We start from the raw sequence: 144,179 nt of genomic DNA on the forward strand, positions 1-144,179 counted from the left end.
AAAAGCATTCTAACACATGGTCAGGTGAAGCATGGAATTTAAGCCACCAAGAACGTAGAATCAGTAGTCTTATTAAAATAGCGGTTCAGTGACAAATGCTCTGGATATATTGCATATCTTCTCCAACACCACTGACAATCAACAACAATGTAACACTCGACAAGTCTAGTTCCAACTCACTCTTAAAACAAAACAGCCTCACCACAGAGCAGACAGGGATCTGACCATACTTGAGCCACCTGCTTTTGCTCCGCATTTGAGCTTTGCGATTTTGCCCACAATTGAGCTTTATTTTCTCACCCTCCTTCGAGCTGTCTCTACCCCCGGCCATGCTCAAGCTCTCTGCTCTTCGCTCCCGACCTCACACAAGCATCCTTGTCTCAGCTACCACTCTGAGACAAGGTAGCTACCATGCTCATTACATTTCCAACACCTGATTACTATAACCAAGACTATATTAAATCAACATATAAAACACTATACTCCTTGAATGTTGTCACCCAAAACTGTACACATTACAAATTCTATAGCAAGTAAATATAGAGGCCATATATAGACAAAGCCAAGGGCTACATTTTTACTAAAGTGATATTTTAACCCTTAAATAGCACCTGGCTATTTAGCATGTGTCACTCACAGGCGCATACAAAAAATTTTTTGTGTTCACTGACCATGGGAAAAATAATAAAAAAATCGTAAGTGGCATATATTGCCCGCTATAGGGCGGGGAAGTCTGGCAAAAAACAGGCGCTGACTCAGCGTGCGTCCCAGGCGGTCTGTTGCTCGCCAACTGTCAGGCCGGAGTTGCCACAAAGAGATAATTACCTAATTATATCAATGTCTCTGATTTTTCGTAGTTTTTTGCTGTAATATTATTCAATAGTGTTTAGTGTGATATATTTATATAATAAAATGAGTGAATCATCGCTGTACTCAAAAACATGGTGTGCATATTGTTGATTCAATTATGTTCATCAAACAGTGAACAAATACTTTGTTGGTTATTACACTATATACACAGGTTATATACAAGTATCTGCATGTTTTGTTCACCATAACGAACCACTAAGTTGCTATTATGAGTCAAAAAGTAACGAGGAGTGACCGCCACACACCAGTCAGCCACTCACTCCCTCCCTCAACACCTCACTCGCCCACATTCTCCTCCCACCATACTGTTTTTGCTTTTATTCTCTATATACAGACGTTATATATAAGTATCTACATTCGTGTTCACCATAACGAACCACTAAGTTGGCATGCTGAGTGGCAGTGCCAGTGGCTGCTACTTCCTCCCTCCCTAAAGTCACCTGACTCACCCACAATACTGTTTTTGCTTTTATTCACTATATACAGACGCTATATATAAGTATCTACATTCGTGTTCACCATATCGAACCACTAAGTTGGTATGGTGAGTGGCAGTGGCAGTGGCAGCCCGCCACTGGCTGCCACTCCCTCCCTCCCCTCACCTGACTTGCCACCATTCTCCTCCTACCATACTGTTTTTGCTTTTATATACAGACTTATATATAAGTATTTACATGTTTTGTTCACCATAACTGTACATCTAAGCTTGTATGGTGAGTAAAGGCACAAAGACGTAGCTACTCACACAGTCAGCTGGTGGCGGCCGCCCTCGAGGCCAAACGCACTAATATTTCTCCTCCAACAATACTGTTTGTGGTGTTATTACGCTATATACACACATTATATATAAGTATCTACCTGTTTTATTCGCCATACTTGTACAAGTAAACTGGTATGGTACCAAAAGACCATAGTGGTCACCAGTAAACAACATGATAATTCGTGCAGACGACGCACCTCCCTCACCAAAATGGCGGCTCCCAACCTATTCCTATTGCTGTTTATACACACTATATACACGTTATATATAAGTATCTACATTTGTGTTCACCATAGCGAACCACTAAGCTGGTATGGTGAGTGCAGTCAATAAAAGGTGGCCATACACAGTCAGAAGATGACGCCACCACCCTCCCTCCCACAGCATTACTCCTCCCTCCATGGCGCACAGCGCCAAATATCACCACAATCCTGTTATTATCAGAACCCTGGTCAGTTTTATCACAGTCAGGGGTCTTCTGTAATAATATCATCTCTTCATAATAGCATGACCAAGTATATTATGGCATTTTTAGGCGATGCTGTGGTCACAAGCTGAACAGCAGTGTTGTGAGCTCATGCTGCATGCGTCAGGCTTGGTAGCTCACTTAATACTGAGGCCCCTAACACCCGGGAATTTAGCCCACGATTTTATAAAAAATGGCGTCTGTTTACAAGAGCCCTGATGAAGGTGTGGTGAACCCCGTGTATCCGTGGGCCGTTTAAATCTTGCGTAGTACTCCAAAGCATCATATGATGTGATGCGCAATTTACTGCAAGTCGGTCAAAGCATCATATGATGCGATGCGCAATTTAAGGGTTAATTTTCTTTTTTTTTTTTAGTACTGTATCATGTGTCGAAATGTTTGCAACAGTAAATGTTGATGTACTCATTGTCATCATATTCATATGAATGCTCTCACTGTCATCAACATATTCATAAGAATGCTCTCACTGTCATCATCATATTCATATGAATGCTCTCACTGTCATCATCATATTCACACTGATGCTCTCATTGTCATCATCATATTAACATCCGAGTTAACAGAAACCAAAATATTCTAAGCAAACACAACTCCAACTTGGGTATTTTATAAATAAATATATAATTTGTAACTCAGCTTTGTTATATTTTATTCCAAAGTGAAAAAAATCTTACTAACTGTAAGTACTAATGTGATGACATAGTACATAATGGCACGCAGCATAAAAGTGGTTTGTAATTAAAACGCAAACAAGAATGATGTGAGAGTGTCATGATCTAGTTAACCAAACATTCTAAACAAAGCATTATATGGAACATCACTTAGCATTAAAAATGATGTGCTTTGGAACAAAAAGATAAAATTTATTACTAGAAAAACCAATTATGATAGCAAACTAAAAGAAAAAGTATGCCAAGTGATATAAAGTGTGAATAATACATCAATGATAATTAAAACACAATATCCATAAATTGTGAAGCACTATGCTGGTAGAGGTTGACGAGTGGCTTGATAGAAGCACCACTTCTCCATGAAGCTGGGTACATAGTGACTAGTTTGTGTGAAAGTAACTCCAGTCTCCAGATTACTCAGCTGTTCTTCAAACATTTTCAGAGCAGTTTCACACTGGATACCAGTAGCCTGGAAAATGGTGTAATAACAGAAGATCAATATTATAGTAGAGTACATTAAGTAATAAGCTACAGCAGCATGTGTAGTTATAACCTGATCTGAAAAAATTCTGTACACAAGGAATGAGCCACATCTCAAGACTTGACCCCCAAAACCCTCAGACTTTTAGGAGGTAAAGCAAGGGGAAAGAACATAAGCTGGGCGTACGACACCCAAATGGGAATGAAGAGGAAGCATAGACAGATCCAAGGTGGAAGTCAAACACTTCCAACTGTGGGTCACCAAACACAAGACAGGCCAACTCCAGAGAATCAAGCCAAGTACAATACTAAAATCACTGAAGGTGGGCCAAACAAACCTGCAAAGCAGTAGCTGCATGAAATGTTAAAACCATAGCAGGAAGGCCAAAGGAAGGAAAGAGCCACATAAGGAGAGCACATCCCAAAGGACCTGTGGTCGCTGGTGTCACATACCCTACACTACATGCAGCATGGCGGAGGAATAAAAATAATCACTGTCCCATGGCACGGATGACGAAGAGAACTCAAACTCGCACAGGGTGAGAATGGGAAAGGGGAGATCAATAGGTCACACCAAGACCCATGGGGTATTCCTAAGGCCTGAAGGACTCTCCATATCCTGGCTGACAAGGACTGACAAGGCATCAATCCAAAACTGTACACCTCGGTTCACCCAGCATTGATTGTACCTGGTTGTTAAAATGATTAGCGAGTCATATTCCATGAAAACTAGTGGGTAAGGCTTAACAAGAGCTATGGGATGGGAAAGCTCTCAGTTTGCTAACAGGAGTCAACACTTGTCTGTTCCTGTTCCTTCCTGTTATATATATATATATATATATATATATATATATATATATATATATATATATATATATATATATATATATATATATATATATATATATATATATGTGTAGTGAAATGCCAACTTCTAGTGAGCCCCAGTGGCTCCCTGAAGCTACTATCTCTGATAGTGTGCCATACATGGAGTTATAATGCTTACTAAAGACCAAGAGCCAGAACCTGGCCCCCTAACAGAGGTACAGGAAGCAGTGGCCTTTGTATATAGTATTTAGTTATTTGTCATGCCACAACCAAGGAAGGCACTCAGAAAGTTGGTGAAACAAAACAAGCCACTGCTGGCGTTTAGTGAGACCGTAGCCCCAAGAAACAGATGTACTGTAGAACTCCCCGAACAATGTAAACAAATGATCAAAATTTCATGAAACCAGTGCCAACTCAATCTTACCACCTCTACCCCTTGCTTGGGGAGAGGAGTGAGGCAGCCAGGGGCCAGCCAACTGCTCTACCTTCAATTTGACAGTGATGCAAACCCCTCCTACGACCAGGAGGGAGGGAGAGTGTCAGGGGGAAGACAGATGCTCACCCAGAAATTTGGCATTTCATTACATGCAATGCTGGTTTTCTAGGGGGAAGCCCCAGAAAACCCACCCAGCTAACTACCCACAGAGAAGGAAAAGAACATGAGCACTCACTAGGGAGGAGGGAGCACTGCAGGAATTAGGATAAAGCAGAGACTCCCAGACGTGAAAGCCAACCCAAGGCCACACGAAGGCACCATGGCCTGGCCACTCTGACAAGATACCAGGCCGCCATAATCCTGTGCGACCTCCAAAACCCCTGTGCCCGAATATCAGCCCATGGTACATTTGCAAACACAGCCCAGAGCACAGCATACTTCCTTATGTCATGGGCGCAAGGGTAGTTATCTTGAGATGATTTCGGGGCTTTAGTGTCCCCGCGGCCCAATCCTTGACCAGGCCTCCAACCCCAGGAAGCAGCCCGTGACAGCTGATTTACACCCAGGTACCTATTTTACTGCTAGGTAACAGGGGCATAGGGTGAAAGAAACTGCCCATTGTTTCTCGCCGGCGCCTGGGATCGAACCCGGGACCACAGGATCACAAGTCCAGTGTGCTGTCCGCTTGGCCGACCAGCTCCCCATCGGCCGTCGGTAGACAGCATGCAGGTGAAAGACGAGCCTTGGAACAGGGGGACCAAAGTGACAAGATCAACCCACAAGGATCAAGATCAAGCTCTCTCGAGTCAAGCCTGGCCCCAGGCTGAGCTTGGAGAGTAAAACAACTCCCAGAATCCCACCAAGGTATGACCAAGATAAGGTATACTTTCTGTGGCTTTGCTCTGTTTGCTGCTTTGCTGCCAGCTGGTATTGGATGAGCCCCAAGTGATTGCCAGTTGGGCGAGCAGTTGTGCAGAAGCCTCAACTTTGACTGCATTATCTTTTCCTAGGGTAGAGTTTGGCTCTGGGTGTTCCAGTTTCTCTGGCTCCATAATTTTTACCATTTCTATGGAGTGGACCATCAATGACATGTCCTTCAGTTGGAACAGTAAAATGTTTGGTCACCCTAAAATGGACTTCTTCACATTAGGCATGGAATCGCAGTCTTCCCTCTTATGTGGTTCCATTTCCTGCTTGAGAGGCTGTAATGGTGGATGTCTTTCAACAGGACTAGCTGAGGTGGAGGTGCATTTACCTTTTTTCCCCTGCTTCAGTTGTTGCTCTGGGTTCTGTTCATTCTGAAGTCATTTTCAGGAAGGGTGATCTTTCTGGTTTCCAGTGCTTCTCATCCAGTGTCTGAACCTGGTCATTTTTTTCTGCTCCGCGTCTATTGCCATTTGTATGGTGGGTGCGTGTGGCTGGTTTATTGGTGTCCCACCTGTATCTTTCCTTGTGGTTGCAGTATGAGATTACCTGGTGGTCATTTTTACATTATTCGTCTCTTCATCTTTATTCCGTTTCAGTCAGGGCTATCTTGTTCTTTTTGTCTTAGTTGTTGCTTTATCAGCATCACATGCCTAATATTGTTACCTTTTATTGCTTTGCATTGGCGGAGCTGCTGTTGCTTGCATTTGGTGTTGTCTCCTCCATACTGTTCCACAAGTTGCCTTGTTAATTTTTTCATCTCCGACTAGCTCATGCTCCTACTTCTTAGCTGGCCTAGTTTCTTGATCGGGTTTCGGTCTTCCTCTCCTCGGATTGTTTTATGGTTTCCCACAATTTCTAGTGGTTTCTGTTAAATCTCGCCTCTGGCTTTAGGCTTTTCTCCAAAGGTGGGGGTTTTGTTCCTGTGACCCTGATGGGCAGGCTTGGCCCTTTCTGGTGACGAATGAGTCAGCTAGCTTTCAGAGGGGTCTGGTGGTGAATGACGCTTGGTTGGTCTGGCCGGGTGCCAGTTCTTCGATGCTACCTGTGGGTCACTGGTTCTGCAACAGTTGACCCCTTGTTGCTTGCCCAATTCCTTGGTTCCCTGTTACAAGGATCGTATTTCCAGGTAGTCCTGGAATACCGTATTAGAGAGTATGTTGGGCTAGGGTTTTAGCTTTTGAACTGGGTTAATGTTCCTGGTCCTAGTCGGTCGAGTGTTGCTCTGGGCCATGTCTAATGGCCGAAATTCTCTTCTTCGTCCTAGTGCATGCCAACTCTCCTTCTCCCTGTTAAGTTCCGCGTTTGTTCTCTGTGGCTAGTTAGCATAAGGGAGCCACCAGGGGTCCCCTCCCCAGAAACCTAGCATTGAATGTAATGAAATGCATCTTTCTGGATAAACCCTTGCTGCTTCCCGACTTCCTCCCACATGCTCCTGTTTCACCAATCAGATTCGCCAATTTGTCAGTGGGCTGTTCAGCAGCTCTAGAACTGATCACGAAAGATGGCTGCAAGCATAAACTGGGTTGCCTGGTGGTGGCATTTAATACTACGAGTTGCACACTAATTTTGAATGTTTCTCATATTTTGTATGAATCATTTTTAGAGTTGTTTTTCAGTTTTGAGACCTCAGGCTTTGTTAACCCTTTAGTTTTCCATAAAGCTTTACTAACTTTGTGGATGCTTTCCCGGTGTGGTGAAGTGTCACGTGTTCTCTGTACCTCTATGATGAGGCCAGTGTTTGGCTCTGGTACCCGGAAAGCTAAACACAACTTGTGTGATGTGACCTATTTGCATAGAGTAATCTCAGCGAGAGCATCACAGAGCTACCAAGATTCATCCAGAAAGAAACATTTAATTACATTCAATGCTGGGTCCCCAAACCCTGAGTTTCCAGCCTTTTTGCTTCCTTGATACCTGCTTGATGGGGTTCTGGGAGTTCTTGTACTCCCCAAGCCCGGCACGAGGCTAGGCTTGACTTATGAGAGTTTGGTCCACTAGGCTGTTGCTTACAGCGGCCTGCAGGCCCACATATCCACCACAGCCTGGTTGGTCCGGCACTCCTTGGAGAAAATGATCTAGTTTTCTCTTGAAGATGTCCACGGTTGTTCCGGCAATATTTCTTATGCTCGCTGGGAGGGTGATGAACAACCGTGGACCTCTGATGTTTATACAGTGTTCTCTGATTCTGCCTATGGCACCCCTGCTCTTCACTGGTTCTATTCTGCATTTTCTTTTATATCATTCACTCCAGTATGTTGTTATTTTACTGTGTAGATTTGGGACCTGTCCCTCCAGTATTTTCCATGTGTATATTATTTGGTATCTCTCTCGTTTTCTTTCTAGTGAGTACATTTAGAGAGCTTTGAGACGATCACAATAATTTAGGTGCTTTATTGCATGTATGTATGCCATATATGTTCTCTGTATTCCCTCTATTTCAGCAATATCTCCTGCTCTGAAGGGGAAAAGTGAGTACTGAGCAGTACTCAAGATGGGACAGTACAAGTGATTTGGCTTGTTTGGTCTACCAAAGTGCTTTTTTGACAAGCTTGGTCCAACAGGCTGTTGCTGAGGGCCTTGGTCAGCCTTCCATCTTTGTATCCATTTTTACTGTTACCTTTACCCCAAAGCTTCTCAGAGGCACCATTGGGTGTTATGTACCATGGAGGTACTGAGGACCAGCTTTAATGAAGTGTTTAATATACAATAAAACTAACTTTTCTAGGTGACCTCAGTAGCTTCCTGTACCCACCCTTTTTGCCCATCTTTTTCTGTGGGGTTCGGAGCCAATTTAGGGCAAGTATATGAGTGAGCTGGGTGGCCAGGTAGGACCCTTGCTGACCCTAGCTGTCATCTGGTGGTGTGCTGGGATATTAGTGCCTAGTTTGTTGACATCGGACATACTACAGCTTCATTGTTTCCATCTACTCTTTATTTCATCAAGGTATATATAGTCTGTTTTGCTATGCTTGTACAATCTGGGGCAGTTTTACTGGGTTATGAGGTCGATCTTAGACCCACATACTCATCTCCCGTCTATGAGCTCACCAGTTTGGTCTTAGCGTTTGGTAGGCCTAAACAAGGCCAGAGGCCTGATAGTCACGTGGCTGTCTCTTTGGTACCATAACGTACTGGGAAGATACTGTGGCCATGCTCATAACTGTGTTTTGCTACTTTCATAACTATTTATTTCTGGGACTTTTCACGGGGTCCGTGTTGCCCTTGCTGGGCTCGAGGGTCGCTTGTCATGGTTTTAGCGCATGGAATGTTGCATCATGGCTGTCTGACCATGTCACAAACATATGTAAATTGTTAAAATTATTTACATACTGTTACACAACGGTTACACACTGAACAAGTAAAATTAGTTTAGACTTTGATACAACATTATGGGTATACAGTGGTACTTCGCATAGTGATCGCCCCAAAAGACGAACATTTTGCGTAACGGACGGCCCGATCGGCGTCCAATCGTCCCGTATGACGAACGCTGGTTTGAGTAACGGCAACACCACATGGTGGGGTCGCGCTGCTTCTTGCACATTCTTAGACGCCTCCGACGATACACATAAATTATGTTGTTCTTGTTTAAAGATGCTAATGATGCTGGGATATAAAAGGGTGACTGCTGAGATGTTGCAAAGCATTGACGTTTTTGTAGGAAAAAAGAAATGAAATGTCTGATATACAACAAATGTCAAAAAGGTTCGTTCGGCAGGTAGGCTGCTCCATTATAACAAACTTTCTTTGTTTCAAATGTGTTCCATTTGTTTTTTATTTGTCATTTACGTCTCAATAATGGAGAAGCCTACCTTACATACACTGAATAAACCATTATGACATTTTCCTTTCTTCAAATGTGTTCAATATTTATTTTTCATTTGTCTTATAGCAAAAGGTTCGTTCGGTGGTCGGCAGGTAGGCTGCTCCATGTTTCTTACATACAAAAAACGTAAATAATAAAAAAAAGGAAGAATTTTGAAAACCAGTACAAATGTCAAAAAGGTTCGTTCGGTGGTCTACAGGTCGGCTGCTCCATGTTTCTTAAATAAAAAAAAAAAAACGAAAAATAAAAGAACTGTTGAAACAATTTGAAAAATGGACAAATTCCATAAAGGTTCGTTCAGTGTTTGTCGGGTAGGCTGCTCCATTATTGAGACGTAAGTGACAAATACAAAACAAATGGAACACATTTGAAACAAAGAAAGATTGTCATAATGGAGCAGCCTACCCAACAAACACTGAACGAACCTTTTGCTATAACGAATATGAAAGACTAGGGCTGCTGGCTGGGTTAGTACTGCGTGAGCAACCATTTGTAGCACACGTGCCTCTGGCTCTCAAACACCTGTCCCACACGGTGTTGAAAGACTGCGCTCAGTCGGTGCAATTCAGATCCTATTGTTTGAAGAACGTAAGGGTCATAACATTGGTGAAGCTAGGCGCAATAAGGGCTTAACATAACGGTCGGATGCCAGTGATACAGCACTTATGAGGATGATACAGCGAGCGTATCCAGTTGTAGCTCTGAGCCCCACCCTTGCCATCTCGAATTTATATAGATGATACATCTTGAGGTTATCTTGAGATGATTTCGGGGCTTTAGTGTCCCCGCGGCCCGGTCCTCGACCAGGCCTCCACCCCCAGGAAGCAGCCCGTGACAGCTGGCTAACACCCAGGTACCTATTTTACTGCTAGGTAACAGGGGCATAGGGTGAAAGAAACTCTGCCCATTGTTTCTCGCCGGCGCCTGGGATCGAACCCAGGACCACAGAATCACAAGTCCCGCGTGCTGTCCGCTCGGCCGACCGGCTCCCTTGATACAAAGATGAATTGATACAAAACGATACATAGATGAATCGTTTTCTGCGTTCAGTGATGATGCATCTGATACAAGTAGCATAGATGAACAGTGTTAGCGGCTTCCATGGTGGTGTTGTTCATTGATATTTTCAAGAATACCTGAATCTCTTCCTGACTGACGGACACTCTTTGAGGCTAGCTGAATCTCTTCCTGTGTGGGACCCTACAAAGTGATCTTTTCAAGACTACCTTACAAATTGAGCTTTTCCTATAATCGTTTCAATACTACCTTATGCTTTACAAGCTTGGCTACATACCACCTACAAGTACTAAAGCCAAGGGTGCACGCGAGTGCGTTATTTGCAAGCACACAGAACGATGAAACAGGATCAAAAATCTATCTGTAGCTGGTGCAAGGAGAGCAAAGTCGCGCTGTGTACCATGGACTACTTCGTTGACTATTACGCACCTCCAAAGTACTGAGTGTGTAATATTGTGTCTTACTGTGTAAATAGTATGTGAAACTGTACATATTGTAATTTTAGTGAATTTTTACCACGTAATATTGTGACAATAAACATTTATTGTGGACACATTACTGACACATGTATCACAGTTTCATGGAAAATTATGAACATTCTACTGTATACATATTGTAAAGGTCACAAATATGCATCATATACGATAAAAGAAACAAATAAAACCGCATTAGAAATGCATAGAAAAAATATTTGAAAATATATTTGTGGCAACACGCGGTGCTTGAATGGCCTGTGCGACCGTGTCTGGGAGCTTCACACACGGGCGACCAGGCCCTGATGACGTCACAGCGCACCTTGTCCACGCCCTCACACCCAAAGTAGGTGGAATTTGGTAATTATTTTTACATAGACATGTTCAGGGACAGTAATTTATCATTTTGCAAAGAAAAATGATATTTTGGGGAACATTTAATGTCATGCACACTGGGGGAATTTCACAATAAACACAGTGCATCACACAGGTTACTTGGGGGGGGGGACACTCGTTTTGTATGACGTCCGTTTCACATGACGAACATGGAACGGATTAAATTTGTTATGCGAGGTACCACTGTATATGTAGGTGAACTTCTTATGCAACACTGCCGATATTTATTCCCTTTAAGAACCTATTTTCACCCACACTTTTCATGAAACTAATGCTACAAAAATAAACAAGTCTTCCAATAAAGATTAACCATACAGGTAATTGCAAAATACTTACTGTACTGTATACATTTTGTATTTATAATGTTAAAACAAATTAATGAAGCAACTTACATGAGTCATATACTTTCCTGTGCCAGGCTTCAGCAGTTTTGTTCCCAAGTTCATAATTGTACGCATAAAATCCCACAGTTCTCCACGAGGAGACGGCGATATTGGAACATCAGTCAAATCACCAAATACATAATCGAAGCTTTTCTTTTCCTTTACCTTCTCTTTCATGTAAGATATTGCATCTCCTACAATTATCTGAAATGGTTACAAACTGTTAGCTAAAATGGCTTAACAAAACAGTTTAACCCTAAGGCGGCAATTATTGTCTATTGAAGATTCGTCAGGCAATGCGGTTATCATCATATGACGATTTAAACAATTATTGTCTGGGTTTTACACGTATAATGCAAATATGGATATATAATAGTTCTCTGAGGGTATAACTAAAAGAATAAAAGTGATAAAACGGCAAAACATCCGAGAATAAAACAGCAAGCGTCAGCAAAGTTGAGCACCAGGCGTTGACAAGTGCCAGACGCAGCCTTGCAGAACGCCTCCACCTATTGAAGTGATAAATATTCACTAATTTTCATATTTATCTTACATTTTGCATACGAACTATTAATTCCATATTTTTTTTGTGCATATGTGGGTATGACCTATGCAATAGCTACTCTCTAAGGGTTAAAAAAGGGGTGAAAGTTATGCCTTGCATGCACAAGTATACCACACATGTCATACATAAATATATTACACATCCTGATCCAGATACATTACTAAATCAATGAACACAACACACCACCCAGAGTGTCTTGAGCTAGACACTCTCAACTGGAAGCTAGAGCCAGCAAAAACAACCAATATTGAATGTAATGAAACGCCAATTTCTGGACGAGCCCCGGAGGCTCTCTGAAGCTAGCTTCCTGATTAGGTGCCTTAATACTTGGAGTCATGAGTCGTAGAGTTCTTGTTTCCTCCTGGAGACCACAAGCCAGGACCTGGCTCCCCCTTCACAGAGGGGAGCAAGGAGCAATGGCCCATGAATACTTTACATTTACAGTTTATCATCTTGCCATTAACCAGGGAAGCATCCAGTATACCAGGGAACTACTGCATGATTGAAAAATGAGACCAACACCTTGAAAATATCAAAAGAACTCCATCCCCAATACAAAAACAAACATCCAAGACTTTGTCCAACCAGCCCCTTGCTAGTTCCCTTTTACCGTTCCCCTCGTTGTGGGGAGCCGGCCTGAAACTTAAGTCCCCCAAAACTGGGGACTTACCTGGGAGGCGGAAGCACCGCCAGTACCAATGCAAAGGCGAGATTGACAGCTGCGACAGATGCCCCAAAGCAACACAAGATTGCAGAGGACCAGGTACACTGACATGATACCTGGCAGCCAAAACTCCGTTAGACCTACAAAACTCCATGACCGAATATTGGCCCAAGACATTTTACCAAAAACAGGCGACAAAGTGGCATACTTCCGAACATCATTAGCACGAGGGTAGACCGCAGGCTGGCTAGCTATGATGACACTGAGGACAACCTCAGACACAAGAGTCCTGGAACAGAGAACTAGGGAAACAGGAGCAACCCACAACAAATCCATTGACACAGAACTGGTGACATGCAGGTTATGGCTCTAAGTCACCACTGGACACAGCACATGATGCATCCATGGCCAAACAAACCATGCTTCCACAACCAAAGGACCCTCTGGAAGCCTACCGTCTCATTTTTCGCCAGAAAAGGAGATGTCTGCAAATGAACAAAACAACCACTGGTGCTGGAGCAGAGCAGGAAGGTCACTAACCCTACAACCAGAGGCCAAAGCAATAATAAAACAAAGCCTTCCAGAATCCCTCTCGGACCGAATGGGAAAAACGACAATTGATGATGAAGACTCCCGGACTGAAGGGGCCACCACAAATCGAGCAGGCAGGCTCAGGCAGCACATAAGCAGACCGGAGGTGAAAAAGCATGAGAACGCTTGTGGAACAGGGCAGAAGTGACATCAATCCCAAACACAAGCTAAAGCAGCTCCAACTCCACACGATAACAAGAAGCGACAGTATTCGGAATAAGACACTGATTGAGAAAACGCCAGGAAAGAAAGGAAAAAACAACCCAGTTGGGGAACGAGAGGAAAAGATATAGAAAATGGTGAAAAGACTGCCAAGAAATCTCATACTGTTGCTGAAAAGAAGACTGCAGGAGGGACACCATGGGAGGCTGGTGGTGTTCTGTACCCTGAGGACGTACTGTACTGGGAGGCTGGTGGTGTCCTGTACCTGAGGACATACTGTACTGCACTGGGAGGCTGGTGGTGTCCTATACCTGAGGACGTACTGTACTGCACTGATAGGCTGGTGGTGTTCTGTACTCTGAGGACGTACTGTACAGGGAGGCTGGTGGTGTCCTGTACCTGAGGACGTACTGTACTGCACTGATAGGCTGGTGGTGTTCTGTACTCTGAGGACGTACTGTACAGGGAGGCTGGTGGTGTCCTGTACCTGAGGACATACTGTACTGCACTGATAGGCTGGTGGTGTCCTGTACCTGAGGACGTAGTGTACTGCACTGGGAGGCTGGTGGTGTCCTATAGCTGAGGACGTACTGTACTGCACTGGGAGGCTGGTGGTGTCCTATACCTGAGGACGTACTGTACTGCACTGGGAGGCTGGTGGTGTCCTGGGGTCGGATTCAGGAAGGTACTTACAAAGGTTTTACTTCTTAGCTACGAATGTTTTCCTTCTTAGCGCCTTCGTGGCGGTTACGGCGGTATTCAGGTAGCTACACTAAGTGGAAAAACCTTCGTAAGTTCATTCCGGGATCTAAGTGTGGTTTCGACCACTCGTAGCTTTACGTAAACTGGATATAACTCAATTTTTCTCTACTACATAACACTGGGATAGATTTTAAGATTTTGGAACATAAACAAAAGATTATAAAAACTGAATCTAGTGAAGAGGAGTCCTTCGTGTTAGTTATATATGCATTCTCTGCTTGAAACTTAAAGTAAATATGTGTTTGATGATAGTAGAATTAGTTTTATAATAGCAAGATATTATACCCGTAGTTATGAAGTAAATAAACACTGGTGAACATGAAAAATGAGAGGTGATGAGCCCTGCCCGATGGGATCATTTACTATCACCAAATGCCCCTGTTCACCTAGTAGTAAGGGTGTACCTTAGCTATACATACCCATTTCTAATTTATTTAGTTTGGTTTTATTTTGAAATTAAATCTGGGTGAGACATAAAATAAAAATATGCTGCACAAATGATGTTAGGTAAGAAGGGTAAAAATGTCACAAACTTTATTCATTGAATACTTAAAGCTATAATTATGACTATATAGACTATTAAAAGAGAGAGAGGGAAGTAGGGGTCCAAGACCTCTTCCTGTTATACAATTTGGGTGTGGAACAAGTAATTATCAAAAGAAGGCGGCTATGTAGCAGTAAGGCAGTGAGGTGAGGCAGCTACTTATTTGAGAAATGCTTATTTTATTTACCTTATAAGCTGAGGCAACTTATTTTATCTGAGGAATAGTCAGCTGATTCATCTACATTTAGCATGGAACAAATTTGTGTCCAAGACCTCTTCCTGTTACACAATTTGGCTGTGTGTAACCAAACTAGAAGTGCTCTACAAATCAAGGGACCCAGAATGTGGAATGACCTCCCAAATCATGTCAAAGGCTGTACCTCTCTCAACCAGTTTAACAGTTAAACCAAGTACTGCCTAATTAACTCCATGTAACCTAACTTACCTCCTAAATGTCTTGCTATTTTTTAAACAACGCTGTTCACCAACATGTGCAATTGCTGATTTATGCTATGTTAACCGCCCTTTTTGTATTTTTTATGGCTTCTTTCAACACAATTTATACCTAATCCCGATTACTATTAAGTTTTAGTCTAAGTGTTTTTCCCCCACACCTTGCCCGAAATGCTATGAGTATTATTGGCTTTAGGTATTGTATGTACTAGCTCTGTCTATAAATCCAACATTATGTTTGTAAATCAACTGTATTTACTTTTCCTGAATAAAATGTATTTATTATTTATTTTTTAATCAGTAAGTATTAAAAGAAGGCACCAAGCTGGGAAGGCTATGTAGTACCATTGTGTGTAACAATAAACCAAATTTTTTTTTAACAAATAATGCACCTGTATGGTAAAACAAATCCTGTCAGCTGTAAAAATATTGATGCAGTTATTTAAATGAAAAATATAATGAAAGAAATATTACTGGTTTATTTTTATCCTATCTTTTTGTACTGTACAGTATATCCAAGGAAGTGAAAAATTGAGACATAATGCACAATTTAATGAATGATTAGCATGGTTTAGCAGTTCAAAAGAAATATGACTATTACATATCAACATGAGATCTTAATGATCCATGGTCAACATGATTTAATAAGGATAATACAGTACTGTATTTGTAATAATACAAACTATAATTTAAAATCTTTAGTACTGATTTTTTTTTTATTAAGATTAGGTATACACAGCAATGTGCTGCTACCCTATTCTATATGGAATATTACACAGTGTAGATAAAAAACTAGCTATAAGTTTATCTAATACTCCCATCTCACAGGATGGTTAGACATACTGTACATGGAATCAATTTAGAAAATACCAGCCTCAATACAAAAAACAAATCAACTTTGACTAAACAACTCTTCGCGATTTTCACAAGAGGTAAGCACTGAATCATGGAAACATTATATTATAATTACTCTTACCAGTTTCTACAAGACTCCTCTCAAACAATGTATTTTTAAACATGTTTAGGTATACACAGCAATGTGCTGCTTCCCTATTCTGTATAAAGGACCACACAGTGATCAAAACCAGCTACAAGCTCATCCAACATCCTCACCTCAAAGGATGGCCAGTCATACATGGAATTAGGAGGACAAAATACTTAATGCTGATCTATTAGCCTCCACTGGCAAAATCTGGGTGCAGCACAAGAATATCTTCCAATATTTCTGAGTGTATGAAGTAATTACAGAGCTCAAAATACCTCATACCATTTGGTATGAAGTCACTGATAACAGGGCAATCACAGATATAGTGTTGGAGAGTATGTTCTCTCAAGTAGGACTGAAAACAGATGTTTTTTCCACCAAGAGGGCTATAAACCCATGGAACCGCCTACCCGCTGAAGCCGTAAATGCCAAATTCCAGCTAAAAAATATCATTAAGACAATTGGCGGGCCCTTTAACAAGCCGCCGGCTTTCTGTCCTCTTCGAGGCCACTAAATAGTTAGTGGCCCTTGGGTAAATTCAGTAAATATATACAATAATTGTCAGCGCATCTTCCAAGCAACAAGGACAGCTACACAGTATCTCTTAGAATTACGTAGGTAAATAACAAATGTAACATATTTGTTTACTGCAATGTCGGTGCTGGCTGTATAAGTTGAAAAAACATTGTTTTACTTCGAAATATACTAATTTTATAAGAAAATTCGACGTAAATAGGAGGCAGTAGAGCTCCGATAAGCGAGTGCTAAATCTTCAATATGAAGAATGTTGCTGCTCTCTGACTGTCTGACTCTATCGGCACGCAGGTGAACCAACAAATTTCTTCCTAAGTGGACGTTATTGAATTGCACCTAAGCATCTTCTTAGGACACACTTAGGAACCTTCGTAGCAAACCCACTTACGAAGAAATACACGGAGCTTCCTGAATCTAGGTCCAGTACCTGAGGACGTACTGTACTGCACTGGGAGGCTGGTGGTGTTCTGTACCCTGAGGGTGTACTGTACTTTAAAAGAGCTACCTGATCACCATACAAATGGCGATAAATACACGTCAAAGTCCAAACACATAAGGCAGAAGAGAAGACCAAATGAGGGAGGTACGTCACTTGTCCCACCTTCAGATAAAGGTGGAGCCGTGGAAAAATGCCTGGGTCTAGACACCATGCAAGCAGCGCCTGAAACCAAGGCTGAGCTGTCCACCAAAGAGCCAGAAGCAGCACTCTCCGACTGTGGGACTCCAGATGTGCCAAAACACGAAGAAAAAGCTGGACCGGGCAATGGAGGTAAAGGTAGCCCCACCTTGATCAGCCCTGCCGAAAACTGTCTACTCGAGGGCCTCACAGTCGGGCAATGGCGTCATGTAAAGAGGCAGACCAAGCCGACACGAAGAGATCGATGTCTGGGTGCCTGTCCGTCCAGCAAAGCCAGAAGAAGCAATTTTTTTGTTTCAGGGATATTCCTGCATGGGCCCTAAGCCTCTGGCTGCCCCACTAAATGTTACTTGTTTCTGATTAACTTAGGCAGTGTATGAGTATTTATGACTCATAAATTGGAGCAGATATATACCAAGGTAAACTAATTATCAACCGAGACATTACAAAAATTTAATGAGTACATTATGCATAGTATTAAGAAACTGCAGCAACAGAAGCCAACCAGGTTTCTTCATGTGTCACATTTTGGCTAAAGAAAAATCCTATCAACGAAGATTTAACTTGAAATTCTAACAGATTATTGGTATATGTACAATGGCTGATGTAAGAACATACCTTGTAGTTTTCTCCATTATAGTTGTCCAAGCAAGTTCCACAAGCAGACTTTAGATGCTTTCTACACGATTCCATCACAGCATCATCAATCTATAAATGACAAAAGGTTATCATCAAAAGATGGTGCCAAGCTCGACTCCACACTCACACACATGGAGGGGGTGGGATAAGAAAATCCCCCTGCCCCCCCCTCCCCCCTGCAAAGAAACCACATGTTCCTTTTGAATGGAACACGGGACCCAGAGACCCACACCCAACCTCCCCCAAGTCCCAGAAGCTGCAGTCGAGGTCCCCCCAGCGTAGAGCCGGCATTTGTGCCCACCGTCTGAAATAGAAAAGTGGAATCCAAGGGAAAGGCTTCAAGGAAAGAAGTGGATGACAGAAAGAAGGTCCCAAAGCCCAGGCTGGATGAACAGGTTCAACTCCCTCCGTGCCCGAATCAGTAGGAGCAGTTCCCAGAGCTGCCCAAGACATCCCGAACTAAACCCCACCAGAAACCCTCAGATATCTCCGGGCCAGAAAGAGGGGGTAAGAATTAGAAGAGGGGACAAACCCTGCCCCCATTCCCCAATCCAGAAGAAGGATGATGAGTTTCCTGACATTGTCAAATTTCCTGACAAAATTTCATATAAAAAAATCTTCACTTTACTGTGAGAACTTCAAAATTGATTTGAATTATTTATCTATCCTCGTATAGATGAGGAATTCTCATGGAGGAAGAAGAAAACTTCAGTGTAGCTAGAAATGTGAAATTCTGGTTCCATGTGTACAGTTTTTCGAAGGATCTTTCATAAGAGTGAAATTTCATGCAGGCCCCACCAAGATCAATATTTTAGGCAACTGACCTGATATGGTCTCAAAATAGATTCAGATAAAACAAGGACATGTAAACACAACAAATTTGGCATATATAACTTGAAAATGCATACCCCACTCGTTCCCCTACCCATTTTTTTTTAAATCGGGCAGAGGACAAATTTCACCAATAGATTAGCTCCAAATTCCCCATATTGATATAGTACATGGGGAAAAGAAGAGCCATATCTCTAGCATTCCTGAATATTGAAGGATAAGAACTTACATCAATCATAGTGACATATTTTGGCTTCTCTTTAAGCAGTTCCCAGAGTAATGCGCCATCTCCTCCACCCAGAATAAGGATTTCTTTCTCTTCAAAGTTCTCCAGTGATTTATTCATAAGCCCATGAGTGTAGGCCACATCACTTTCAGCAAGATCTGTTTAAAGAGACAAAAATTAATAGGAATCTTTATATTTAATGTAATAACCTTTTAAATAATGGAAACAATAGATAAATTACAACAGTTTCAGTATCATTTAAACCTCAAACAATGCAGGTACTTGGTAAGCCAGTTCTAAAATGAGGTATAATACTTTGTGATAAATATGGCATATCTGTTAAACTGAAAATACTGTAGGAGTAAAGACTACTAATACAGTTCAAAATTTCCCCAAGAGAAAGCCTTTAACTATTTATTATCTTTCACCCCTGGCAATTACCAAACTGTTACATAAGGAACCATGTAGCGGTTAGTAGTTCAGTCTAATAAAGGCATTGTGCCGTGTGAATGAGAGCAACTACACGAGTCAAGAGAAAATGCCCTGGTAATTACTAAAATGGAACTACATTACTAAGAAATACAACAGTGCCAAGTTCCAATTACAGTGCCCAATTCCATTATTGCACAATACCAATTCATTTTTGTAAGGTTTTCACAAAGCAAACACATGTCCCCAAAATGCCCTCAATTCTAACAGGAAAGAGAGGCAGGTTGGGGGATACTCTGGTTGCTTTGAGAAGGACATTTTGTTACAGGCGGCACTTGTATATGGACCGACCTTCATTACCTCCCCAGAACATAATCCCAATGTGCAAGTATCTTGCAGATCCAGCGAAACAAGTTAACAATGATTTGAACGTACCTGAACCTGGTAAACAATGGTCATCTAGGAAAGTGGGACACGTAATGAGAATACAGAAGGCCCACGTGTTTTTCGGACGCTACTTATCTGGATATGCCTTTTACCCATTCTGGGATTGTCTGTATAAAAGAGTCTGATAAACTGGTGTGGCGAGCTGTCAGAATAAAATGGTGCGATTCAGTCCTGAGGCGAGCATCCACTAGGCCTCGCTGCCACCTGGAGGGTGGGGAAGATGGGGCCTAGTTTGCCCAGTGACTATGTTGGGTGCCACTCTAGTGCCTTCTACCCATGTAATGTCACATTTCACGGCCCATCGTTTGGATATGTCACAAGACTGGAATGTTCGTTCCGTGAATTTGTTGGAACAAAAATTTGAAGGAACATCCATGCACCTGTTCCAAACGCCTCCAAATGCACCCATTGTGTCAGTGAAAACTTCAAGGAACAGGATACAGAAAAGAAAGAGGTCAGTGATGACATATGATAAAAAAAAAAGTGAAACTACAGTAATTAAGAATGTGTAGAGTTGAATCCCAATAAGTGCTGTGCACTCTGAATATGTCATTAGAAAGACTGCTTTCAGATAATTTTAAGGCTAAAGCTACCATCTTTAACTTTTTTTTAAGGGAAAGTAATGTAATAGAGGCAGTAAGTAAAACAAAGATGCAGAGTTGATACTGCAGTGTGGCAGTAATACAAGCACAAGTGTGGGGAGACCTAAGCCAGTGACAGCCTGGCCGCTCATGGAAAATTCTCCCAAATTTCACCAATCTACGAAAATTCTGAGCAGTGCTCACACACTGTTGGATGGCTCAGAAGCTTTAAACTCTACCATGCCATTGGGTACATAAGAGTACATGGTGAAAGGCAGTCTGCTGATGCTACTCTGCAGAAGAGCATTTAGTAAATTTGCAGATATGGTGCAGGAACACAATCTCCATAACAGATATATGATGCAGACAAGAAAAGTTTGCACTGGCGTATGTTACCCACAGACACGATGGCTCGGTGGTGAAGATGATCATTTAGAGGAGTTATAATCTTATCAAACAATTTCTGTGTTGTTCTGTGCAAATGCAGCTGAAAAGCACAAATTTAAATTAGTACTTGTGATTGGAATTAGCAAAAAACATCAGGGCTTTAAAGACAATTAGGTGCCTCTGTGATTTATAAGAACCAGTCAGGTGGGTGGATATCTAGTAATATTTGCGTAGTGGTTTAATAAGAACTTTGTCCCAAGGTGAAGGAACACCTGAAAAGTGTTGTGCTTCTGCTAGACAACAGTGCAACACATCCACAAGGTGATGAGCTCATAAATAACATCATCATTGGTACATTCTTACCACTCATTATAACTTTACTGATTTAACTCATGGATTAAAGGATAATTAAGAACCTTAAGCACTACTACAACAGGACGTTTGCCAGACGTCTTAATAATCAGCCAGGAACAATTAAGGACACTGTTGACCAGACCACACACTAGAAAATGAAGGGACGACGACGTTTCGGTCCATCCAGGACCACTCTCAAGTCGATTGTCGACTTGAGAATGGTCCAGGACGGACCGAAACGTCGTAGTCCCTTCACTTTCTAGTGTGTGGTTTGGTCAACATACTTCTGCCACGTTATTGTGACTCATCGTCTGCATATGAATTAAGGACATTTTTTTTAAATCTGAACAATAAAGTCAGCTATTTGGACTATTGCTAGAGCATGGGTAAAGTAAAGCTAACAACACTTAGAAATGGTTGGAGAAAACCTTGGACTGCATCAGGTCAGTTTCCCGAGGAAGATGACGAGGGGCAGATGTTGAAGGATTTAGGGCCAAGAAAGTTAGTGAGAAGAACAAATTAAGAGAGGCACTCCTAGCCTGTGTCAGGAGGATTAGGTTCCCAGAACTGATAGCAGAACTGGTGACAGAAACACTAGATCACATGGATAAGTGAATACATTATGACAAGCCCCAACCTCCTCCTCTTTCTTGATAATAGGCGCAGTTTGCATAAAGGATTTGTCCTATAGATGACTGCACCAGTACAGATGTTGGGAGATGCGTTTATGTTGAGGTTGATAAGTTTCTAAAGGGCTTGTTGCATTGTGTTGTAGATAGAGGAGCGGCGACTAAAACAGAGGTGTATGTTAACACTATCGGTCACTGGACAGGCGCGCGGTCAACTTAGGGGTCATGCACCCGACGTGCGGGCGAGTGTGCGGGTAACCGCGCGGTGACACCTAAACGTATATACTCATTTCAGCTTTCTCACCTTAACCCTTAAATGGCGCATAGCTATATACCATTTGACACCCACAAAAAAAAAAAAAAAAAAAAAAATAATATTATTTCTTCCTAACCTGTTAATTTGTGTTCACTGATCACGATCACGGGAAAAATAATAAAAAAAAACGTAAGCAGCATATATTGCCCACTATAAGGCGGGGAAGTGTGGCAAAAATCAGGCACTGACTGAGCGTGCGTCCCAGGCAGTCTGTTGATCGCCAGCTGTCAGGCCAGAGTTTCCACAAAGAGATAATTACCTAATTATTTCAATGTCTCTGATTGATTTTTCGTAGTTTTTTTGCTGTAATATTATTCAATAGTGTGTAGTGTGATATATTTATATAATAAAATGAGTGAATCATCGCTGTACTCAAAAATGTGGTGTGCATATTGTTGATTCAATTATGTTCATCAAACAGTGAACAAATACTTTGTCGGTTATTACACTATATACACAGGTTATATATAAGTATCTGCATGTTTTGTTCACCATGACAAACCACTAAGTTGGTATGCCGAGTGGCAGTGACAGTGGCAGGCAGTGACTGGCTGCCACTCCCTCCCTCACCTCACCTCACCTGACTTGCCACCATTCTCCACCCACCATACTGTTTTTGCTTTTATATACAGACGTTATATATAAGTATTTACATGTCTTGTTCACCATAACTGTACATCTAAGCTTGTATGGTGAGTAAAGGCACAGAGACATAGCTACAGTTCCAAAGTGTGTTTGTACAAAATGAAATCTTTAGAGAACCAGATACAATAAGAATTCCAGAGAACAACATAGAACACATAGAGGTGTCTAGAGACGAAGTGGAAAAAATGCTCAAGGAGCTCGGTAAGAACAAAGCAGCTGGCCCAGATGGCGTTTCACCATGGGTTCTGAGAGAATGTGCATCTGAGCTCAGCATTCCACTTCACCTGATCTTTCAGGCATCCCTGTGTACAGGAATCGTAGCAGACGGGTGGAAACAGGCTAACATAGTTCCAATCTACAAAAGTGGCAGCAGGGAAGACCCCCTCAATTATAGACCTGTATCATTGACAAGTGTAATAGTGAAAGTATTGGAAAAACTAATCAAAACTAAATGGGTAGAACACCTAGAGAGAAATGATATAATATCAGACAGACAGTATGGTTTTCGATCTGGAAGATCCTGTGTATCGAATTTACTCAGTTTCTATGATCGAGCCACAGAGATATTACAGGAAAGAGATGGTTGGGTTGACTGCATCTATCTGGACCTAAAAAAGGCTTTCGACAGAGTTCCACATAAGAGGTTGTTCTGGAAACTGGAAAATATTGGAGGGGTGACAGGTAAGCTTCTATCATGGATGAAAAATTTTCTGACTGATAGAAAAATGAGGGCAGTAATCAGAGGCAATGTATCGGAATGGAGAAATGTCACAAGTGGAGTACCACAGGGTTCAGTTCTTGCACCAGTGATGTTTATTGTGTACATAAATGATCTACCAGTTGGTATACAGAATTATATGAACATGTTTGCTGATGATGCTAAGATAATAGGAAGGATAAGAAATTTAGATGACTGTCATGCCCTTCAAGAAGACCTGGACAAAATAAGTATATGGAGCACCACTTGGCAAATGGAATTTAATGTTAATAAATGTCATGTTATGGAATGTGGAATAGGAGAACATAGACCCCACACAACCTATATATTATGTGAGAAATCTTTAAAGAATTCTGATAAAGAAAGAGATCTAGGAGTGGTTCTAGATAGAAAACTATCACCTGAGGACCACATAAAGAATATTGTGCAAGGAGCCTATGCTATGCTTTCTAACTTCAGAATTGCATTTAAATACATGGATGGCGATATACTAAAGAAATTGTTCATGACTTTTGTTAGGCCAAAGCTAGAATATGCAGCTGTTGTGTGGTGCCCATATCTTAAGAAGCACATCAACAAACTGGAAAAGGTGCAAAGACATGCTACTAAGTGGCTCCCAGAACTGAAGGGCAAGAGCTACGAGGAGAGGTTAGAAGCATTAAATATGCCAAAACTAGAAGACAGAAGAAAAAGAGGTGATATGATCACTACATACAAAATAGTTACAGGAATTGATAAAATCGACAGGGAAGACTTCCTGAGACCTGGAATTTCAAGAACAAGAGGTCATAGATTTAAACTAGCTAAACACAGATGCCGAAGAAATATAAGAAAATTCACCTTCGCAAATAGAGTGGTAGACGGTTGGAACAAGTTAAGTGTGAAGGTGGTGGAGGCCAAGACCGTCAATAGTTTCAAAGCGTTATATGACAAAGAGTGCTGGGAAGACGGGACACCACGAGCGTAGCTCTCATCCTGTAACTACACTTAGGTAATTACACTTAGGTAATTACTCACACAGTCAGCTGGTGGCGGCCGCCCTCAAGGCCAGACGCACTAATATTTCTCCTACAACAATACTGTTTGTGGTGTTATTATGCTATATACACACATTATATATAAATATCTACCTGTTTTATTCACCATACTTGTACAAGTAAACTGGTATGGTGCCCAAAGACCATCGTGGTCATCAGTAAACAACATGATAAGTCCTGCAGACGACGCTCCACCCCTCACCAAAATGGCGGCTCCCAACCTCCTACTCTCGCTGTTATCTCACACTAAACACACGTTATATATAAGTATCTACATTTGTGTTCACCATAGTGAACCACTAAGCTGGTATGGTGAGTGCAGTCAATAAAAGGTGGCCACACACACTCAAAAGACAACGCCACCATCCTCCCTCCCACAGCATTACTCCTCCCTCCATGGCGCACAGCGCCAAATATCATCACAATCCTGCTATTATCAGAACCCTGGTCAGTTTTATCACAGTCAGGGGTCTTCTGTAATAATATCATCGCTACATAATAGCATGAACAAGTATATTATGGCATTTTTAATCGATGCTGTGGTCACAAGCTAAACAGTAGTGCTGTGAGCTTATGCTGCGTGCGTCAGGCTTGGTAGCTCACTCAATACTGAGGCCCCTAACACCCGGGAGTTTGGCCCACGATTTTTTTTAAAAAATGGCGTCTGTTTACAAGAGCCCTGATGAAGGTGTGGTGAACCCCATGTATCCGCGGTCCGTTTAAAGCTTACGTAGTACTCCAAAGCATCATATGATGTGATGCGCAATTTACTGCAAGTCGGTCAAAGCATCATATGATGCGATGCGCAATTGAAGGGTTAATTCTCATGCTACGTCGCTCGTTTCGGTATTATTGTGATCGCAATTAAATTCCCTACAGGTGTGTATAAATATAATGTACAAAAGCATGGCGTGACTCCCAACAGCAAAGCCTAAAGTCGGCAAAAGTTACTCGTGACAGCACAAAATGAGTAAAATGTGCATACTCGTTCCATTTTTCTCACCTTAATTCTCGTGCTACGTCACTCGTTTTGGTATCATTGTGTTCGCAATTAAATTCATTATAGATGTGCATGAATATAATGTACAAAAGTTTGGAGTGCCTCCCCACAGAAAAGCCTAAAGTTACCCGTGAACGAGCACCAATTTGTACACTGCAACTTAATGTGTATACTCGTTCAGTTTGATAACATCAATTTTCATGTTACGTCTTTCATTTTGGTATCAAATTGTTCGCAATAAAAAGGCGCGTATTTTAACACGAGTCCCATAATAATAGAGCAATAACTGGAATTTTAACAAATATTTTAATTCTGGAAGCTCATCATCACAAAATTATTTATATCTTTCCAGTGTTCTGACATAAATTTTTTTTGTGTTACATCTTTCATTTTGGTATCAAATTGTTCGCGACGTAAAGGCGCACATTTTAAAACTAGTCCCAACATAATAGCACAATAAATAGAATTTTAACAAATATTTTCAAATTTTGACCAAAAAACCAGCGTTGAATGTAATGAAACGCCATTTTCTGGGTGAGACCCGGAGGCTCCCCGGAGCTTTACCGGCTGATATGCTAATGTCAGACTTTGGCATCAGTCATGTGTATGGAGTTCTAGGGCCTACCGGGGACCACGAGCCAGAACCTGGCCCCCTCAGAGAGGCAAGGGGAGCAATGGCCTATAGAAACCCCCGTGTGGTTGGAAGCATTCTATGTCTGCCATCGACCGGGTCAAGCATCCAGAAAGGTAAGCATTCCAAAACAAACCCCTATTCTGGTGAAAATTGCTACCTAAGCCGAACTAGTGGATAGAACTCTTCATCAGAAAACAAAGAAACTAGTATGACGTCATACGTCACAGCGCCGCTGTCTGCGCAGCTCCCCCCTCCCCGGGAGGGGGAAGGGGGAGCCCCAGACCTCCCACGCCGGCTATCCACCCATCAGTTCTGAGGCTGGATGTCAAAACACGCGAAAAACGCCGACCGGAGGGAGGGAGGGTTGCCGGGGAGCCTCCGGGTCTCACCCAGAAAATGGCGTTTCATTACATTCAACGCTGGTTTTCTGGGGGGAGCCCCGTCGGCTCCCCGGAGCTAACTACCCACAGAGGAAGGTCAAAGGGACAAAACCGGGAGGCGGACACCACGCACCCCCCAAGGAGGCGAGACAACCGGCAGCAAACGCCAACCCAAGGCGCCACAGCCCCGAAAATCCAGGGAACAACACGAGAACCACGAGCAGCAAGGCCCCTGCACGAACACCAAAAATCCATGCCCGAAAGACTGCAAGGCCACGTCGCCCAGACGGCAGCGAGAGCAGCGAAGCCACGAACGCCACAGGCATGAGGGAAGAACACAGGCAGCTAAGCCGCAAGAACACGGCTGACCACCCGGGATATCATCACCCGCGAACCGGGAAGGACAGAACCGGATCAACGCAAAACGCGCTCCGGACCCAAACGCCGTGGCACGCAAACAACAGCGGAGGGCCGCCACTGAACACAAAAACGACACACCCCCGGCCCGACCAATGAAGCACCAACAAACCCTGGACCCCTCCAGAACGCTGCAGCCCCACCCCGCGCCAGAAAAGATGGAGACTGCTGCCATCAAACAACCAAAACGCTAAAACCGAAGGAGCAAGAAAACTCAGCGAACGGACCCCCAGAGGCAAAGGCCCAAAGGAAAGAGCCGACGAAAAAACACCGGAACCGAAGGGGCACTACCAACCGAGGAGAAGATAGAGCACGCTGACCAGAGACCAGGATGGTGCAAGCGGCGCACGAACAGGCCGGAGGTGAAACGACGCACAAGACAGCTGACTAACGGTGCAGAAGCAACACCAAGACCGAAAGCAAGCTGAAGCGGCTCCGCCTGCGCCGCACGAAAAGAGGCGACAGTATGTGGCAAGACGACGGCCCCCAACCCCCACTAGAAAACCAAGCCGAGAGTAAACCAAGCTAACAAGAGTAACCACCTAAGAAGGGACAGGAAAAGGAAGGACCGCCAAAATACCCATACTGCCGCCAAGAGAAGCACGCGGGTGGGACACCTACCACGAAGCCACCCGACAACCAACCGGAGGCGAGACCACGAGGCAGAACATAAGCAGCCCTGACAAGGCCCCCCCCCGAGCCCAGGAAAAAGGCGGAGCCGCGAGAAGATCTCGGGCGCGACCACCGAATCCCAGGCGGCACAAGGAGACGGAACGTCTGCCGAACAGAAAAACTCCCCAAAGCATGCAAGCCCGCCAGGAGTTCAGAAACGACGGATCCGACGCGAGACATCGCAAGAAACCCCCCCCCCCCCAAAAAAAAAAAACGGCAGTGCAAGCTAGGAAAACCAAAGAAGGCGGAAGGGTCGCCGCCAGAACAGGACCCGAACCAAGGGGCATGAACAACTGCAATAGGCCGAGATAAAGAAGCACATCACAGGACACAGGCTGACCAACGCCTAAGAACACACGCAGAACATCCCTGCTGCAGAAGAGGCAGGAAGAAAGAGCAGAAGCACAAAAAAAAAAAAAAACCAGGAGAACAATAAGGGGTGGACAATCAGGCAGGGACAAAAACCCCACGCAATCCCCAGGCACAAAACGGCAGCAAAGTGCCACTCCACAACCGGACACAGGAACAAGGACACGCCACCGTGAAACACGGTACCAATGCACACGTGCAGTAGCAGCAACAGGCACCACTGCAACATGCAACATGTAAATACCAACTCCCCTCTGCAAAGGCAGAGAACGGAGCAGGCAGACCCCAGACAGGGCCAACGGAGACACGACAAAACCCCGCAGGCCCAGAAACCTGCACCAGGCGACCGACGGCGGAGAAACCCCGCTCGATACCTGCTGGATGAGGTACTGGGAGCTCTTTTACACCTGAAGCCCGGCCCAAGGTCAGGCCAGACCGGCCAGAGGATGGCCCACCAGGCAGCTGCTAGGAGCAGTCCACTGGCCCACATACCCCCACAACCAGGACGGGCCGGAACCGCCATACGAAAACAGGCCAGTGCGCCCTGGAAGTCCACGGACGAACCAGCAAGAAGGCTTATGCTCGCAAGTAGGTCGTGTAACAAGCACTGACCACTGATGGTAATACAGTGTTCCCCAAAAGTGCCAATAGCACCACTGCACTCCACTGGTACTATCCCGCAAGTTCTACCAGATAGGCGGGACCCAAGAGCCAGAGCTCAAATCCTGCAAGCACAGCCAGGAGCCTCACCAGGTGAGTACAGAACCAACCCTACAACCCCCACACCTCACAACATTAAAAAAGGAGGGTCCCCTGAATGACTCCAGCATGGGTTGGACATGCACATGAGGGGGACAGGAAGGGGTGATAAAGGGACAGTCACTGGTGTGCGAACGGTCTCAGTCGTACAAAAAAACACCTAAATAAAGACAGGTATATAAACACCGCCGCATCCAGCGCCCGGCCAAAAGACGCCAGACCGCAGAAACTCACCTGGCGAATGGTGGCACGAACTTGACACGACTCAACCGTGCCCAGAAGAACTTGGGAGCACCGCCAGGTGAAGACGCCAGAGCCGGACCCTGCCGGACCCACAGGAGAACAGGGAGAGGCGAAGGAGGCGGTCCACACCCAGTACACAGGGAAAACCGCGGTGTCCTCCCCACAACTAGGAACCAGGACGCCCCCGGCGCGAAGGGGCACATACCGCAGCCAGGGAGAAGAACGAGAGGCGAAGCACTGTAGCAAAAAAGGGCGCAAAACCCCAGCACTGAAACACCGCCCAGACCAAAACAAACTCCACGGCGCATGCGCATAACACGCTGGCCGAACCGCACACCCTCCCTGCGGGAAGGCGCCAGCCAGGACTACTGCACGAGAAAAGTAGCCAAAAGAGGAAGCAGGAACAATAAAACCGGCCAAAGAAGCAAAGAGCCCAAAAAGGAACCCAACCGGGCGACAAGTAGCCCAACCGGGCGACAAGTAGCCCAACCGGGCGACAAGTAGCCCAACAGGGCGACAAGTAGCCCAACAGGGCGACAAGTAGCCCAACAGGGCGACAAGTACGAGGAGCCGACAGACGTTCCAAGAATGCGGGAAGTAGCGAAAAACCTTCCCGTACCCTCGAGAACACAGAAGCCAACACTAGTCCCGAAGGCATATGAAGGCGCAGGCGCACCCGAGATCAGAAGTCACGCAGAACCCCATCGAACAGGGAAACATGACAAAAACACCGTCCCAAAAACGGGGGGTGGAAACATCCACCCACAGGACGGAACCAACCGACTCAAAGGCCAAGGAACCGAGCCCGGGGAGGGGCCGACGTCTAACAGCACGTACGGCGAGTGGGGAGGAAAGACCCCACTCCGCGTAACCACAAGCCCCGCCTAGAGGGGGATAAAAAAACCCCACGGGGTCTAACGGGGCCAAGGCCCCCCCAAGTCAGCCCCTCCCCAGCCCCGGGAACCTACACGACAGGCCCCGGGGCTGAGCCGTTTCCCCAAAGCCCCAGCCGTACCAGAAAACCGGGGCAGCCGTGAAAACACTAAGGAAGGGAACCCACTGGCAGACTCATACAACACGGCTGGAGGAACAGGCCCAAATGCCCCCGTCACTACCCCGGAAGGGGAATTCCCCGAGACTGCCCGAGTCTCAACACCACCAAAAACCCCGCCCCGAACCTACAGACGGTAAGGAACCGGATGCAGGCAGGAAGGGTGAACCAGGGGAAAGACAAGGGGGCGTGGATGGAACCGAAGCAACCAACACCCCCAAGTCCCAAAACGAACTACAACGGGGCAGCCCCGGGGCTCCCGGGGCGGAAACCACGAGAACGTTGCCACCACCAAGGCTCAAGTGCAACGCCCCAGCTGCCCGCACCCGCTTTGTTAGCACAACTGGGTAACCGAGCCACAACGAGCAACCAAACTCGCAGGACTCCGGGTCGAAGGTGTCACCGACCCCACAGGCAGCAGACGGAGGCAAAACAGAGAGTCACCCAGAGACAAAAGGTGAGAGCAACCCTCAAACTCGCTGGAAGCGAGGGGGGGCTCTGGGGTCACATCCATCGGACCCGCGCGCCCCCAGGGGTTTCCCAGGGTCCCGAGCGTTTACTTTAAGAGGACTCGCGCTCAGGTAATCCCAGGCAGGGTACTGCTAACCGGCACCCAAAGCTACCAAACAACTTTCTAAGAGCTGAACCCCCGGGACGTGTACACTCACGGGGACCTAGCAGGGGTACCACCAGAAAATACTCAGAACACAAGGGACACAAGGGGCAAGAACGAAGGCAGACCCCCCACCAGGTAGATAAACAAAAAGAAAAAGAAAACCCCGCAAGAGGACAGCGTACCCAAGCGGAACAGAGCCGGCCGCTATGATTGGTAAAGACAAGCTGCACAGTACCCCGCACCCCACCAGTGCTCTGCCCCTTACTCTAAGGCGAACAAGGGAGACAGAACACCCGAGCACACAAAGAGCGGCCGAAAACCAAGCAGTAAACGGCCAAGGAGGGGCAGGACCCAAGGAACTTGTGGAAGGTGGCCCCAAGCCCCAAGGGCAGTACTTACAGGGCACCTAGGGAAGGGAACCCTAGGCGCATGCAGCCCGAGTACTGGAGAATCACTCCCGGCTCACGCACCACCTAGAAAACAGACACCACACTCTAGGTACAGTGCTGAAACAACCACTGGAGCCGGAGCACATAACCATTGCCTATAGCATCAGCCGAAGAACTGATGGGTGGATAGCCGGCGTGGGAGGTCTGGGGCTCCCCCTTCCCCCTCCCGGGGAGGGGGGAGCTGCGCAGACAGCGGCGCGGTGACGTATGACGTCATACTAGTTTCCTTGTTTTCTGTTGAAGAGTTCTATCCACTAGTTCGGCTTAGGTAGCAATTTTCACCAGAATAGGGGTTTCTTTTGGAATGCTTACCTTTCTGGATGCTTGACCCGATCGATGGCAGACATAGAATGCTTCCAACCACACGGGGCTTTCTATAGGCCATTGCTCCCCTTGCCTCTCTGAGGGGGGCCAGGTTCTGGCTCGTGGTCCCCGGTAGGCCCTAGAACTCCATACACATGACTGATGCCAAAGTCTGACATTAGCATATCAGCCGGTAAAGCTCCGGGGAGCCGACGGGGCTCCCCCCAGAAACCTATTTATAATCATATAAGTGTTCGGACATCAAGTTTCATGTTACATCTTTCATTTTGGTATCAAATTGTGCGCATTCTAAAGGCACTTATTTTGATACTATTCCTAGGTCGATTGGATAAAAAATGAATTTTATACAAATATTTTTGTAGTGGACGCAAGTCCGGTCCAAAGTTAGGACTCGGGAGAAAAATAATGGACGCGAGTTCGATCCAAAGTTACCGATAGTGTTAAGAGGGAGATTTGCCGCACCGTAGGGCGGTATGTTGTGTTTATAGTGTCAGCTGATCCAAGGTGTTGTGACTAGCCAGTTGTTTTCTGTTTTTAGCTGTTGCTGGTGCCAGGTATAAATGTGGAACGGGTCAGATGTAGCCCAATTTGTTGGTCAACATTTAGTTGGAGATATTTAGCCAGTGCTTTGACTATTTGATATTTTTCCTGTAACGAGAGATCACCATCTCCTAATATATGCTCGATGGTAAAGGGTATTTTAAGTGCGATAAATACTTGTTTGAAATTTACTCTGGCACTATGATGTCAGAAGCAGTGAAGGAGGACGTGTTCGATTGTTTCAGGCACCTGACAGTGGATGCAGAGTTCGTTGATGTCTGTTTTGTACTTAGAGCTGTGTGCTGCCAGTTTGGTGTGTCCCAGCCTTAATCTGGTCATTGTTACATCAATTTCTCTGCTTTTATATCTGACATGTTTCCAAGTTTCCTATTTCTTTTTAATGGACCCATCGTACAAAGGTGAGCATGACGTTTTCCATTTTGTTGCAAAATCTTGGGTGATGGTATTTTTGAAGGCTCCTTTACGTGCAACATGGGGAATTGGATGACGGGTAATGTGAGGTGTATTGTGCATTGCTTTGGCTAGTTGATCTACAAGTTCATTATGGAGTATACCACAATGCGCTGGGACCCATTGGATAGAGGTGTCATAACTGTTTAATCAATGTTGATGAAGAAGTTGAAGGCATGGGTAGACAAACTCTTTGCATCTGCTTGATGGGGTTCTGGGAGTTCTTCTACTCCACAAGCCTGGCCCAAGGCCAGGCTCGACATGTGAGAGTTTGGTCCACCAGGCTGTTGCTTGGAGCGGCCTGCAGGCCCACATACCCACCACAGCCCGGCTGATCAGATGAATGGCATGTTGTTGAAGAGTACGTAATTGCTTGAATCGCACTCTTGGAGTCACTACAGATTGTATATATCCCAACTGGTAATGTTGTGATTATTTGGAGAGCTTGACATAAGGCATAAAATTCAGCTGTGAAAATAAGAGTTGGTTTGGTAACTGCCATCCCTGATTGAGATGGTATTGTGGGATCCATACAGCACTAGTGACCGAGGGTGCGCCGTTCATGAGGATGCAAGCTCCATTTACGTAAATCTCTGTGGTATTTGGGTAGTAATTTTTCATTCTTGACACAAAGACTGAGGCTGTGGTAGAGTTTGGAGTAGACTTTGGAATGTTGTCTTCCAGTTGTATTGATGTTTTAGGAGTTGTATAAAGCCAGTTTGAAACATCAATGATGATGAGTACATTGAAGGTGATGGTGAAGAGGAGGATGAAGAAGTGTTAAAGGAAAGAGGTAACGGAAAAAGTTCAATATTGTGAAGGTATTCTGACAATTATAGAAACAAGCAACAGTGAGTTGAACACTGAGGACATGATGAGCCACTACAGTTTGTATATGAAGTTTTTGCTAACAAGAGTGAAGTGAACAACACAAATATCAATTAAAGCATCTTTTGCAAAGGCTTCCAAGAAAGTTTACATTGCACCACCTGCACCTGACTCATCACATGTTGACCCAAATACTTTAACATCTGAGGTTACCTCATCACCATTAGTCTCCACTTCAGTCACCCCAACACCACCAACATCCACTACCACCTCTTCTATCTAAATAACAATGCTGCATCAGTAATAATCATCTAGTTAACAAGTGGATCAGAACTTCTCATATTGGTGAATAGAAACAAAATACAGTATCCACTTTATTTAAGAACCTCAGATTTACCATTTCGCCGGTTCTAACGACTGAATTTGAGATTGGCAACTGGTGCCTTATTTCCCGAATAATTGGCTGTTAAATCTGGAATACGATATTGAGTTCACCATGTCTGGTGCTCATTAAACTGAGGCCACTATTGGGTTTGTTGTGACACACTTGCCCTCACTAGGCCAGCGGTTACATTTTGCCTTCACAGATTTCACTGCCTCTTATGTAGCATCCAGTCATTCATAACCAGTCAGGCATTCAGTTATGGTGGCAGCCAATCACAGTAAAAATATGAGTGATGTCAGGCACTCGGGCAGTCTGCCTCCCAGGCCATCTATCTTGAGGTTATCTCGAGGTGATTTCGGGACTTAGTGTCCCTGTGGCCCGGTCCTCGACTAGGCCTCCTTTTTGTTACACACCTCCAGGAAGCAGTCCGTAGCAGCTGTCTAACTCCCAGGTACCTATTTACTGCTAGATGAACAGAAGCATCAGGTTGAAAGAAACTCTGCCCATTTGTTTCCGCCTCCACCTGGAATGGAACCCAGAACCTCAGAACTACAAATCCGAAGCGCTGTTCACTCAACTGTCAGGCCCCAATGGAGGGGGCTGGGGGATGGATCGGGCGAGACTTATAAGCCAGTCTGTGATAGTCCTAGTCTGATATCTCTGCTGCCCACCCGATCTGCTACTGCTGGCCGCTCACCCTCTGTTGTCCACCCTGCTACTCGCTCACCCACTCCCTCTGCCACCCACCTCTCTACTCTACCATCTGTCCCCTGCCACCAGCCCACTCATTCCGCTGCTTGCACACCCTGCCACCCACCCTACTACTCTCCCACACACCCACTCTGCTGCCCAATTATCCTGCCACCAGCTCACTCTGCTGGTCAACAACCACCACCATCCAACCAGCCACCAGCCTGCCCACTCTGCTGCCTCCATGCCCATATGCCCATCTACCTCCCCGCTATGTAGGTAGTTGGTAGGTAGTGGATACCCACGTTATTGTGACTCATTGTCTTCAGTTGATGTTACGTGACTCAACTTGTCCTACAAAGAACATCGCTTTTCGCTCATATGCAATACACAAGGCCAAAAATTGTCATACTAGAAAATGGAAGCGGCTCACGAAAGTGACGTACTGTCCCGTTTTCTGTTTTGGGTCCTCTGGTAGGTTAAGAGAGGATATTTTAAATTGAGTTTTCTTGATGTTGGGAAACCTTAGGAGAACGAGCTGCACAACCAGGGGAAATAGATGGTCAAGTGTTTAGTGTCAGGAAGTCATATTATTGTAATACTGTACATATATGCATTTTGAGTCTGATCTGGACTTTGTCATGTGTTGACAGTTAGTTTTAGACTGCTTAGTGCCTTTATGAAGATAGGATGCCATCAGTAGAGGCTATGTCATCCAAGTAGTAACTCCACCAGGATATATATAAAACATTTACAATAATTCTAGTGAAGTTAATGCCTCCTAAGTGGACCCTCGAGATTCAAGTGTGTCATTGGAGCATACAACTCCACCCCCAAGCCTACTCAGAGTCCACTGTGCCCACTTGTAAGGGAGCGTTCTCTCAGCTTTATACTGTTGACTCCATGTTGCATGTCCACGAGAGATGGGAATGTATCCCTTTGTGCTCTCAGTACATAAGCATGTACACATAGGCTATGTTCCTTAATGTTGTCCTAAGACCTAGCTTGTTTAGTCTCTAATGAGAGACCAAGTTTTAAGCAGCATAATTATGCTACGAAGGATGTAGTAGGTTTATTCAGTACATAGAGATAGACCACACTAGCAAATAGTGGCAGCGAGCACCTGCCCTCCACCTCTACAGGAGCTACTTGGGTGAACTTTTGGCCTCAGGTAGTGGCAAGCAGTCAGGTCATTCCCGCCAAACACACACCGAAACTACGACGTTGCTACAACGTTCGAACAAGTTTTAACACCTCCTAACCAGTTATAACAACCAATATAGCAAGTTGTAACAACGTTCTAATATGTCATAAACACGTTAAGCCATGATGTAACAACTTTATTACAACTTGTAACAAGCGGAAAATAGAGACAGTTACGGTTTGTGTTTCCAGGGTTCACACGAGGTGACCCAAGTAACCATGACACATCAATGACATTATCTACCCACATGACCTCTGATGACATATGTGAAGTCTAACATATCTATGTCATTGCTGCCACCTTTCTCTGATTGGCTAATCAAGAAAGAATGACTGTATGCTGGCTAGCACATGTCCCCATGCCAGGCAAGCTACTGCAACCTCGGACAGTGTCAGAAAGATGTGTGCATGAGTAGCTAAAGGCCACAGCTTGATTGCATCATTCTAAATCCTTAAGTAAGTCTAGTTAACACTAATTCATCGTACAATAGCCTGTAAGAAGCTGGAACCCTGCAGTTCAATTATTTTCATCAAATCAAGTTAAACTGATTGTAAAGTAGATATCACACTGGCACAACTAGATGCAATAGACTGAGTAGAGTGCCATTTCATCACAGAATATCCAAGTCATTAGTAGAATAAAAGTAAATTACATGATGAGTGAACATAGGTTGCTAAACTACAGTGCAGCCACAGAGAAATTCAAAGCATGAAATGCTTTAAAGTTGATCTGAAGAAAGAATGAATACCTCTAGCTGTCATTCTAAGTTTCACTCATTAATGTGCAAGCCGCTCACACGTGAACCCATGCAAGTGAACCATGAGTGCAGCTGTGTAGCCAAATCACGTGTGTGCAGAATCCAGCCTGCACCTTCAAGGCATCCAGAGTTGCGACCTGCTGTCATTACTGACCACATGATCCGCCCAGGATTCCTGGAAACACCCCGCACCACCCTGCATCTACAGCTACCACCACATGCAACCAAATGTAGATGACATTCAGCAGGCCAGCTACGAGACCGATGCAACGAGAAGACCAGCCATTCAGATCTACATAGCCGAGTGTGGAAAGAGGTAGTGATTGGTTGAGGCTGGCCAGTTATTATAAGTACTATTACTCTGATTAATTTACTGATATTACTCACCTGCAACAGGTGGAGGTGGAGTTTAAAGACCAAACTTGACAAAGAACGAGTGATTATCAGTATGTCACGCCATTCAGCTGTAAGAGTGAATGTATATTGTTACATACACAATACATTTAGTTATGTGCATGTTATGTTGACTGTCAGTTTGATAGGTCATTATTGTTGCTAATTGTGCATGTCATTACTGTTCCAGAGTATCGAGAAGGAACTTGTACAAGTCCTGTGCGATAAGCCGTGATAATTATGCCATATCTTGTGATAAGTTGTCTGGAGGACGCGTTAAGACAGGATTATCAGCGGGTATACTGCACGATCAGTCAGCGAGGCGTCCAAGTGTTTCTCCGACACGATAGAAGCTTCGACGACATCAATCTTAAGTAGTGAATGCTCTGTGTATTATAGTACACAAGTTCTGTAAATAAATATTTATAGGCTTACATCTGTGTGTAAATCCTGTCTGTATACTGTCACATCAAATGTTAAACGTGACATCAGCATGAGCTATTAGTTCCAAGTTCCTACTACAGCACTACACAAGCCCTACACTATAGCTCAAGATGACACTCTCCTGGCACACTGCTGGCTCAAGATGACACTCTCCTGGCACACACTGCTGGCTCAAGATGACACTCTCCTGGCACACAGTTCCAAAGTTCCAAACTACAGCACTACATAAGCCCTACACTAGAAATTTGATGTTCTCCTCTAGTTATGCTTGTGGGGATTGAGCTCTGGCTCTTTGGTCCCGCCTCTCAACTGTCAATCAACTTGTGTGCAGATTCTGGAGCCTATTGGGCTCTATCAAATCTACATTTGAAACTGTGTATGGAGTCAGCCTCCACCACATCACTGCCTAGTGCATTCCTCCATTTGTTAACTACTCTGACACTGAAAAAATTCTTTCTAATGCCTCTGTGGGTCATTTGGGTACTAAGTTTCCACCTGTGATCCCTTTTTGTGTTCTACCCGTGCTGAAGAGTTTGTCTTTGTCCACCCTGTCAATTGCCCTGAGAATTTTATAGGTGGTGATCATGTCTTCCCTTACTTTTCTGTCTTCCAGGGATGTGAGGGTTAGCTCCTGTAGCCTTTCTGCATAGCTCATACCTCTCGGTTTTGGAACTAGTTTGGTGGCATACCTTTGAATTTTCTTTAACTATGCCTTGTGTTTAACTAGGTATGGACTCCAGGCTGGAGCTGCATACTCCAGGATTGGTCTGACATAAGTGGTATACAAGGTCCTGAACGATTCCTTACACAAGTTTCTAAAGGCAGTTCTTATGTTGGCCAATCTAGCATATGCCACTGATGATATCCTTTTGATATGGGCTACTAGGGACAGGTGTGGTATGATATCAATCCCCAGATCTATTTAGATGACCAGAATTTAGCCTTTTCCTTTCTGATCCCTTCCTTGGATACGTTATCCCTACCTCTCCCCAGATACTCAAATGTCAATATGCTGTGGTCACTCATTCCCATGGGGGCTTCAAATTTTACTTACCTTATTTCCGACTCATTTAAGGTGAATGTCAGGTCGAGTCTAGCTGCTTCGTCATTGCCTCTCATTCTTGTGGGGTTCCTTGACATGTTGGCTCAAATTGTTGCTGCCACTTCCAAGAATTTAGCTCTCCCTGTATCTGCATCTCCATGTGGTTCTCCATTCTCCTAGTCTATCTTTCTGTGGTTAAAGTCGCCCATTATTAAGAGTCTGGATCCATTCCTACAGGCAACTGAAGCTGCTCTATTATATTAATGGTTGCCATGTTGTTCCTATTGATCAACTCCTCCTCTCTGGGACTCCTGTCTGGGTCTTCTGTCGTTTAATGGAGTGTTGTAAATGACTGCTACTATTATCTTGGGTCCACTCATTGTCATAGTTCCTGTTATGTAGTCTCTAAACCCGTCACAGCCCAGCATTTCCATCTCTTCAAAACTCCAATCCTTCTTTATCAGCAGGGCCACTCCTCCTCCCCTTCCCTCCCTTATTATATAATGTAGTAGTCCAGCAGAAACACTGCATTTGTTAAAATGCCTGACAATTTTGTTTCTGTGAGTTCTATTACATCCGGATTTTCTTCCTGCACCCTTTCAGCCAGTTCACTTGCTTTATTAGTAACCCCATCAATGTTTAACATCATTACCTTGAGGCCCACTTTACTATACCCATTATCTCACACACACTCCCCATTGGAGTGGAAAGCCATTCCATGGGCAGGGCTACTTGGGTAGGTTCATTCTCCTGTGGGATAGTTACCAGGGATTTAGGGGGAAGATGGGGTGAGGGATGGAGGGCTTAGATCTTGCCTGGGCCTGCTTGGGGCAGGAGGAAGGCCAGGGAATGGGGAGGAAGGGGTGCTCAAAGTTGAGGGAGGAGGGAGGATTTAGGTGAGATGGTGGGCATTGTGTAGGGGGGAAGGGAGGGTTTGGGCTTGGGGGGGGGGCCTATGGGGTGGCAGGTGGGGGTGTTGCAGTCCTCTCTGGGGTTCCTGAATTGCTGGTTTGGGCTCCCCACTTCCCTCTGGGATTGTTGTATTGGAAGCCGAGGTTCCTTTTCTCCCTGTGCCCTTTCCTTGCATCTGCTGCCTGCATTATCCCTGGTCATATCCCAATGAAGGAATGCCCCTCTATATTCCCTTACAGAAAGGGAAGGAAACAAATTTCCTATTACATATTTCAGTTTGCTGTTCTTTACTAGAATGTCCTCTTTTGTGGCCTCGTACCTGAAAACTGTGTATACTCTGTGTATAGAGCCCAATGGGAGGACTTTTTAAGTGCATCCTAAGCATTAAAGGACTCCCATGACCAAAGTGATTTGAGTAAAGATGAAACCTGTGAGGAATTCCCCACAGCTGGACCCTTATTCAATATTATGCACCTTGATCCTGGACCCTTTTATCATGTCTAATCCCAAGCTTGCATTGCTGAAGCTGCCTGTCATTGCATGCAACTGCAACCATGATGAAGCAAAAATCCACTGTCCCCCCTTCCCCCCCACAACACCCAAACCTCTCCAGAGCCCACTGTGTCACTGGAGAATACAGGAAGAGTGACCAGCAACAGCACTCTGACACCTTGGAGGAAACCGGTGCAGAGAAGGCAACGTTCCTTTTATATGCGGGGGTTTGGTTGTGGTATTTGATTTTGTATTTAAAAATTTCTGTATATATATAGATATGTTTAGAGGCAAGTACTATTGTTGGATATGATGACCAAACTACACAACAGAAGATGAAGAAAGGACAATGTTTCGGTCCGTCCTGGACCATTATCAAGTCGCACGTGATAAATGATAATGGTCCAGAACGGACCGAAACATTGTCGTTTCTTCATCTTCTGGTGTGTAGTTTGGTCATCATATCTTTTGCCACGTTATTGTGATTAGTCATCAGCATATTGTTGGGTGTATCTTGAAGTTGTCCAGAGGGCAGTTCAAGACCCCAATGTTCTCATCCCTTAGTTCATGGGTGCTTCCCAGTGATTCAGCAGAGAAAATGTAGAGTACTGTTTTATTTTGGCTGACTGGCCTGCGAGAAACTTATCTATACAACTTTTCATATAGATGAATCATATAGATTCCATAATTTTCAGTATTGACACTCGAGCAATTATTGAGGAGCACCCTACTGCTTCCTAACGTGTAGAGTGCTCCTTATAAATTGTCATATACTGTACCAACAACTACAGTCACTCTTCCCACATTGAATATGTGGGCTGTGAGTGTGAAAGCAAGCCGGAAAGATTCCCTGCTTCCTTTCACGTCCTCACCATCTTCTCCCCAATGTCTTCCAGGCTCTCCTATACTGCTTCTGTCCTTATTACACATACATACACGCCCTGCAATACACTACAATTATACACTCATTCAATACGTATAAACCATCTTTGCACACACTCCTTAATCTGGTTATTTAACTTTTTCACTCTGCATCTCTCCATGACAGTTTCAGTCCGCACTATTATACCACACTCGTTTCTCACACTGTCTATTCCCACTCCTCTAAGTTAAACCAATATATTGCTTTCACTTACTTTGAAGATCATCCAGGACGAGCAGGTTTCCAAACGTTTTTGTGTGGTAGATCTGGACTTTCTGGAAGTCAGTCTTCTCTTCAAATAACAGTTTATCAACATCATACTCCAGAAGCCTGTCATCTGTAAAACATACTGGCTGTTACTAGTATTCCTGCTCCTCAACAGTAAGTTCAACTTCTTGTCAGTGACTTATCATCCCATATATTGTGAAGCAAATATTGAACTGCAAAACTGAGCCCAAATCCCAGCATTAAAATTCTTGCTAATGACTAAGCAGGGAAGTGCTTAGTCACCAGAAAGTGTCAAGCCCCACGACTATATAAGGGGACTTGGAAGGGACCAGGATAAGGATTTGGGATGGGACAGGAGGCGGGGCGGAGCAATGGTGCCCAACCACTTGGACAGGCGGGTATTGAACGGGGGAAGGGGGGGGGGGAAGGTTGAGGCAGAAAGAAAGGAGAGAGAGAGAGGGAGAGAGCACGCTAGCTGACATGGATGATATCCTTGTGTACCTGACATACAGGAGTCAGATTCTGGGTCATATGCACCCCTGCTCTCCATTCCTTACTTCTACTACATTACAAAAAATTACTTTAATAACTGTAATCCCCTATTATGCTAATATACAGTACTTCAAAATATAATATGCAAGTATTCTACTGTAACTAATATTTTAGTTCAAATATTTGGAATTTAAAATAACATACATTGTTGTGAAGTTTGTAACAGCCATTAGATACATGCTTGACAGTTTTGTGACAGGAAGTATTAATATCTTTACTGATAGTGAAGGTGTATGTGTGACCTTACCTGAGGATGTAAAGTATGGGTTAATGGGTGGCACTCTCTTGAGGGCTGGCAACACCTTGGCCACCGTGCACCCAAACTTCTCTCGTATCTGCCGTTCCAGTCGCCGACCATCCTACAATAATAAACAACTTTTGTACTGTATTAAATAACTTATCTACAAATATTAATTTACTGTAATACTGTACATGATTGACAACAGTGAACTCAATAATGCATTAACACTAGAGCAAATGTTTGCCACGGAGCTTCAACTGCTAATGTGAGAAATGAAGTCATCTTTCATTTTCAGTTTCCTTAAAAATTCCCATCAATTAATATTTGCATATAGACTACAGTACTTCATTCATCAACAGTCCTCATTGTATCAACCTCTTTCCCACTCTAATGTGGGGTGGGGATGCACATGCCAGGAAGAAATGAGAGCAAATGGTTAAAAGATATATATGAAAAAGGCACCCCATTCAATTGCCATATTATCAATAGTTCAAACTTGGCACCATGTAAAGGCAGCACCATCTCACACACACAACTTGGCACCATGTAAAGGCAGCACCATCTCTCACACACAACTTGCCACCATGTAAAGGCAGCACCATCTCTCACACACAACTTGGCACCATGTAAAGGCAGCACCATCTCTCACACACAACTTGGCACCATGTAAAGGCAGCACCATTGTTTTGTATCTCTAACCGGATACGTATATAAATTCATGATAATGAGTTGGCAATATCAGGAGACAGGAGCGCGGTTGCTCTTTACACGTCTAATACCTGTTAGATTCGGGAAAGTAGAATTCCTGGACCTGTTCAATTATGGGAGTTCCAGATGTCACTTTTTAATTTTCATATACAGTGGTACCTCGCATAACGAATTTAATCCGTTCCATGTTCGTCATGCGAAACGGACGTCATACAAAACGAGTGTCTCCCATGTAACCAGTGTGATGCACTGTGTTTATTGTGAAATTTCCCTAGTGTGCATGACATCAAATGTTCCCCAAAATATAATTTTTCTTTGTAAAATGATAAATTACCGTCCCTGAACATGTCTATGTAAAGATAATTACCAAATTCCACTTACTTTGGCTGTGAGGGCGTGGACAAGGTGCGCTGTGACGTCATCAGGGCCTGGTCGCCCGTGTGTGAAGCTCCCAGACACGGTCGCGCAGGCCATTCAAGCACCGCGTGTTGCCACAAATATATTTTCAAATATTTTTCCTATGCATTTCCAATGCGGTTTTATTTGTTTCTTTTATCGTATATGATGCATATTTGTGACCTTTACAATATGTATACAGTAGAATGTTCATAATTTTCCATGAAACTGTGATACATGTGTCAGTAATGTGTCCACAATAAATGTTTATTGTCACAATATTACGTGGTAAAAATTCACTAATATTACAATATGTACAGTTTCACATACTATTTACACAGTAACACACTGTATTACACACTCAGTACTTTGGAGGTGCATAATAGTCAACGAAGTAGTCCATGGTACACAGCGCGACTTAGCTCTCCTTGCACCAGCTACAGATAGATTTTTGTTTCCTGTTTCATCGTTCTGTGTGCTTGCAAATAATGCACTCGCGTGCACCCTTGGGTTTAGTACTTGTAGGTGGTATGTAGCCAAGCTTGTAAAGCATAAAGTAGTATTGAAACGATTATAGGAAAAGCTCAATTTGTAAGGTAGTCTTGAAAAGATCGCTTTGTAAGGTCCCACACAGGAAGAGATTCAGCTAGCCTCAAAGAGTGTCCATCAGTCAGGAAGAGATTCAGCTAGCCTCAAAGAGTGTCCATCAGTCAGGAAAAGATTTAGGTATTCTTAAAAATATCAATGAACACCTCCACCATGGAAGCCGCTAACACTGTTCATCTATGCTACTTGTATCAGATGCATCATCACTGAACGCAGAAAACGATTCATCTATGTATCATCTATATACATTAGAGATGGCAAGGGTGGGGCTCAGAGCTACACCTGGATACGCTCGCTGTATCATCCTCATAGGTGCTGTATCACAGGCATCCGACCGTTGTGTTAAGCCCTTATTGCGCCTAGCTTCACCAATGTTATGACCCTTATGTTCTTCAAACAATAGGGTCTGAATTGCACTGACTGAGTACAGTCTTTCAACACCGTGTGGGACAGGTGTTTGAGAGCCAGAGGCACGTGTGCTACAAATGGTTGCTCACGCACTACTAACCCAGCCAGCAGCCCTTGTCTTTCATATTCGTTATAGCAAAAGGTTCGTTCAGTGTTTGTTGGGTAGGCTGCTCCATTATGACAATCTTTCTTTGTTTCAAATGTGTTCCATTTGTTTTGTATTTATCACTTACGTCTCAATAATGGAGCAGCCTACCCGACAAACACTGAACGAACCTTTATGACATTTGTCCATTTTCCAAATTGTTTCAACAGTTTTTATTTTTCTTTTTTTTTTCTTTTTTTTTAAGAAACATGGAGCAGTCGACCTGTAGACCACCGAACGAACCTTTTTGACATTTGTACTGGTTTTCAAAATTCTTCATTTTTTTTATTATTTACGTTTTTTGTATGTAAGAAACATGGAGCAGCCTACCTGCCGACCACCGAACGAACCTTTTGCTATAAGACAAATGAAAAATAAATATTGAACACATTTGAAGAAAGGAAAATGTCATAATGGTTTATTCAGTGTATGTAAGGTAGGCTTCTCCATTATTGAGACGTAAATGACAAATAAAAAACAAATGGAACACATTTGAAACAAAGAAAGATTGTTATAATGGAGCAGCCTACCTGCCGAACACCGAACGAACTTTTTTGACATTTGTTGTATATCAGATATTTCAATTCTTTTTTCCTACAAAAACGTCAATGCTTTGCAACATCTCAGCAGTCACCCTTTTATATCCCAGCATCATTAGCATCTTTAAACAAGAACAACATAATTTATGTGCATCGTCGGAGGCGTCTAAGAATGTGCAAGCAGCAGCGCGACCCCACCATGTGGTGTTGACGTTACTCAAACCAGCGTTCGTCATACGGGACGATTTGACGCCGATCGGGCCGTTCGTTACCCAAAATATTCGTCTTTTGGGGCAATCGTTATGCGAGGTACCACTGTATTTGTTAATTTACAGTAATTAAGCATGTGGCATTGTAACTTATATTAATTGTAGAAACTATATTATTTTATTTGCATTCTTATGTATTTTGAGAACAATTGCTTGTTCAATTAGTGGTAAAATATAAAAAGTCCTTATTTAACATTCGTCATGTTTTGAGAGCAAATGCAGGGCGTCCTGACACCACGCTAGTCAGTTAGCTGCGAGACCTTGTCTGGGTTACATAAGTTGAGTATTTATGTCTCTTGTATATAGGTAGATTAATTGTGTCTGGAAGACAGTTTTCTTTTAATTACATAACCATTTATTAAGTGATTGCCATCTGAAATACTTTTAATACTATATTATGTTTTGAGTTATAAGAAAATATATTATATTCCATATTAACTCTCGAACCACTAGGGGCCCAAATGGAATTCACACCCACAGGCGAAACAACAACAACAACAAAAATCCAAAAATTTCTTTCGTCTTATAGAAGTGTTCATTTTTGTTCCCTTATCATGGAAAAAATAAAAAAAAATCGTAGGTGGCATATTTTAGCCGCAATAGGGTAGGGAAGTGTGACAAAAAGCCAGCGTTGAATGTAATGAAACGCCATTTTCTGGGCGAGACCTGGAGGGTCCCCGGAGCTTTACCGGCTGATATGCTAATGTCAGACTTTGGCATCAGTCATGTGTATGGAGTTCTAGGGCCTACCGGGGACCACGGCCAGAACCTGGCCCCCTCAGAGAGGCAAGGGGAGCAATGGCCTATAGAAACCCCCGTGTGGTTGGAAGCATTCTATGTCTGCCATCGATCGGGTCAAGCATCCAGAAAGGTAAGCATTCCAAAACAAACCCCTATTCTGGTGAAAATTGCTACCTAAAGCCGAACTAGTGGATAGAACTCTTCAACAGAAAACAAGGAAACTAGTATGACGTCATACGTCACCGCGCCGCTGTCTGCGCAGCTCCCCCCTCCCCGGGAGGGGGAAGGGGGAGCCCCAGACCTCCCACGCCGGCTATCCACTCATCAGTTCTGAGGCTGGATGTCAAAACACGCGAAAAACCGCCGACCGGAGGGAGGGAGGGTTGCCGGGGAGCCTCCGGGTCTCACCCAGAAAATGGCGTTTCATTACATTCAATGCTATTTCTGGGGGGAGCCCCATCGGCTCCCCGGAGCTAACTACCCACAGAGGAAGGTCAAAGGGACAGAACCGGGAGGCGGACACCACGCACCCCCCAAGGAGGCGAGACAACCGGCAGCAAACGCCAACCCAAGTCGCCACAGCCCCGAAAAGTCCCAGGAACAACACGAGAACAATGAGCGGCAAGGCCCCTGCACGAACACCAAAAATCCATGCCCAAAAGACCGCAAGGCCACGTCGCCCAGACGGCAGCGAGAGCAGCGAAGCCACGAACGCCACAGGCATGAGGGAAGAACACAGGCAGCTTAGCCGCAAGAACACGGCTGACCACCCGGGACACTATCACCCGCGAACCGGGAGGAACAGAACCGGATCAACGCAAAATGCGCTCCGGACCCAAACGCCAAGGCACGCAAACAACAGCAGAGGGCCGCCACTGAACACAAAAAACGACACATCCCCGGCCCGACCAACGAAGCACCAACAAACCCTGGACCCCTCCAGAACGCAGCAGCTCCACCCCGCGCCAGAAAAGATGGAGACTGCTGCCATCGAACCACCAAAACGCTAAAAACCGAAGGAGCAAGAAAACTCAGCGACTCGACCCCCAGAGGCAAAGGCCAAAAATAAAGAGCCGATGAAAAAACACACCGGAACCGAAGGGGCACTACCAACCGAGGAGAAGACAGAGCACGCTGACCAGAGACCAGGATGGTGCAAGCGGCACACGAACAGGCCGGAGGTGAAACGACGCACAAGACAGCTGACTAACGGTGCAGAAGCAACACCAAGACCGAAAGCAAGCTGAAGCGGCTCCGCCCGCGCCGCACGAAAAGAGGCAACAGTATGTGGCAAGACGACGGCCCCCAACCCCCACTAGAAAACCAAGCCGAGAGTAAACCAAGCTAACAAGAGTAACCACCTAAGAAGGGACAGGAAAAGGAAGGACCGCCAAAATACCCCATACTGCTGCCAAGAGAAGCACGCAGGTGGGACACCTACCACGAAGCCACCAAACCACCAACCGGAGGCGAGACCGCGAGGCAGAACATAAGCAGCCCCGACAATGCCCCTCCGAGCCCAGGAAAAGGCGTAGCCGCGGGAAGATCTCGGGCGTGACCACCGAAACCCAGGCGGCACAAGGAGATTGAACGTCTGCCGAACAGAAAAACTCCCCAAAGCATGCAAGCCCGCCAGGAGTTCAGAAACGACGGGTCCAACGCGAGACATTGCAAGACCCACCCAAAAAAAAAACAACCGGCAGGGCAAGCTAGGAAACCAAAGAAGGCGGAAGGGTCGCCGCCAGAACAGAACCCGAACCAAGGGGTACGAACAACTGCAATAGACCGAGACAAAGAAGCACATCACAGGACACAGGCTGACCAACGCCTAAGAACACATGCAGAACATCCCTGCTGCAGAGGAGGCAGGAAGAAAGAGCAGAAGCACAAAAACCTCAGGATAACAACCAGGGGTGGACAATCAGGCAGGGACAGAAAAAAACCCACGCAATCCCCAGGCACAAAACGGCAGTAAAGTGCCACTCCACAACCGGACACAGGAACCAGGACACGCCACCGTGAAACACGGTACCAATGCTCACGTGCAGCAGCAGCAACAGGCACCACTGCAACATGCAACATGTAAATAGCAACTCCCTTCTGCAAAGGCAGAGAACGGAGCAGGCAGACCCCAGACAGGGCCAACGGAGACACGACAAAACCCCGCAAGCCCAGAAACCTGCACCAGGCGACCGATGGCGGAGAAACCCCGCTCGATACCTGCTGGACGAGGTACTAGGAGCTTTTTTACACCTCTACACCTTAGACCGGCCAGAGGGTGGCCCACCAGGCAGCTGCTAGGAGCAGTCCACCGGCCCACATACCCCCACAACCAGGATGGGCCGGAACTGCCATACGAAAACAGGCTAGTGCGCCCTGGAAGTCCACGGACGAACCAGCAAGAAGGCTTATGCTCGCAAGTAGGTCGTGTAACAAGTACAGACCTCTGATGGTAATACAGTGTTCCCCAAATGTGCCAATAGCACCACTGCACTCCACTGGTACTATCCCGCAAGTTCTACCAGATAGGCGGGACCCAAGAGCCAGAGCTCAAATCCTGAAAGCACAGCCAGGAGCCTTACCAGGTGAGTACAGAACCAACCCTACAACCCCAACACCTCACAACATTAAAAAAGGAGGGTCCCCTGAATGACTCTAGCATGGGTTGGACATGCACATGAGGGGGACAGGAAGGGTTGAAAAAGGGACAGTCACTGGTGTGCGAACGGTCTCAGTCGTACAAAAATATACCTAAATAAAGACAGGTATATAAACAACCCCGCATCCAGCGCCCGGCCAAAAGACGCCAGACCGCAGAAACTCACCTGGCGAACGGTGGCACGAACTTGACACGACTCAACCGTGCCCAGAAGAACCTGGGAGCACCGCCAGGTGAAGACGCCAGAGCCGGACCCGCAGGAGAGCAGGAAGAGGCGAAGGAGGCGGTCCACACCCATGACATAGGGAAAACCGCGGTGTCCTCCCCACAACTGGGAACCAGGACAACCCCCGGCGCGAAGGGGCACATACCGCAGCCAGGGAGAAGAACGAGAGGCGAAGCACTATAGCGAAAAGAGCGCAAAACACCAGCACTGAAACACCGCCCAGACCAAAACAAACTCCACGGCGCATGCGCATAACACGCTGGCCGAACCGCACACCCTCTCTGCGGGAAGGCGCCAGCCAGGACTACTGCACGAGAAAAGTAGCCAAAAGAGGAAGCAGGAAGAATAAAACCGGCCAAAGAAGCAAAGAGCCCAAAAAGGAACCCAACCGGGCGACAAGCAGCACAACAGGGCGACAAGCAGCCCAACAGGGCGACAAGCAGCCCAACAGGGCGACAAGCAGCCCAACAGGGTGACAAGTAGCCCAACAGGGCGACAAGTAGCCCAACAGGGCGACAAGTAGCCCAACAGGGCGACAAGTAGCCCAACAGGGCGACAAGTAGCCCAACAGGGCGACAAGGACGAGGAGCCGACAGACGTTCCAATAATGCGGGAAGTAGCGAAAAACCTTCCCGTACCCTCGAGAACACAGAAGCCAACACTAGTCCCGAAGGCACACGAAGGCGCATGCGCACCCGAGATCAGAAGTCACGCAGAACCCCATCGAACGGGGAAACATGACCAAAACACCGTCCCAAAAAGGGGTGGGAGGAAACATCCACCCACAGGACGGAACCAACCGACTCAAAGGCCAAGGAACCGAGCCCGGGGAGGGGCCGACGCCCAACAGTACGTACGGCGAGTGGGGAGGAAAGACCCCACTCCGCGTAACCACAAGCCCCGCCTAGAGGGGGATACCTGGTTGATAACTGGTTGATGGGGTTCTGGGAGTTCTTCTACTCCCCAAGCCCGGCCCGAGGCCAGGCTCGACTTGTGAGAGCTTGGTCCACCAGGCTGTTGCTTGGAGCGGCCCGCAGGGCCACGTACCCACCACAGCCCGGCTGATCCGGAACTTCTCTTAGAAAACCGTCCAGTTTTCTCTTGAAGATGTCCACGGTTGTTCCGGCAATATTTCTTATGCTCGCTGGGAGGACGTTGAACAACCGTGGACCCCTGGTGTTTATACAGTGATAAAAACCCCCATGGGGTCCAACGGGGCCAAGGCCCCCCAAGCCTGCCCCTCCCCAGCCCCGGGAACCTACACGACAGGCCCCTGGGCCGAGCCGTTCCCCCAAATCCCCAGCCGTACCAGAAAACCGGGGCAGCCGTGAAAACACTAAGGAAGGAAGCCCACTGGCAGACAACACGGCTGGAGGAACAGGCTCAAATGCCCCCGTCACTACCCCGGAAGGGGACTTCCCCGAGACTGCCCGAGTCTCAACACCATCAAAAACCCCGCCCCGAACCTACAGACAGTAAGGAACCGGATGCAGGCAGGAAGGGTGATCCAGGGGAAAGACAAGGGGGCGTGGATGGAACCGAAGCAACCAACACCCCCAAGTCCCAAAACAAACTACAACGGGGCAGCCCCGGGGCTCCCGGGGAGGAAACCACGAGAACGTTGCCACCACCAAGGCTCAAGTGCAACGCCCCTGCTGCCCGCACCCGCTTTGTTAGCACAACTGGGTAACCGAGCCACAACGAGCAACCAAACTCGCAGGACTCCGGGTTGAAGGTGTCACCGACCCCACAGGCAGCAGACGGAGGCAAAACAGAGTCACCCAGAGACAAAGAGTGAGATCAACCCTCAACCTCGCTGGAAGCGAGGGGGGGACTCTGGGGTCACATCCATCGGACCCGCGCGCCGCCAGGGGTTTCCCAGGGTCCCGAGCGTTTACTATAAGAGGACTCGCGCTCGGGTAATCCCAAGCAGGGTACTGCTAACCGGCACCCAAAGCTACCAAACAACTTTCTAAGAGCTGAACCCCCGGGACGTGTACACTCACGGGGACCTAGCAGGGGGTACCACCAGAAAATACTCAGAACACAAGGGACACAAGGGGCAAGAACGAAGGCAGACCCACCCCCACCAGGTAGATAAACAAAAAGAAAAAGAAAACCCCGCAAGAGGACAGCGTACCCAAGCGGAACAGAGCTGGCCGCTATGATTGGTAAAGACAAGCTGCACAGTACCGGGCGCCCCACCAGTGCAAAAACTGCCCCTTACTCTAAGGCGAACAAGGGAGACAGAACACCCGAGCACACAAAGAGCGGCCGAAAACCAAGCAGTAAACGGCCAAGCAGGGGCAGGACCCAAGGAACTTGTGGAAGGTGGCCCCAAGCCCCAAGGGCAGTACTTACAGGGCACCTAGGGAAGGGAACCCTAGGCGCATGCAGCCCGAGTACTGGAGAATCACTCCTGCCTCACGCACCACCTAGAAAACAGATACCACACTCTAGGTACAGTGCTGAAACAACCACTGGAGCCGGAGCACATAACCATTGCCTATAGCATCAGCCGAAGAACTGATGGGTGGATAGCCGGCGTGGGAGGTCTGGGGCTCCCCCTTCCCACTCCCGGGGAGGGGGGAGCTGCGCAGACAGCGGCGCGGTGACGTATGACGTCATACTAGTTTCCTTGTTTTCTGTTGAAGAGTTCTATCCACTAGTTCGGCTTTAGGTAGCAATTTTCACCAGAATAGGGGTTTGTTTTGGAATGCTTACCTTTCTGGATGCTTGACCCAGTCGATGGCAGACATAGAATGCTTCCAACCACACGGGGGTTTCTATAGGCCATTGCTCCCCTTGCCTCTCTGAGGGGGCCAGGTTCTGGCCGTGGTCCCCGGTAGGCCCTAGAACTCCATACACATGACTGATGCCAAAGTCTGACATTAGCATATCAGCCGGTAAAGCTCCGGGGAGCCAACGGGGCTCCCCCCAGAAAAGGGGCATTAGCAGAGCCTTCGCAAACGAGGTCTACTCCGCCCGAGCTGTCAGACGACAGTTGCCACAAATATATTATTACCTAATTATTTCAATGTCTCTGATTGATTTTTTCTTAAGTTTTTTTGCAGTAATATTATTCCATACAGTGAATTGTGGTATATTTATATAATAAAATGTGTGAACCATCGCTGTACTCAAAATTATGGTGTGCATATTAGTGATTCAATCATTATGTTCATAAAACAATAAACAAATAGTTTTGCTGTTGTTACACTATATACACAGGTTATATATAAGTATCTGCATGCCTTGTTCACCATAACGAACTACTAAGTTGGTCTTGCGAGTCAAAAAGCAACGATGAGTGATCGCCACACACCAGCAAGCCACTTACTGCCACTCCCTCCCTCAACACCACCTCACTCACCCTCATTCACCTCCTACAATACTGTTTTTGCATTTATTCACTATACACAGATGTTATATATACGTATTTACATCTTTTGTTCACCATAACTGTACATCTAAGCTTGTATGGTGAGTAAAGGCACAAAGACGTAGCTACTCACACAGTCAGCTGGTGGCGGCCGCCCTCAAGGCCAGACACACTAATATTTCTCCTCCAACAATACTGTTTGTGGTGTTATTACGCTATATACACACATTATATATAAGTATCTACCTGTTTTATCCACCATACTTGTACAAATAAGCTGGTATGGTGCCCAAAGACCATCGTGGCCATCAGTAAACAACATAACAAGTCTTGCAGACGACGCACCTCCCTCACCAAAATGGCGGCTCCCAACCTACTCCTCTCGCTGTTATCACACTCTATACACACGTTATATGTAAGTATCTACATTTGTGTTCACCATAGCGAATCACTAATCTGGTATGGTGAGCGCAGTCAATAAATGGTGGCCACACACAGTCAGAAGACGATGCCACAACCCTCCCTCCACAGCCTTACTCCTCCCTCCATGGAGCACAGCGCTAATTATCACCACAATCCTGCTTTTATCAGAATCCTGGTCAGTTTTATCACAGTCAGGGGGCTTCAGTAATACTATCACTGCTAAATAATAGCAGTGTCATATATATTATGGCATTTGTAGGCGACGCTGTGGTCACAAGCTGAACAGCGGTGCTGTGAGCTTGTGCTGCGTGCACCAGCCTTGGTGGCTTGCTCAATACTGACGCTCTAACACCCAAGAATGTTGGCCTGGATTATTTTCTAGGTGGCATCTGGCAACTATCGGTCGTGGCTGTACTATAGCTGCCCCTATCCCAGGTGGGGTGTTTAAATTATAACTAGAGACAAAATCATATATATGTGATGTGCGCGGTTCCGGTTTTGTCACCGATATTATATATATATATATGATTTGCGCGGTTTACGGGTTAATGTTTGTTATGGTTTTAACCCCACCTGGTGAACACTGATTTATATGTTTTTTTCTTTGTCTTGTGCCATATCATGGGACACACTGGGACATCATAATTATATACCGTTTTTCCCCTAGAATATTAAAATTATACGGCGACTGATGTCTGAGCTGTGTGAACGATAGGTAACAACCATCTCCACACACAACTTGGCACCACAACAAACAACCAGTAGTAAAGCACTTCAAGCAACATATTTATAAGCACCCAATCTTCCGCTTTCATAACAAAGCGAATCCATCTAAAACTGTACATTATGACTTCTTGTGCCACTTATACTCAATGTAGGGTGAAGTGTAGTACATAAATCATTGAATAAGATGATGGAGCACTGCATAACCAACACCTTTTTTTAGTGAGTATTATTGGACAGACTTGTTGCTAGGCAAGGAAGTGAATGAGATGTATGTCAAGTTTTGTGAAATATATGATAAGGGCACAAAAATGTTTATACCAAAACAGAGATGCAGAACTAGGAAACAGGATTGGTTCAATAGAAATTGCGAGAGGGCCAGAGACCAAAAGACACAAAATGGAATCAATACAGGAAGAGGCCAAACCCCCAAACATACCAGCGATACAAAGATGTGAGAAACAACTACACGGCAGTGAGGAGAGAGGCAGAAAGAAATTTTGAAAAAGGGATTGCAGACAAAAGTAAAACAGAACCAGGCCTATTCTATAAATTCATAAACAACAAATTGCAGGTAAAGGATAATATTCAGAGGTTGAAAATGGGAAATAGATTCACAGAAAATGAAAAGGAAATGTGTGAAACACTAAATGAAAAGTTCCAAAGTGTGTTTGTACAAAATGAATCTTTAGGGAACCAGACACAATAAGAATTCCAGAGAACAACATAGAGCACATAGAGGTGTCTAGAGACGAAGTGGAAAAAATGCTCAAGGAGCTAAATAAGAACAAAGCAGTTGGTCCAGATGGAGTTTCACCATGAGTTCTGAGATAATGTGCACCTGAGCTCAGCATTCCACTTCAACTGATTTTTCTGGCATCCCTGTTTACAGGAGTTGTAGCTGATGTGTGGAAAAAGGCTAACATAGTTCCAATCTACAAAAGTGGAAGCAGGGAAGACCCCTTTAATTATAGACCTGTATCATTGACAAGTGTAATAGTCAAAATATTGGAAAAAATAATTAAAACTAAATGGGTAGAACACCTGGAGGAAAACGATATAATATCAGACAGACAGTATGGTTTTCGATCCTGTGCAACGAACTTACTCAGTTTTTATGATCGAGCCACAGAGATTTTACAGGAAAGAGATGGTTGGGTTAACTGCATCTATCTGGACCTAAAAAAGGCTTTCGACAGAGTTCCCCATAAGAGGTGGTTCTGGAAACTGGAACATATTGGAAGGGTGACAGATAAGCTACTAACATGGATGAAAAATTTCCTAACTGACAGAAAAATGAGGGCCGTAATCAGAGGCAAGGTATCGGATTGGAGGAATGTCACGAGTGGAGTACCACAGGGTTCAGTTCTTGCACCAGTAATGTTCCTTGTCTACATAAACGATCTACCAGTGGGAATACAGAATTACATGAACATGTTTGCTGATGATGCTAAGATAATAGGGAAGATAAGAAACCTAGATGATTGTCATGCCCTTCAAGAAGACCTGGACAAAATAAGTAGATGGAGCAACACTTGGCAAATGGAATTTAATGTGAATAAATGCCATGTTATGGAATGTGGAATTGGAGAACATAGACCCCACACAATCTATAAATTATGTGAGAATTCTTTAAAAAATTCTGACAAAGAAAGGGATCTAGGGGTGGTTCTAGATAGAAAACTGTCACCTGAGGACCACATTAAGAATATTGTGCAAGGAGCCTATGCTACACTTTCTAACCTCAGAATTGCTTTTAAATACATGGATGGAGAAATACTAAAGAAATTGTTCACGACTTTTATTACACCAAAGCTGGAATATGCAGCGGTTGTATGGTGCCCATATCTTGAGAAACACATCAACAAACTGGAAAAGGTGCAACGATATGCCACTAAGTGGCTCCCAGAACTGAAGGACAAGAGCTACGAGGAGAGGTTAGAGGCATTAAATATGCAAATACTAGAAGATAGAAGAAAAAGAGGCGATATGATCACTAGGTACAAAATAGTAACAGGAATAGATAAAATTGATAGGGAAGAATTCCTGAGACCCGGAACTTCAAGAACAAGAGGTCTGAGATTTAAAATAACGAACCAAAGCTGCCGGAGAAATATACAAAAATTCACTTTTGTAAACAGAGTGGTAGACGGTTGGAACAAGTTAAGTGAGAAGGTGGTGGAGGCCAAAACCGTCAGTAGTTTCAAAGCGTTATGACGGAGTGCTGGGAAGACGGGACACCACGAGCGTAGCTCTCATCCTGCAATTACACTTAGGTAATTACCTATAACCAATGCGTTATACGACAAATAGTACTGGTAAGACGGGACACCACGAGCGTAGCTCTCATCCTTAGGTAATAACCTATGGATTGAATGTGTAAAATATGGACTGATGTACACAATACTCGGCACTGGATGTAATGAAGTACAGTGGAACCTCGGTTTTCGAACGTGCCTTTTTTCCAATTTTCCTGTTCTTGAGCTCAATTTCTTTGAAAAATTTGACACGGTATTCGAGGTTTGCCTAGGTGCTCAAGTTTGTTGAGACAAGTATGGGCCGACCGAGCACGTTGCACACTTCCGTTTACCAGTGTCTTCTGCCTAGTGGCGACAAAGAATTCAGCACTTGAATTTTTTGTGAAGAATTTCATTGTTTTGTGTTTTTTTTTGTTTCTGAACATAAAAGTTCTTAATATACATTATCATGCCAAGGGTTCCAAGAACGTCAGTGGTAAAGTTCAACCTAAGAAAATAGTTGTGTGGATGATAAGAGGAAAACAAGCGATCATTCATAGTGAGACAAAGTGAAGTCTCACTACAGACAAGCGTTAAAACGTAGGAAAAACAAGTGTCTATAGACAGATTCTTATTAAGACAAGCAAGCAGTGAGCCACAAGCAGATCCCAGTTGTATGCCTGCAACACCTAAGAGAGTGTACCCCCAGAAATGTGATCACAGCTGTTATAATGGAAGGGGACTTCCCTTCTAAACACTAACACCTCTCCTTCTCCCCACTTCCTCACTGTCTTCCATACACCAACAAGAGTCCTCAACAAAGGCAAGATATACTTATATTTTGTACTACAGTACTGTATGTGCAAGTAGTAGTATGTATAAATATATTTTTAAGTTAATATTTTTGGGGGTGTGGAATGGATTAATTCAATTTACATTATTTCTTATGGGAAAATTCGTTTGTTTTCAAATTGTCTCTGAGAACGGATCAAATTCAAAAACAGAGGTACCACTGTACCTCTTTCTGGAGGAGCCCTGGTGGCTCCCTAAAGCTGAGTTTGCACCATACTAAATGGTTACACCAATCGTGTTAGTCTTGTTTGGCCTAACCGCAGCCAGAACCAGCCCCTCCCCCCCTCATAGAGGTGCACAGAGCAAGTAACAATTCGTCACTCCTACTGGAAAGGGCCCCCAGAAAGTCGGTGAAACTTTACAGACAACTGGACAGTTCACATAAAATGAAGCCTCGAAACTACCAAGGAAAGTTCAAAACTTTTCAAAAGGACCTGGACAAAAGTGTATGGGGGAAACAGAATTCAATGTGAATATATGCCATGTTATGTTGTGGAATAGGAGAAAATAGGCCACACACACAACGTACAAATTATGTGGAAAGGCATTAAAAAAGTCTGACAAAGAAAGAGATCTAGGGGTGTTTGAGTATAGTAAGTAGACTCACCAGAGAAACACACACAGGACACTGTGAGAGGAGAATATGCTACGCTCTCCTACTTCAAAATGGCTTTTAACCCTTAAACTGCGCAAATCATATATACATATGATATCAGTGACAAAACTGAAACTGCGCACATCACATATATATGATTTCGTGTCTAGAGCTATAATTTAAACACCTCGCCTGGGATAGGGGCAGCTATAGTACAGCCACGACCGATAGTTGCCAGATGCCACCTAGAAAATAATCCAGGCCAACATTCTTGGGTGTTAGAGCGTCAGTATTGAGCAAGCCACCAAGGCTGGTGCACGCAGCACGAGCTCACAGCACCGCTGTTCAGCTTGTGACCACAGGATCGCCTACAAATGCCATAATATATATGACACTGCTATTATTTAGCAGTGATAGTATTACTGAAGCCCCCTGACTGTGATAAAACTGACCAGGATTCTGATAATAGCAGGATTGTGGTGATAATTAGCGCTGTGCTCCATGGAGGGAGGAGTAATGCTGTGGAGGGAGGGTTGTGGCATCGTCTTCTGACTGTGTGTGGCCACCATTTATTGACTGCACTCACCATACCAGCTTAGTGGTTCGCTATGGTGAACACAAATGTAGATACTTATATATAACGTGTGTATAGAGTGTGATAACAGCGAGAGGAGTAGGTTGGGAGCCGCCATTTTGGTGAGGGAGGTGCGTCGTCTGCACGACTTGGCATGTTGTTTACTGATGGCCACTATGGTCTTTGGGCACGATACCAGCTTATTTGTACAAGTATGGTGAATAAAACAGGTAGATATTTATATATAATGTGTGTATATAGCGTAATAACACCACAAACAATATTGTTGGAGGACAAATATTAGTGCGTCTGGCCTTGAGGGCGGCCGCCGATCAGCTGACTGTATGAGTAGCTACGTCTTTGTGCCTTTACTCACCATACAAGCTTAGATGTACAGTTATGGTGAACAAAAGATGTAAATACGTATATATAACATCTGTGTATAGTGAATAAATGCAAAAACAGTATTGTAGGAGGTGAATGAGGGTGAGTGAGGTGGTGTTGAGGGAGGGAGTGGCAGTGAGTGGCTCGCTGGTGTTTGGCGGTCACTCCTCATTGCTTTTTGACTCACAAGACCAACTTAGTAGTTCGTTATGGTGAACAAGACATGCAGATACTTATATATAACTTGTGTATATAATGTAATAACAGCAAAACTATTTGTTTATTGTTTTATGAACATAATAATTGAATCACTAATATGCACACCATAATTTTGAGTAGCGATGGTTCACACATTTTATTATATAAATATACCACAATTCACTGTATGGAATAATATTACTGCAAAAAAACTAAGAAAAAATCAGACATTGAAATAATTAGGTAATAATATATTTGTGGCAACTGCCGTCTGACAGCTCGGGCGGAGTAGACCTCGTCTGGCGAAGGCTCTGCCAACGCCCCTTTTTTGCCACACTTCCCTACCCTATTGCAGCTAAAATATGCCACCTACGATTTTTTTTTTCCCGTGATCAGGGAACAAAAATGAACACTTCTATAAGACGAAAGAATTTTTTTTATTTTTTTTTTTGTTGCGCCTGTGGGTGTGAATTCCATTTGGGCCCCTAGCGGTTTGAGGGTTAAATACATAGATGATGAAATTTTAAAAGACTCCATTCAGAAGTTTAGGGAGACCAAAATTGGAAGTTGTATGGTGTCCATATCACAAGTGGCTCATTAATAAATTAGAAAAGGGGCAAAGACATGCTACTAAATGACTTTCGGAACTGAAAACAAGAACTACATAGTATAGATGTAACTGAGAGCATCTTGATACCTGCTTGATACCTATACCTAAATCTATTGATACCTATCTTGTTTCTTTGCTCCAGCACAAATCCTTTGCATCTATTTCTCTCTTTTCTAGACTCAGAAATACAGTACTGTACTGTATTTACTCATATTTGGATTACACACTAAGTCAACTTCTCAGATAAAAATACTCTTTTTAATTTGATCTTCACCAGCAACCTCATTCCATACTGACGGATATACTAGAAATAAACGAGTATACCCATTAACTAACATATATTTCCTTGCCTAACTACTATATTTCAACAACAACTAGGTTTTATGGAAGGCATTTTTAATTAAATTGCCTTCCTAGGTATTAATTCACACTGTTACCCCTATACAGAACAGATATTTAAAAGTACAGTACCTTAATCCTAATTTTCACACACACATTCCCAGGAAGCAGCCCATAGCAGCTGTCTTACTCCCAGGTACCTATATACTTCTAGGTGAACAGAGTGAAAGAAACTCTGCCCATTTGTTTCCGCTTCACCCAAGGATCGAACACGGACTTTTAGGATTACGAACCCCGAGCACTGTCCACTCAGCCGTCAGGCCCCCCAAAGTAGTTAAGACAAAATGTGACAAAACTGTATATTACAATTGGAGCAGTGCAAGGGTTAATGCTGTACTAGGATGAGCAGGTACAGTGCTGCCAGCATCATAGTGAAACCCAAACATCAGAGTACACTATTTGTAGATAACACTTCTCCTGTATGGGCATTATCAAACCTCAGTGTTGTATTAGTCTCCACATACCCATATACACATGTGCCTCTCACTTTGCATACACATAATACACTATGTTGAGTCATGAGCCGCTCCTGCTCTTTTACATGTTGGGCAGTCCTTACTCTCACTCTCTTGCCACATTACACTCATAATTACCACACACACAAAGTGTAATCAAGAAATCTAAAATCACAACAAAATTGGCTCCTACTAATTTGCACTATAGATACCTAATAATAAAGGTGAGCCTAGGCGCTAGCCTCCCTCACCCATACAGATAAAGGTAGGCCCATACCCACAAACACACACATGAAGGTAAGCCCATACCCACAAACACACACATGAAGGTAAGCCCATACCCACAAACACACACATGAAGGTAAGCCCATACCCACAAACACACACATGAAGGTAAGCCCATACCCACAAACACACACATGAAGGTAAGCCCATACCCACAAACACACACATGAAGGTAAGCCCATACCCACAAACACACACATGAAGGTAAGCCCATACCCACAAACACACACATGAAGGTAAGCCCATACCCACAAACACACACATGAAGGTAAGCCCATACCCACAAACACACAAAGGTAAGTACAGTATTGTGCTTACTGATAGGTAAGTACAGTACTAAAACATGCATGTGCTATATTTTTCAGCAAAATTTTTATTTTGTCCTTCAAGTAGTGTTTGCAAATGAAACCCTACTATTGTAGGCCAACATTAGTTACCAAAAGGGGAAAAACCACTAGACTAATCAATAGGGCAAATTGCATCATGCCAATGAGTAAGAGTTTCAAGCTGGTACAGTAATACTGCTTAGCAATGTATCTCCCTAGACAATGTTACATACAGTACTTGTATTCTTATAATAGGTCAGAAAAATATATAAAACATAACAATAACGTGACAAATCTCTACGGGGATGGCTATTGAAGCTAGAAAGCAGACTACAGAAAGGCATGAATATTGCAAATACTGTACTGTATAGCGATTAACAGAAAGCAAAACACCACTATAAACAGTAGAGCAGTGTAAGCATGAGAGCAGGCAACATCTCTAATTGAATAAAACGTACTTCTGTTTTTTTGTGTTCATGGATAGCATTACGGGCTTATTTGCAGGATACTGAATGCCAGAAACAACACTTTAATATATATCAGCAGCAGAAATGGAACATATTGAAGCCGAAACTTGTTCACTGTTCTAAGAATATGGGGTGGGTTTCCTGATACTGAACACCTCAATACACACAGAAATCCCAATAGTGTGACGCATCAAATTAACACTATCGATCACTTTGGACCGGACTCGCGTCCATTATTTTTTTCCAGAGTCCTAGCTTTGGACCGGACTTGCGTTCACTACAAAAATATTTGTATAAAATTAATTTTTTATCCATTTGACCTAGGGATAGTATCAAAATAAGTGCCTTTAGAATGCGCACAATTTGATACCAAAATGAAAGATGTAACATGAAACTTGATGTCCGAACACTTATATGATTATCAATAGGCTTTTGGTCAAAATTTTAAAATATTTGTTAAAATTCTATTTATTATGCTATTATTATGCGCTAATTTTAAAATGTGCGCCATTACGTCGCAAACAATTTGATACCAAATTGAAAGATGTAACACAAAAATTTATGTCAGAACACTGGAAAGATATAAATAATTTTGTGATGATGAGCTTCCAGAATTAAAATATTTGTTAAAATTCCAGTTATTGCTCTATTATTATGGGACTAGTTTTAAAATACGTGCCTTTTTATTGCGAACAATTTGATACCAAAATGAAAGACGTAACACGAAAATTGACGTTATCAAACTGAACAAGTATACACATTAGGTTGCAGTGTACAAATTGGTGCTCATTCACAGGTAACTTTAGGCTTTTCTGCGGGGAGGCACTCCAAACTTTTGTACATTATATTCATACACATCTGTAGGGAATTTAACACTTTCGCGGCCGCTGGAGTTATACTGGGAGTGATCTGGGAGTGCGCCGTTCATTTCGGGCGACCGTGCAGCGACACTAAAATGTTTATAATCTTTTCGGTCTGCTCACCTTAATATTCCATGTATGTATTTAAATTTGGTATCAATTTGTTCGCAAGAGAATGCTCTAGAGGAATATATATGTAAAATGTCACCAAACCCAACATGAGACCCGCACCAAATAAAAAACTATGGCAATCATTAGCCGTGAGCGTCAAACTGCGCTGAAATGTTTATGATCTTTTCATGTTTATCAATCCCAGAATTGTGCTATGTTATTAATTTTGGTATCACTGTGACCGCAATAAAATTCCCTTCGCGGACATACGCATATAAATGTAGAATCATGATTGCGGCCCACCCGCAAGAGTGTGGGAAGTGGCTGAAGTGTTACCTCTTAAGGCACACCCAACGGCAGATGGGCGAAACACCTTTTGAAAAGTGTATATTCTTTTCATTGTCCTGACCTTAATTTTCGATGTACGGACTTAAATTTTGTACCAATATGTTCGCAATAGAATGTTCTAGAAGAACATATGTATAAAATGTCACACAAGGATGCATTTGACCGGCACCAAATAAAGAAACTTCATCGATTACACTCGTCGGGTCAACAATAGTTTTACCACAAAGATACAAGCGAACTCTGTTCTCCCAAATAGGCTATGTGACTATTAGAGAAAACGAAAATTTAATGGCAAACATGCTTAAATTATCCCCAAGTCGATCGGATAAGAATTGGACTTTATATAAATATTTTTTTCAATGCACCTCTTGAGGTGCATTCAAGGGAAAAATATGTTTCCTGCTCAAGTGACATATGGATGCTAAATTGTGCGCAATCTAAAGTCGCTCATTTTAAAACCACTACCAGATTGATCTGATAAAATTTAAATTTTTAACAAATACAGAGCACCACTTGGTTTCCGAACTTTAGTTATCCGAAACTTCCAGTTTCCCGATTGGGGTTGGGGAGTCATGCTACCCGAACAAAGTTCGGGTAGGAAGGGGTCCGCCAAGCGTCACGCCGGCTTGTGGTGGTGGGTGGGCGATGGTCCAGTTTGCCCGCTGTGACTTCACAGATTCACGGCCTATTATTCCTATTATTTTGAATTGCCATAAGGCTGGAATGTTCATTCTGTGCTTTTGTTTTACATATCTGCACAATCAAGAAACATCTGTGCACCATGTTGGCTCCAAATGCACCCATTGCGTCAGTGATGGCTGACTGGTGGGTGGATGGACGATGGAACTTAGGTGGGAGGCAGTATGAATGAGGGGGGGGGGAGAATCAGTGAGAGAGGGGGGGAGAGAGATGCTAGGAGGGAGGGGGAGGTAGGGAGAGATGTTAGGAGGTAGGGAGAGATGCTAAGAGGGAGGGGGAGGTAGGGAGAGATGCTAGGAGGTAGGCAGGAAGGGATGGAAGTACAGTAGTGAGAATTAGGGAGGGAAAGGCAGGCTGGCAGGCACAGGCAGGCAGGCACAGGCAGGCAGGCAGGCAGGCTAGCTTGCAGGCAGGCAGGCTAGCTTGCAGGCAGGCAGGCTAGCTTGCAGGCAGGGAGTGAGTGGTAGTCACGAGGTTGAACCGCGTGACCTTGAGAGATGGGATGTAGGGGGGCGGGTGGTTTGTTGGTGGTGGGGGTGAGACCGGCTCATTCCCGAAGATAAGCCTAACACACACTACCCGTTAGCATGATGGCAGGGGGGGAGGCAGGCTGGCTGGAAAGGAAGCAGGCTGGCAGGCAGGCAGGCTGGCAGGCAGGCTGGCAGGCAGGCTGGCAGGCAGGCTGGCAGGCAGGCTGGCTGGCAGGCTGGCTGGCAGGCTGGCAGGCTGGGAAAGAGGCAGGCTGGCAGGCTGGGAAGGAGGCAGGCAGGCAGGCTGGGAAGGAAGCAGGCTGGCAGGCAGGCTGGCTGGCAGGCTGGCAGGCTGGGAAGGAGGCAGGCTGGGAAGGAGGCAGGCTGGGAAGAAGGCAGGCTGGGAAGGAGGCAGGCTGGGAAGGAAGCAGGCTGGGAAGGAAGCAGGCTGGGAAGGAGGCAGGCTGGGAAGGAAGCAGGCAGGCAGGCTGGGAAGGAAGCAGGCTGGCAGGCTGGGAAGGAGGCAGGCTGGGAAGGAAGCAGGCTGGCAGGCTGGGAAGGAGGCAGGCTGGGAAGGAGGCAGGCTGGCAGGCTGGGAAGGAGGCAGGCTGGCAGGCTGGGAAGGAGGCAGGCTGGGAAGGAGGCAGGCTGGCAGGCTGGGAAGGAGGCAGGCTGGCAGACTGGGAAGGAGGCAGGCTGGCAGGCTGGGAAGGAGGCAGGCTGGCAGGCTGGGAAGGAGGCAGGCTGGGAAGGAGGCAGGCTGGGAAGGAGGCAGGCTGGGAAGGAGGCAGGCTGGCAGGCTGGGAAGGAGGCAGGCAGGCAGGCTGGGAAGGAGGCAGGCTGGCAGGCTGGGAAGGAGGCAGGCAGGCAGGCTGGGAAGGAGGCAGGCTGGCAGGCTGGGAAGGAGGCAGGCTGGCAGGCTGGGAAGGAGGCAGGCTGGGAAGGAGGCAGGCTGGCAGGGTGGGAAGGAGGCAGGCAGGCAGGAAGCGATATATGGGTGTTGAAGTGAACTGTGAACCACGTGACCTTTGAGAGAGTGTGTGTGTGTGTGTGTATGGGTTTGGGGTGGGGGGTGGGGGTGGTGTGTCGGTGGTGGGGGGAGAGGGGGAGGTGTGTCGGTGGTGGGGGGAGAGGGGGAGGTGTGTCGGTGGTGGGGGTGAGGGGGAGGTGTGTCGGTGGTGGGGGAGGGACCGGCTGACTCCGTAAGCCTAACCACACTCCACAGACCTGTGACCCAGATTTGTTTCTTAAATGTACAGTACATCATCGTATATTTTAGGCAGGATGTGCCTGCAGGCTGGCAGGAAACATCCAGAGGATGTTTGCCAGACGTCTTAATAATCAGTTAGGAACAATTAAGGACTTTTATAAAGCGGATCAGGACTTCACTTATTGATGAGTACAAACAAAACACGGTCGCATTTACGCCATGAACCTGACGATTTTTTTCCCTAGAGTTTTTTCATAAATTTTTCGGAAAAATTTCTTTTTACATTTCTAGTTTATTTTTCCCCTCTATTTCTCGTATACGAACTTACATGTTAACCGACGGGTCTCGTCCCCAAGGGGTTCGGAAACCAAGTGGTGCTCTGTATTTTAATGAGTGACTCAGCGGCGCGTCGTCGGAAAGGAATCGGGAGAAAAATGAGTGACGAGAGGTCCAGTCGTAAACCCGTCAGTGTTAATTGCGAACACAATGATACCAAAACGAGCAACGTAGCACGAGAATTAAGGTGAGAAAATGGAACGAGTATGCACATTTTACTGATTTTGTGCGCTTACGGGTAACTTTTGCCAACTTTAGGCTGTGCTGTTGGGAGTCACACCAGGCTTTTGGACATTATATTTATACACACCTGTAGGGAATTTAATTGTGAACACAATGATACCAAAATGAGCAATGTAGCACGAGAATTAAGGTGAGAAAGCTGAAACGAGCATACACATTTAGGTGTCACCACGCACTTGCCCGCACACTCACCCACACGCCGGGTGCATGACCCCTAAGTTGACCGCGCACCTGCCCGGCGACAGATAGTGTTAACAAATCCACAAGGGCCATGATGAGGGTTCGAACCTACGTCCGGGATGATCCCAGACGCGCCTAAGTCAACTGCACCACGACATGGTTAAAAGAATTGCAACCTGGAGTGCTACTGCCCTCACAAGGCTCCCGCAACTTCTCCGAAGCACAGACCGGGGTTTTACACAATTCCCCAATGCACCCAGGCTTTGTCAACCAAATGTTCTACCTCTTCGCCCTTACCCCTTTGTGTACTGAAGTAAGGGCGAAGAGGCAGAACATCTGGTTCACAAAGCCCAGGTGCATGGGGAAATTGTGTAAAACCTTTAACTATGCCATAGCGCAGTCGACTAAGGCGCATCTGGGATCATCCCGGACGTGAGTTCAAACCCTCATCACGGCCCTTGTGGATTTGTTTATTGGACACCTCAAATTTACTTGACTACATTACTGTATGACCACCTCATAATATACATTTGCCCATATTGTTTAAGAATAGCAAAAGTTCCACTTGACACTAAAAGTGTAGTTTTAATCAACACATTTGTTCTACCAGAACCCAGTCCACCAGGAAATTAAACAAAGGAAGAATTTTGAGGCAGATAATCAATGTAATCCAGAAAATTGGCATTGATAGTGAAAATAAATGTAAAATTTAACAGTATTTATATTTAAATGTATTTTTCCCATGTGACTGGTATAAAAAGCTATAAACATGTTTCCTATGGTAACATTAAAACAGAAATAAAAGCATTGAATGTAATGAAATGCCACTCTGCATAACTTTAAGTAGCTTCCCTTAACCTATAAGCTTGGATTCATTTGAATGATTGTAACCTATCAAATATCTGACAATTTTTGTAGGCACAACATATTTACAGGACCACAATCTGGGATTCTCACAGAGACGAAGAAAGAAAAAGGGTCTCAAAACACCATAAATCAAAGGTGAACCACAAAAGATAAAATGTTACCTCAGCACATTGAAGACTTGACAGAAATTATTCAGAACATTTTAACTTTAACACATCAACGGATAGTTACACACAGCTACTTGCCAAACACCTGTCTCCCATACATGCCACCAGGCAACAGCCCGGTTAGGAAGGGGTCAACAGCTGGCTATACAATTACACAAGAACCTCAAACTACCAGAGATGAGAGGAGCAAAATGGTGGGAACAGAGTCACTGAAGGTTCCATACAGTTACCATTTAACACTTTCTTTATTGGGCCTCTCTGTGGCTTCCCTGGGCTATCTTTCCACACCGCCTTCATACAGGAATTGTATAAAGCTTTCTCAAGACGCACACACAAATCAAGATAAGCTAGAACCTGTGAAGATGAAACTCTCCAAAGACGAGGCACGTCTATACTGTATCTGGTAAAAATCCAGTGTTGAATAAAATAAAATGCCACTTTCTGGTGGGTCCCTCTGTACCACCTGCCCGAGCTACCCACCTGGAGTTTTTCAAACTCTACTACCCATCATGCTCTCATGAATCATGGGGCATCTGCTGGATATAGGACCAGAATCTGTCCCCCCCCCCTCAATAGACATAGGGAAGTGGGGATACTAAATAAACCACAGTACCAAAGGGAACCCAGCAGAAGAAAACAAGAAACAAAACCAGCCACGGCTAACACAACACCGATTCAAAACTTTGTACACATGCATTGTCTAGGTCCAACCACTAGTTACCTTTAGCAGCTTGAGGGATCAAAGGCAGTTACACCAGACATTTCCACTGCCCAAGCAAGGGGAGGGGAGGGAAGGGTAAGGTGGGAACGGGAGGAAACAGATGGGAGCACCAAGAAACAGGCATGTCATTACATTGATAGATTTTTGAGAGGGTTGAATTCAATATCTCCCAGAATTATTTTACCAAACAGATGGAGATAACAAAATGGCTTTCCAAGGAGACACATGATCAGAATCAGCAGAAAACATGAGCCCGACACCAAGAGGGTAGTTGGTGAAAGGTGAAAAGGAAAGCCTACAAAAAACTAGCGCTGAATGTAATGAAACGCCATTTTCTAGGCGAGACCGGGAGGCTCCCCAGAGCTATACCAGGCTGATGTGTATATTTTAGAACGTGGCAACAGTCAATCGATGGATTTCTAGGTCTACTGGGGACCAGCGCCGGAAACTGGCCCTCAGAGGTACGAGGAGCAATGGCCTATAGACACCCCCCCCCCATTTAATTAGAAGCAGTCTATGTCTGCCATTTACCAGGTCAGGCACCCAGAAAGGTAGGAATTCCAAAACAAACTACAGCTGGTTAAAAATTGCAAACCGAAAGCTGAACTCCCCAATCGAAAACAAACAAGCATGACATCACCACAGCCGCCAAACTGCTGTTTGCGCAACTCTCTCCTCCCCTGGAGGGTGAAGGGGGAGCCTCAGACCCTCTCCTCGCACCGGCTACCCAGCCTCAGTTCACAGGCTGAATATAAAAAATGTGAAAAAACGCTGACCAGGAGGGGAGGGAGGGATGACGAGGAGCCTCCAGGTTTCACCCAGAAAAGGGCATTTCATTAAATTCAACGCTGGTTTTCAGCTCCCCTGAGCTACCTAACCAAAGATACAGGAAAAGAGGGACTTACCTGGGAGACAGCTGCCACTCGCTCCTCAACTCGAAGTCGAGACAACTGGCTGCAACCTGCGACCTAAGGCTACACACGCCCGAGACGGGCCAGGAACATGAACAAGGTACAGTGTGGCCAGGGGCCCTGTTCAACCTCCAAAAGCCTCATGCCCGAATGTCAGCCCAAGACATATTACCAAAAACAGCAGTCAAAGCCACGAATTTACGAATGTCGTGGACACGGGGATAAACCGCAGGCTGGCTGGACCGAATAATCCTGCAGACTCCCTGGAAGACCAGCACCCTGGAACAGGTTAGAAGGGAAACCAGGTCGCCACATATACGGTACTGGGAGACGCCTCGACCATGCCGACGCAAAGAAGTCCACCGCCGGGCGCCCGTACGTCTGGCAAAGCCAATTACCTACCGTTCTGGGTGCCTTCCCTGGGGTGACGCCAAAGATGATAAACTTTAAATGTAAACTGTTCGTAGGCAATTGTTCCCTGCGCCTTTCTGAGGGGACCAGATTCTGGCTCGTGGTCCGGTAGGCAAAAAAGAAATCACGACTGATGACACCAAGTAGCATGGCACTTAATGCGAGCGCTTCAGTGAGCCAACAGGACTCCTCTCAGAATAGGATTTTGACAGAGTCCCACACAAGAACACACACACACATTGCTTTGTAAAGAGACATGCTGGAGGGCTGACAGGGAAAATGCTGACATGATGAAAATTTTTATAACTGACAAAGATGAAAGCAGTAATTAGAGACAATGTATCTAACTGGAAGAATGTTACTACAGTAGTAGCATACCACAGGGTTCAGTTCTTGCACCAGTACTATTCATTGTCAGATCATTCAAATGATCTGCTAGAAGGATTACAAAATTATATGAACATGTTTCCTGATGATGCCATTTGCTGATGATGCTAAACTACTAGGGAAGAGGAGGAAAATTAGATGATTGTCATGCTCTTCAAACTGACCTAGATAAAATAAGTGCCTGGAGCATCATGTGGCAAATGGAATTCAATGTGAATAAATGCCACGTTATAGAATGTGGAATAGGAGATAGGAGATAAGAGACAACACAACCTACAAATCATGTGGAAAGATCTTAAAGAACTAACAGAGATCTCTAGTGGTGATTCTGGATAGTAGGCTGTCACCAGAGAACACAAAGAACACTGTGGGAGAAGCATATGCATCACTTTCCAACTTCGGAATCACTTAAATTACATGGATGGTGAAATACTAAAACGGTTCATGACTTGTTTTCCAATTATCAAAATTGGAACAACATGCAGTAGTTATATGGTGCCCAATAGTGGAAAAGGTGCAAAGGCATGCAACAAAAAGTCTTCCGGAATTGAAAAACAAAAGTTATGAAGATAGGCTAGAGGCATTAAATACTTTATGTCAAAACTAGAAGATAGAAGAAAATGAGGCGACATGATCACTTACAAAATAATAACAGGAATTGACCAAACTGATAAATTCCTGAAACTAGCAACTCCACGAACAAGAGGACACAGATTTAAGCTAATGAAACAAAGGAACTAAAAATTTTTTATAGTTTCTTGTTTTGCAAACAGTGATAAGCAGATGAAACAAGGTAAGTGGGAAAGTGGAGAATGCCAAAAAGTCAATAGACCCCTCCTAGAACAAACATACCTCCTGGGTAAAATTCCCACAAAACCCTCCCATGATAGCCTGGAGGCGAGGTAAGTCTATAAAATACCACCTTGTTTGAGCAGGTGTGCAAGCAGATCTTCTCAACCGAACTGGGGGAGAGGACCAGCCCCAGGTTACAGGCCAAAGCAACAAAACCTACAGACCATAACCTAACCTGACACAGATATGGAGTGCGACCTGGGTTGAGGCAGAGTATGTGGAGTGGTTAGGAGGGGCCTACAAGTACAAGCCACGATAAATTTCCTAGATACAACAGTACATACAGACTAGCTAACCAGGTATCTGCATATGAAGGCATACTATAAACTGACTAACCTTCACACGTATCTGAAATTTGACTCGAGCCACCCAATAGCCTTGAAGAAATCGCTACCCTACTCACTTGGACTCTGACTCAAGCGGATTAACAGCAAAGAAGAGATGCTATATCCCCAGCTTGATGACCTATGGAATATGTTCAGGAACGGAGACTACCCAGACAATAATACATGATGCCGAAGAGAAACTCAAGAGAAAAAACAAGGGCGGAGCTACTCAGACCTAGAACACAACAAGTGAAGACAAGAGATGGACCCTCCCAACCCTTTTCTTCCCCGGCCTTGCAGCACAGCTTAAGATAAAACTCCAGGAAGTATGAACATGGATGAGGGAAACGTACAGTGAACATCCCTCCTGGGTTAAATTCCCACAAAGCCCTCCCACAACCACCTGGAGGCGAGGCAAGTCTATAAAAGACCACCTTGTTAGAGCAGGTGAGCAGGCAGATCATCTCAACCGAACTGGGGGAAAGGACCAGTCCCAGGTTACAGACTAAAGCAACGAAACCTACAGACCATAACCTAACCTGACATAGGTTTGGAGTGCGACCTGGGTTGAAGCAGAATATGCGGAGTGGTTAGAAGGGGCCTAACCACGAGCTAGCCTAACTAATGGGACACCACAAGCGTAACTCATCCTATAACTTCACTTAGGTAATTACATTTAGTTTAGGACCAAAGTTCAACCCCCCGCAAGCAAAACTAGGCGAGTACTTAAGTAATTTACACACAGGCTTCCTGTCCGTGACAAAAGTAATTATATAATGAAGTCCAGAGATCCAGCAAATACCTACATTGACCAGATAATCAGGCTTTGTAGAAATGCCCATTTTTAAACAAGATGTTTAAAGCTTGTGCAGTTCACTTTGGTATAGGGTGTCACGGCCCCTATGTTTCCCTATGTCTCGGAGAAACAAAGATTCTGCTCCCATTGCTTTCAAGGGGTTTCGAGGCCCAAATATTGAGTGACTAATAAATTTCAACCAATAGCTCAAGGGGAGCCACTGAGGGGTTCCAATACAATAATACATACCAAAGTGCTAATAAAAATGAAAATCACACAAGCCAGAAGGGTTCAGAACCAAGAGATCCATTTAATAGATAACCACAGTATAAATGTTAACTCTTTTAACCATTCAGGTACATTGCAAATGATGCTTTTGGGCATCAAGGCATTGTAATTATCTGTATTGAAGTGCCCCATTACATAAACATTTACAAGTAGTACAGTAGCAATAATTAACAACAAAACAACATGCAGAAAGACTGGCACTTACAGTCTGAAGTCAAGACGGCATAATAAGGTAAAGAAGTATTAGTATGAGTACATCACTACATTGTAGTACCAAGTAGCTCCCATAAGTAAGAGTACAGTACCCAGTAGCTCCCACAAGTAAGAGTACAGTACCCAGTAGCTCCCATAAGTAAGAGTACAGTACCCAGTAGCTCCCACAAGTAAGAGTACAGTACCCAGTAGCTCCCACAAGTAAGAGTACAGTACCCAGTAACTCCCACAAGAGTACAGTACCCAGTAACTCCCACAAGTAAGAGTACAGTACCCAGTAGCTCCCACAAGTAAGAGTACAGTACCCAGTAGCTCCCACAAGTAAGAGTACAGTACCCAGTAGCTCCCACAAGTAAGAGTACAGTACCCAGTAGCTCCCACAAGTAAGAGTACAGTACCCAGTAGCTCCCACAAGTAAGAGTACAGTACCCAGTAACTCCCACAAGAGTACAGTACCCAGTAACTCCCACAAGTAAGAGTACAGTACCCAGTAGCTCCCACAAGTAAGAGTACAGTACCCAGTAGCTCCCACAAGTAAGAGTACAGTACCCAGTAACTCCCACAAGTAAGAGTACAGTACCCAGTAGCTCCCACAAGTAAGAGTACAGTACCCAGTAGCTCCCACAAGTAAGAGTACAGTACCCAGTAACTCCCACAAGTAAGAGTACAGTACCCAGTAGCTCCCACAAGTAAGAGTACAGTACCCAGTAGCTCCCACAAGTAAGAGTACAATACCCAGTAGCTCCCACAAGTAAGAGTACAGTACCCAGTAGCTCCCACAAATAAGAGTACAGTACCCAGTAGCTCCCACAAGTAAGAGTACAGTACCCAGTAGCTCCCACAAGTAAGAGTACAGTACCCAGTAACTCCCACAAGTAAGAGTACAGTACCCAGTAGCTCCCACAAGTAAGAGTACAGTACCCAGTAGCTCCCACAAGTAAGAGTACAGTACCCAGTAACTCCCACAAGTAAGAGTACAGTACCCAGTAACTCCCACAAGTAAGAGTACAGTACCCAGTAGCTCCCACAAGTAAGAGTACAGTACCCAGTAACTCCCACAAGTAAGAGTACAGTACCCAGTAACTCCCACAAGTAAGAGTACAGTACCCAGTAGCTCCCACAAGTAAGAGTACAGTACCCAGTAGCTCCCACAAGTAAGAGTACAGTACCCAGTAACTCCCACAAGTAAGAGTACAGTACCCAGTAGCTCCCACAAGTAAGAGTACAGTACCCAGTAGCTCCCACAAGTAAGAGTACAGTACCCAGTAGCTCCCACAAGTAAAAGTACAGTACCCAGTAGCTCCCACAAGTAAGAGTACAGTACCCAGTAGCTCCCACAAGTAAGAGTACAGTACCCAGTAACTCCCACAAGTAAGAGTACAGTACCCAGTAGCTCCCACAAGTAAGAGTACAGTACCCAGTAACTCCCACAAGTAAGAGTACAGTACCCAGTAGCTCCCACAAGTAAGAGTACAGTACCCAGTAACTCCCACAAGTAAGAGTACAGTACCCAGTAGCTCCCACAAGTAAGAGTACAGTACCCAGTAGCTCCCACAAGTAAGAGTACAGTACCCAGTAGCTCCCACAAGTAAGAGTACAGTACCCAGTAGCTCCCACAAGTAAGAGTACAGTACCCAGTAGCTCCCACAAGTAAGAGTACAGTACCCAGTAGCTCCCACAAGTAAGAGTACAGTACTTCACAACTCTCAACTAAGAGCACAGTACAGTACAACGTAACTCCCACAAAAATACAGTATTACTTAACATCCAGAAGTAACAATACTCTTACTTGTGGCAGTTATGTAGTACTGTACTTACATATGGGAGAAATGTCTACATTAAAAACTTAAATATAAATGTTGCTTTTAAGAAGAGTAACACGGCAACTTTGACCCTAATCAAGAAGTCTCCTTGCTCACCTGCGGGATGTGTTTATGTTGTCCCCTGCAAGCAGTGTCAATATATTTACAGAGACCAGACTGGAAAAAGAGCTTGATAAGACACAGTGTGCAACAAATATGCAATAAGAACTGGGCAGGAGTTGAAGGCACTCTTTATGTTAGCTTGGACAATCATGCCATAAATTGGGTTGCAGCAAAGTGTATGGCCTTTAGCAACTTTCCCATAGCGAGAAATTGAGTCGAGTCAGCCCTTATTGTTCATTGAAATAATACTTAACACTTGCAATTGAAGGTACAAGATTGATTCAATCCTTTCAAGCAAAATTATCAGGAATGTTCAAATTACCTTAGTTACTTAATCGTTTTGTTTAATGGTCCCTCTTTGTTAGCTAGCTTTCAGTTTAAGCTACCATGTATTCCTGGGCTGTTGATATTAGTCAGGAGTTAGTGATTTATCGCACCCGAGAATGGTTTAATTTTAACTGTCTTTAATTCATTACCATTGGGTTCATTTGGTTAGCTTATCATATGCATTCCCTTTCTTTGTTTCCCTTCCCCTGCAATGTCTTCTTTAGCTGAGAAGTCAAAAAAACTAACTCAAAAGTTTATTTTACAGTTTGATATGACCTGATGTTAAGAGATGCATTTTGTTGAGCATTGTTCAAAAGCAGGGAAGGAGTGGACAAACATTAGCTGGAACAATATATATAACCAAGAAGGATGGAGTGAAGCAAGGTGTCGCATGGGCAAATACGTTTTTTTATTCTTATTTTGGCAGGGGTGGTGTGTGCTGGATATTCTGCCTTTAGTTGTGAGGATGGTAGAATATACCAGTGTTAGCTGGCTGTTAATAATCTGCCGAGATTGTTTGATATGTAGTGCTTGGCCCATGTCTAATCCTCTATTGTTGTTGCATCTGTTGATTATTTTAATGTTTTTGACTAGCATATCTCTGGTGATGATTTGGTTGTGTGTAGAAACTATATGTTCCTTGATGGAGTCTTATTGTTTGTACATTATCAGATGCCTTGAAAGAGATGCTGTCTTGCCTATATACTGATATCTTTGGGGCTGACAGTACCTAAGTAGGAGTGTTAACACATGTAGATATTCGCCTTTTAATTCATTTCACTTATGGGGAAAGTTCGTCACGAGCAAGTTGGCCGTCTTCCACCTGACTATTGGCTATTACCGCCAGCATCTTCCAGGGCCTAGCACGATAACAGCTTGCAAGAATAAATCTCAACATCTCTCATTGTAGCAAATCATTATGACACTTTGAACCAACAGCAAACTCAATGGAGACTGGTTCATTCTAGCTGGGCTTCACTGTACCACTAAGTATGCCCACTGGTTCATTCTAGCCGGTTTCACTATACCAAGTATGTCCAACTGTCAATATGTAATATACAAACATGTGTTAGAGTCCTGAGGTGCTTACTATTAGTACACACCTTAACCCCTTAACTGCGTTGCCTCCAAATATGACACCCCCACAGTGCTCAGGAAATAAGTTCTCTGGAAAAAATTCTTTTGATTTTTTAAAGTGTCAAAAACCCTTCCCTCAGTATGGGTATGTAAAAAAAAATTGAACTTGTACTTACTTTGGCTGCTATGGGGTCCGTAAGTTGGCACGTGACGTCATCATTCCCCATTCGCCCATGACGTACGCTGCCAGGCCCAGTAGGGCGCCTGGGGTGGGGCGCGCGAGTTGCCGCGAATATATTTTTGTTCATTTTTTGCGCACAGTTCCAAATACATTTTATTTGTTTTTACGTGCTAATCCTATGTATAATGAACACGTACATTATATTATGGCAGTAAAACATCCGTACTGTCCGAAGACACTGTGTTACGTGCATGACACTTGTGTACACATATGTTGCACATATTTACTATGTATTATGCTAATTTATGTATATATACAATCTATTTACACACTATACACTGTCACACACTATATACATTCACCATCAACACACTCAGAACACCTCGAGTGTGAGCAGCCACACCCAGCCAGTCTCCCTCACTCCAACATCTTACTTGCCAACATTGCTCCTCCCACCATTCTGTTATTGTTCTTATTACACTAATTACACATGTTATATATTCCTATCTACATGTTTTATTTACCAGAACTATGCAAGTAAGCCGGTATTGTGTCCAAACAGTACAGTGGCCACCATACACTGCATGAAAAATCACACAGCAGACAGCAGACAACACTACGATTACTACGTAACCTCCCTCACCAAAATAGCTCCTCACAACATTCTCCTGTTGCTGTTATTACACTATATACACACTGTATATACACATGTACATATGTGTTGCCCATAGCGAACCACTAAGCTAGTATGGTGAGCAAAACAAGAGTGGCAGCCACACACACACAATGAGGCTACCTCAATTCTCTCCCTCCCTCCCTCACCAAAATTCCTCCTTCCACAATACTACGCACAACGCTAATTATAACCACAATCCTGCTATTATCACAATCCTGGTCACTAATTCCTGTAAATGAATAATTGACCACACATTTATTTTGAAAAGGAACCTAAGAAATCATTTGAAGATTCCTATATGGACGAAATAATGCTGTGGTGCTGTGGCTAGCGCTGTGAACATCGTGAACAGCATTGAATCACTGATATTTGAACATTGTACCCAGTCATTATCACACTCAGGCTCTAATATAACACTATCATGGCTAAATAATACAAGTTATATATATATTTTGACATTATTAGGCGATGCTGTGGTCACATGCTGAACAGCAGTGCTGTGCGCTCATGCTGCGAGCGTCAGCCTTGGTTGCTCACTCACTACTGAGGCTCCCACACCCAAGAATGTGGACCACGATTTTTTTTAAAGATGGCTCTGTTTACAAGAGCCCTGAGGAAGCTGATGTGAACCCCATGTAGCCGCGGGAGTTTTGAATGGAACATGAAAAATACAAATACCCAGAGGCGTGTTGCGCAAACCAGACGTGAGGCTGCAGGCGCATTGCGCAGTTTAAGGGTTAATGTATTAAAATGAGGAAAGGTTGAAGTGAACATGCATTTAGAAATTAGAAGAGAGGAAATGGGGAAAAATACAAAAGGCACATGTTAGGAAAATATAGGAAATTATGAGGGGGGAAAAAACTTCAGTGTAGAGAAGATGGAAAGCAACACAGTGCGAGTGTAGCTAAATAAAAGATTTCTCCATGGAGGAAAGAGAACCCTTCACACTTCCACAATGAAATGTTTGTAGGCGACAAAAGCCTATTACTTATAACAAATCAATTCTGTACTGTCACAGTTTATTACTTTAATATCAATTATATATCAAATATAATTGCATAACACACCACTTTGAAATATATGACATTATATAGAGGGACCAATGTATCAAAATACTTACATCATTCACAATCTTGTGTTCATTGACTTCATCTGTATAATAGTCAACAGTACATGTGACCAGACCATTGAAGTAGAGCTTGACCGAGAGAGTCATGGTGTCAGAGCAGTAGAGTGCCATGTAACTGCCACCTGGCACTTCACAAAGTGATGTCTGTAATATAAATACAGAAAGTAAGGAAAGGATACGAGGACAGAACAGTGGCTGGGATAGATAGGATAGTGGATAGGAACGGTTCGCAACCACTAGAGCCATCGGGAACTCAATGTCCACCTGTAAAGGAGTGAGGCCGTCACTTTACCAACTAGTCCAAGTGGATGGAAAATAGATTAAATTAACATAACGTAACATAACATAAAAACATAAGTAACATAAATAAATGTAAATAACTTAACATGTATCACAATTCTCTGTAAATCAAATTCTCAAAAAAACAGCAACACAAAAGCCCAAAAATATTGGCCAGAGAAAATAATTAGCATGTTATAATATAAAATATAGCAAAGGCAAATCAAATGTTTCACAACACTGTACACTATGATTTCAATTGCAAAATAGGTCAAAGAAACTTACCTCAGTTAATGGTCCTGTGAAAGGCTCAATAAGTGGCAACAGATCCTGCAGCAGAGTTTTTCTCTCCACTAAAAAAAAATCAGAGTAATTCTAATTAGGAGAGAATTTTAATGAAATGGTTAAGAAAAATAGTTTACGCTAGGGAAGAGAGACCTGTACTTGTTTAAAACAAGCAAGCTTATAGATCGCATGATATTCCACCGAGTTACATATTATAAGCCACGCCAGACTTGGGGAATAGAAGAACTCCCAAAACCCCATCAACCAGGTATCAACTATGTGGTGCCCAGAATGCACAAGGAACCCACAATGTATAATCCAAATACAATACAAAAATTTGATTCATAAAGACCATTTACTTATAATCTAAATTACAGTATAGTACTGTTTTCTAAATTAAAACAGCCTGTTAAATAATCACTGGCTTGAGTGACACTCCATCAGTATTTTAGCGTTACAATTTTATTGCTTTGCAATTGGCTGTGATTTTAAGCATGATATACTCCACATAACATGAATGGGTCCCCCTGATTAGAGCCCGAATCTCATGCTTCAGTATGCTGTGTGTTACATAATCTGGTGCATACCAATTGCTTTCTGCCACATAGTGCACCAAGGGTATCTTGTGTTTTTTTTTATGAATAATATGCCCATTGGAGCAAAAATGTGTCCCGCCCACGTTTGCTTCACATTCGGTCTGCATGTCTTGGTGCAAAGCATACCCAATACCGCTCACTTTGGTACTGAACCACCTGCTGTATACTTTGTTCACATGCTTTGGTGAACAGTATGCCCCCTTCAAGTTTCACAGTCAGTTCTTGTGCATAGTACACTTTCAATGTACAGTATATCGAAGTACTGACAATAGCTTTACACCAGATTCATTGAAGTGATGATTTTCCCACCAGCAGGCGGCTCCCTAGGTGTGACGTCACCATCTTCCAAGACAGTGATTGGTCCAGCCTCTCTCTACGTTTCATTTGAACTTGCCGGTTTCCCTAGAAAATTTCACTACATAGAGGAGGAAGCAGATTACTTCTAGATTCTACCTCCTCACAATTTTCTGTCGAATCTCAATATCAACACTAATTATTCTCGACATTATTTTGTCGTCACTATCTCCACAGTTTATACATCCTCACATAATAATATGAGCCATCAGTCACAGAGGGAAAGCCCAGGAAAAACTCTCATATTGGAATAGCCGAGGCTACTCGTATGAGATCCGCTAGATGGAAACCACCTCAATGTATAGCTTCAGGAAACCACAAGGGTCTCTACAGAAAATGAGGTCAAACAAGGTACAATTTTTCGTCTAATTTAATTTGCTATCTTGATCCATCATTAAGAAAGTCGAGTCGGCTGTCACATAATAAGACAGATGCAGATGATGTAGTTCTACTTGCACTAACCAAAGAGGCTATGGAAAAGTTTATAGGAATGTGAGAAAGATACTATGCAGAATACAACCTAATGTGCTGTGGTTGCTTCTAATTCAAGGGACTCGTCTTGTCAAGATCCTAATCTAAAGTGATGAGGCAGAGATATTCCAGTAAAATATTCTGAAAAACATCTTGGGCATATTACTGTACATCATTAAAGGGTGCACTTGCCAATTGTTCTGATGCTATCAGAGACCTGAAGGTCAGAACAAATGTCATCATTAGTGAATTTGGTAATCTTGATACCTGGTCAAGTTATTTAACAATATTACAGCTTGTATGCTTGATAAGTATGGAACCTACACAATACTGACCTTGGTAAGTTTAATTGTGAATAGAGGAAATGTTTTAAGACTTATCTTGGGTGTCCATCCTCACACTCATTGCAATCTCCTACCCGGCCTCATGTCCACAGCCACACTTGAAGAAATAATTCACAAACGAATGATATCTTGTCTAAAAGCAATCACCCATTTAGTTGACTCAATCAACATTTTTTTTTATGCACTCTTGTCACTGGACATTCCTTTTCCAGATATATAAACTTAATTGATGGGAATTAAGAATGAGTGACATACAGTGTGTGTGTGTGTAATTACCTAAGTGTAATTACAGGATGTGAACTACACTTGTGGTGTCCCATCTTCCCAGCACTGTCATATAACACTGAAATTACTGACGGTTTTGCCCTCCATCACCTTCTCACCTAACTTGTTCCAAATGTTTACCACTCTGTTTACAAAAGTGAATTTTTTTATATTTCTTCGGCATCTGTGTTTAGTTAAAATCTATGACCTCTTGTTCTTGAAGTTCCGGGTCTCAGGAAATCTTCCCTATCAATTTTATCAATTCCTGTTACTATTGTGTACGTAGTGATCATATCACCTCTTTTCTGTCTTCTAGTTTTGGCATATTTAATGCCTCTAACCTCTCCTTGTAGCTCTTGTCCTTCAGTTCTGGGAGCCACTTAGTGGCATGTCTTTGTACCTTTTTCAGTTTGTTGATGTGCTACTTTAGATATGGGCACCATACAGCTGCTGCATATTCCAGCTTAAGTCTAACAAAAGTCGTGAACAATTTCTTTAATATTTCGCCATCCATGTATTTAAAAGCAATTCTGAAGTTAGAAAGTGTAGCATAGGCCCATACACAATGTTCTTAATGTGATCCTCAGGTGATAGTTTTCTATCTAGAACCACCCCGGTTTGGAGCCGGTCGGCCGAGCGGACAGCACGCTGGACTTGTGATCCTGTGGTCCCGGGTTCGATCCCGGGCGCCAGCGAGAAACAATGGGCAAAGTTTCTTTCACCCTATGCTCCTGCTACCTAGCAGTAAAATAGGTACCTGGGTGTTAGTCAGCTGTCACAGGCTGCTTCCTGGGGGTGGAGGCCTGGTCAAGGACCGGGTCGCGGGGACACTAAAGCCCCGAAATCATCTCAAGATAACCCCTAGATCTCTTTCTTTATCAGACTTCTTTAAAGATTCCTCACATAATTTATAGGTTGTGTTGGGTCTATGTTCTCCTATTCCACATTCCATAACATGGTATTTACAATATTTACATTAAATTTCATTTGCCAAGTGGTGCTCCATATATTTATTCAGTCCAGGTCTTCTTGAAGGGTACGACAATCATCGAAGTTACTTATCTTCCCTATTATCTTAGCATCATCAGCAAACATGTTCATATAATTCTGAATTCCATCTCGTAGAGCGTTCATGTAGACAATGAACATTACCGGTGCAAGAACTGAACCCAGTGGTACTCCGCTTGTGACATTTCTCCAGTCCGATACACTTCCTCTTATTACTGCCCTCATTTTTCTATCAGTCAAAGTTTTTCATCCATGTTAGCAGCTTACCTGTCATCCCTCCAATGTGTTCCAGTTTCCAGAACAACCTCTTATGTGGAACTCTGTTGAAAGCCTTTTTTTATGTCCAGATAGATGCAGTCAACCCAATCATCTCTTTCCTGTAAAATCTGTGGCTTGATCGTAGAAACCGAGCAAATTTTTTACACGGGATCTTCCAGACCGAAAACCATACTGACGGTCTGATATTATATCGTTTGTCTCCAGGTGTTCTACCCATTTAATCTTGATTATTTTTTCCAATATTTTGACTATTACACGTGTCGACGATACAGGTCTACAATTGAAGGGGGAGGGGGGCTGGGGGTCTTCCCTGCCGCCACTTTTGTAGATTGAAACTATGTTGGTCTTTTTCCACACGTCTGCTACAACTCTTGTACACGGGTATGCCTGAAAAATCCGGTGAAGTGGAATGCTGAGCTCAGGTGCACATTCCCTCAGAACCTATGGTGAAACTCCATCTGGGCCAACATCTTTGTTCTTATTTAGCTCCTAGAGCATATTTTCCCCTTCGTCTCTAGACACCTCTATGTGCTCTATGTTGTTTTCTGGAATTCTTATTGTGTCTGGTTCCCTGAAGATTTCATTTTGTACACACACACACTTTGGAACTTTTCGTTTAATGTTTCACACATTTCCTTTTCATTTTCAGTGAATGTGTTTCCCATTTTCAACCTCTGGATTTTATCCTTTACCTGCAATTTGTTGTTTATGAATTTGTTGAATAGACCTGGTTCTGTTTTACATTTGTTTGCTATACCTTTTTTTTTAATTTCTCTCTGCCTCTCTCCTCACTGCTGTGTAGTTGTTTTTTTGCATCTTTGTATCGCCGATATGTTTGAGGGTTTGGCCTCTTCCTATATTGATTCCATTTTTGTCTTTTTGGTCTCTGGCCCTCCCGCAATTTCTGTTGAACCAATCCTTTTTTCTGGCCCTGCATCTCTGTTTAGGTATAAATGTTTGTGTGTCTTCATCGTATATTTTGAAAAATTTGGCATCCATCTCATTTACTTTCCTGCCCAGCAACAAGTCTGTCCAATTATACTCATTAAAAAAAGTTTGAAGTTCCCCATAGTGTCCTCTCTTAAAATCGAGCTTATCAGTGTTTCAATGTCTCCATTTTCTTCTAGATGATATCTTAAAGCATATTTAATGTCTAACAGGCCATGATCACTCTTTCCCAAGGGTGGAAAGTACTTCATGCCAAATATCTCTTCTTTCCTGGTGAATATTAGATCCATTACTGACAGTACATCACCTTCCCTCATTCTTGTGGCCTGCTCGATGTGTTGATACAAGAATGTCTGCAGAATGAAGTTTACAAATCTGCATGTTCAAAAGTCCTCCATTCTTGCTTCATAGGCCTCCCAGTCTATTGCTTTAAAGTTGAAGTCCCTCAGTATCAACAGTCGTGATTTATCTATCTGCTTGTACTATAATTTCTCTCATGACCATGTGTTGCTTGCTGGTGGGCTGTAGACATTTACGATTATCAGTTTATCATCCTGACTCCAGACCTTCAATGCCATTAAGTCAACTTTGAGGATTTTTCAACACTTTCGCCACTCAGTGGCGCACGAGTGCATCACTAAGTTTTGTTCGGGTTCCGCAAGGGTGACACTGGCAGGCGTCACGAGAATAAATATTTGTATAAATTCCAATTTCGACCCGATCTACTTGTGGATAGCTTAGAAATGTTCGCCATGAAATTTACGTTTTCTCTAATAGCCGAAGAGCTTATTTGGGAGAATGGCATGGCAGTGAATCATCGTGGTAAAACAATTGTATTATTGACACGACGAGTATGATCGACGGAGTTTTTATATTTGTTGCCGGTCGAACGCATCCTTATGTGACGTTTTATACTTATGTTCTTCTAGAACATTCTATTGCGAACACATTGGTACAAAACTGAAATATGTACATCGAAAAATAATGTCAGGACAGTGAATTGAATACACACTTTTCAATGCGGGTTTCGCCGATATGCCGCCGCGGTTAACACTTCGGCCACTTCCCACACTCTTATGGGTCAGTTGCGACATTGATTCTATATTTATATGCATATGTCCGTGTAGAGAATTTTATTGCGATTTCAGTGATACCAAAATTAACCCTGTAGGACAAGTGTGGAGTTGACAACCCAAAAAATAGTAGAAACATTTCGTTGCTGTCTGGCGCTCACGGCTAGTGGTCGACGTAGTTTTTTATTTGGTGCTGATCTAACTTATGTTTTGGTGATATTTTATACTTATGTTCTTCTAGAATATTCTATTACGAACACATCGGTACAAAAATGAAATACGTACATCGAAAATTAACGTCAGGACAGTCACAAGAGTATACACTTTTAAATGTTGCCGCTCGATCACCGAAACGCTCATTTCAGTTGGGAAAAGTTTTTTTTCATACGCCGTTTCGCGAAAGTGTTAAGTATTAACTCTCTTACCTTCAAGTGTTCTTTCACCAGCACAGCCACTCCTCTCCCCTTCCTGGTTTTCCTGTCACGTCTCCAAACCGAGTAGCCCCTTGGGAATATGACTTCATTTAAAATATTTCCTACAAGTTTCGTCTGATAATGCAACAATATCTGGGACCTTAAGCTGAATTATATATTGCAACTCCAATGTTTTTTATCTAACTCCATCTATGTTGGTATATACAATTTTCAGGAACATGTTCCCTTGTTCCCTTTGTTCTTTAGTGGAAGGGGGGGGGGGTAATGATTTTGTCACCTTATTTTTATGTAAAATTTCGTAAGTTTTCCAGTCCTTGACACTTTGTAGAAAAATAATTTGTCCTCATTTGTATTCCCATTTAGACATTTTGCTTCAATGAGGTTCATTTTCAGCTTTTCTGTCTTCCTTTGAGTCTTGTCTTATTGACCAAAGTTTGCCATCCTCATCACTCTGCAATTTCCTGGCATTTCTAAGCACTTCCATGATATGTTTCACACCGTTAAACATCACCCTTAAGGGTCTTTCTCATATTTTCCTATTCTTCTAAAATTACTGATATTTTCCTTTGAGTTTAGGCCTTCTCCTAAACCTACTACAGTATTTTCTCTATGATTTTTATCTCTTCTGCTGCTCGATCAACCCTAGACGAAATTTCCTTCTCTAAACATCTAAAAATTATTACGGACTTACTTCTGTCTGCAGTGTTTTGTACTAGTTTACTGTTGGTTACCAGTTCTTTCCTAATTGCTTGCCAAATTTCTGCTTCTTGTTGGTCATTTCTGGTTTTGACTTCCAAACACACTTCCTTGATCGTCTCTTTTTTTACAAGATGCGCATGTCTTTTAATTTCTTTTTTATACTTTTCTAGTTCTTTATTAACCCTTAGACTGCACATATTGGGCCTGGTAGCGAAAAATATTTGAATTATGTAAAAACTTAAAAATATTAAACAAGTAAGTAATTATCAAAAGGCACCAAACCGGGAGGCTATGTAGCACCATCAAATGCGCAAAATAATCAGAGGGCGCTAAATATCACCAAGGATGCCAATAAGAGAACAAAAACGCATAAGGCGAACGATATCAAAAGTATCCGAGTCACCAAGAATTCTATTGAGGGACAGGTGACCGCGAGGGGCGGTCGGAAAGCAAGACACACGCTCGTCCTGGAAGTCAGGACATTCAAGTAGGACATGCACGACCGTAAGAGGGACAATGCAACTAGGACAATAAGGAGCAGGGCGGCGCTCCATCAAGTGACCATGGGTTAAGCGAGTATGGCCAATACGCAACCTCGCCAGGGCTGTTTCCCACCGCCGGTTACGGTGGAAGGAGGAAGGCCACGAGGAAACACAACATTTAAGAGTACGTAGTTTGTTACCAGTAACAGACAACCAAGAAGCCTGCCAACGGGTAAGGACGGAGGAATGGATAACCGGGTAAAAGTCGGAATACAGAATACCTTTACGAGAGATGGGACAAGAGCGGACAGCTTCCTTGGCGGCAGCATCCGCACGCTCATTTAAAGACACACCAATATGGCTGGGAACCCAACAAAACTCAACCGACTTAAATTTACTGTGAACAAGAAACAGCCAATGCTGGATCTCGACAACTACTGGATGAACCGGATTAAAGGACCCGAGAGCCATTAGGGCACTACGAGAGTCAACAACAACTACAAAGGAAGACTGACAACGAGAAAGCAGGAGACGAAGAGCATAGAGAATAGCATAAAGCTCCGCTGTAAAGATGCTAGTCTCCGGAGGTAAGCGACACATAAGTGCGATCAGGAAAAACAACAGAGTAGCCAACACCGTCCGCAGACTCAGACCCATCGGTGAAGACAGAAACAGAGCGGGAGTGAGAAGAAAAGTGCTCAAGGAAAAGGCGTTTTAGAACCGTAGGAGGGGTAAAAGCTTTAGTGATACGGGTCAAGGATGTACAAAACCGCGGAAGAGGGACTCTCCACGGGGGCAAAGAAGGAACAACACGAGGAGAAACATTAGAAATACGAATGGAAAGAGAGTCCTGTAGGCGAGATAACCGGACAGAAAGAGGGAGGTGGTGAAGTGGAACAGGAACCACAGGAGAGGTAAAAGTTAAAGCACGACAGAGGCGAGAGGAAGGATGTTGTAAGGACCACGCAAGATAGCGAAGACAGTAGCGATCACGGCGGTCTTGGAGAGACAGGAAGCCAGTGTCAACATACAAGCTAAGGACGGGAGTCGAACGAAAGGCACCAGAACCGAGGCGCAACCCAGTATGGTGCAAAGCATCAAGACGGCGAAGAGTAGAAGGAGAAGCAGACGAGTAAGCAGGGCAACCATAATCGAGCTTAGACAGGACGAGAAAGGAATGTAAAGCAAGGAGAGTGCGCCTATCTGCCCCCCAAGAAGTACTGTATGGAACAAGACCCGAAGGAGGGTAAGGGCCTTAGAGCACTCAACACGGAGGTAAGAGATATGGGGAGACCAAGACAAACGAGTGTCAAGGAATAACCCCAAAAGCTTCGCGGAATCTTTGTACTCAAGGGGATGACCATAAAGTGACAAAGAGGGACGAAGAACGACCCGTTTCCGCGTAAAAGTCATGGCACAAGTCTTAGAAGTAGAGAACTTGAAGCCATGATCGGTGGCCCAAGATGACACGGCATCAATCGCAAGTTGAAGCCGGCGCTGAAGGAGAGGCGAATCATCATCCTGACAGCAAAGGGTAAGATCATCGACATAGAGAGCGGAGAAGACACCTGAAGGAAGAGAGGAAAGAAGACCATTGAGGGCAACCAGAAAAAGAATAGTGCTCAGAACACTACCCTGGGGCACACCTTCGTATTGCTGAAAAGAGGCGGAGAGAGCGGTACCAAGGCGCACCCGAAAGGAACGACGAGAGAGGAAGCTGCGGAGAAAGAAAGGGAGATGACCATGAAGGCCAAAAGAATGAAGTTGAGATAGAATATGATACCGCCAAGTGGTGTCTTAAGCCTTTTCCAGGTCAAAAAGGACGGCAACAACGGAGGTCTTCGCAGCAAAAGCAGTACGAATATAGACCTCCAAGTTCACCAGGACATCTGTCGCGCTTCGGCACTTGCGGAAACCAAATTGAGAAGGGGAGAGGTGATGGTGTTCCAGGAACCACATCAGATGAACGTTAACCATAAATTCAAAGAGTTTGCAGACACAACTTGTGAGGGCAATAGGGCGAAAGTCCTTAGGGGAAGTACCCAGAGACCCCGGTTTGCGAACAGGGAGGACAACGGCATCGAGCCAGTCCTCAGGGACTGACGACAACTCCCAGATCCGATTATACAGACTCAGTAAATAGTGAGACGTGTACGGAGGGAGATGGCGAAGCATCTCATAATGAATACCATCGGGGCCCGCCGCCGTAGAACCGCAGAGGGCCAGGGCAGAACGAAGTTCAGAGAGAGAGAGAGGGGATCATTATAGGGAAGCTGAAGACGAGTGCAGAAATCTAAAGGAAGAGACTCAAGGACAGGTTTACGAAGAAGAAAAGATTGGAGAAGATGAAGACCAGAGCTAACAGAAGAAAAGTGGGAACCCAGTACGGAAGCGACCTGCAACGGGTTCGCCACAAGAGTATCATGGAGGTGAAGGACCGGTGAAACATCGGGAACGAACTTACCCGCTATCTTGCGGATACGCTTCCAGATCTGGGGCAGAGGAGTTTCGGACGTAATTGTTGAGACATAAGATGCCCAACATTCACGTTTAACCGTACGGATGGCCCTACGGGCCACCGCACTCGCTTTCCGAAAGAAAAGAAAAGAATCGGTCGTCTGCCTACGGCGGTGCCTCTTCCAGGCTGCACGCTTACAGCGGACAGCCCGAGCACAGTCCGCATTCCACCAGGGAACGCACTTCCGTGGACCCCGAGAGGAAGAGCGAGGAATAGAGCGGAGGGCAGCGTTGAAGACAGTGTCATGAAAAAGGAGGAGAGCGCGAGAGAGAGGCAGAAGGGAGAGGTCAGAGAGAGCAGCACTGAGGGTAAATAGGGTCCAGTCCGCCTTAGCAAACTGCCACCTAGGGAAAGAGAGGGAAGGGCGAATAGAGAAAAAGGAAACAAGGATGGGGTAATGATCACTTCCATGGAGGTCATCAAGAACCTGCCACATAAAATCTAAGTAAAGAGAAGAGCAGCAGAGAGAAAGATCAAGACAAGAAAGGGTGCGAGTCCGAGAGTCCAAATGAGTGGGCTCACCAGAATTCAGAAGAGACAGGGAAGAAGAGAGGAGAAACGGCTCAAGAAGGCGACCCCGGGTATTCGTCAGAACGTGACCCCAAAGGGAATGACGACAATTGAAGTCACCCAGCAGGAGCACAGGCTCCGGCAAGGAGTCTAGGTGGTGTTTCAAATCAGGAAGAGAAAGCGGGACACTCGGGGGGAGATAAATGGAACAAACTGTGTACCATTTCCCCACAAAGATACAAGCAGCAGAACAATGGAAAGGCGAAGGAGAAAGTAAAGGAACATCAGCACGAATCAAGAGAGCAGAAGAATTAGAAGCCCCAGCAACGGCTGGGAGGGGGAAGAGAAAGGAATAGCCACGAAAACGACCAGGACGAGCACCAAGCATCAGCTCCTGGAGACAGACACAAAGGGGCGAAAACCGCGAAATCAGAAGTTGGAGTTCGAGGAAATTGGTGTAATAACCTCGAACATTCCACTGAAGAAGAGACATCGACGAGAAGAGAAAGGACAAAAACAGAGAACAAGGAAGAAACAAAGGCGAAAGAGCAACAGAGCACATTAAAGAATATCAGGGTCGGGATCAGGGTCAGCAAAGTCAGGGTTAGGGGGCATGGGTAAACTGAGCAAAGACGGAGGGAAGGAGGCGGGAGAACAGACCAGAGGTGGGCGGGCGGGGTCCGGAGGAGGAAGAGGAGGAGGAGACAACGGAGGGGAGCAGTCAAGGACAACAGCAGGAAGAGGGGGGGTAGAAAGAGGGGAGCGTACCTCAGCAAGGGCAGCAACCGAGAGGGAAGCGGGGGCTAAAGAAACCTCCATAGCAGGAACAGGGGGCGCAACCACCGAAATGGGAGGGGAAGGAGGGAGAGAGGCAGAAGTAGGGGCCGAGGAAGAAAGCGAAACCTTCTTACCCGCAGGGGAGGAAGAAGGAAAGGAGCCAGGCTTACGCTTCTGACTTAAAGAGACAGGTGTCCCAGTAACCACGTACTGGGCAACAGATTCTAGCGTCTCAACAGGAGAAGCTGAACGAGAGCATACATGACGGCCGTTTGGAGAGCGATGGACATCAGCCCGCACCGACAGGCGGCGGGGAGAGTCAAGAGACGGAGGGGAAGGATAGGAAGGAGGAACGGAGGGAGATGAGGAAGAAGACACAGGAGACAAGACAGACCGGGTAGAAAGAAGGGGAACCCCAGACAGAGGACCAGGAGGTGGATCCTTCAGGAGAGAACCCAAAGGAACAGAGGAGGGGGCAGTGGGCGTATCAGGGTCCAAGGCCCGGAAACGGTTTCGAGTCTGAGGAAGGTGGGAAGGACGAGGAGAGGAAGAGCGCAACACGCGAGCATAAGAGATATTAGCATAAGGCGGGAGCCGGCGAACCTGGCGTCTCGCCTCAGGAAAAGATAAACGCTCCCGGTGCTTCAAGTTGAGGACGGCTGCCTCAAGCTTGTAATGGACACACGCACGGGAGAAGGTAGGATGGGCCTCACCGCAGTTGAGGCAACGAGCCTGGGGAGAAGTGCACTCCGACTTAGAGTGACCTTCGCCACCACCCAAAGGACAGAGAGAGACAGTCCCGGAGCAGCGGAGGGCACCATGCCCAAACCTCCAGCACTTGTTACAGAGCCGAGGAGAAGGAATGTACTCCTCGACAGAGCACATGGCACCAGCAAGAATGACAGAGGGGGTGAAGGGTCCTACCATCAAAGGTAATCTTCACAACCCGGAGGGGTTGACGGCGACTACCACGAGGGGGACGAGTAAACGTGTCCACCTGGAGAATAGAATGGCCCTGGGAAGCAAGGATATGTCGAATATCGTCGTGGCAGTCACGCAGGTCCCGAACACCGATCGCAACATGGGGCGGGAGCAGAATAGTGCCAACACTGGCATTCAACTGAGCATTCTTCGAGACCCGAACAGGGGTTTCGCCAAGGCAGGATAAGGCAGCCAAGCGGGAAGCAGCATCCTGAGAAGGAGCAGCAACGACACGTGTACCGAGACAAGTGGGGTTGAAAGTAATGGAGGCATCCACAGAATCAACGAGATGTCAATGGAGGGAGAAATCGTCAGGAGGCGCAGAATCAAGGGGGAGGAGATCAAAATATTTGGCCCACGAAGCGGGACCAAACAAGGCTCAATAGGTAGCAGAACTGGAAGGAATCGAGCGAGGGCGGCCGTGACAAGGACGGCGGTGAGAACCCCCAAAGAGAGAGGGGTTAAAAGGCGCAGTAGTTACAACTAGAGATGGAGCCGCGCCAGGGGACGAGGTAGTCACCACTGGGGGCTTGGGGCTCGACCCAACCACAGTCGAGGGAGGGGAGCCAGGGGAAGGAGGCAGAGAGGCCAAAGGAGGAGCAAGGTCGGGGCCCAATGCAGCGGAGGCTACAGAGCCGGTCTTCCAACACGGCCCGACTCGGGGGCTTGGTCGCCCACCCCACGAGCCTGAGAAGGTAAAGCAGAAACAGTCGAAACAGGGGTTATCATCATTATGAAAAGGAATATTCATTCACGAATGTGCCCCCACACCCACCATGGAGCCACAATTAGAGGCAGGACACCCAACAAGAAGCTATCGCCGATCATGCCGGGGCCTCCTAGGGGTGCGTCGTGAGTATACGCCCCACAAACGCCACCTTAAGAACCAACAGTCCGTCGAGATCGGGTTCAGTGACGAAAGGGGGATTGACAATAAAAGGTTCCCCTCGCTCTCGACGTCGGGTACTACAGTTCTACGGGTGCAAGAGTATGCCTCCTCAAGCACCCGGGCGTCAAAATAGAAGAAGTCCAAGGGAAGAACCAGAACAAGCAAAAGGTCGGCAGGAAACGGCAAGCAGATAGGAGAAGAGGGGGGAGAAAAACAAAACAGAAGGAAAAGGAAAAGGTGCTCAGCAGAATTGGAGAGGACGGCAGCAGGAGCACAAGGCTAGAAAAGGACAGAGGACTGTCCCAAGGAGCATCACACTCCGGCAGCCGCCCACTAAGCCCCCCTCACGGCAACAACGAGCTGAGCGGGGAGGGGGGAAATATTAAACAAATCTTCAACTTATTTGCTTCAGTATCGTGAAACTTTCCTCAAAATATTTTCAGAAATTGATTTTAGACAATTTTTAAAAAAATAAGAATGTTTTGTTAAGGAGAACAGCTCCTAATAACTGGAACTGAAGGATAATGCTGTAATAAAGGGATGCAAGCATCTGTCCGATGCTCAAAAGAATAGTAGAAAGAAGTGTCCACAAAGTGGATATACAGTTGGTGCCTTTATCAATGCTGAGTAATACATAATAACAAATAATAATGCGCATGTTATTATGATCTATTTTGTTATATATCATAAATACATTGGACAATGTTAATATATCTTACTTTTATCAATGTCCCAAAAATGTTTTTTTTCGGGGATTTTTTTTTTAAGATCTTATTTTTTTTTCTCCTTTGTTCATTATCTGACTGTGTTGTAATCTTTACATCTTGGAGAATGCATATATTTATTTCCCTATGTGAAGATAGAATGAAATTGGTCAACAAGTCAGTCAGTCACAACTCGCAAAACTTGGAACTTAAATTTCAGTTTTTGACCAATTCTCACTATTTTGACATTGTGTGTCTACAATCCCTACCGAATGGATTTTTCAAAAACTTTATACATTTGGAGTTAAAAAATTTTTTGGTCTAAATTTGCCACATAATGCAAATGCCTTATTCACTATATTTTTTTTTTACAGCAAACTACAGGTATACTGAAAACCTATACAGTATTCTAATTTGATGAAAATGAAGATCATATGCTATTCTGAGAGAAAAGCAGCATTAAATGAACAATTGATGCTAGTTCATATCTTTTATTCTGAATTGAAAATCTGAAGTTTTCAATAATCAGTTTTAACCCTTTAATTGCACAACGCGCCTGCAGGCCCACGTCTGGGGTGCGCTACGCGCCTCTGGATATTAGTATTTTACACGTTCCATTCAAAACTCCCGCTGCTACATGGGGTTCACATCAGCTTCCTCAGGGCTCTTGTAAACAGACACCATCTTAAAAAAAATCATGGTCCACATTTCCGAGTGCAAGAGCCTCAGTAGTGACTAATGCTGTGCGCAGCATTAGCGCACAGTTCTGCTGTTCAGCGTGTGACCACAGCATCGCCTAATAATGTCAAAATGTATACAGTGGCACCTCGATTTGCAAGCAGCTCTATTTACAAGCATTTCCAGTAACGAGCGAGCCACTCGCAGCAAATTTGTCTCTATTGACGAGCTTCACCTCTATTAACGAGCAAAACCACACGGTGCTTCCAAGCGTCTCGCGGGTTCTCGCAAATTCTCGGACGCCTCGAACGCCAGTGATGCTGTTGTTGTATCGCACACGACAAGCATCCCTCTGGATTTATTTGCACTTTTCTTCGGGTTTTTAGTGGTTTTGCGACTACAATTTGTAACGCACTATGTCACCAAAGAAGCTGCTTACTAAAGATAGTGTTGTCAAGAGGACGAAAGACAATTACTGTGGATTTGAAGAAGTAGAGCAAAGCATGAGTGTGGTGTCTGTGTGACTGATCTCACAAGGGAGTATGGCAGGTCCTCATCAACAATTTACACCATTAGTAAGGGAATGAGGAGGTAAGGGAGGATGCTGCCCCTTCCACCGAGATTAGGGACGTGTTGGAAATGTTTGAAAAGGTGAACGCATTCTTGGAAAAGCTGCCCTGATATAGCAGTGACAACCCGGTTTGTGAACATGTTTAATTAATTTAACACTTTCACAGGTACATGTCACTTGAGCGCGACATTTTTTTCTCTTTAATGCACCCAAACGCCCCGCTCAAGCGTCATTTGAACAAATATTTCTAAAAAATCCAATTCTTATCCGATCGATTTGGGGATAGTATAAACATGTTTGCCATGAAATTTCCGTTTTCTCTAATAGCCACATAGCCTATTTGGGAGAACGGCATTGTATTGTATCTTTGTGGTAAGACTATTGTATTGTTGACACGACGAGTGTAATCGACGTACTTTTTTATTTGGTGCCGGTTTAACACATCCTTGTGTGACATTTTATACACATGTTCTTCTAGAACATTCTATTGCAAACACATTAGTACAAAAATGAAATACAAACATCGAAAATTAAGGTCAGGACAGTGAAAAGAGAGGCAGCACTTTTCAGTGTTGCCTCTTGATCGCCCGAAATGCCCAGCACACTTGGGGCAAGTTTTTTTTTTGTTTACCGCGAGCGCGAAAGTGTGACAATTTGCTGTCTCGTTTTAGGAACATCCTAAAACAAAGACAAAAGCAATTGTCAATAGATACGTTCTTTGCAAAAGTAGAGAAAAGAAGAGCCAGTGATAGTGAACCACAACCTGGTCCCAGTGGGGTGAAATTCCTAAGAAGAGAGAGTGTCTGACTCAGAGGTAGATTCTCCTTCCACACCATAACCCCTCTCCTCCTTCCCACCTCTCCATCGTCTCCCTCAAGTCAGAAACTACTCTTCATAACGTAAACATGAAAACAGTACAGTACAACAAAACATTTATAATTATATGTGCAGTATTATATTTACATTATAAAATGTCATACAAGTATGGATGTTTTTGGGAGTGGAACAAATTACATTTATTTCCTTTATTTTAAACGGGGAAATTTGTTTCTTAAGACGAGCATTTCTCAGGATGATCTCGGTGCCAGAACTGATAAAATTCTTTAATCGAGGCGCCACTGTACATACATTACATATTATATCATATATAATTTTCTGCTTTAAAAATTGCCTTAGTCCACAAAGTTTAATATACAGTATCTCATTTAGTACTAACATATATACAATTCACTCATAATTCCGTTTCCCCTCATTACCCAATCTATGTACTTGTACATTATAAAACCAACCACTCATCATACAGTGGAACCTCTATTAACGAGTTTAATCCGTTCTGGCACCGAGCTCGTTACCTGGAAAACTCGTCTTTGGAAACAAATTTCCCCATTTAAAATAAAGGAAATAAATTTAATCCGTTCCACTCCCAAAAACATCCATACTTGTATGACTTTTTTATGTAAATATAATACTGCACATGTAAATATAAATGTTTTGTTGTAGTGTTTTAATATTTACTTTACCTTATGAAGAGTAGTTGCTGGCTTGAGGGAGACGATGGAGAGGTGGGAAGGAGGAGAGGGGTTATGGTGTGGAAGGAGAATCCACCTCTGAGTCAGGCAGACTCTCTCTTCTTGGGAATTTCACCCAAATTTCATTTCAAATGTCACACAAGGATGCGTTAGACCAGCACCAAATAAAAAACTACGTTGATTACACTCGTTGTGTCAACAATATAATAGTCTTCCCACGAAGATGCAATACAATGCCGTTTTCTCAAATAGGCAATGTGGTTATTAAAGAAAACGGAAATTTCATGGCAAACATGTATACAATCCCCAAGTCGATCGGATAAGAATTGGATTTTATAGAAATATTTGCTCAAATGACGCTTGAGCGCGGTGTTTGGGTGCATTCAATAGAAAAAAAGTGTGTTACGTTCAAGCGACATATACCTGCGAAAGTGATAACACTTTCATAAAGTGTTATCACAAAGTGATAAATTAATTAAACATTTTCACACACCGGGTTGTCACTGCTTTATCAGGGCAGCTTTTCCAAGAATGTGTTCACCTTTTCAAACATTCCAAATACTTCCCTGATCTCAGTGGAAGAGGCAGCATCCTCCCTTACCTCCTCATTCCCTTACTAATGGTGTAAATTGTTGATGAGGACCTGCCATACTTCCTTGTGAGATCAATCACACAGACACCACACTCATGCTTTGCTATAATTTCCTTCTTTAAATCCACAGTAAGTGTGTCTTTCTTCCTCTTGACAACACTATCTTTAGCAAGCAGCTTCTTTGGAGACATCGTGTGTTACAAATTGTAGTCGCAAAACCACTAAAAACTCAAAGAAAAGCTCAAATAAATCCAGAGGGATGCTTGTCGTGTGAGATACAACAACAACACTGGCGTCGGAGGCGTCCGAGAATTTGCGAGAACCCGCGAGACGCTAGGAAGCGCCATGTGGTTTCACTCGTTAATAGAGGCGAGCTCGTCAATAGAGACAAATTTGCTGCGAGTGGCTTGCTCGTTACTGGAAAAACTCGTTAATAGAGCCACTCGTTAATAGAGGTTCCACTGTATTTTGAACATATGCTCTAACATAGAAACTCTCCAAAACATTAACAACATTTTAACACTTTATGCAGATCAGGACATAACCTGGAGTCCTGTTTCGCCTACATGCTTCCGCAATGTAGGCGACATAAAATGATGTCCTGAAAAAAATATTTGTATAAAATTCAATTTTAATCCGATTTACTTTGGGTTTGTTTCAAACTGCGCGCCATGAGGCTCTTTCTCACCACTAGGCTGCATGGTACAATAAGTTCATGAAAGGTGTGGACCAATTCGATCAAATGGTATTACCAATTTACCAGGAAAACTCACAAGTGGACCAAAAAGATAACGTTTTATCTCCTGCAAATGGCATTGAATAATGCCTTTGTTTTGTACAAATACAACACAACTGATCAAAAAAAGCTAACATTGCTACAGTTCCACGAGGTGGCAATTTGGGCCCTATTGCACTGGGACCCGGAAGATTGGCCTCAAACAGCAACAGTATCTCAACACTTGCGGCACGCTCCAGACATAAATGATGACACAGGTCCTGCCTATGCTGACGCCATGCAAACTCCCGGACCATCTGGTGTGAGGCGGCCCTTGATCACTTTAACACCTCAAGCTGAAGCAGCAACCGAATCAGAACCCGCGATGTCTGGCACACTGCCATTTGACGAGACGGTTTTGTCAGATGACTCCGACTCAAATGTTGAACCTCCAGCGATTCAGTTGATTCTGAAAATCGCATGAACTACAAACTGAAACGAGTATTTTGATACCAGAATGAACACTGTATCACATAAACTGCCGTAAGTAGACTCGAACCTTCATAGATTTTTTTTTGGGTGTAGCGTGTGTCTGCACGAGTGTCCCAAACGGGTTGCAGGTGGGTGACTTTAGCCGTTTATACTAGTAATGCTTCCCCCATATCATGTATTATATGCATATGTCTGTTTAGGGAATTTTATTCCGATCAATGTACAACCAAAAATAACTGTGTGCAACAAGTATAAACTTGACAACCATAACAACAGTAAAAACATTTCATGTGTGTTTGACGCTCGCTGATATGTTCCAGCGTTGTTTTATATTTGGCGCTATTCTATCTTACGCTTTGTTGATCTTTTTTACCTACGGGATCATAGAACATTCTATTGCGAACACATTGGCACAAAAATGAATGACGTACATATAATAATAATGTCAGGACAGTGAAATAAGTATAAACTTTCAAAGCGCCGTATCGCACATGTGTTGTCGCGTCACCGATACCGGGTAACAGTTCCGCCACTTCCCACACTCTTGCGGGTGGGCCGCGACCATTATTCTACGTTTAAATTTATATCACCGTGTTGGGAATTTCATTGCGAGTCCATTGATACCAAAATTAACGCTGTAGGACAAGTGTGGAGGTGATAACAATCCCAAGAGTAAAAACATTTTGTTGCTGTTGGGCGCTCACGGCGAGTCATCTACGTAGTTATTTATTTGGTGCTGGTATCCCTATACGTTTCGTGACCTTTTTTACTGATGTTCTTCTAGAGAATTTTATTGCGAACACGTTGGTACCAAAATGAAATACGTAGCTCGAGAACTAAGGTCAGGAGAGTAAAAAGAGTACTGTATACACATTTTTGTTTTGACGCTTAAGCGACAAAAACGCCGAGCGCACATACCGCTTTTTTTTAACCTTAGCCGGGCGCGCGAAAGTTTTAATATATAGTATTATTTTAATAATACTGATATTTATGATATTTTAATATATCATGCCCGAAACGCTTTGCGTAATAGTGGCTTTAGGCATTGTATGTACTAGCTCTACCTATAAGTCAACCAATCTTTGTAATAATTTATTGTATGTATGTACCTTACCTAAATAAACATTTTATTTTATTTATTTTATTTATAGGTACAAAAATAATTACTCAAAATAATAAAACCTTAGGATTAATGATTTGATAAAACTAGAAAATACTATTTCTATTTATTGTATTTTTTTTACATTCAAAATAAACAAACTTGTGGCCAAAGTGCCAAATACAAACATAAAATTAACATTAAAAGTTAGTTCGAGTACTAAAAATGAAGTAGCCAGATCAAGTTATTCAAAGAACTCTTTTTAAGTCTTTGTAGGGGAATGATAAAAATGACAAAGCATAATCATAATCACTTAAAATATAGTACCTGTGCATCATAAATCTAAAAATTCAAGCTCAGCATTGACCTTTAATGTACTATACTCATGAGAGAAAAAATAAAAGGACATGCCATATACTTTAAAGATATCCTCGAGACAAAAACTGCCTAGCCCAGTTCAACACAGTTACTGTCTCTACCAACACCACAGACGATGGTGATGCATCAACCCTATCTGACCACAAGACTGAGCCCACACCTCGTGGACTGCAAATGCCAAGCATTATGCACCTACTATTGCACCCCTTATTGCAATCCTAAAGCCTTAGTTTGATTTAATTACATTAACTGATTTATTTACAATTATTATTAAAATCTCTACTGGTAAATAGTACAATAGCTATTTTGTACTCTTTCAATACAGTAATTATCTAATAAAATAATCCTTTTCTATAAACTACACCCATGAACATAAGTATACAATTAGTAGTAGGTGTTAAATATGCAGTTACCCCTCTAAGGAGAGGAGTCATCTTGCAGAATCTTTAAGTTTTCTGTTCATTCATAACCTTCACTTCATAGTTGACAAATCATTTTCCCTTTTTAATAGTAAACGTATCTCTGTTTAATAAGAGTCACGACTGAAGCTTGGCTCCCTGTTTCCACGAGGATATTCTCGGCTTGAATACGAGTCTGGTGACTGATAATCTTGCCTTCTAGATGAACGTGAATAATCTCTCTCCCTTTCATATCCTCGACTTCCTCCTCCATCATCTCGACCATAGGCACCACCGCTGCTTCCACCACCTCTATCATCTCGTCCATAATTGCCTTTGTCTTCCCGACCAAAGCCACCTCTGTCTTCCCTACCATAGCTGCCTCCATATTTGTCGTCTCTACCATAGCCACTGCCCCTGTCATCTCGACCTGATCCTCCTCGGTCATCGCGACCGAAGCTTCCTCGGTCGTCATGACCATAACTACCTCGTTCATCTCGGCCATAACCGCCTCCTCGACTAGAACCACCACCTCTGTCATCTCTACCAGAATTTCCTCTGTCATCTCGACCATATCCTCTCCCTCTGTCCCTGCCCCTACCACCCCAACCTCCACGCCCTCCATCTCTATTGTTCCTAGAGTCAAAATCCTTGCGAAAAGCAGATTTTCTTTCTTCAAATTCCTTCTGCTTTTGTTCATGTACAATCTCTCTCTTATTTTCTACCCATTTTTGAAAATCTTCAAAATCTGGTAAATCCTCTCTCTTCTTTCCATCTGCACAGGTTGCACCCCAAACATCAATCTGCTGATTTCCTTTGGTCGAGTAGAAGGCAGCAAAGCCCAGCACCTCTCGCATCTGTTTCTCCTCCGCTGTTAATTCTTGTGGTGGATATTCATCATGTCTTCCAGATGGCCCTGCCATATAAACAGATCTGCGATGAGAACCTCGAGGTGACCTAGATATTGAACGCGACCTTGAGCGAGACCTGCGGTCTCTTCTCTCACGTTCACGATCTCTATCATGCCTACTTGGCTCTCTTTCCCGCGAATGAGATCTATGTCGGTGGTACTGTTCACGATCCCGTTCCCTTTCATGTTCTCGCTCTCTTCCCATTGTGCTACAGCACGAGTACACTCTCTTACACACCTTAACACTCGTCCAACAACACGCCGCAGTAGCGGCGTGTTATAGGAGCTGTGTGTCTAGAGACTGAGCCATTATAGCCTTAAAATTTGTTAGTGTAGAATGCCGAGGGTGTGCAAATATCCATGACGTCACGGTCTGATTAGTTTATATTAGTTCTACTTCTAATTGTCTTATCCTAATTTTGCTATATAAATTTTTCCAGTACTGTATACATCTTATTGCTTTAATGTTAAACCCACTTTTGAATACAGTACCACCTTTCAAACTGTTAGCTAAATGTCCCTCACTTTATGCCAAACAAGTTTAATTTAGATCGGTACACACCTGTTTAGACCAGTTGGTATTGTAATGTAAAGCTAATGTCTATTCACAGACATAATAATAATACAGTATAGGATAAAAAAGTAAAGCACTCAGGAGAGTGCGAAAGACTAATTTCTTGTCATAAATCTCACAAATACACAAGTGTCGGGTTTTATCCTAGTGTAATGATTTGCAAAAGTTGTTACAAGTTTGATTCTGATAATGACAATATTTATGTGCTGTGCTCATATTGTGATGCTCTAATGTAATTAATGTACTGCAATTTTTTAGTAAGCTTTCACAATTACAATTGTACAACAATTTATGAATAAAGTATTTGATTTGATTTAGAGAGGAGGACGACGATAGGAGGCAAGAAGTAGGGAACAATCCTTATACACCACAGCCCATTAATGAAACAAACCAATCAAATTAAAATCTAAAATAAATCAGCAATTATTAACTAACCTGGATTAGAGATTTTAGCAGAATTAACCCTAAAATCAATTGGAACTGTGTGTCCTGCCATGTTTGTTCACTGATGACTCTGAAAAAATATACAAATATTTTATTTAACAGATTTTATTGGCTTATTTTAGCAGAGAAAGCTTAATTTTTCTTCATTTAGTAAATGTTGTACATAGTAGATGTGTATAAATATACATGTAATCACAATAGCAAGAGTTACCAGCAGGTAATGGACATGTTGAGTGACCCAGGACATGCAGTAGATGCCGCCTCCAAAGCTTTCTTCACATTTATATAGTCCCATGCTTTTTAATATAGAAATATGCAAGATCTTGCATGTGGGGCATAACATACCCATACATGTGGGGGCATAACAACCCAAGTTACAACTACCAATGTCTACTACAACATTACCTTGCAGCAGATTGATAAAGAAAAGGACCTTCGAGTCAGAATACATCATTCACTGAAAGCTGCACAAGTGGGAGCTACAGTAAAAAAACCAGCGTTGAATGTAATGAAACGCCATTTTCTGGGCGAGTCCCGGAGGCTCCCCGGAGCTATCCCAGGCTGATATGCTAATGTCAGACTTTGGCATCAGTCATGTGTATGGAGTTCTTAGGCCTACCGGGGACCACGGCCAGAACCGGGCCCCCTCAGAGAGGCAAGGGGAGCAATGGCCTATAGAAGCCCCCGTGTAGTTGGAAGCATTCTATGTCTGCCATCGACCGGAACAGGCACACAGAAAGGTAAGCGCCCCAAAACAAACCCCTACTCTGGTTAAAATTGCTACCTAAAACCGAACTAGTGGATAGAACTCCCCAACCGAAAACAAGCAAACTAGTGTGACGTCACACACTGCCGCGCCGCTGTCTGCGCAGCTCCCCCCTCCCCGGGAGGGGGAAGGGGGAGCCCCAGACCCCCCGCGCCGGCTACCCACACCTCAGTTCTTGAGGCTGGATGTCAAAAACGCGAAAAACCGCCGACCGGAGGGAGGGAGGGATGCCGGGGAGCCTCTGGGACTCGCCCAGAAAATGGCGTTTCATTACATTCAACGCTGGTTTTCTGGGGGGAGTCCCGTCGGCTCCCCGGAGCTAACTACCCACAGACAGAAAAAGAGGGACTTACCCGGGAGGCGGTCGTCGCTCACCCCTCAACTCGAAGCCGAGACAACTGGCTGCAACCGCCGACCCAAAGCAACACAGGCCCGACGAGGCCCAGGGACATTCACAAGGTAACGAGCAGCCAGGACCCTGTTCGACCGCCAAAATCCCCGCGCCCGAATATCAGACCAAGACATATTCCCAAAGACGGCAGCAAGAGCCGCGAACTTACGAACGTCATGGGCACGGGGATAGACCGCAGGCTGGCCGGACCTAATAACCCTGCGGACGACCTGAGAGACCCGAACCCGCGAACAGGGAAGAAGGGAAACCGGATCAACCCACAGCGCGTCCCCGGACACAGAAGCTGTGGCGCAAAGAACGGCGAAGCGCCGCAACCGGACACAAAACATGATGCACCCCCGGCCTGACCAACCAAGCATCAACCACCCATGGACCCCTCCGGAACGCAGCAGTCTCATTCTTCGCCAGAAAAGAAGGAGACGGCTGCAAGCAAACAAAACAATCACCACGACCAAAAGAGCAGAAACCCCTGCGCCGGAGGAGAGCATGAAGCTCCCCTACCCGACCCCCAGAGGCCAAAGCCAACAAGAAAAGTGCCTTGGAAAAACAATCCTGGACCGAAGGGGCCACAACGAAACGAGGAGATGAAAGGAAAGCGAGCACTCTGTCCAAAGACCAGGACGGCTCAGGCGACGCATGAGCAGGCCGGAGGTGAAACAATGCACGAGACAGCTTGCGAAACGGCGCAGACGTAATATCGATACCGAAAGCAAGCTGAAGCGGCTCCGCCAGCGCCGCACGATACGAAGCGACAGTGTTAGGCATAAGATGACGGTCCTGAAACAACCACGAGAGGAAGGACAAGACCACCCGAACAGACAAGGAGCTAAGACGACGAAGACGCAAAAAGAAACGGAAGGACCGCCAGGAAACTTCATACTGCCGCCGAGAAGAAGCCCTCAGGTGGGACACCAACAAGGCCACCTGATCACCATAGAGATGATGAGAGACTCGAGTCAAAAAAACCATACGCGAAGACTCGAGGAGAAGATCGAACCAGCTACGTGACGTACCGGCCCGATCTGCTGAAAGAGGCGGAGCCGCGGGAAAACCCTCGGGTTCGGACACCGAGCAACCAGCGCCTGAAACCAAGGCTGGGCCGGCCACCAAGGGGCCAGAAGGACAACTCTCCCCCGGTAAGTCTCTAAGCGAGTCAGGACCTGGAGCAACAGCCGAACCGGGGGAAAGAGGTACAGGAACCCCCACCTCGACCAGTCGAGCCGAAAGGCATCGACCCCGACGGCCTCGCAATCGGGGAAGGGCGCCGTATAAACTGGAAGACGCCGCGACCACGCCGACGCGAAGAGGTCCACCTCGGGGCGCCCGAACATCTGGCAAAGCCAACGGAAGGACTCGTCGTCGACCGTCCACTCCGTGGAGAGGGGAACGAAGCGAGACAGGGCGTCGGCCAAGACGTTGGACACGCCCCGTATGTGAACCGCCAGGAGAGCCAAACCCCGAGAACTCAGCAGACGAGTCACCCGAAGCGACCAACCCCAAAGAGACAAGGACCGCATCGAACCCCCGCGGTTCAGGCAATGAACCACCGGAGAGCAGTCCGAATGGAGCCGAATCGTCGATCCGCGGGCCACCCGAATCCTCCCCAGAGCAAACCACACTGCCGCGAACTCCCGCACCGTACTGTGAGCTCGACGGAAGGACGGATCCCAACGCCCCTGGCCGGCCTGGTGAGCACTGGTCACAAAACCCCAGCCGAGAGACGACGCATCCGTGTACACATCGAGCGAGGGCTCGGGTAGGCGCCAAGGCACTGAACCCCGAAAAACCCGAAGAGGAAGCCGGTGACGCAGCAACCGACGCAAGTCCCCCGGGGGTCGAACTCTGCGATCGCGAGAGAGGCGGAAGGGGGAACCCCGAAGGAACCAGAACAGCCGTCGAAGCCAAACCCGACCCGGCGGGTAGACCACCATCGCGAAGTTCAGGCTCCAACACAGCCCCTCGAGCAACCGCCGGGTGACCCGAGGGCCCTCCAGAAACAGACGAAGGCGGGACCGCAGCCGCAGGAGAGACTCCGGAGGGAGAGACAAGGAGGCGGTTCGAGAGTCCCACACGAGACCCAGCCAAGTCCGAACCTGAGAGGGAACCAGATGGGACTTCCTCCAGTTCACCAAGAACCCGAACCCGGCGAGCTGGGAAAGAACCAAATCCCTGGCTAGCAAGCAAGCTGACTGGCTGGGAGCCCAAACCAGCCAGTCGTCGAGGTAGGCCAACACTCAAACACCTAGGAGACGCAAACGAGCCACCACAACCCGTGTAAGGCGTGTGAACACGCGAGGTGCCAGGTTCAACCCGAACGGGAGACAACGAAAGCGGTAACTCAGACGCCCCACTACAAAACCGAGCCAGTCCCTGAACCGCAGATGAATCGGGACATGCCAATAAGCGTCCCGGAGGTCCAGGGACACCATCCAAGCTCCCAGCTCCAAGAGGAGCCGAACCTGAGACAGCGTAGTCATCCGAAAGGAGGGGCAATGAACCCAGGGGTTCAGACGGGACAAGTCCAGAATGAACCGCAGGTCCGCGCAGTCCCGTTTCGAAACCGGAAACAGACGGGAAACCCATCTGAGGGACAACGTCGTTTCGACGACGCCCAAGCGTACCCACTCCAAGACGACTCGACAGAGCGCAGGGGAAGAAGCCTGCCCTGCCAGCCCCGACCCCCCAAAGGGGGGAGGGGCCACCCAACGTCACCGCAGGCCGCGAGACACGACCCGAAAGGCCCACGAATCGTGGGACCAGGCGCGGGCGAACAGCGCAAGCCGCCCCCCCCATCGCCCCGTCAAAGGGGCAAACCGCGAAAGGGCCGGCGACCCTTACGAGACCCAGAACCCCGCACAGCGCGAACACCGCGCCGACCAGACGAGGGAGGGTCCGCAAGAGGAGCCAACCCCAAACCTGACACCAGAGGCCTACCACGACGAGAGGAACCCCGAGCCCTGGCACGACCTTTCCGGGAAGACCCACCCCGGGACCCCCGGAAAACCAACAAGTCCGACATCGGACGACAAGCCGCCGACGCAGCCTGAATAAACTGCGCCACAGCCGACTCCCCAAACAGGAGAGGACAAAAAGGTGAAGAACGCCTAAGAGCCAGAGCCCAAGCAGATTCCACGGAGGAACCCAGCACCGCCTGCCGACACGCGAGACGGGAAGCATAGAACAGGGAAACCGCATCCCGCAAAATCGGCGTGAACAGCTTCAACAAGGCAGCCGACGAACGCGCAGCCGAGGACAAGGTGCCGGACCCCGGGACTGACCCAAGCGTCCCCACATCCTCCACGAGCCAATCCGAAGACAGCTCCAGGAGGGAAAAGAACCGCAAGGCCGAACACAAAAGGCCCCGAGCGCGCAAGTCCTCCGCCACGAGCGCCGCCGAAAGGGAGGGAACCTGCACATGGAGCTGAATATCGCCCACATCGCGGGGAAGGGCAGGGGCAAACAAGCACTCATTCAGGTACTCAAGTTCACCCCCCAGGAAAACCTGAAGCACCGTGGAAGCTTCCCGCCACTCCAGCGTGCGGGAACGACAGAAAGAATGCCAGGAATCCAGACCAAACAAGGGGCAGTCTGCTAGCCAGGACGACTCCGGAACCTCGTAACGAAGCCAGAAAGGGAACGAAGTCCCAAACCTGAACGTGGACGGATCCATTTCCGAGGCATAATCCGGGTCACGCAGGAGGTAAGCTGCAAAGGCCGCTCGCACCACACCAGGTTGGATGCGATAAGCCGAAAACCTCCGGAAGGACGGAACCGACGTACCCGGGGGAACACGGAACCGTACCCGGGGAGGGGCCGACACGAAATCCAACTCGTACGCACTCGCGCTCAGGTATTCCCAGGCAGGGTGCTGCAAACCGGCGCCCAAAACTACCAAGCAAACTTCTAAAGCTGAACCCCAGGGACGTGTACACTCACGGGGACCTAGCAGGGGGCGCCACCGAGGAGAACAGTGGAAGGGCAAAAACAAACTGAATAAAATGACAGAACCCCCCACCAGGCAAAAACAAAAAGAAAAACAAAACCCCGCAAGAGGACAGCGAACCCCAAGGAACAGAGCCGGCCGCGATGTCGGGAATTACAAGCTGAGCAGCACCCTGCGCCCCTACCAGTGCAAACTGCCTCTTACCTGCCGGTAACAAGGGAGAACAGAACACCCAAGAGCCCAACAGGCGGCCGAAAAACCGAAAGGTAAAACGGACCAGCAGAGGCAGACCCCGAGGAGCCTGTGGAAGGTGGCCCCAAGCCCCAAGGGCAGTACTTACAGGGCACCTAGGGAAGGCAGCCCTAGGCGCATGCAGCCCGAGTACTGAAGATAACTCCTGGCTCACGCACCCACAAAACTAACACCACACTCAAAGCACAGTGCAGTAGCGACACCGGAGCCAGAGCACACGACCATCGCCTATAGCATCAGTCTCAAGAACTGAGGTGTGGGTAGCCGGCACGGGGGGTCTGGGGCTCCCCCTTCCCCCTCCCGGGGAGGGGGGAGCTGCGCAGACAGCGGCGCGGCAGTGTGTGACGTCACACTAGTTTGCTTGTTTTCGGTTGGGGAGTTCTATCCACTAGTTCGGTTTTAGGTAGCAATTTTAACCAGAATAGGGGGTTTGTTTTGGGGCGCTTACCTTTCTGGGTGCCTGTTCCGGTCGATGGCAGACATAGAATGCTTCCAACTACACGGGGGCTTCTATAGGCCATTGCTCCCCTTGCCTCTCTGAGGGGGCCCGGTTCTGGCCGTGGTCCCCGGTAGGCCTAAGAACTCCATACACATGACTGATGCCAAAGTCTGACATTAGCATATCAGCCTGGGATAGCTCCGGGGAGCCGACGGGGCTCCCCTCAGAAAAGCAAATCAAACCCTACGAATAGTCAAGCGAATCTTTGACTTGAAGAAAAAGAAGGTAGTTATTCCACTGTGTAAAAACACTGGTGCATGAGCACTTGACTTATTGTATTTAAGCATGGAGACTTCATCTTCAGAAAGACATACTGTACTTGATTTGGATATAATTCCAACACCGGGCAATGAAAATCATCCAAGAGGTAATTACACTTGGGTAACCACTATGTGGGAAAAAATACTGAAGGAGCAAAGTCCTTGTAGGAACAAAGCCGTTGGCTCATGTGGAGTTTCACCTTCAGAACGAATACTCACCTGAGCTATTTTTCCACTTCAATTTAAATACCCATAATTGTTGACCAAACCACACACTAGAAAGTGAAGGGACAACAACATTTCGGTCCGTCCTGGACCGAATTTCAGCCACGTTATTGTGACTCCTCACCTGCATGTAAACTCATGATCCTTCAATTATTTCAACCATAGGTTAGACATATGTATGAGTTTGGGTGGATGTCAATCAGAGCTGCCAGGTATGGGCCAATAGGCCTTCTGCAGTTTCCTTAATTCTTACACTCAAATAGATTTTTTAGTCATATCTGTGTAAAGTACAAGAGTCCTGGCAGACACATGAAAAAAGGCTAACATAGTTCCAATCTAAAAGTGACAGCAGAGATCCCCTTAATTATGGACCTGTATCATTGAAAAGTGTAGTCAAAATATTGGACAAAATTAAAACCACATGGGTAGAACACCTGGAGAAAATTTATATAACAAACGGTATGGTTTTCGATCCGGAAGATACCGTGTAACAAATCTACTTAGGTTTCCACAAGATTTTACAGGAAAGAGATGCTTGGGATTTATTTGGACCTAACAAAGGCTCTCAACTAAGTTCTACACAAGAGGTTGTTCTGGAAACTGGAGCATACTCGAGAAGTGACGGAGGCTTTTAACACAAAAAATTTTCTCAGAAAAATAAGGGCAGTAATCCGAGACAATGTATCGGACCGGAGAAATGTTACGAGTGGAGTCCCACAGGGTTCAGTTCTTGCACCAGTAATGTACATTGCCTACATAAATGACCTACCAGAAGTAATACGCAATTATATGAACGTGTTTGCTGATGATCCCAAGATACTGGTAAGAAGCTTAGACGCTTGTCATATTCTGCAAGAAGACCAGGGTACAGTAAGTGTATTGGGCGCCACCTGACAAATGGAATTTAATGTGCATAAATGCCAGGTTATGGAATGAGGAATAGAAGAACATAGACCCCACACAACCTACAAATTATGTGGAAAAGCTTTGACAAATTTTGATAAAGAGAGCTAGGGGTGGCTCTAGAGAGAAAACTATCATCCGAGACCCACAAAAAACATAGTGCAAGGGGGCCTATGTTACACTTTCTAATTTCAGAATTGCTTTTAAATACATGGATGGTGAAATGCTAAAGAAATTATTCACAAATTTTGTTAGACCAAAGCTGGAATATGCAGCAATTGTGTGGTGCCCATATCTTAACACTTTCTGCGGATGAGGACTCCTCCCGGCGTCCTGTTTCGCCTACCCGCTCCCGCATGGTGGACATAAATTTATGTCCTCTTAAAATATTTGTATAAAATTCAATTTTTATCCAATTTACTTTGGGTTTGTTTCAAACTGCGCGCCATGAGGCTCTCTCTCACCACTAGGCTGCATGGTACAATAAGTTCATGAAAGGTTCACAAACATAACAAAAGTAAAAACATTTTGTGTGTGTTTGACTCTCACTGATATGTTCCAGCGTTGTTTTATATTTGGCGCTATTCTATCTTACGCTATGTTGATCTTTTTTACCTACGGGCTCATAGAACATTCTATTGCGAACACATTGACACAAAAATGAATGACGTACATAGAATAATAATGTCATGAGAGTGAAATAAGTATGAACTTTCAAAGCGCCGTGTGTCGTCCCGTCACCGATACCGGGTAACAATTTCACCACTTCCCACACTCTTGCGGGTGGGCCGCAATCATTATTCTACGCTTATATTCATATCACCATGTTGGGAATTTCTTTGCGAGTCCATTGATACCAAAATTAACGCTGTGGGACAAGTGTGGAGGTGATAACAATCCCAAGAGTAAAAACATTTTGTTGCTGTTGGGCGCTCACGGCGAGTCATCTTCGAAGTTATTTATTTGGTGCTGGTATCCCTATGCATTGTGACTTTTTTTACTGATGTTCTTCTAGAGAATTTTATTGCGAACACGTTGGTACCAAAATGAAATACGTAGCTCAAGAACTAAGGTCAGGAGAGTAAAAAGAGTATACACATTTTTGTTTTTACGCTTACGCGGCAAAACGCCGTGAGCACATACCGCTTTTTTTTTACCATCCCAATGGGGCGCGAAAGTGTTAAGAAGCACATCAACAAACTGGAAAAGGTGCAAAGACATGCTACTAAGTGGCTCCCAGAACTAAAGGACAAGAGCTACGAGGAGAGGTTAGAGGCATTAAACATGCCAAAACTCTTAGATAGAAGAAAATAGGTGCTATGATCACCATGCACAAAATAGCAACAGGATTCTACTAAATTGATAAGGAATAATTCCAGAGACCTGGAACTTAATGAAAAAGAGGTTTAGATTTACATTAACTAAGCAAAATTAGTGGTAGATGGTTAGAACAAGCCAAGTGGTGGAGGCCAAAACCGTCAGTAGTTTCACAGCATTATACAAGAGTGTTCTGGGAAGACGGGACACCACGAGCGTAGCTCTCATCCTGTAACTAAACTTAGGTAATTACAACACCCCCACACGCTCCGTAATTACCCAAAGCCTTCTAGCATTACATAAGAAATGTATAAATGTGATATTTACCCACTATAATGTTGATGCTGAATGTAGAACATGAAAAAAAAAAAAATTTTAACCCCTCAAATAATAACATTTTATAACAAAATTATACGAAACTAAGTGGCAGGTGACAAGTCAAACCTGGCCTCGGGCCGGGCTTGGGAAGTAGAAGTACTCCCAGAACCCCATCAAGCAGGTATGTAGACAGCAATATGTAGACAGACACCAATATGTAGCAATCAATGATATAACCTCTCCTACTCTACCACTAACCATAGGGGTGCCACAGGGCAGCATCCTAGAACCCCTCCTGTTTCTTATATCTTGAGGTTATCTTGAGATGATTTCGGGGCTTTTTAGTGTCCCCGCAGCCCGGTCCTCAACCAGGCCTCCACCCCCAGGAAGCAGCCCGTGACAGCTGACTAACACACAGGTACCTATTTTACTGTTAGGTAACAGGGGCACATAGGGTGAAAGAAACTCTGCCCATTGTTTCTCGCCGGCGCCCGGGATCGAACCCAGGACCACAGGATCACAAGTCTAGCGTGCTGTCCACTCGGCCAACCAGCTCCCCCATCCCCCCATATACATCAATGATCTGCCTAATGTCTCTAACATGCTTAAACCTATATTATTTGCTGATGATACTACCCTCATCTACTCTCACCCCAACCCACTCATATTAAATAATGTTGTAAACAATGAATTCAAAAAAGTCCACTTGTGGATGTCAACCAACAAACTCGCACTAAACATTGAAAAGACCATCTTATTTGGAAGCAAATCAACAAATGCAATTCAGCTTCAGATAGATAATGTAAACATTAGCAATAAAAATGATGGAAAGTTTCTTGGGCTATACAGACAAGAGACTCAACTTCAGCACCCACATACAACACATAACTAAAAATATATCTAAAACAGTTGGTATACTTTCTAAGATCAGATATTATGTACCCAACTCTGCTCTCCTCTCACTATTATGCACTTATCTATCCCTGTCTTACTTATGGTATCCGTTCATGGGGTTCAACCTCTGCAAACTTCAAGCCCATCATCACCCAGCAGAAATCTGCTAATCAGGACAATAAACTCTGCTTTCAGACAATACACAGCATCCCTGTTTAAATTCCTAAACATGCTAAACATAAATTCAGTCCACATATTCTCTTGTGTCAATTACATTTATAAAACCCTTTTTTAAGTGCAAACCCTGTTCTGAAACTCTTCCTGGACAGATGTAATAGGACACACATACTCACCACACCAGACATAAATATCTCTTTGATATCCCCAGAGTCAAACTTAATCTGTGTAAACACACTATGCAAATAAAGGGACCTAGTCTATGGAACTCACTCCCTAATGAACTGAAAAGCTGTCCCAACTTTTACCATATTCAGAAATAAAACCAAAAAGTACCTAATTTCATCTTCATAGTTTTCTACCTTGTTGCTTTACCTTGCACTGTATCTAGTGCTACCCAATCCCCCAATATTTGTACCTAAGCCATATAACTTTACCATTGTAATCTTAGATATCATCTGATATATTGGTCGTTATATTGAGTGCATATTCTACTGTAGTATTCCTTGAAATGTTATCCTCATGTACCTAGTAATCCTTGTTCATTATTGTGTATTATTCTAATCTGCTTTTGTGTCCAAAATTTCTTGCAATGTACCTGTAAATTATTTTTGTCAATTTTACTGTAATTATTCTACTTAAAATCATCTGTACCTGCAAAGTAAAACTGTAAAGTACCTGTAAACATTTTTTGTCAATTTTAATGTTAATTATCTAAAAATTATCTGTTAGTTTAAGGACTTGCCCGAACGCTATGCATGCTAGTAGCTTTACAAGAATGTAAATTCAACTTAATTTATACGTTCTATCTTAACCCCCAATGTACCTTCTTGTATATAAATAAATAACTAAAATAAATAAATAAATGTGGGCCTGCGGGCCGCTCCAAGCAACAGCCTGGTGGACCAAGCTCTCCAGGCTTGGTGTGTAGAACTCCCAGAGCAGGTACCTGCTCTGGGAGTTCTACAAGCATATATCCAGCAGGCATATGAAGTAGATGATCACCCAGCCTAAGGCAGCACCACTCCTGTGCCAGGTAAGTCCACTACGGGCTCACCATAGCCCGTGCTACTTGGAACGTGTTCCGAGTAGCTGAATCTATAACAACCCAGCCTAATGTTGTGGAGCGACTTGACAAAGATATACTGTTGCATCTAATTTTGTTATAAAATTATACTATTTCAGAGCAAAAGTTTTTTCCTATATCCTACATTCAGCAACAACGTTATTAAATATATCACATTTCTTCATTACTTACGTAATACTTGAGTAATTAGACCTACACCCCTACAAATACCCCGGCCCGCTCCTGGCTACATATATACTCCACCACAGTTACCCTACACATACCAACACGTATTACAGGTTAACACTGAGCAGGTCACGTGAGTTAGGAAGCAGGAGACGAGGAAGGAGAGGTGTGGTGGTGGCCAGAGTCCGGGTGAGAGTGGCGGGTAAACACACACACCTGCCGCTACGGGGACTGGTCAAGTCGTATACTGCAATTTCGGATACCGGGCTAGAAACAACTTCGTTCACTGAGAAGTTTGTACATACAAACCATTCCGTTCGTATATGCGCTGGTTTGTGTTCGCTGTTGTTATTGTCTGAATAAATACTTGGCACTTGTTCATATAATTAGCGCTTCCATTATTATAATTATTTATCCATTATTAGAATAACAAGGTGCAAACCATACCCCCTTACAGTTGAAATATATTTATTTATATACAAGAAGGTACATTTTATTTTTATTTATTATTTTATTTATGCATATACAAGAATGTACATAAGGAATGTGAGGATACAAATATGGTAATTACAGTCTTGTAAAGCCACTAGCACGCGCAGCGTTTCGGGCAGGTCCTTAATCTAAGAAAATTTTAAGGAGGTAAATACTTGCAAAATTATAGACAAAAAATGATAACAGATTACATGAAATGAAAAAAAAGATGAGAGAAAATTGTAGGTACAGTATATTAAAGCACATAGGTAGCTAAGATTGATTGCAATGACAGCTTGAATGGTAGTTGACAAAAAAATTGGTAGGCATAATACAGCAGAAACAATATAAGATTGATTGCAATGACAGCTTGAATGGTAGTTGACAAAAATTGGTAGTCACAATACAGCATATGGCTAGCACATAAAAGAAGACAGCAATGAACACAATCATAAGGTTGTTTGAAATTACATAAAAATTAGGAGATTGGGTAACACTAGGTACAGAGCAAATTTAAAGCTCAGTGTAGGAAACTAAGAAGATGAAGTTAGGTACTTTTTGGTTTTGCTTTTAAATAAGGCAAAAGTTTTACAGTTTTTCAATTCACTAGGGAGTGAGTTCCATAAACTAGGTCCCTTAATTTGCATAGAGTGTTTACACAGATTAAGTTTGACCCTGGGGATATCAAAGAGATATTTATTTCTGGTGTGGTGATAATGGGTCCTATTACATCTGTCCAGGGAGAGTTTCAGAGCATGGTTTGCATTTAAGAACAGGGTTTTGTAAATGTAGTTGACACAAGAGAATGTGTGGAGGGAGTTAATATTTAGCAAGTTTAGGGATTTAAACAAGGGAGCTGAGTGTTGTCTGAAAGCTGAGTTAGTTATCATTCTGATCGCAGATTTTTGCTGTGTGATGATGGGCTTAAGGTGGTTTGCAGTGGTAGACCCCCATGCACAGATACCATAATTAAGATAGGGGTAAATTAGTGCATAATATAGTGAGAGGAGAGCAGAGTTAGGAACATAATATCTGATTTTGGAGAGTATACCAACTGTCTTAGAGACTTTCTTAGTTATGTGTTGAATGTGGGTGCTGAAGTTGAGTCTCTTGTCTAGGAATAGGCCAAGAAACTTGCCATCATCTTTATTACTGATGTTAATGTTGTCTATCTGTAGCTGAATTGCATTTGATGATTTGCTTCCAAATAAGATGTAGTAAGTCTTTTCGATGTTTAATGTTAGTTTGTTCGTTGACATCCATAAGTGGACTTTTTTTAATTCATTATTCACAACATTATTTAGTGTATGTGGGTTGAGGTTTGAATAGATAAGAGTAGTATCGTCAGCAAACAGTATAGGTTTGAGAATATTAGAGACATTAGGCAGATCGTTTATATATATAAGAAATAGAAGAGGTCCTAAGATGCTGCCCTGTGGCACTCCAACGGTAATTGGTAGAGTGGACGAAGTTGTATCATTGATGGTTACATATTGGTGTCTGTCACTAAGATAGGATCGGATGTAGTCAAGGGCAAGGCCTCGGATTCCATAATGCTGGAGTTTAAGTAAGAGGTAGTTGTGATTAACAGTATCAAAGGCTTTTCTTAGGTCAATGAAGAGTCCAATCGGAAACTCATTTTTGTCAAGGGCTGAGTAGATAACGTCAAGGAGACTAATGATTGCATCGTTGGTGCTCTTTTGGGACCGGAAGCCAAACTGGCAGGGGCTGAGTATGTCGAATTTTACGAGGTAGGAATAGAGCTGTTTGTAAATAATTTTTTCAAATATTTTTGATAGAATGGGTAGATTTGATATTGGTCTATAATTGTTTATGTCCGCCGGATTGCCTCCTTTATGGACTGGCGTTACTCTTGCTTTTTTGAGGATATCAGGGAAGGTGTGACACTCTATAGATTTGTTGAACAGTATTGCTATGGGTGGGGCAAGGGCATGGGAGGCTCTCTTGTACACAATGGACGGAATTTCACTGGTGTTCCCTGCCTTGGTTTTTAGAGAGTGTATGATGGACACAACATCTGCCGGGCTGATTGGTGAAAGGAGAAGAGAGTTTGGATAGCTGCCTGAGAGATATGTGTTAATATGTGTCTGAGTCTGTGGGATTTTACTGGCAAGATTAGCACCAACCGATGAAAAGAAACTATTAAATTCATTTGCCATTTCTAAATCAGTTGACGGTATATCCCCATCCTTGTAGAGTTTTATTTGGTTATGTGAGTGTTGCTTAGTTCCTAGGATACTAGAGATAGTTTTCCAAGTGTTTTTCATGTTGCCTTTTGCTTCATTGAATCTATTCACATAATATGCAAGTTTTGCCTTTCTTATGATACTGGTAAGCATTGATGAGTACCTTTTAGCTACTTCCTTTGAAACTAGGCCAATCCTAACTTTCTTCTCATATTCATGTTTCTTGTTGATTGAGTTGAGAATGCCACTTGTGAGCCATGGATTGTTTAATCTTTTGTCAGTTACTTGCTTTGTAAGAAGGGGACAATGAAGGTTGTAGAGGCTTAGAGTTTTGGAGAGGAAGAGGTTAGCTAATGAATTTATATCATGGGTATTATTGAATTCAGAATCCCAGTTAATATTGTGAAGTGCCTCTGTAAGATTGTCTAAAGCTGATTCACTATGTAGCCTAAATGAAAGTTTCTTGCTTTTTGGTGGTGTTATGTTCATGTTCGCTATGAGAAAGGTAGGATAGTGGTCAGTTGTTCTGTCGTAGATTATACCAGATACAAGGGGAGCTGTTATGTTTGTCCATATGTGGTCCAAGGTAGTGGCTGATGTTTGAGTGACTCGGGTAGGTTTGGTGATAGTGGGGATTAGCATACAGGAGTTCATGCTGTTAAGGAAATAGTCAACTTGAGAGCAATTTTGTTGACCCAGGTCAATATTAAAGTCTCCTCCCAGAATGATGTGGTTTTTGTTGAGATTGTTGTTTATAATAAGATTCCTTAGGTTGTCTGAGAAAGAAGCTATGTTAGTATTGGGAAATCTATAGATGGCTCCAATAGTCAAAGAGGATTTAAGGGATTTAATTGTAAACTGAGCAAAAGTATATTCACAGTAGTCATCTCTGTCACTAATAACACTGTTGCAGATAAATGTATCTCGGTAATATATAGCTGTGCCACCACCTTTTTTATTAGGCCTACAGTTATGAATGGCTTTATAACCAGCTAAGTTGTAGAGTTGGGTATAGTCTTTATTTAGCCAAGTTTCTGTTAAAATAATGAACGATAGGTTAGTACCTAGTGCTGTGAGTAGTGCATTTAAATCGTCAAAATGTTTACCAAGTGATCTAACATTTTGGTTATAAACTGATAGATAGGTGCTATTTTGGAGTTTGTTTTTAGCCTGGTGTGCTGTGAAATACTTACAATAATGATGATCAATGTGCTGGTTGGTGAGACATGAGACAGAAGATTTTGATCAGGATCAATATCAGTGTGCATAGAGATGCAGAGGGATCACGATACAAGATACACGATAAAGCAAAACACAAGAATAAGAGCAGATACAATAAAATAGTAACAATTTAGAAGTAAAATAAAGATCCAATAGATAGCCAGGGAGGACACAGAAGTTACATAAAATAAAACACAAAAAATCAGTAGAGACTGACAATATAAATGTAAAATAAAAAATAATAAGAAAAATAATAATCATAAAAAAAATGATCTTGAAGATAATTAGCTTAGTAATGGTTAATTAACAGGGTAATAAAAAGCCCTAGGTTTAGTGACAAGGGGATTAACTAAGAACAAATAATTAAGAGTATAAAACAGGCAAAGATGACAAACAAAAAATAAAGTAAAAATAAAAATAAAAATAAACACCTTTGGAAAGGAAAGGCAGAGCTTAAGTACACTTTGGTTGTATGTGAGACTACAAATTATGTTCTGGTTATTCAGCTGATATCCCACAGTCATCCAGGAAAGAAGTGAGGTGTGCTTCAGTGGTTATGACATAAGTTTTTCCAGAGTCAGTCTTCCTAGCTATTATTTTACCATCGCGCACAAAACAATGTTTAATAGCAGTGGATCTATTGCAAATTCCACGTAGTTTAAATAAGAGATTTTGTCTGAATCTGAATATGTTATGTACTCTCGCAACATTGGGTTGCGAGAGTACATAACATATATTAAGAGGTACATTGTAGCAAGATTTGAGATTAAAGGAGTTAAGACTAACACGTTTAGAAACAAGGCGCCCCCGAAGGAGGCTATTATTTGTTATGCACCCCATACTCAACCAGTAAGTAGTGGAGCAAAACATAGATTACATGGTCATAAAGTCTTAATCAGGCCAATTCAACTCTATTTCTTTCTTTATTATGCACCCCATACTCATCCCGTGGGCGGTGGTGTAAAGGATTACAGAGGCACATAATCGGTTCAGGAACTGAACCCTCTAGTTCGTTTAGCTAAGCAAATAACAATTTGTGACGCTAGTTACAAAATTATTAATATTATATATACATGTACACACTCTCATACATACATGTACATATATATATACGTATACATATATACATACATATCTAATCACCTACACAAATACACACATCAATAATCTTTGTGTCACAAGTGATCAACAAGAGGCTCACAACAGTCACTATACAAGGCACTTTACATCTATGGTGAGTCACACAGTTACTAGTCTTGCTGCACACCCACCCAACTGGGCGGCAGCTTTACAGTCATGTGCATGCATTACCTACAGTAAGCAAATTTTGGATACTTCGCTAAGATTTCGAGCAGCACATCATTATGAATGAAGTACTTACACATTTCTTGGACACTATTGATGGTGTTATCTCTAAATTCCGCGATTTTTTCACATTCCATTATATAATGACGCAAAGTAAGCGAATAGTTCTGCTGACAGAGTTTACATTTAGTCAAATCTACATCAGCAGATGTTACAAACTCCCAGAGGTACTTGTAGCCGAGCCTAAGCCTAGCAGTGGTAACATCTAGAAGTCTGCTAACATTGTTGGATGACCCATAGACGTGCGGTTCTTCCTGCATAATAGAATGATGATAGATGGAGTAACTGGTGTGAATTTCACTTTGCTTCAAGTCTCCGAAATTTAGTTGATGTTCCTGGGATATTGCTGCCCTCAGGCTGCTCAAAGGCAGTCCAAGTTTGTAATCAATTCCCTCTTTGCGAACAAAAGTCTTGTGCAACTCATCAGTTCTCAGTGGCTATTTTTACACTATCATTTACAACTAACTTACGTTAAATAACAACCAGTAAACAGACTTCTGTTTTCTAATTCTAGTTCAGGCACTTCCTGGGATAAAACGTGAACATTCCTTGAGGAACTGTGAGGTGCTTACCTGTTTTTCCTCGTAACGGTCCCAAAGCTTCCACAAATGTTCCTGTTTCTCTTTATTGCCCTTGCGGCGACTTGACTTTAGCTTTTGATCAGAAACCAGTTGGTATTGCAAGGTTACCAGGGACGCCTCACGGTACAGTAAGGGGATTAAAATATATAAAGCCAAGTTGTCCCTCACTGCCCTTTGATTCAGACGCTGGTGCCATCCTTCTACGTCATTGTTGGTCCTCACCAGTCGTCTAAATGCACACCAGTTTCCCAATTCCTACACACTGTTGCACAGCCACGTATTTTTTTTTATGTAATGAGTTAATTGTGTCGTTAAGGGTGGACTGCTAGCCGACTTTTCTAATTCAGCAAACGCCTTATAATTATGTAGTACATACGTACCACATAAGTACGTGTGTGTTATACACGTACACACACACACACACACACACACACACACACACACACACACACACACACACACACACACACACACACACACACACACACACACACACACACACACACACACACACACACACACACACACACACACACACACACACACACACACACACACACACACACACACACACACACACACACACACACACACACACACACACACACACACACACACACACACACACACACACACACACACACACACACACACACACACACACACACACACACACACACACACACACACACACACACACACACACACACACACACACACACACACACACACACACACACACACACACACACACACACACACACACACACACACACACACACACACACACACACACACACACACACACACACACACACACACACACACACACACACACACACACACACACACACACACACACACACACACACACACACACACACACACACACACACACACACACACACACACACACACACACACACACACACACACACACACACACACACACACACACACACACACACACACACACACACACACACACACACACACACACACACACACACACACACACACACCTTGTCAAGCACAGGACGAAGCTTGAAAAAGTTTAATGGTATGCCAATAGGCTAGTCCCAGGACTAAGAGGCATGAATTACGAGGACAGGCTGCGAGAAATGCACCTCATGACACTGGAAGACAGAAGAGTAAGGGGAGACATGATCACTACTTACAAAATTCTCAGAGCAATTGATAGGGTACATAAAGATAAACTGTTTAACACGGGTGGTAGGCGAACAAGGGGACACAGGTGGAAACTTAGTACCCAAATGAGCCACTGGGATGTTAGAAGAACTTTTTCAGTGTCAGAGTAGTTAATAGATGGGATGCATTAGGCAGTGATGTGGTGGAGGCTGACTCCATACACAGTTTCAAATGCAGATATGATAGAGCCCAGTAGGCTCAGGAATCTGTACATCAGTTGATTGCCAGTTGAGAGGTGGGACCAAAGAGCCAGAGCTCAACCCCCGCAACCACAACTAGGTGAGTATACACACAAACACACACACACGCACACACACACGTACACACACACACAGACACAAACATACACACACTAATGCCTCTATTCACCTTGCAGTAAATAGGAACCTGAAAGTCAGGAAGCTGCTAAAGGCTGCATCTTGGGGATGTGTGTGTGTTAGATAAAAATATATGTTGTTTAGATAGGATGGAGGAAAAGAGGCCGAGAGTCGGTACATTAGACAACCGACGCTTAGAAAGGCGGGGTCCAAGAGCTAACAGCTAAATCTTGGAAATAATAAATTAAAATATTTAATACACACACATACATGTTTCACATGAATTTGGCTAAGGGCTGGTGGCCCCGTCGACGGGGCAGGAAGTCGGCGGTTGATCAAAGGCCTCCCACATCCTCCACATACCTGAGGATTATTCCGGCTGAATTTTAAACGGAAGTAATGTCTTGGTATTTACGGCTTCAGCGGGTGGGTGGGTCCGTGGGTTTATTACACTATGAGTGAAAACAATCGCCTATTCTATATTTTATATTGCCGCTTGTAGAGCTAGAAGCTGTTGCCTCTTGTGTGCGTTGCACAAGGGGATTAATATCTGGATTAATATATTTCAATATTTCCAGTATTTTTTAAGGTATCGCTTAAATACCGAAGATACTGCTATTTTACACCACTTAATTGACAATGTCTCAACAACGCAGGCTGAAGATGTGCGTGGCTCCTGCTACTGCAATGATGCTCATTTGCTTTTCAATGATGCGCCTTAGTTGCCCCCCTCTCTAACTTACCGTTCTAAATATCCCTTCTCCATCTCTCGCAAACATTCCCCCCTCATACATCTCCCCCCATTCCTCCTGTCCCCCTGTCCATCTTTGTCCCCCTGTCCATCTTTGTCCCCCTGTCCCTCACTTTGTCCCCTTGCCCACATTTTCTGTCCTCTGTTCTCGATCCCTTTCCCCCTGTCCCCTTGTCCCCCCTTTCCATCTCTCTGTCCCCCTGTCCCTCTCTATCCCATTGTCCCTCTCTCTGTCCCCCTGTCTCTCTCTGTCCCCCTGTTCCTCTCTGTCCTCCTGTTCCTCTCTCTGTCCCCCTGTCACTCTCTGTCCCCCTGTTCCTCTATGTCCCCCTGTCCATCTCTGTCCCCCTGTCCTTCTCTCTGTCCCCCTGCCCACTCTTTCTGTCCGCTGTCCTTCATCTGTCCCCCTCCCTTTCCTCCAGTCCCCCTATCCATCTCTGTCCCCTTGTCCCTGTCTCTGTTCCCCTGTCCCTATCTCTGCCCCCTGTCCCTCTCTCTTTCCGCCCTTTCTGCCCCCTGTTCCTGTCTTTCTCTGTCTGTCCCTGTCCCTCCCTCTGTCCCCCTGCCCACTCTTTCTATCCCCTGTCTCTCCTCTGTCCCCTCTCTCTTGGTCTCCTGCCCCCCCTCTCCTCCCTCTGTCCCCCAGTCCCCCTCTCTGACCCTGTCCCTCTGTCTCTGTCCCTCTGTTCCTGTCCCTCTGTCTCTGTCCCTGTCCCCTTCTCTGTCCCTGTCTCCCTCTCTGTCCCACTGCCCCCCTCCCCCTCTGTTCCCCCGTCCCTCCTCTGGCCCTGTCCCTCTGTCTCTGCCTCTCCTCGTTTCTGCCATTCTCTGTGTCAGCCTATCTCTCTGTCTCTTTCCTCGCTCTATCTCTGTCATTCTCTCACTGACTTTGCATATCCTTATCTGTCCGTCTCTGTGTCTAACATTCTCTCCCTGACTCTGTCTATATCTATTTCTCTGTCTCGGTCTTCATCTCTTTCTTTCTCCTTACATACATACATACATTTATTTAACACATGTGGTACACGCACAAGGGGACACAGGTGGAAGCTGAGTACCCAAATGAGCCAGAGAGATTATAGAAAGAACTTTTCAGTGTCAGAGTAGTTAATAAATGGAATGCATTAGGCAGTAATGTGGTGGAGGCTGACTCCATACACAGGTTCAAATGTAGATATGACAGAGCCCATGCAGTAGGCTCAGGAATCTGTACATCAGTTGATTGACGGTTGAGAGGCGGGACCAAAGAGCCAAAGTTCAACCCCCGCAACCACAACTAGGTTAGTACATACATACATACATAAGATAAGTTGTCCTTAACTACACAACTATACAAGAGTCATTAACACGTGTAATGGCTGATCCCCATCACGATAGCATGAAGACCAATTGCCTGACCCGCAGTCCGTCTTGCTCCTCAAATAATTTTCGGGTTAACATGAAAACGTCTCTCGAGTTTATATCTAATGTTGTTTTCCCATCTTTCATTTTATCAGCTTAGTTCCTTTATTATGCCCCAATTACTCATCCATTGAGCGGTAGTTAAACTGAACCCAAATTTAAAAAAAGTTCCTTTTGCTAAGCAAGCTACAGTCTTGATAATGTCAGATATATTGTTTGTTAACACATTTCTCAACAATGAACAGTCAGTTTTATCAAGCTAACATATCCTAACACAACGAGTGAGAGTATTAACTGGTCTAATTATTTTATTAGACCAGTATATATTATTAGATTATATATATATATATATATATATATATATATATATATATATATATATATATATATATATATATATATAAATTATATATATATATATATATATATATATATATATATATATATATATATATATATATATATATATATATATATATATGTCGTACCTAATAGCCAGAACTCACTTCTTGGCCTACTATGCAAGGCCCAATTTGCCTAATAAGCCAAGTTTTCATGAATTAATGTTTTTTCGACTACCTAACCTACCTAACCTAACCTAACCTAACTTTTTCGGCTACCTAACCTAACCTATAAAGATAGGTTAGGTTAGGTTAGGTAGGGTTGGTTAGGTTCGGTCATATATCTACGTTAATTTTAACTCTAATAAAAAAAAATTGACCTCATACATAATGAAATGGGTAGCTTTATCATTTCATAAGAAAAAAATTAGAGAAAATATATTAATTCAGGAAAACTTGGCTTATTAGGCAAATCGGGCCTTGCATAGTAGGCTGAGAATTGCGTTCTGGCTACTAGGTACGACATATATATATATATATATATATATATATATATATATATATATATATATATATATATATATATATATATATATATATATATATATATATATATATGTACATGTATGTATGAGTGTGTGTACATGTGTATACAACATTAATAATTTTGTAACTAGCGTCAAACATTGTTATTTGCTTAGCTAAACGAACTAGAGGGTTCAGTTCCTGAACCGATTATGTGCCTCTGTAATCCTTTACACCACCGCCCACGGGATGGGTATGGGGTGCATAATAAAGAAAGAAATAGAGTTAGTTTAGTTCATTTATTATGCACCCCATACCCATCCTGTGGGCGGTAGTGGAAAGGGTTACAGAGGCACATAATGGGCTCAGGGACTGAACCCCACAATTCATTTAGCTAAGCAAGTTACAATCTTGATGAGCTAGTTACAAAATTCAATATAAGTCATCACATCAACAATGGGTTCGAGATCGACCTCAAGTACAGGTTCTAAATTAAGCAACTGACATATGTGGAGAGCTAGTGTCAAAATTTATATGTTTGTCCTGCACACCGCCCCCTATCCAGTGGGCAGCGGTGGATAGGTTACAATCACTTAGTTACTACCTACAGTTAGCAAACTGGGGATATTTGGCTAAAATTTCTGGTAGCAGATCATTTTGAATGAAATATTGACACATCGCTGGAACATTGGTTATAGAATTGTCTCTAAATTCACGTATCTTTTCGCACTCCATCACATAGTGACGGAGGGTGTGCGAATAATTTTGTTGACACAGTTTACATTTGGTCAGGTCTACATCAGCAGATAATGAGAATTCCCAGAGATACTTGTAACCGAGTCTAAGCCGAGCAGTAGTAACATCTAGAAGTCTGCTGATTTTATTGGATGATCCATAGATGTGTGGCTCCTCTTGCATGATAGTATGATGATAGATGGAATTACTGGTGTCAATTTCACTTTGCCTCAGATCTACAAGATCTTGTTGAAGTTCTCGGTGTACAGCTGCTCTCAGATTGCTCATTGACAATCCAAGGTTACACTCAACGGCTCCTTTAAAGGCAGATTCTTTGGCTAACTTATCAGCTCTATCATGCATTCGGAGGCCAACATGAGATGGAGACCACATGAAATGGACTCTGTTACCATCCTTAATAATTTTGTTGTATTTGTGTCTAGCTTCGGACACGAGCATGTTACAGTTATGTCTTAAAGAGTTGAGAGCATTTAAGGATGATAAGGAGTCACTTACAATTAATGTATCAAGTTTTGAGACTTGTACACATTTCAGTGCAAGGATCAAGGCAAATAGTTCAGTCTGAAGGGTAGAGGCCCAGTTGTTTATACGGACTCCCCACTCAAAGTATAGGCCATCGCCCATTGTCAGGACAACTGCACTTCCAGCTGCACCCGTGGTGCGGTGTAGGGAACCATCAGTATATATAATTTGAGAGAGAGAATGCTCTGTGGACAGAGCATCAATATGGCTTAAGGCGTTGAGCTTTGCCTCAAGACGAAGCTTGGGCTGATCTCTAATTTGCTTCTTGGGTGGAAAGGGAGGGATTAAAACTGGAAAGGGTGTAACCTCCCACGGTGCAGGAAAGTGCCGTTGTTGTTTCTCTTGGTACAAATCATGAACCTGATACATTCTGAGTTGAGTTCCAGTTTTTGTTATCCATTTGGAACAATGCTGATCTTCAATAAAGAAATTCTGGAGGGCTTCTGTGCAAGGATTAGGATGAGTTAGCCTAAGCATTTTTATACCAATTTGACAGTTAATTTCAGTAACACGATCAACAACGCTCAGAATATTAAGTTCCTTTCTCATATTAAGTATCTTTGTGGTACGAGGGCACCCAAGGATTATCCTCAAGGCTTCGTTTTGCAATTTTTCAAGCCCTCCAAGCTTTCTTTCAGGCATCAAAACAAGCAGAGGTGCAGCATAATCTACTAAAGATCTGATGTATGCAAAGTACATCATTTTGACAATTCTGACATTGGCACCATAGCTTGAGTGATAACCTGCAACAGCCTTGAGAGCTCGGAGCCTCTCTTTAAACTGACGACAGAGTCTGAATACAACAGGACCGTACAGTGGCACCTCAAGGCCAAGGTATTTGAATCTGTTTACATAGTCAAGCTGGGAGCCATCAGACAGTTGCATCTTGCGAACAGCTCCTCCCTGCCTGGGTGGGCGCCGATTTAATATCTTTGTTTTCTCTGCTGAGATAATTAAACCTAGGTCCTGACATGAGTCTAATACAGAGTTAAGAGTGTTCTGCGTGTTAGCATACCCAGTGGTGTGTATCATTATATCATCAGCATAGCTAATGATGTGGACGTTGGGTTTGCTCGGTACAGAGTTTAACAGCGTGTTTATTAAGATATTGAATAAGGTAGGACTGAGGACACCACCCTGCGGGGTGCCTAGTTCAAAGTCTCTTGTTACACTTCTATGCCCCTGGAAAAATACAGATGACTTCCTGTTGGATAAGTAACCCCTGATCCAACAAAGAAGCCGACCACCAATATTCATTCTTGCAAGCTCACTCAAGATAACATGTCTATTTGCAATATCAAAGGCAGACTTAAGATCTAGGAAGGTGGTATATGACTTTTCAGTATGCAGGGTAAGAAAGGTGGTGATGCAATGATGCACACTCCTTCCATGCATGAAGCCATATATCTGGGGGGATAGCATGGTTCTTATTCTATGGAGGAGACGGTTTAGGACCATTCTCTCGAATGTTTTGCAAATGCAGCTAGTAAGGGAAATTGGCCGGAAAGCATTCTCTTGATTTGGCTTGGGAATTGGAATGATTATACTGTTGGTCCAAGAGTTAGGAAGTTCCCCAGTAACATAGCTCATATTATACAGCTCAAGTAGGGGATTCCCTGGTACTAAAGGGAGCAGACGCAATATGTCATAAGTGATACCATCTTCACCGGGGGATGTGGCTTTGCCTTTGTTTAGGGCCGCGAGTAATTCAAACTCAGTAAATGGCACGTTGCATTCATCTTCCTTGTGGAGCATGAAGTCAACGAGCCTTTCTCGATCTCCGTAACCAGCATTTAATCTGAACTGTATGTCTGGGGGAAGATTATTGAAGCTAGAGGTGGTTGCCCAAGCATCGACTAACTCGTTTGCTCTGTGTAGAGGGTGAGGGTGTGCTACTTGGCCGAGCTTATCGCCTTTAATTCTTTTAATATCCTTCCATGCCTGGCTGAGGGGGGTGTGAGAGTTGAGACTGTTAACAAAAGTTTCCCAGTTATCTTGCCTGAGCTCTGTCATGCGCTCCCTCGCCTTGGCTAGGGCTTTCTGAAAGAGCTTGAGCATTGCTGGCGTACGTGTTTCCCTATATGCAAGCCCAACTCGTCTGGCAGTGCGTTTCAAAGTACGCAGTTTGGGGTCATTGTAATAGGCATGGCGTTTATTACCTTTCATATCGTTGCGACTATTGGATGGTGCAGGGGGCCGACCTAAAGAGTCAGCAAACATCTGAATGCTCTGTACTAGACCGTCGTTAAATGTCTGGACTGTGGAGGGATCATAAGTGCTGTACCACTCTGACACATGAGCAACAAAGTCTTCACGTCGAGCAGGAGGAACACTGAGCCGTTTGCGTTTGAAAGTCCCACCGGGCAGGATAGTATCTCCTATACATAGAGTAGTCAATCTAGGGTGATGATCTGACAACAAATCTGTTACAATAGATGATGTGCACCAGACGTGAGAGACGTTGAAACCAACACAGAGGTCTAGAATGCCTCCACAAATATGCGTGGGTTCAAGGTCACCCACAATCTGCACATCTTGGTGACTATTTAGTAGCGACAGCAGTTGATTCCCGTTACCGTTACTGAAGCGAGAGCCACCAATGTCCTTGTGTCTAGCATTGTAGTCACCAAGAATGATGGTGGGCTCTGCTTGAGCGCAGGCCGGAAGATCAATATAATTTAACTTTCCTGCTGGAGCATATAGATTAAATACATTGAGAACAGAGTTGCCCACATAGATCCTCACTCCATGATACTGTTGACCGGCAGTTTGTTTTTCTGGCAGAAGTTGATGGGGTAGGGATTGTTTGATGTATATAATGCAAGAGTTACTGGATCTGAGGTTGTAAGAAACAAATGAGGGCAATTTCGGGGGTGAGGATCTTGCGGGAACTCTGCACTCCTGGAGACATACAATATCGATGTGTTCAGTTGTTACTTTGTGATGTAAATCTGAGAACCTTTTTTTGAGGGACGCAATGTTCCAGCTTAGGACGGATAACTTAGTTAATTGTGCATTTAAAGTCAGCATTATATATTGATATTATTAGTTCACTTAATATTTATTATCTATATACATATTATCTATTGCACTACTGTATAAGTCCAGGAACATTTCTTAGTTTATTACCAATGTCACACATTTGCATCCAATGATCTAGTACAATTTGTCTGTCATTTCCAGCTATAGAGTCGTTTTGAACATAGTTTAGCACAACTTTGGCAGTTAACTTGCGTGGAAGGGTTCCACTACACAAGGTTTCAAGATCACTAGAAGTTTCCCCTGATAGGCAAGCGAACACATGTTTGGAGGGTTCAGGGGTGGAAGGGGAAGTTTGGCAGTCATTGCTTACAAGTCCCCTCATACGCGTGAGCATCATCGAAATATCGCTGGTGGATTTTTTCTCATGTTGGAGTTGCTCTTGCAGCCGCTCCGTTTGCTGCTGTGAATGCTGCTGGTGTTCCTGCAACCGGTCACGAAGGGCAACCACTGCTTGAACAGTGGAGCGACCCAAGGGCGAGGTGGTAGGGAGGCTGAGGTTGCGATGTGTCTCATTTTGATCCAGTTCCTTATCCCCCACTTCCAGTTGACTGTGGGGTCCAGCTGTGGATGGTGGTCTCACAGTAGGTGACATTATCCCAGAACCAGGAAGTGGCCACTCTACATCAGGGGAAGGCCCACCACTGGCAGAAGATGCAACACCTGGTTCTTGTGGGGGAGCTGGGATGATGGCACGAGTCTTCGGTCTGGTACCGGTCCCCTTGTGCACTTCGTAATTTAAAGGTGGTGAGTTTGGCAGCCAGCTGGAGCGAACATCACCTCCAGATGGCTCTGAACAGCGAGTGGGACTGATGGCAGCATTTGGCAACTGCTCTTCATGGTGGTGTGAAGGGTATGGCGAGTGTTGTGTCAACACCTCCGGGAGGCAGGTTCCTGGCACCTGACGGGCAGGCGCAGGTTGAACAGACACCTGTCGTCTGGCCCCGTGATGCACTTGGTGCTTGGCAGATGGTGAAGTATTTGGTATCCAGCTGCTACGAACACTACGTCCAGGTGGCTCTGCACAGGAATTAGAGCCGGCAGCTGTACCTGGCAACCGTCCTCCCGGGTGGGCGGGGCCGGGCACCTGGCCGTAAGCAGCTGGTCGCTTGACACAGTCAAGGTGCCAGACTTGAACACCGCTCCTGCCACAGTTTATGCATTTTTCACTTACTGACTGCAGTTCCTTTATGAGTTTAAAACACACCTCAGATTTATGAGGTTCACCACACACGGCACAGAAAAAGTTTTTGCTTGTGCAGTACCTGGCTACGTGACGTCCCCATCGTTGACACTTATAACACCTACGAGGGGGAGGGTTGTAGAGTGCAATGTTATAGTGCCGACCTAAAGCTGCTCTAGAGTAAATTCTGTCCGGTATAGGCGTGGCACCTTTCCATGTGGCAGCTATGAGTCCATTTCTCAGACGTTTAGAGTTTACAATATTTTCATCACAAAGATATTCAGGCTTAATGAGTTTATTAACATTGAATATGACAATGTTTACTTTTGGACGCCTAGGTGCTGCATTTTTCATCTTAATGCCTGCATACTCTGTGTTTAGCAACACATTTACAAAAGCACTATCGTTTGTAACGAAGACATAGTCACTTTCATCTCTAGGTAACTTAATGACCTTATCATAATGTGCCTCAGAAGCTTCACAAAACCACTTCACTTTTCTCTCTACTGTGGTTCCCAGAGGAAAATCTAGCCGCACATGTCTGACAGCAGCCGAATTTGGTGGGTTTGATCGTGCCCTTCTCAACTGCTTACGGCGCTGACTTTTACTCATTTGCACCGTGAATCCCTCATCATCTGCACCGCCTTCTGATGTGTCGTGGGGCACCACTGAGGAGGTGGCACCATCATTAGAAAACAATTGACGAGCGTGTGATGGGTCCACAAAGTCACTATCTGGCAACGGCGATGTGCTGCCCATCACCTTATCCGGGGCAGTTGCCATGGCGTTAAAGACACAACACTTATATGCAGAGTATTACGGTACACTCGCTCCACAGTGAACCACAAAGCAGCACATCAGCAAATGGCCTATTCACAGGGTGGAAGGGGCCGCCAACCATCAAACAACATCAGCAGAAATAAATCGGCCAGCCTGCATATATGAGGCTCCACTATTTTCAAGGTCACAGCGCACCTTGCAGGTTGGCGCGGAAAAAAAAATTGAAGTTGGTGGTACATGCATAAGTATCTGCTTAACAGATACTTAACACTCGACAAAAACTTGACATACACAGGCAACAAACCGTAGTACTTGAGAGCTGGCGGAGAGATGTGCAAGAAGCATGTTGATCATGAAGGTGTTCCTGGCACCATATCCTCATTCCCTGGCCGGGCGAGATGCTAGGCCTAACAGAGCGTGCCACACCAGTGCCCTTACACTTTGTATAGTCACACAGTTTTGTAATTAAAGTTTCTAACCACACTCAATCGTCACAGCACTATTTCACATCAACTAATGTAGAAGTGGGAGAGTTAATGCATGACTCAAAGTATCTCCACTGAACTGAGGCTGCATTGTTTCATGGTCACTAACGTCTTCGGTCGAAGAACAAGGCAAACACGGCTCAGCGGTAGTATGACGCAAGAGCTATTGTCGTGTACCTGATACACGTGTGGTTTAGGCCCAACAGGCGAGTGAGGAGGGGACGCCTGAGGCCTGATCAACAGCCTCCCCTCGCTCGTCAGCAACACAGCTACAAATGAAACTTGCAATTCACCAGTGCAGGTGATAACCAAGTTTCAGACACACCTGGTGTGTTTGTGTGTGTCCCAGATTGGTTATTAGGCTTCGTAACTGTCGGAGGTACAATTACACCCACGATAACGAGTGCAAACGCAGGGGAGGACCCTCAAACGTCCATCCCCTACGCTGCCTATGACACGACTGGGAAAGAAATAGAAGAAATTGAAATTGCATAATACGGTTATTGACATTCAATAATAGTAAGATAAAGTAATGAGGACCAAATGGGAGACCAGTGATCAGATGAATATTACAGACTCAAGGGTAGCCTTCTCTTCTTGTATATAAATGAAAAAATAAATTCGTTTGTTTAATTCTAATGCTTGTAGGCGAGAACAGTTGTGAACGCCAGCTAGCGCACAAGTACATGAGCGCCCAAAATACTTTTACACAAAAGACATGTACAGACAGGCGTGTTGCTTCTGACTTCTTTTTTATTGATTAATATTAAATATTAGGCGCTTACCTATAATAGTTATCATTTTATACATGTATAACTCTCACATAATAAATATAAAAGGAGTTTATCCAAAAACTGACAGAAGTGTTGTGTTTTGTGCGTTGTATCGTGTTTGTGGGCATTCGGGTGTGTTGTGTTTACGCTGGCGGGCGGCGTCCTTACCAACTCTGGATTATGTCTATTACATCACTAAACTTCATTTAATAACTATATGCCTGTTAAACAGAAGATTTTAATTGTTAATAGCATTATATTGTCGTTTTAATATGAAACACGTACACATATGCGAAACGTCGAAAGCTGGTGTCCGAAGTGGTAAAAATATTAGTGTGCGATGTTGTCAATGTACGGAGTGTCTTGTATCCGCTGCTACTACGGCGGGGTGTTGGTCGCTTACCACACCATCACACCCAGCTGGTTTTCTCTTGTTGTGCCAGGCTGTATTAGCTTAGCATGTATTTACTTAGGTTAACAATTATATGCCAAGGTTAGCATGTATTAGCTTAAGTTAGCAGGTATGGTTGAAGGTTAGCATAGCTTAGTATTAGCATAGTATAGTATTAGCTTAGGTTAGCATGTATTCGCTTAGGTTAGCATGTATTCGCTTAAGTTAGCATGTATCAGCTTAAGTTAGCATGTATCAGCTTAGGTTAGCAAGTATCAGCTAAGGTTACAAATACAAATACAAATTTTTATTCAGGTAAAGTACATACATACAAAGTACATACATGCAAAGTAGGATACAAAAGTTGATGGATTTATAGATAGAGCTAATACATACAATGCCTAAAGCCACTATTACGCAAAGCGTTTCGGGCAGGAAATACTCAGATAAATACTGACATACTCAGCCCCTGCCAGTTTGCTTCCGGTCCCAAAGGAGCACCAATGATGCAATCATTAGTCTCCTTGACATTATCTACTCAGCCCTTGACAAGCATGAGTTTCCGATTGGACTCTTCATTGACCTAAGAAAAGCCTTTGATACTGTTAATCACAACTACCTCTTACTTTTATTTATTTATTTATTTATTTATTTATTTTTTATTTATTTATGCATATACAAGAATGTACATAAGGAATGTGAGGATACAAATATGGTAATTACAGTCTTGTAAAGCCACTAGCACGCACAGCGTTTCGGGCAGGTCCTTAATCTAAGAAAATTTTAAGGAGGTAAATACTTGCAAAATTTATAGACAAAAAATGATAACAGATTACATGGAATGAAAAAAAAAAGATGAGAGAAAATTATAGGTACAGTATATTAAAGCACATAGGTAGCTATGATTGATTGCAATGACAGCTTAAAATGGTAGTTGACAACAAATTGGTAGGCACAATACAGCAGAAACAATATAAGATTGATTGCAATGACAGCTTGAATGGTAGTTGACAAAAAATTGGTAGTCACAATACAGCATATGGCTAGCACATAAAAGAAGACAGCAATGAACACAATGATAAGGTTGTTTGATATTACATAAAAATTAGGAGATTGGGTAACACTAGGTACAGAGCAAATTTAAAGCTCAGTGTAGGAAACTAAATAGATGATGTTAGGTACTTTTTGGTTTTGCTTTTAAATAAGGCAAAAGTTTTACAGTTTTTCAATTCACTAGGGAGTGAGTTCCATAGACTAGGTCCCTTAATTTGCATAGAGTGTTTACACAGATTAAGTTTGACCCTGGGGATATCAAAGAGATATTTATTTCTGGTGTGGTGATAATGGGTCCTATTACATCTGTCCAGGGAGAGTTTCAGAGCATGGTTTGCATTTAAGAACAGGGTTTTGTAAATGTAGTTGACACAAGAGAATGTGTGGAGGGAGTTAATATTTAGCAAGTTTAGAGATTTAAACAAGGGAGCTGAGTGTTGTCTGAAAGCAGAGTTAGTTATTATTCTGATAGCAGATTTTTGCTGTGTGATGATGGGCTTAAGGTGGTTTGCAGTGGTAGACCCCCATGCACAGATACCATAATTAAGATAGGGGTAGATTAGTGCATAATATAGTGAGAGGAGAGCAGAGTTAGGAACATAATATCTGATTTTGGAGAGTATACCAACTGTCTTAGAGACTTTATTAGTTATGTGTTGAATGTGGGTGCTGAAGTTGAGTCTCTTGTCTAGGAATAGGCCAAGAAACTTGCCATCATTTTTATTACTGATGTTAATGTTGTCTATCTGTAGCTGAATTGCATTTGATGATTTGCTTCCAAATAAGATGTAGTAAGTCTTTTCGATGTTTAATGTTAGTTTGTTCGTTGACATCCATAAGTGGACTTTTTTTAATTCATTATTCACAACATTATTTAGTGTATGTGGGTTGAGGTTTGAGTAGATAAGGGTAGTATCGTCAGCAAACAATATAGGTTTGAGAATATTAGAGACATTAGGCAGATCGTTTATATATATAAGAAATAGAAGAGGTCCTAAGATGCTGCCCTGTGGCACTCCAACGGTAATTGGTAGAGTGGAAGAAGTTGTATCATTGATGGTTACATATTGGTGTCTGTCACTAAGATAGGATCGGATGTAGTCAAGGGCAAGGCCTCGGATTCCATAATGCTGGAGTTTAAGTAAGAGGTAGTTGTGATTAACAGTATCAAAGGCTTTTCTTAGGTCAATGAAGAGTCCAATCGGAAACTCATTTTTGTCAAGGGCTGAGTAGATAATGTCAAGGAGACTAATGATTGCATCATTGGTACTCTTTTGGGACCGGAAGCCAAACTGGCAGGGGCTGAGTATGTCGAATTTTACGAGGTAGGAATAGAGCTGTTTGTAAATAATTTTTTCAAATATTTTTGATAGAATGGGTAGATTTGATATTGGTCTATAATTGTTTATGTCCGCCGGATTGCCTCCTTTATGGACAGGCGTTACTCTTGCTTTTTTGAGGATATCAGGGAAGGTGTGACACTCTATAGATTTGTTGAACAGTAGTGCTATGGGTGGGGCAAGGGCATGGGAGGCTCTCTTGTACACAATGGACGGAATTTCACTGGTGTTCCCTGCCTTGGTTTTTAGAGAGTGTATGATGGACACAACATCTGCCGGGCTGATTGGTGAAAGGAGAAGAGAGTTTGGATAGCTGCCTGAGAGATATGTGTTAATATGTGTCTGGGTCTGTGGGATTTTACTGGCAAGATTAGCACCAACCGATGAAAAGAAACTATTAAATTCATTTGCCATTTCTAAATCAGTTGACGGTATATCCCCATCCTTGTAGAGTTTTATTTGGTTATGTGAGTGTTGTTTAGTTCCTAGGATACTAGAGATAGTTTTCCAAGTGTTTTTCATGTTGCCTTTTGCTTCATTGAATCTATTCACATAATATGCAAGTTTTGCCTTTCTTATGATACTGGTAAGCATTGATGAGTACCTTTTAGCTACTTCCTTTGAAACTAGGCCAATCCTAACTTTCTTTTCATATTCATGTTTCTTGTTGATTGAGTTGAGAATGCCACTTGTGAGCCATGGATTGTTTAATCTTTTGTCAGTTACTTGCTTTGTAAGAAGGGGACAATGAAGGTTGTAGAGGCTTAGAGTTTTGGAGAGGAAGAGGTTAGCTAATGAATTTATATTATGGGTATTATTGAATTCAGAATCCCAGTTAATATTGTGAAGTGCCTCTGTAAGATTGTCTAAAGCTGATTCACTGTGTAGCCTAAATGAAAGTTTCTTGCTTTTTGGTGGTGTTATGTCCATGTTCGCTATGAGAAAGGTAGGATAGTGGTCAGTTGTTCTGTCGTAGATTATACCAGATACAAGGGGAGCTTAAACTCCAGCATTATGGAATCCGAGGCCTTACCCTTGACTACATCCGATCCTATCTTAGCGACAGACACCAATGTGTAACAATCAATGATACAACTTCTACTCTACCAATTACCGTTGGAGTGCCACAGAGCAGTATCTTAGGACCTCTTCTATTTCTTATATATAATTCAATGATTTGCCTAATGTCTCTAATATTCTTAAACCTATATTGTTTGCTGACGATACTACCCTTATCCATTCAGACCCCAACCCACATACACTAAATAATGTTGTGAATAATGAATTAAAAAAAAGTCCACTTATGGATGTCAACTAACAAACTAACATTAAACATAGAAAAGACTTACTACATCTTATTTGGAAGCAAATCATCAAATGCAATTCAGCTACAGATAGACAACATTAACATCAGTAATAAAAATGATGGAAAGTTTCTTGGCCTATTCCTAGACAAGAGACTCAACCTCAGCACCCACATTCAACACATAACTAGGAAAGTCTCTAAGACAGTTGGTATACTCTCCAAAATAAGATATTATGTTCCTAACTCTGCTCTCCTCTCACTATATTATGCACTAATCTACCCCTATCTTAATTATGGTATCTGTGCATGGGGGTCTACCACTGCAAACCATCTTAAGCCCATCATCACCCAGCAAAAATCTGCTATCAGAATAATAACTAACTCTGCTTTCAGACAACACTCAGCTCCCTTGTTTAAATCCCTGAACTTGCTAAATATTAACTCCCTCCACACATTCTCTTGTGTCAACTACATTTACAAAACCCTGTTCTTAAATGCAAACCATGCTCTGAAACTCTCCCTGGACAGATGTAATAGGACCCATTATCACCACACCAGAAACAAATATCTCTTTGATATCCCCAGGGTCAAACTTAATCTGTGTAAACACTCTATGCAAATTAAGGGACCTAGTCTATGGAACTCACTCCCTACTGAATTGAAAAACTGTCAAACTTTTGCCTTATTTAAAAGCAAAATCAAACAGTACCTAATTTCATCTTCTTAGTTTCCTACACTGAGCTTTAAATTTGCTCTGTACCTAGTGTTACCCAATCTCCAAATTTTTATGTATTTAACCCAAACAACCTTATCATTGTGTTCATTGCTGTCTTCTTTTAGGTGCTAGCCATATGCTGTATTGTGCTTACTATTTTTTGTTAAACTACCATTCAAGCTGTCATTGCAATCAATCTGAGCTACCTATGTGCTTAATATACCTACAATTTTCTCTCATCTTTTTTTCGTGCCTTGTAACTGTTATCATTTTTTATAAATTTTGCAAGTATTTACCTACTTAAAATTTTCTTAGATTAAGGACCTGCCCAAAACGCTGCGAGGTTCGAATCCTCGTCACGGCCCTTGTGGATTTGTTATTTGATGCATCACGTTAGTGTGATCTCTGTGTGTGATGATGTAAGGGCGAAGAGGGAGAACGGCTTATTGACATAGCTCGGGTGCAGGGGGGGGGGGGTTGTGTAAAACCCTGGTTTGTGCCTCGGAGAGGCTACGGGATCCAGTAAGTTCAGTAGAACTTCGGTTTCAACCCTTTTACCCTGTCGTAGCTCAGTCGATTAAGGCAGTGTCTGGGATGCTCCCGGACGCAGGTTCGAATCCTCGTCACGGCCCTTGTGGATTTGTTCAGGCTATAGGAACGTTGCAAAATACATTGAGGAGCCCATACTGTGCATGAAGTGTTCACGTTGGGGACATATGGCATGGAAATGCCAGTTTGACCCCAGGTGTCGGTATTGTGGGAAGAAACACGACTCGCGAGAGTGTAGAGTCAAGATTGAAAGAAGTGAAAAAATCGTCCCATTTTGTTGCAACTGTCGAGGCAGCCACAATGCTGGTTCCTCTCTATGCCCCATGAAGCCTCATCTGAAAGAGACTAGGACGGGTCCTACAAGCAGGATAGATGTATCCTCGCATCAAGGAAAGATTGTGCAAGAGGAACATGGAGGAAACAGCTGGAAGCCAACGACAGCCCCTATGATCAATGTGTGGGAAAAGGGGACGGAGAAAATAAAGGCGAGCCTAGGGAAAGTAAATCATGCAGTGGAAAAACTGAAACCTTGTGAGGACAAGGTTCAGGACAATATGGTCACCTCTGAGGTTGGTAATCAAATTTTGGAGTATCTAAAAAAACTAGATAAGAGGATAAGAGGATTGAGGTATTGGAAAAATTGGCTATGGAGGGTAGACGGGGTGAAGATGGTGGTGAAACAGGACGTGTAATTGAAAGTAAAACAGGACGTGAAATGGAAAGTGAAACGTGCGTAGAAGAAAGTAATGATGTGCATGACGTAACGATGATAGAGGATAGTCAGGAGAATACACTTTCTAGTAGTGTTCGCGGTGTTCAACCTCCTGTTGTGACAAATGTTGAAAGAAAGGTTAAAGTAAAACGGTATACAGAAATAACAAAGAAAATACATGTGAATAATATTACCTTCGATGTTAGTAGTAGTTGTGCAAGTGAGGAGAAAGACAAAATGTTACGGTGTTGGAAGGAAGTTTCTAAGGTACTCTTGTATCTCATGGAATGTGACGGACAGGGCAAAGGTAGTTTTATTATTAATCATGGATGAAAGTAAAGTGAGAATATTATCTTGGAACGTTAATGGATTAAAAACTAGAGCGGTGGATGTACACGATTATACTCTTAGAGAGGATATTGACATAGTAGCACTCCAGGAAACTGGGGATAGGGATGGTAGCATACTGAGGCTAAATGGCTATAGAGGTTTTCACTTATATGCTGATGGAGGAACTAGGGGGGTCTCATGTTATGTCAAAAGTACCATACCTGCCGAGATAACTGGAATCCCTCAGAGATATAGAGGTATTGAAAGTATTAGCTTGCGGATACAATTAAAGGACCGAGAGTTAAATTTCATTAATCTATACATCAAATCAAATCAAATCAAATCAAATCAAATGTTTATTTAGGTAAGGTACATACATACAAGAGATTTTACAAAGAGTGATGGATTTATAGATAGGACTAGTACATTAATGTATGATGACTTACTGTAAATATGTAGCTCTTGTAATAGCACTTTCTCTGTAACTAGCTGACATTGTATCTATAAGGTGTGAAGGATTGAAGAAATTGTTTATGTAATAATCTAAGATGAGGTCTGATAAAGACCTTTTGTGCCCTCTGTAATGCTTTTGCGCTACCGCTCACAGGATGAGTATGGGGTGCACAATAAACTAGCCGCCTTCGGCGGCAACAATCAAATCAATGCCTAAAGCCACTATTACGCAAAGCGTTTCGGGCATGAAAAACTTAAATGACTAAAGCATAATACTAATTGAGCATAAAGAATAAAATGAGTTGAGAACAAATAAAAAAAAGAGATAAAAAGGGGGGAACATGGCTGAAAAAGCAGCACAAATACAATTCGGTCGACAAACAGCGTCATTTAAAAAAACAGACATTGGTTGACAATAGAGAGGTAAGGTAGGTTACAGGGAATTTATTAGGTAAAGCTTCGTTTTTATCTTAAACTGGTTGAGAGAGGTACAGTCTTTAACATGGTTGGGAAGGTCATTCCACATTCTGGGCCCCTTGATTTGTAGAGCATTTCTAGTTTGATTAAGTCGTACTCTAGGAATATCAAAACTGTATTTATTTCTGGTGTGGTGCTCATGGGTTCTGTTACAACCTTCTATGAAGCTTTTGAGGTCAGGATTGGCATTACAGTTCAGCGTTTTATATATGTATAATACACATGAGAGAATGTGCAGTGACTTAATATCTAACATATTCAGAGATTTGAGTAGGGGTACCGAGTGATGTCTGGGGCCAGAGTTGGATATTGTCCTAATAGCAGCTTTGTGTTGAGTAATTAGAGGACGTAAATGATTTTGGGTAGTAGAACCCCAAGCACAAATACCATAGTTGAGATATGGATAGATAAGGGAGTAATAGAGAGTCACCAGGGCAGGGCGTGGTACATAATATCTGATCTTAGAAAGAGTGCCAACAGTTTTTGAAACTTTTTTTATATATTTAGAATGTGTCCCTGGAAATTCAGCTTGTGGTCAATGAGAACGCCAAGGAATTTGCCATCTAATTTGTTACAAATTTGGGTATTGTTTATTTTGAGATTTATTTGATTAGAGGATTTATTGCCAAACATAATATAAAAGGTTTTGTCAATGTTAAGGGTGAGTTTGTTGGCAGTTAGCCAAAGATGGACTTTATTTAGCTCAGTATTTACTGTGGCATTTAGAGCAAGGGGGTCAGGACTGGAGTAAATGAAAGTTGTGTCGTCAGCAAATAGAATTGGTTTGAGGTGTTGGGAGGCATTTGGAAGGTCATTAATGTAGATGAGAAAGAGGAGAGGGCCAAGTATGCTGCCCTGAGGAACACCAATGTGGATGGGCAGGGTGGGAGAAATTGAATTATTCACAGAAACATACTGGAGCCTGTCAGTAAGGTAGGATTTGAGGTATTGCAGGGAGTGTCCTCTGACTCCGTAATGATGTAATTTAAGAAGAAGGTTTTGGCGGTTGACAGTGTCAAAAGCCTTACGCAGGTCCACAAATAACCCAACAGGGAACTCATTTTTATCAAGAGCTGCATGAATCAAGTTAATCATACTAATAAGTGCATCGTTAGTGCTTTTTCTTGGGTCTGAAGCCATATTGGCAAGAGCTAAGTATATTGTGTTTGGCTAGATAAGAGTAAAGCTGCTTATAGATTAGTTCTGATAGCTCCCTTGATTTAAGATACTTGCCAGATTCCTTCTTTTCTGAAGATACACTTGTGGTAGGGGATTTTAATGCCAGACATCCAGCTTTAGGATCAAGGGGTAAAGCAAATAGGAATGGTTGCAGATGGTACCAGTTTTTACAGGAACATGAAGATGTTCAACTGCTGGGCGAGCCCTCTCCTACTCATTTGAGGGGAGGGAGATTAGATTATGCTTGTTTGATAAATGCTGAGGGCATAGAGGGGAATTGTCTTACTGTGGATGAAATGCTAAGTGATCATTTTGCATTACAAATACAGCTTAAACTAGATAAAAAGCATGCCTGCCTTCAGAGGAAAAGGCTAAAGTTTAATGAGGGAGAATTAAGGGGTCTTGTTGGCCATATTAAGTCTTGGTATGATACTTATAAGCCAGTTTCGGCAGAAGCATTTTATGAAGATTTAATTAAGGAGGTAGATGTATTTAATGCAACATTGAACCGGAAAACATCTAGTATAAAAAGGCATCCCCCCAGAAAAGAAAATTATACACATGACAAGATGCTTAAGGGGTGGACATTAACAATGAGGAGAGCTCACAGGAATTGGAATAGGAATGGTAGGACTGAGGAAGGGAAGAATGCTTTACTGGCAGTTGCTAGGCTGTGTGGGGAGAAGAGAAAGGAAATTAGGAGCAAGTATTGGCAGGAGTTTGCAGTGAAAGTTGGGAGTAACAGAAACTTGAAGGAAATCTGGCAAGACGTAAATAAAATAAGGGGTAAAAAGTATAATTTTGTTGCACATCCTGACCCGCAAGGAATTGCAAATGGTCTCGTAAATAAATGGGCGGAAGCTGCCAAACTTAGTTCATTACCCGCTGTAACCTATCCCCACTGGATTTTGAAGAAGCCATAAAGAGTATGCCTATGCACTCTGCACCAGGCCCAGATTCTTGGAACTCCATATTCATCAAGAACTGTAAAAAACCACTATCGCAGGCCCTCCACATTCTGTGGAGACAAAGCCTAGATACTGGCGTTATTTCTGATATACTAAAAACAGCAGAGATAGCACCACTTCATAAAGGAGGAAATAAGGCAGAGGCAAAAAATTACAGACCGATAGCACTAACATCGCACATTATAAAAATTGTTGAGAGAGTGCTAAGAAGTAAGATCACAAAATACATGGAATCACAGCATCTCCATAACCCCGGACAACATGGTTTCAGAACAGGGCGCTCTTGCTTGTCGCAGTTGCAGGACCACTATGATATGGCATTAGATGCTATGGAAGACAAACAAAACGCTGATGTAATTTACACAGATTTCGCAAAAGCTTTTGATAAATGTGACCATGGTGTTATTGCACATAAAATACGTTCAAAAGGAATTACCGGGAAAATAGGCAGATGGATCTACAATTTCCTGACCAACAGAACCCAATGTGTAATACTCAACCAAATAAAATCCAGCCCATCAACCGTGAAGAGCTCAGTCCCCCAGGGTACTGTGCTTGCTCCAGTACTTTTTCTCATCCTCATATCGGACATAGACAAGAACACAACATTACACATTGGGTTTTGTTGGTCAGGAAATTGTAGATTTCCTGGTTGATCAGTTCAGCAACCAGGAGGCCTGGTCGACGACCGGGCTGCGGGGACACTAAGCCCCGGAAGCACCTCAGGGTAACCTCAAGGTAAGGTAACGAGAGTCATTAGATTCTTGGAAAGATCTAAGAAAGGATTTTATACTTACAGCAGGTAACAGTGGTGATGTCACTTGCACAGGTATTACCAGAGAAGAACTAATAACGGCGATTAAAGTTGGGAAATCTACCGCCCCTGGGGAGGATGGAGTAACTTATGAAATACTTAATGAACTTGCCACTATGACGAAACGCCCACTTTTAGACCTCTTTAATATTAGTTATAAAGAGGGCAGTATTCCCAGTAAATGGGAAAAAGCTATGATCATCCCTATCCCTAAAGCCAATGGAGAGTATAGACCTGTGTCTTTAACCTTGAAGTTACTTTGAGGTGCTTCCGGGGCTTAGCGTCCCCGCGGCCCGGTCGTCGAGCAGGCCTCCTGGTTGCTGGACTGATCAACCAGGCTGTTGGACGCGGCTGCTCGCAGCCTGACGTATGAGTCACAGCCTGGTTGATCAGGTATCCTTTGGAGGTGCTTATCCAGTTCTCTCTTGAACACTGTGAGGGGATTGCCAGTTATGCCCCTTATGTGTAGCGGAAGCGTGTTGAACAGTCTCGGGCCTCTGATGTTGATAGAGTTCTCTCTCAGAGTACCTGTTGCACCTCTGCTTTTCAACGGGGGTATTCTGCACATCCTGCCATGTCTTCTGGTCTCATGTGATGTTATTTCTGTGTGCAGGTTTGGGACCAACCCCTCTAATATTTTCCACGTGTAAATTATTATGTATCTCTCCCGCCTGCGCTCAAGGGAGTACAGATTTAGGCTCTTAAGTCGGTCCCCAATAGTTTAGGTGTTTTACTGAGTGGATTCTAGCAGTAAAGGATCTCTGCACGCTCTCCAGGTCAGTAATTTCTCCAGTTTTGAAAGGGGCTGTCATTGTGCAGCAGTACTCCACTCTAGAGAGCACAAGCGTTTTGAAAAGTGTCATCATCGGTATAGCATCTCTAGTGTGAAAAGTTCTTGTTATCCAACCTGTCATTTTTCTTGCAGTTGTAACGGATACTTTATTGTGTTCTTTAAAGGTAAGGTCTTCCGACATGAGTACACCCAGATCCTTTACATTGCCTTTTCGTTCTATGTTATGATTTGCCTGAGTTTTGTACGTGGTTTCCGTTTTTATATTTTTATTTTTTCCATAGCGCATGAGCTGGAACTTATCTTCGTTAAACACCATATTATTTCCTGTAGCCCATAGAAAGACCTGATCTACATCTGACTGGAGTTTCGCCGTGTCCTCTATGTTGCCTACTCTCATGAAGATCCTAGTGTCATCTGCAAAGGATGATACAGTGCTATAGGTTGTGTTCTTGTCTATGTCCGATATGAGGATGAGAAAAAGTACTGGAGCAAGCACAGTACCCTGGGGGACTGAGCTCTTCACGGTTGATGGGCTGGATTTTATTTTGTTGACTATTACACATTGGGTTCTGTTTCTCAGGAAATTGTAGATCCATCTGCCTATTTTTCCGGTAATTCCTTTTGAACGCATTTTATGTGCAATAACGCCATGATCACATTTATCAAAAGCTTAACCTCGTGTTTTTGTAAAATGATGGAGAGGATCATTTTAAATAGACTTTTATATATAATAGGTGATCAGCTGTCTAGTAATTTGTTCGGGTTCCTCAGAGGAAAAAGTACCTCTGATTGTATTATTAAATGTCTAGCTAATGAAAATGATTATTATAGAGTTTTCATTGATTTACAAGGAGTTTTTGATAAAGCCAACAAAGAGGTTATTTTATATGAATTAGCTAGTCTTGGTGTTAAAGGGAGATTATTGCGCTGGATAGGGGATTATCTTTACGAAAGGAAGGCTCAGGTGTGGTATCAAGGTTGTATGTCAGGTGTGAGGTCTTTTGAACTCGGCACACCTCAGGGAGGAGTGTTGAGTCCCACCCTGTTTAATGTACTAATGAATAAGATAGCACCTGAGAGATACTCAAATGGGGTAACTCCGATCATATATGCCGATGATATTTTGTTTCAGGGCAAAGATATTTCAAAGGTTCAAACAGTGTTGGACAATTTCGGAAACCTGTGTCACCATATGGGATTGGTGGTTAATGAAAACAAAACTAAGTTTGAATGTAGAAGTCGGAGGCCCATTGTTTTGAAAATAAACGGTAAAAAATAGAGAGAGTTAATATATATAAATATTTAGGCATATATGTTGGATATACCCATGAGAGTTTGGAAGCTGAGATGAACAGACTGTTGGGTCAATGTCGGAAGAGATTACAACCTCTGAAGGCCATGGCATGCTGTGGAAAGGGAGTGGGAGTCCCTGTGCTACGAATGCTATACTTGAGTACTGTAAGATCTCTTATTGATTATGCTGCACCTGTCATTTCTTGTTTTGGTAAAGGTAGGATGGGCAAGTTGGAGAAGGTACAAAATGAAGCAATGAGAATTATCTTAGGCTGCCCAAGAAATGCTATGATTGAGATAATGAGGATGGAGTTGAATCTGCAGAGTATTGGGGATAGAATTGCAGAGATAAATGTAGCTTCTGCCATTAGATTAATGAGAGGTGGGGGAGCTAATGAATTAATCCTCTTGGTTCAAAAGGTGGGAAGAAATGAACAATGTATGATGAAGAAAAGAGCATATATGAATACCTTATGTTCTAATGTTATTAAGTATGATGTTATTACAGAGTGTATTGCTGTGCCCAAGAGAAAATTTACACCACCATGGGAGGATTGTAATGTAGATGTAGTAATTACTCGCTTGCAAAAGAAAAAAGTATGTATGAAATAGGAGAGCTGAGGGCAACATATGATTGTATAATTAGGAAATTGCCTACAGAAAACACTCTACATGTATATTGTGATGGGTCAGTAGCTAGGGGAGAAATTGCTGACCTGGAGAGCGTACAGAGATCCTTTACTGCTAGAATCCACTCAGTAAAACATCTAAACTATTGGTACCAACTAAAGAGCCTAAATCTGTACTCCATTGAGCGCAGGCGGGAGAGATACATAATAATTTACACGTGGAAAATATTAGAGGGGTTGGTCCCAAACCTGCACACAGAAATAACATCACATGAGACCAGAAGACATGGCAGGATGTGCAGAATACCCCCGTTGAAAAGCAGAGGTGCAACAGGTACTCTGAGAGAGAACTCTATCAACATCAGAGGCCCGAGACTGTTCAACACGCTTCCGCTACACATAAGGGACATAACTGGCAATCCCCTCACAGTGTTCAAGAGAGAACTGGATAAGCACCTCCAAAGGATACCTGATCAACCAGGCTGTGACTCATACGTCAGGCTGCGAGCAGCCGCGTCCAACAGCCTGGTTGATCAGCCCAGCAACCAGGAGGCCTGGTCGACGACCGGGCCGCGGGGACGCTAAGCCCCGGAAGCACCTCAAGGTAACCTCAAGGTAAGGGATGGGAAGGCAGGATGTGGAGTCTTGATCAGGGAGTATAGTGACATCGGCACTGTAGATACTGTTATTGGACGCCGCTTAACTGACAATGTCTCTTCAACGCAGGCTGAACTCCAAGGTGTATTAGCAGGATTACAGGAAGTAGTCAAATGTGGTAAAAATGCTTGCTTCTTTATTGACAGCAGAGGAGCGTTAGTCTTTAAATAGCAGACGCCCAGTATATCAGAATATTGTGAGAGTGTAGAGAGAATGTTAAGAAATTAGAAAAAACTGGGTATAAAGTAAGATTCATGTGGATCCCTTCACATGTGGGAATACTGTTGAATGAGGTAGTTGATGACATAGCGAAGAGAGCCACGGAAAAAACTCTTGTTGATGTTGTATGTCAGTTAACCTTGAAACAAATAAAACCAAGAATCAAGATGATCCAAGAGGGTGAAGAAATGATAAAGAGAATGGCAATGGTGGACAGTAGTAACACACTTAAGAATTATTCAGTAATAAATACAAACTCGTCCTTCACCTATGGTAAAGGAAAGTCTACTTGGAAGGATTCAATTTACATGAGATTAAGATTAGGATACAAATATATCTGGCAATACGGTGTTGATGTCAGTGAAAAAGATAAGGAGTGTAAATTATGTAGTATGCCGCACGCCCACACCTTAGAACATTATGTATTAGAGTGTCAACTTATTGATAACTATAGAAATAAGGAAATAAATAGTGTACCACATCAAATTGTTTGGATGTGTGATAATGGTATGATAGACAGTATACTTAGGAGCTACAAGAATTTTGCCCCAAGAGTGTAACAATTATATGCTGTACTTACTATATTAACCTGCAATGTTAAATGGGATTCTTGTAATGTTATTTGTCTATTTGTACTCACTGAATTTGTGCGCCCCTTGAGGGACTTGAAGTAGAGGGGGGTAGAAATAGCCTAAGCTACTCTATCCCTATGAGATGTATTTATTTCTTATCTCAATAAACATACTTGAACTTGATCACTTAATTACTACCTACAATTTGCAAACTGGGGATATTTGGCTAAACTTTCTGGTAGCAGATCATTTTGAATGAAATATTGACACATCGCTGGAACATTGGTTATAGAATTGTCTCTAAATTCACGTATCTTTTCGCACTCCATCACATAGTGACGGAGGGTGTGCGAATAATTTTGTTGACACAGTTTACATTTGGTCAGGTCTACATCGGCAGATAATGAGAATTCCCAGAGATACTTGTAACCGAGTCTAAGCCGAGCAGTAGTAACATCTAGAAGTCTGCTGATTTTATTGGATGATCCATAGATGTGTGGCTCCTCTTGCATGATAGTATGATGATAGATGGAATTACTCGTGTCAATTTCACTTTGCCTCAGATCTACAAGATCTTGCTGATGTTCTCGGTGTACTGCTGCTCTCAGATTGTTCATTGACAATCCAAGGTTACACTCGACGTCTCCTTTAAAGACAGATTCTTCGGCTAACTTATCAGCTCTGTCATGCATTCGGAGGCCAACATGAGATGGAGACCACATGAAATGGACTCTGTTACCATCCTTAATAATTTTGTTGTATTTGTGTCTAGCTTCGGACACGAGCATGTTACACTTATGTCTTAAAGAGTTGAGAGCATTTAAGGATGATAAGGAGTTACTTACAATTAATGTATCAAGTTAGGAGACTTTTACACATTTCAGTGCAAGGATCAAGGCAAATAGTTCGGTCTGAAGGGTAGAGGCCCAGTTTTTATGGTGGGAGAGAATGCTACGGAGTGCACATAAAGAATGGTTAAAAAATGGAATGAGGGACGAAGAGAAAAATACAATGTTAGAAGTGGCTAGGGAATGCCGTCAGGTGAGGAAGGAGGCGCGGGACAGATACTGGTAAGACTTAGCTCAGTCCATTGGTAATACTAAGAACCTTAAAGACATATGGAAAGCAGTAAATAAAATCAGGGGTTGTAAGACCAAATTCATAGCTCACTCAGATCCAGGGAAGGTTGCTAATGAGTTAGTAGATAAATGGGCAAGTACTGCTGGTATGGAGTCCTTACCTGCAGACACGAGAGTCACGGGAAAATATTAGAAATGGAGTAACTTTATGTGCCTTAAATACAAGATCTGTAACATGCACTGAGATAACTCACGATGAGCTACTGGATGCTATAAAAAGTGGCAGCTCTACTGCTCCGGGGAAAGATGGAGTAACGTATGACATACTTAATTATTTAGCCGGTATGAAACCTAGTCCTTTACTTGATTTGTTTAACATGAGTTATAGAGAGGGAAAGTTACCAAGAAAATGGAAGTCATCATTCCTATCCATAAGTCAACCGGAGGCTACAGGCCTGTCTCCTTAACATCCTGCTTGTGTAAAATGATGGAAAGGATTTTGTTAAATAGGCTACTTTACCTTGTCGGTGATAACATGTCCAGTAATCTCTTTGGTTTTATCAAAGGCAAAAGTACTGCGGATTGTCTCTTAAAGTGTTTGTCTAATGTGGATGACAATTGTAGAGTTTTTGTTGATCTACAAGGAGCATTTGATAAAGCCAATGGGGAAGTAATCTTGTACGAATTAGCCAATCTGGGAATAACAGGGAGATTGCTGCATGGGATAAGGGATTATCTACAAGGCAGAAAAGGTCAGGTGTATTACCAGGGATACATGTCTGAGGAACGGAGGTTTCAGTTAGGTACCCCCAAGTTCAAGTTCAAGTAAGTTTATTGAGACAAGAAAAAAAAATACATCTCAAAGGGATAGAGTAGCTTAGACTACTTTTACCCCCATGTAGGTACCCCCAAGGGTGAATTTTAAGTCCCACCTTATTCAATGTATTAATGAACAGATTGGCATCAGAGATGTATCCTCCAGGGGTCACGACGATCATATATGCTGATGACATTCTTATACAAGGCACTTCCGGGAACAAAATTCAAACTGCTCTTAACATACTTGGTACAACCTGTCACAAGTTAGGCTTAGTTATAAATGCAGATAAAACCAAATATTAGTATAGGAAACAAAGAAATATAACACTTACTCTAAATGGTGTGGAACTGAGCCGTGTTCAGAAGTACAAGTATCTGGGCATGTATG

At 43.8% G+C, this 144,179-nt stretch overlaps 1 protein-coding gene across 3 annotated transcripts; it reads right to left on the reverse strand.

The window, feature by feature from the left end:
- Nucleotides 1-2,736: 2,736 nt before the first annotated feature.
- Nucleotides 2,737-109,740, reverse strand: Sms (spermine synthase). 3 transcript variants are annotated; one of them, XM_069302687.1, is made up of 10 exons: nucleotides 109,650-109,740; nucleotides 98,290-98,368; nucleotides 76,588-76,655; nucleotides 76,015-76,167; nucleotides 41,712-41,823; nucleotides 40,899-41,021; nucleotides 19,151-19,305; nucleotides 18,070-18,159; nucleotides 11,564-11,758; nucleotides 2,737-3,257 (listed from the first exon to the last, which is right to left on the reverse strand). In XM_069302687.1, the coding sequence occupies exons 2-10, from the start codon at nucleotides 98,348-98,350 to the stop codon at nucleotides 3,099-3,101; spliced, it is 1,116 nt and encodes a 371-aa protein (XP_069158788.1). In that variant the 5' UTR covers nucleotides 98,351-98,368; nucleotides 109,650-109,740; the 3' UTR covers nucleotides 2,737-3,098. The 3 variants fall into 3 exon arrangements, with proteins under 3 accessions (XP_069158788.1, XP_069158787.1, XP_069158789.1); XM_069302686.1 differs by having other exon boundaries at nucleotides 109,615-109,740; XM_069302688.1 differs by having other exon boundaries at nucleotides 109,628-109,720.
- Between the last annotated feature and the right edge of the window lie 34,439 nt (nucleotides 109,741-144,179).

This window comes from Procambarus clarkii, chromosome 48, assembly GCF_040958095.1.
Source record: "Procambarus clarkii isolate CNS0578487 chromosome 48, FALCON_Pclarkii_2.0, whole genome shotgun sequence".
NCBI classification, from domain to species: domain Eukaryota; kingdom Metazoa; phylum Arthropoda; class Malacostraca; order Decapoda; family Cambaridae; genus Procambarus; species Procambarus clarkii.

What these genes read in the sequence shown, in the direction of transcription:
- Sms (XM_069302687.1), bottom strand. Translation starts at nt 98,350, where the DNA reads ATGGCAGGACACACAGTTCCAATTGATTTTAGGGTTAATTCTGCTAAA. An exon ending in TCACAGGACCATTAACTGAG is followed by an intron (nt 76,168 to 76,587) that starts GTAAGTTTCTTT and finishes TTTATATTACAG; the next exon opens with ACATCACTTTGTGAAGTGCC. An exon ending in CAGGAAAGTATATGACTCAT is followed by an intron (nt 3,258 to 11,563) that starts GTAAGTTGCTTC and finishes ACCATTTTCCAG; the next exon opens with GCTACTGGTATCCAGTGTGA.